The following is a 143,799-nucleotide window of genomic DNA, read 5'->3' as shown; positions in this document are numbered from 1 at the left end:
CATTCTGCCCTGGAGCAGGGCTCTCCTGGGCTGCTTGGGAGTGTTTACACTTCCCTGTGAACACAGGCCCCCAGTGTTTATCTACACAGTCAGAAATAAAGGCAAGCAAATAAAAAAGAGCCTGGGACTGTTTCCATCTGCTCTGCCCCAGAGCATGAGCATCCTGCATGCAGCACAGCTGAGACCTGCTGCTCCTGCTCGTCTCTGCTGGGAACAGCTTGCCTTGCAAGGGCATCAAGCTGTTTAGGAGCTGGTACCCACACCACACAGAAATACAAAGTCCTTTGTGCCTAATTTACCACTGTGCCTGGCTTTGAAGAAAAGTTGGATGTGGAGATTTTTGCACAAGGCACTGTTTTCTTTTATCATTTTCTGTATTGTGTTCAGGTTGATTTGAGGCATTTCTGGAACTTAAAAATCCCAAGAAGGAATTTTTTGCTCATTTTCACTATCTCTAATTAATAACTTCCTTAGAGGGGAAAAAAAAAAAAAAAGAAAGGAAAAAAAAAAGGAAGCTTGGAAACTGTATTTCTCTGTGCATTGGAGACTTGTTTGACACAGGTAAGACATCAGTACCTGGCTACTATAAAGCTGCATTTATTAATTCTTATTTCCTCTCTAGTCCAGACCTCTTTAGGGCACATTGGGAATAGCTGGGGGTCTAGAAGATCACTCAGAGCTACTTGCAAAATGACTTGTTAGCCATGCTGCCCTGACGACCACACCCCAAAGTAATTTTCCTCCTTTTCCAGGTCCGTGTCCTTTGTTCTCCTGATGTCGTGGGAAGCAAGAAATAACAACACAAACTTGCCCTGACTTGAAACCCTTTGGGTTGAAGGCAAATTGAAACCATCTTTGTTCCACGATGCCTTGGCTCCTTTGGATGGACCATCTCTTACTGTGTTTCTTTCCATGTGCTTTGAAAGCCTTCCCCAGAGATGCCAGAATATATCAGAAATAATTACTAGTTTTAAAGTGATGTATATTTTGGGTTTGAGCAATGCAATTCAAACTGTATCCCACAGCTTTCCCCCAGAAAGAGATGACAAAATGTGTGCAAAGTGCAGCATGAAGGCACTGCCAGGATCCTTCTCCAGTGGGTCTGGTGGGCCTCCTAATTAGCAAGGAAAATTGCTGAGAATGAGATTTTGGTAGGTAAGCCTGTCTTAGCGCTGGTGAGTATCTGTAGACACAACTGTGCAGAGCGTCCTGTGTTGCAGAGGTGCTGTTACATTTGCATTCAGTCTGCAATGTTATTTACATCTAAAACTCAGCTCTAAATTATTTCTGGCTGCCCTCTCTGCTTCAGGAGAACACGTGGATGCCCTTCCTTACCCATAACATTGAACCACAGTCAGGGACTGGGCAGTGCAAATGTGTTTGGCTCTCATTTTGAGGTCCCCATGGTTCATGGCATCTGAAGTGATGTGATGAGTCCCCCAGCCATAGGGAATGCAGCAGATATTGTTTGACCAACCTAGAGGCTTGGAAAGGGAAAAAAGTAGCTGTGATGGGAAGAAGGGAGGAGGAGAGACATGAGGAATTGCAGGTTATTTCTGTGTAGAAGAGATGGGCACTGTTCTTGAAGAAAAAGCCGGTACATACAGAAAAGGAAATTATGGCACAGTTTTGAAGAATTGAAGACATTCAGGGAGGTACACTTAAGACCTTCCTCTTATTCTGCTACATGGTGGTAATACCAAGGAGGACAGATGTTAAAAATGTGGGTGCTAATATTTCTACTGCTGTGTGGAAATATGCAGCTTCTTGTTCTCTGAGGCAACTGGTGAGGACAGAACTCAGCAGGTTTTCCTGGAGCAGACCCACCACACTCATGGGCAGAGCCAGAAAATTTCTCTATTCCCAGTCCAAGCTTCAAATCAAGAGACACTAGAGAGAATACAGGCGCGTGACATCCTCTCATCCATAACACATCAGAAATTTTAGTGTGTAACCTAAGGTGCCTGCTATGTGATACAGAGAAAAATAATGTTGGTTATGCTTTACTGAAAAAAACCCACACTTTTAATATGTTTGTTCTGTTCATCTTTACTTAAAAGGAATAAAACCTCAGGGATAATGGGGACTGCCTGCCTGTACAGAGTATTTTGTGCCTAATTAATTTTATGTATGGACATGAGCTGCTTTATCTGCTAGATTAGGTATCAGTTCTAATGTAACATTTCTTGCTTGTAGTTTGGGGCACAGGGCACCATTTTATTAGCTATTTTAGATTGCTTGTTTCATTTTTTTATACTTCAATAAAACTTCTGGCATAGTTGCCATTTTCCCTTTTCTCATAGTTGAACAGACAACAATGTAAAGTTTTCAAACAAAAACCCTGGAGGTTTTACTGAGCTCCCAAAGACGAACAAAAGCAATGAGCACAGTCAGACCTGTCAGCAGTCTTGTTTTGTTTCAATGATCACTCCACCATGTAGAATTCTTTCCGCATAACAAACTCAAAAGAAGCATCTCCCAGAGACTCTCTCTGACTCCCCCAAGAAGTACCCTAGGAGAGGTGGAACAAGATTAATGGTTTGTACCTTACCCTTAAAGAGAGACTGGTGATTACCTGGATGGGACCACAGAAAGCACTGCCACTCAAAAATCTTCCTGCAGCCATCCCACAATCTCTGTGCCAATACCCTTCTGAGGATAAGCCAAACCCTGTCACTCACCAAAAGGACTGAATAGCTCAATAACAGCTTTTACTTAAACTCCAATACATGGAAAAATGTGCATAAGGAAAACCTGATGTCCAATATCACACAGAGCAGCAGCAGAAGAGTCCAAAAAGGCTGAGACCATGGCAGGCCAGAGGAGGCACTCCTTGCATCCAAGCTCAGCAACAATTTCTCAGAGACACACTCACACCACTCTACAAACTGATCAAAGAAAGAGCTTTGACATCAGCAGAGCTTAAGGGCTTGGGCTGAAACTGAGCTTCAAATGCTCATCTCTGAATTGAGGACAATGAGGTAGTTTAGGAAGCAATATGAGCTTGAATATGATACACAATGTGATATAGACTTAACCTAAGAAAACCAGAAGAGCAGCAGAACTCCCACTGTATACAAATTACTGACTCTATATATGCCAAGTATGACCTCCAGCTAGGATATAATAACCAGCTTTCATGAGCAGCACTCATTATATTGTGTCCATTATAAAAGTGCAGCTACATGACAGTGCCATAGGCTATGATGTTCTCACTTAGAAGAATTTCAATTTTCTTCCAAGAGACGTCTCCCTTTTGCAGGCTTATTTTGTGCATCCTGTGCTCATTTTTATTTTATGGGATGGGATGTGGGGTACATTTTTGAGGGTTTTTTTCTCCTAAAGAAACAAAGGAACTACACACAAAAAAATCTGTCTTGATTTGGGAGGAACAGCAAGGCAAGGATTCAACCAGTGTAAATCAGCATGATGAACACCAGCTGAGGACTTTTGCCAGACAACTATAAATCTGCTGGATCAAAGTGTTTGTCAATGACCAAAAAATATCTCACAAAAATGGCCTGGCTGGCCCTCTGTTGACACAACAGAAAGATATTGCTAAATCAGCAAGAAACCTTGGATTTGTTGTGTGATGACTTAAAAGTTTTCTCAGTTATTCTCTCAGCTCTTCTTCCTAAGTGTGAGATAACTCAAGGAGCACAAGTATCTGGCTAAGGAGTGGGAGAAACACCTGTGGGATTTTGGATAAAATACTGAATGGGATAGGCAGATCCAGGCAGTCTGGCACAATTTATCAGCTGTGAGTTACTGCACTTCATCTGCTCCAACAGGGCCAGGAAGCCACAAAGACACCTCCACATGCTGCTAGGTCTGTCTGAAGAGAACCTGCAGATCTCTACCATATAGAAAGCTACATCTGACAATCTTCCTCAGCACCCTTCATTCAATGGTGGAGATGGAGATAAGGGAGAGCAGGATGCCACTCATCTAACCCTGCAATACCTAAAAACAGCTGGACAGAACAGCATCTCCCCACTGCCTAGTTCCTTCTTATTTGCCATAAAGGAAGTGGAAAGGAACAAACTCCAATAGTTTTGATGTTTTGATAAAGGTCTGAGACCTGGCAGTCACATTCCCTAAAGAGATGCCAGTCTGGGTGAGTTCATGGCCTATACTTTCACAAAGTGTGGGGAAAAACATGAGGAAGTCTTCCCCCAGAGAGACAAGACAAGCAGGTTTCCACTCCAGGTGCAGTAGCTGTTATCTCTCGGTCCAGGCAGATACAAATATTCTGTGATGCATCTTGCACTGAAGGCAAAGAGCCCTCCTGAGGACTCTCTCCAGGATTCTAAAGTTTTCCACACAGCCAAGAAATATTGTCCAAGGCTGCCTTGAGGGCACATTCCTGCGAAACCCAAGGCAGAGTTCACACCAGTCCCTGTCTTCAATATCACAGCAGGGAACAAGTGCTGCTCAAAGCCTTGACAAGGATGGTAGCTGGGTTAAATCTGAGGAACAGATTTCCCCGACCAGCTCACTGCTGCAGCCCCCTGCTCAGCCTGGCTTCTCTGTGGGGCTGTGGTGGGTCTGTCTGGGCTGGAATTAACCTTCCCCACAGCAGCCCTGCTAGTGCTGTGCTCTGTGTTTGTGGCTGGCACAGAGCTGACAACACACCAGTGTTTTGGCTGTTGCTGAGCAGTGTTCCCACAGGATCAAAGCTTTCTTTTAATTCCTCCCTCCAGGACCCATAGGCTGGGTGTGGACATGATCCAGGGCAGTGACACAGCCAGAACAGCTGACCAAGATGACCAAAAGGCTGTCCCATACCATAGGATGCCATGTTCAACAAAAAGATCTTATAGAAAGGGTAAAATCAGGGCATGTGTTATGAAGGTATTTGTGTTCCAAAGCAACCACTACACATATTAAGATCTTCTTCCCAGAAAGCAGCTGAACATCATATGCTGATGGGGAGTAGTGATTTTTTTTTTTATGTCCTCTGCTTCTATACTTTGTTTTCTTTTATAAAACTGTCGTGACCAACAAGTTTTTCAGCTTATTTTCTCACCCTGTTCTGCTGAAGAGAGGACTGAGAAGGGAATTGGGTGGGCACCTGACAGACACACAAGAGTAACCCACCACACAGAAGATGTTGTCAATGAATGGTGCCAAATCTTCACATACAAAAAGGTTGTAAAAAGTGAAATGGCCAGTGGTGAATGAACCTGTCAAAGAATCAAAAAATCGCTACAAAGGAAGAAGGAAAGACTAGAGAAGGTGGTCTCACCTCTAAATCATCAGTAGTAATGCCATTAATGGAGAGTTTGTGGTTTTCTGGGTCATTGCTGATTGGAGAGTTGCAAACAGGCATGTTATAGAGATATCGCATTGTTGTCTTCTCCTCTCCAGGATGAGAACCTTTCCCTGTCTGCTTGGTGGTCCCACTGACCTCTCTGCCTGGCTTGTAGGACACATCCCAGATCAGATTTCTCTGTTCTGTCCCATGCTAGCAGCCCTTGCCAAAGTATCCCAGCAACAACCATACAAACTGGGGAGTGACGGGAAGACCAGAGAAATTGTCTCACACTCCCTGAGTAATACCAGTCCTTTCTTGCAGTCCAAATTTCCAGCTAAACATTTTTTTGCCAGTCTCTACTTTTCTTTAAAGCCCACTGTTACCAATGCAATTCAGTTTTTCTGATTAGGCTCTGTGTGTCTGTGTGACTTGTACTAACAACCTCTGAACCTGCTGGCCAAAAATATTGACAGATGTCAGAGCTGTGAAGTTCTGACACTTTATGAAAACCCTGTCAGTCCTTCCAGTGAGAAAATCTTGGCATGAGGCTAACCTTAATGAATAAATGCTTCAAAAACCTTTGCTGGGCCACTGTTGGATTTTTATTTCACTCAAGTCATCTCCTTCTTTGCAGCATGTTTGGGTAAGATTTTTTTTTTTTCCTCACTGAGCTAAGAACTTGCTTGTGCAAGTAACCCTGTGAAAATATTAGGAAATTTTCATTATGGCAACCTTGTGGAAGGACACCCCAAAGATTCCCCATACTCTCTACAGGTGATGTCAGAGACATAGAGGTTTATTTTATCATTTTTGGCTGGTCTACCCATCTCCTTCATGCAGGAGCATTTTATTTACAGACTAGGTGAGATGGCAGACCTTTAGCCCATGGCTGACCATTAGAATTCATGGTTGATTCAGGACACAAGATGAAATTAAAAACCATTTCCAGAGTTCCTGAGCTCTACCTCTCCTACATTTCCCATGATGGTTGTTACAGCAGTACCTGCCCTAGTAAAAAAGCATCAGTTGGGGGTTCACTAATAAGTTCAAGTGCCCAGGAGAGGTGTGGGAGGATGTGCTTGTTGCAGGTATCTCCTGTCTCCAGGAGGAAACACACCAAATGCATTTTAGAAAAGGTCTTTCCATGCATTAATTAGGGCAACACTGAGTCATACATCTCATTAAACTGCTGACAGAGATCAGCAAATACTTCCTTCACAAGCTTTTGTCATCTTCCAGGGCTGCAGGTAACAGTACAAAGAGTACATATATATACCCCCTTTTTTACTGAGAACTTCTGAGAACTGTGTTCTGATGGATCTAAATGTTTGATGTCAGCTTCTGCAGGATTAAACATGGAGGCTGGATCCTCTTCCCTGTATCCAGGACAGATTCTTGGGAGTTGTAAGTTTGATGCCCTCCCCATCTGTCCTGGTGGCACAAGGATGTGAGTGCAGTGGGATGTTTAGTTGGTAATGTCCAATTCCTGTAGATTGTTTCAGTCCAATGGCAGGAGGGAAAAAAAAGGAGGAGAAAAAAGGGCCGTCAGCAACATACCCTCAGCACTCTTTAAGTGATAGTGTTTCTCTATATTTAAATGCTAGGAGAGGTGAAATGCAGTTTTGTGAGTCTCAGGCCTTACTGATGAAATTAACCCCACTAAATCTTCCAGGCTGGCCAAAAGGTGAGGAATGCTCCTTCCTCATACCTCCTCTTGCTACTGGAAGGGGAGCAAAGGAAGGAGACTCACTGTCCCTTCTTTAATCCTGGGCTGTCTGCAGTTTCCTTAGCTGAAATTCTCATGTCTGACTTGATGTCCTCTTTGACTGCTGGGATATTGTGAAACAGCTTTTCCTGGTGAAATATCAAACTGTCTTGAAAAAACTTAAATTTTTCAATGGAAAAAAAATTCATTTGACCATGTCTATTAGAAGTTTTTGAAACAAGTCTAACAAAAATAGAAGCTGGATTTGGTGATTTCATTTCTTATACATTTTAAACTTCTGCTTAATTTACAGAATGAGTGATATGCTATTATGCAGAAACTGAGGACCATGTCATAGCTCATTTAAGATTTGGTTTAGTATTTTAGGAATCATGAAGTTGTCAGTGTTAAAAAAGAGTATTTTCATAATGGGCAATAATGTGCTCTTGAGTCTCATAGGGCAGCACTCATCTGTGTGTCCCCCACCCTTTTTTTCTTCTTATAAGTCAAAGCACAAGCTAGACAGCCTAAGTTACATTTCAGAACATCACAAAACTCCCTTTGGCAGACAACTTATTCACACCGGAGAAAAAGCACTTTGCCAGGTTCAAAAATTAATTAAAAATGCCTAATGTGACTCAAGAAATCACACACTGAACCCCTGTGATACATTTTTAATGAAAAAATACTCCTGAAATTCATTAAATGTTATAGATTTATACCCTCCAAATAATTCAAAGCAACATCTCCAGAACTACCAATGATCTAATCTCCCAAACTGAATATTATATGAAATAAGGCATTTGACATTCAGTAAATACTCCAAGATATTGTTAAAAAAAAACAAAAAAACCAAAAAACCAGGGAATAAAAATACTGGTAATTAGGAAGACTGAAGGAGAATATGCCATTTTATATAAATCAGAAATATTACAGTTCACAAATAATTCAGTGCTTCCATTATTTCCATTATTACACTTTAAGGGTTTTGTAGAGTGTGCAGTGCTGCTTGCTACCAAATAACTCCACCCCAAATGCAGTTATTTGGGATAGCAGGTGTGGAGTTTCTGTATTGATTTGGTACAGGATGACAGCAGCTATTTAGAAGCAATAAAAGATCTGTGAAGTGACTTGTGCTCCAAATTGACTGTATTTTTTGATGGGTGTCTTGAGACACCTTGGAGGGACATGGGTTTTAAGGATTCACCATGCTCAGTGCTCTCTCAAGTGTGTCTGATAAAAGAAATTGTGTACCCAGAATTGCTAATGAAGCTTTGAAGACTTGGAATAGAAATGTGCATATTAATCCTTAAAAGGGCTCCATTTTTAAGTCTACCATGGCTGCCTCCTTCTAGAAAAACATCAGTTTCTCACCCTGAAAAATCATGTAATGTGTTTTTCATCATTCATGTTCTTTAAAAAATTAAATTTAGTACTTAGATTCCAGTGTCATTGAGGGGTTAGATGTGTCTTTTAAGGAATCCATTAAAAATTTGGATCCTGGTTTTGTTTTGGCACCAAGAGAAGCAATGAGCATCTACAGGAATGAACAGAACTCCCCTCACTGAACTTCAGGGGGATTCCTTCCATGACACCCTGCTCCCCAGCACAGGGAAAGGATGCATAAATGAGACTTTATCACAGGGGAAGACAAATATTTGCAAAATGTGGCCAAGATAACAATATTTGGGAGTTACATGCTGGCTGCGGGTGAGTTACTGGCATCACACTCAGTATAAATGGTCTCTGGTTAAACAGGGCTTTGCACCATCTGTCAGGGTTGCCCCTACACATTCCTGGGCAAAGCAGGGCAACAAAAAGGGGCTTGAACATATTGTTTCCTTAGACAGATGTAGTGCTACCCTCTGCCCTGTTTTTGCTGCCCATGCACTTTTATACATCAGTCTTGCACTCCAGTTAAAAACTGACAATCCAGTAGAAAAGCCAGAATTCCTGGGAATAACTGTCTACGTGTGTGGTGTTCCTTTTACTTTCATGCATATTCTTCTCTTTAAAATGTTGATAATACCCAATTGAAGCCATATCTTAAAGATAACTTCATGTTTGTCATTGCTACTGCTAAGAAAGCCCAGGGTTTGAAGTGATTTTAAGTTCTCCTGTGTAAAAGATGACCCATCTGGCATTTAATCAAAAATCAAAATTTTTATGAGCTATTATGAGTCAGGAAAGTGAGAAAGAAGAAAACAGATACATATACACAGTGGCTTGTAGCATGTGACATGGGTTGCAGTCAGGCTGGTGGAACATCCTGACCTCAATGATGTAAGTGAGGCCACAGAATTTAACCCATGAAATGGCTACAATCAAAATGATAAAGAGTATAGGGGAAAAAAGAAGACAAAAAAAAAAAAAAAAAAAGAAGAAAAAAGAAGAGAAACCCCCAAACACTTCCCTTCTCAGAAGTGGCGGGACAGGAAACTACTGGGTAAAATTTCACCTTTCAGTGCAGCAGATGCAGCCTTGCTGAAGATAGTGACAATAATGAAACTGTGCACAGTGTGCATGAAGAGCAGTATGTGCCATTAGCTTCGTAAATACAGGCATAAGAGAGAGGTAAGCAAAGGGGGGAGAAGAAAATAGAAATACAATTCCCATATGTCTGGAAGTAACAATTTTTAACATTTATTTTGAATAGCAACAAAAAAAATCACCCTAAATCTTCCGCATTGAGTCAAAAGAGCAAGACTCAACTTTTTCTGCAAGGAGATTAAAGAACCATCACCAAGAAGGCAGAGCTGTTGTTTTTGGCCTCCCACAGAGTGTGAAGCAACTTCTCAGCAGGCAGGGCACAAGCAAAGCCCAACCCACCTGGTCTGAGAATCTGTCCCTGCTCCCACCAGGGACCTGGACAAACTTCCCTCCAACCTCACACTAAATCCCAGGCAGAGCTGACCCTGCCTCCATGGCAAGCAGTGGGCATTAAAATTCCAAAGATCTCAGCTGGCTCTGCTGTGTGTTTATGCCAGCTGGAGATCATTTCTCCATAGCTTTCTGATCCAGAAATATTCAAGTTTGTAACTTCTTGAAATCCCCCTCCTCCTATTGAAAAATGGCATTTTAAAACCCATTTCCTTTATCTGGAGGCCTCTGTGGGTTTTGAAAACATGCCATGGGTCTAAAATATTTCTTTTAATGGTTATTGTTTTTTTACTGAAACAAAAGTCAATTTTCACAAAACCACAAATGTCTGTGGTCACTCAGGCTTACTAATACTTTCCACAAATATCTCAGACAGTAGTTAAAATACAGGAATTTGTTTTAAATCCTGGCACCTGAAAACAGCTGCTGAGATTTTTTGATATTTTTCATTAATTGCTTGTGAAAAAGAAATTGGATACACTCATTTGCAGTATTTCTTGAAGGTTCTATCAGCCTACCAAGTGATAGCAGATTAATAATTGTGGAAAATTCAGTGCAAATTGACAGACAATATTTAATTAGCTCAGAAGGTCACTTCCTAGAGTCAGGTACTAGACGAATACATTGTTTATGCTGCCTGAGCAGGACAATGAAGGAGTGCTTGTTGCTTTGCTGGTAAACAAATGTCATTTCTGGGATGAAAAAGCAAAAATCTCTATATGGAATGGGGTGGGCTGTGCAACAAAGGATGCTGGCACAGCCTGGCCCTGCTGAGCAGGTGGGAGGGCAGTGAGCATCAGTCCAGGTGCTGAGGGAAGTGTGGTGGTGGCAGAGGACACTCCAAAAAAGGTGTCACCTGAGAGCCCCTGGTGAAACCCTCATGGCTTCTCCTTCACCCCAGCTGCTGTAGGGAGCAGGGAAATGCACTTCCCAAGAAAGCAGGACTTGACACAGGTGATTGACTCTGGGCTGTAAATCCTGAGAATCCTGCAATGCTCTGTTGCTTCAGCTTGAGCACTAACCTAGAAATTGAAGGGATTTATGGCAGTTTCTTGCACAAGACAGGGACCAGGGGCTGAGGAGCCCCTCTCGAAGGAATCTGGGCTGAATGCAAAGCTGCTGGGGGTGCTGACTTGTTCAGAGCAGATGTCCATAATGCTCTCTCACAGCACTACTGATCCTCAAGCTTTTGTTCACACATCATGTGGTCTTCATGACATTTTTACTTTGTGTTATCCCTTCCTGTAAAACTGAGCTCTAAAAGCCTCTCTTGTTGTAACCAGCTGCCCTGGGTTACTGCAGGGAGAACCCCTTGGGAAAGAGCAGCACATGATCTCTGCTCTGGGCAGATGTGAAGGTCTCAAATTTGTGCCTGCGTCCACCACAGCTGTGCTGCAGCTGCCACCACCAGCATCCAGCACTGCTGTCTGCAGCACACCAAAAGGGACCCGTCGGGAAGGATAGACTGAGGCTCAATTTGAGCTGACAGCAACATCTTGGACTGATCTTGGGCTGAGAGGGTGCTTTACTTCAAAACTTCCTGTTGAAGAAACTTGTTATTCCCTTCACTACATGTGCAAACAGTTCTCATGCTTCTATTTCCAGCAGGCAGCTCCCACTGTCAGCCCAGTGCTGCTGAGCAGAGGCTGCCACTCCACAGAGCCAGTGCTGCAAAGTCTGTTAGTCAGAGAGGAGCCAAGGCCTGGCTGGCTGTGAAAATTGAATTGTTTCATCATGCCTGAAGCATGGACAGCTCTCTCAAAGGCATGGTATGGGGAAGAATGTCTCTGCCTCTGGGAATCTCTGGCTGCTGCCTATTCATAAGGAATCTTTTTCCATTTATTTTTTTCTTTTAAAAAGGAAAAAGTGCAGAGCAGCACATGCATTTCTACAGCCTGAATCACAGAACCACAAAAAGGCTGAGGTTGCAGGGGACTTTGGGAGGTCATCCAGCCCAAACCCCTGGCTCAGGCAGGATCACCTACAGCCAGTTCCTGAGGACTATGCCCAGATGACTCTTGAATATCTCCAATAAGGTAAACTGCCAGCTCAGCCTGGGTAATCTGTGCCAGAATTCAGTCTGCCTTGCAGTAAGGAGGTGTTTCCTGGTGTTCACAAGGAATCTCCTCTGTTTCGGTCTTTGCCCATTGCCTCTGGTCCTAGCACTGGGCAGCATGGAAAACAATCTGGCTCCATCTAATTTGCACCCTACCTTCAGGTATTTATCTGCATTTATAAGATCTTTTTGAGCCTTCTCTTCTCCAGGCTGAATAGTCCCAGTTGTCTCAGCCTTTCTGCATATCAAAAATGCTGCCTTGCTTTAATCATCTTCATGGCCCTTTGTTGGACTTTCTCGAATATGTCCATGTTTGGCAGCTCAGCTCTGGATACAGCATTGCAGATGTGTCTCAACCATTGCTCAGTTGAAAAGAAGGGTCACATCCCTCATCCTGCTGGCAGTGCTCTGTCTGATTAAGCCAGGACACCATTGTCCTCTCTGTTGCAAGCACACATGTTCATGGTGTGTCCACCATGTTCAACTTGGTGCCCACCAGGACGCCGCTGTAGTGCACAGGTGATTTCCATCTGTGGTTTCCATGCTGTTTTCCACCATGCATTGGTGCATGAGGTTGTTCCATCCTTTTGTAGAATAACTGATCCCATCTTTCAGAAATTAGTTCTTTAAGTAACCTTAAAACAGAGAAGAAACTCAACAAGAGGCAGAATAAAATGCTGGGGAAATAATGGAGCATCACTGAGGGCATCCCTGCTGGGGAACAGAGAGAGTGAGGAGCACGGAGGAAGAGGGGCTGTGTCCCTTTCCCTGCCCTGCCTGGGTCCTTTCCAGTGAGCTGTGGTAAGGCTGCAGCCAGACCACTCCCTCACAAGAAATGACATGAGGTTTGCTCCAGGACAAAAAACTTGAAGGTCGTGAAAGTTTTCAGCACCCTTCCACTACTTGCTGGGATTTGCAGGGGTAGAGCTGCCACCAGGCATGCAGCCAGATGGAAAAAACCAGGGAGAGCCATGAATATTGTCATGGCTATCTCTGCCTCGGAAAGTCCTCCTTGGAGCTGACTCTGGAGGAGTTGTGTACAACTTCCCTGGCAGAAAAGGTGTTGCTTTTCCTTTAAATAAAATATTTCACAAATGGTCATCAGTTTACCATATTACCAATTTTGAAGGCTTTTTTAATGTGAGAAAAATAGAAACAACTTTCACCTTTCCAGTACTTAGTCATCCTGCGTTGACAGATTAGATGAGTTTATATCATATTTTATTGTGCTGTGTATGTGTCAGAGCAATATTGCAGTAATCTGGGCTATAAACCCTTTGCTTTATCTTGTTTAATGTCCTACATGTTTGGGAGTAGAAATGTCAGTTTAGACCAGTCCAGAACATTCCCCATTAGTCTCAGTACCTCCTCTGGGAATGCTAAATGGAGTCAAGGAAGAGAGAGAGAAAAGAGCACAGACCCAGTTATAAATATAGGACATTCTTTTTTCTTTAACTGTGAACTTTTACACAATAAATGATGCTTTTTGAGTCTGGTGTGGTTTATATTGGGCACATATATTGTCAGTAAGAGGAACTCGAGTTTTCTGCAGGGAATTCCTCTGCTTTTATTAAGATTAAAAGAAATTCACTTATAACTATGCTTAATTGCCTGCTGTCTTGACATAACCTTTGAGAAGAGTGAGGGTTCCTCTTGCTTTCCAATAGCAGAGAATCCCCAGAGACTCTACTACCACGTATTCCTTCATCTGCAGAGGTGTACTGAAAATTGAGGATAAGAGCTTTCAGAGTTAAGCTATGCTATAAAGAAGTTGAAAGCTGAAGACTAATGAGGCTTAGGGAGAACACCCTCTGCCTTGGTCCATAGATCTGAAGGGCTAAAAAGATCTAAATTTCTTCACTAAGTGGGGAAATTATGCCTGGCCTATCTAGTGACATTATATGATGGAGTGACTGCAGCAGACAACAAGGGAAAACTGATTGATGCCACCTGCCTAGAGTTCTGTAAGGCCTTTGATACAACGTGACATGGTTATCTCCAAATGAAGAGACGTGGATTTGGTGTGGATAAAGAATTATCTGGATGGAGACAGCCAGAGAGTTGTGGTCAATGGCTCCTATGTCCAGGTAAAGTCTGGTGACGAGTGGTGTCCCTCCTGCTGTGTCTTGGGACTCTTCCATACCTTCCACACCTTCATCAGTGACACAGAAAGGGAAATAGAGTCTACCTTCAGCAGATTTGCAGATGACACCAAGCTGAGCAGGGCAGTTGATACTACAGAAGGATGAGGTGAACATGGTAAACCTGGGATGTGGGCCCACAAGAACCTCATGAAGTTCAACAAGTCCAAGTGCAAAGTGCTGCAACTTTGTTGGGACAATCCCAGACACAAGTTCAGACTTGAAGTTGTTCTCCCAGGAGGAGAACTCAGTGAGAGCAGTCCTGCAGAGAGGTTTTGGGGTTCCTTTTGGATGAAAAGGTGGACATGACCTGGCAATAAATGCTGGCAGTCCAAAAAGCCAACCACATCCTGGGCTGTAGCCAAAGTACCAAGGGAGGGGATTCTGTCCCTCTCCTCTGCTCTTGTGAGACTTTCCTCTGGACCTGCTCTTACAGGTCCTCAGCACACGACATCGGCCTGTTAGAGCAGGTCCAGAGGAGGGCTGCAGCACCTCCCCTGTGAAGGCAGGCTGAGAGAGTTGGGGTTATTCAGTCTGGAGAGGAGAAGGATCAAGGGAGACCTAATGGTAGCTTTCCAGTACCTAAAGAAAACTACTAAACAAGATGAAGAGAAACTCTTTACATGAGCAGATAGAGACATGAGAAGGGGAAATAATTTTACACTTTAAAAGGGGAGATTTAGATTAGATGTTAGATAAAAACTTTTGCTGTGCGGCTGATGAGACTCGGGATCAGGCTGCCCAGAGAATTGGGCATCCCTGCAAGTGTTTAAGACCAGGTTGGTTAAAGCTCTGAGCAACCTGGTGTGTTGGACTTTGTCCTTGCTCTTGGCAAAGTGGTTGGAAGTAGCTGATCTTCAAGTTTCCTTCCAACCCAAACCACTCTATGATTGTAGCTGAGCAGGCAGATGAGGCTCACCTGGAGAGGCTGAGGGCCAAGAGATGCCTGAGAGACACAAAGCAATTGTAATTTCATCAGTCTTCCTCCAATATCTAATAAATACACTGCCTCAATGGCTTTCTGTAAATGTTGTACCACTTGGTCCCCTGCAGAGACTTTTCCCCAGAGCTCTCTGCCTGTGCATGCCCTTCATGTGAGGCCACACTGTGAAAATGTCGATTTTCCAGGACACCTGCTGCTCAGGAAAGCTCTTTGCCATGGCCAGGCATTCTTCTGCAGCCTGCCCCTCTCAGGTGAGTGTCTTCACAGAGAGCCAGGCAGACTAAAACTCCCTTCAGATGTCTCCTTTTCCTCCCGATGATCCAGTTGTTGAAGGAAGTAGGTTGCTCCCACCCACAACTCACAGGGAAAGGGAGAACAGGCTAAAAAATCTGAAGCTATAGATCAGACAAGGAGAACTGCAGTAGTTAACTGGATACCTCTGGTGACAGCTTAAGTGACCTAGAGAGACAGGTCTCCAGAGGCAATTGAAGTGTCTGCTGTCACAAGTGAAACATCTAAGTCTTAAGATATCTCTTGCATCAAACTTGGATCTCTGATTCCTCTGTAGAGAGGTCAGCTGTGTTTCAAGCCACCAGAGAAGCTGCAGCAGAGACAGCGATCTGCACCAGGGGAGGCTGGAAAGAAGTGGTGAAGAGGACTGTGCAGAAGACAAAGTTGATAAAGAGAGATGGGAGATCAAAGTGAGAGGACAGAGGGAGGAGCACAGCAAACCAGGGCAAGAAACAAAAAGGCAGATTTGTTGAAAATGGGAGGGGACTGAAAGAAGATAGAAACTGGGGCAAGAGAGAGGGGTAGGGAAATTAATTGGAAAAGAGTATGAAAACGTGCTGCCTGAAAAAGGAGATGGAGAAAGGAGCAGAACACAGTGGACCAGAGAAGAAAACAAAAAATATTTCCAGAACAGAAATGTTTCCACAGAAATAACATGTAATTGGAGAGGGGTATGGACCTTTACTTGTCCAACAGTTGAATTAATAGAAAGATATGCCCCCCCAGCAACAGTCCATCAGCAGCAAAAAGATATCTTGGGCCAAATGCTTCTCTTGTTCTCTTGTGCTACAGGAGAGGCACTGCCTCTCCTGGGAACAAAACAGTCAAAGCAGCCTCTTTTAGACTTGAGAACACATTTCAGCCTCATATTTCTATGGATTCAAGAAGGCAGGACAGAATGAAATTAAAGCCCCTTCTGCCCTCAGCAGGAACTAGCAGACAATTTTTCCTGTAGCGGCTTGGTTTCCTCCTAGCTCTTACATGCAGCTGGCATCATAGTGGCAGCAGGACGATTACAGTTGATTGAACCCATTGCTATTCTGTGTCAGAGATGGTTTAAGGTCTTGCAATCATTTTACTCAGCACAGTTAGGAGGTGAATTACTCCAGGGTGGGATTCTTTGATAGCTTCAGTAGTTTTAGTTTTAGTAAGAACCTCTCTTCCCTATGACAGATGCTATTTCTGTTCTTTCTTCTTGTGAGCAAACCCTTGCCATCTTCTTATCCCTCCCCTTTCTTTGTAGTCCTGGTCAGAAGGTTGAAGTGAAAACCTCCCTCTCTGGCTCTGGTTGCATTTCTCCAATCCTTCCTGGCTCCTGTCAGAGAATCCCAAAGCTTGTTTCTCTCCATCTAACAAATCTCATACATCAGTCAGGTGTGCCAACCTCCCATCTCCATTTGCTGTTGGCTTTATGCCCTTTTGCTCCTCTTCTCTTTGAACTTTGCTGCCAGGTACAGGAACCAAGTCATGACTGGTAGAGCTTGGAGCCCAAAGCTTGGCAGATCTGTCTTCTTCCCTGTGCTGCCCAGCTCTGTGGCTGGAGACAGAGCACATCACTGCAGCACAAGTCAAGAAACATCCTCCACTGTTATCTGGTTAGAACTACCCAGTACCAAGAAGTAGAGCAGTGATGTCTACTCATTTCTTAGTTTATAGTCTCCCATACCAATTCTTTTTTAGGATAACTAATTACGTGGTGTTTTCCTTTTTCTGAGTTCATTCCCTTCACCCCAAGACTGCAGTAGCAGCTTGAGACACACATGAGCTAAGCACCACATCATCTCCCTCAGCTCCATTATCCTCTTTCATACTGCATCATTGTAGTCCAGAAATCCACCTTGCTGTCTCTCCACAGATATCACCCAACAGAGCAGATCCTATAGAAAAAATGTCAGTCTGTCATTTCAGTCTAGTTGAGGAATCAATTAAAATTTCAATGACAGCTGCAAGTAGCAAAGAGCACTGCTCAAAACTCCACCTGCAAACAAGGCTGAGCTAGAGCATGCCCTACAAGTTGTATGGTTTATCTCAGGCCTGGTACAGCAAATGTAGGTTGCATAAACATATTGCACAGCAATAAAGCCTTTAGTCCCAAATGCTACGATCAAGAAAGATGGCAACATAGTGAGGCCACAAAGAAGGAGGGAATTTCAGAATTAAGAATGGGACTACAACAAGCCACTGCTTTCTTGCTCACTCCCCCAAGTCAGTTAAAACTAAGCAGAAATGCCTACCTGCACAAACACCCTGGCCATTAGGTTTAGCTTTTCAACCCACCTCTCTTATTTGCTGGATCTAGTTTCAGACACTGACAATTTCTCAGCCATGTTTTCCCTCTCCATCTGTATAATTATTCAGGCTACTAGGTGCACCTGGTATAGATATACCTAGTCTTATACTTATTAAATACTTAAATATATTCTCTTCATTATTCTTATTTTTTTTTCTGCAAAGGGATTGACATATAGAACTTATTGAAATTCAAATCTACAATCAGTTTAGATTCAGGTGCTTTAAGATGAAAAATCTTAAGTACATTGAAAATTCTGTCCTTCAATCTCTCTACAACTATAGTTATGGGACTGTTTACTGATGGAAAGGAATCCACATGTATCCTGGAATGGGCAACAATAGAAATTAAATTAAATATGTCTCAAAATAGGTCATTCAGGAAGTGGCCATTATTTTGTTTTAAACAATCAAACAGACAAACACCACCACCCCACCAAAGGCAAGTCAACAGCAACCACACCAAATATCAAAATACAACAACAACAACAAAACCAAAACCAAAAAACCTACTAAAAAGTTTGCAGATCCTAAATAGAATTCTTTGTTTTGCTTCCAGTTCAGAGTAGCTGGGTGGCAATGACCAGTGCCTCCAGCTTGCTGCAGCCTACAACGTTACACCTATTTTCTATGTGAGGACACTGAAGAACACATCAGATTTATAGTGCTTTGAAAGCACACACAGGAGATTTTTAATTACCAAGGCCCCAAAGGAGATATAATTGGTTTCAGAATTTATGTGCAATAAATCCTTCTGCTTGGTTATTTGTTAATAAGTTCTGTTGATAATACTTTGCAGTGCCTTTTGTGCCTCCTCTGTGTGTTGTGGCAATGGAAGTCCAAGTTTTGTGTGTTGGACAGTTGGGGCACCATAACCCTGCGAACCTAGGTATGAAAAGGATGATGTCTCATGCTGAGGCCAGAAGATAATGGTTAGGAGGGGTCAGGGAAATGTCCTGCATCTCTGCACCTTTCTGCTGTGCCATGGTCTGTACAAATGGTGAGGCAAAGGATCAGGTGTTTCTTATTTTGGGAAGGCACATGAGTAGGCAGTGTTGGTAACATCCAGCTGTAGGAGGAATGGCTTGTTTTTCTGGTTTGCTAGTATTTCTTCTGACTAGTAAAGTAGATCTGTAAAACAAGTCACATTTTTGCACCCCTGTATCTGTTCTACCATTTGGTCTGCATGAACTTCTCCAAGCAAGTCCATCTCACGAGCAACAGCTCTCCATGAACTGCTGCAAGGTGAGTCCATCTCACAGGCAACAGTGGGTACCTAAAGTGTCTTAACATCTTGGTGTCTCCCAGACACTGTCAGTGTGTACAAGCACACCTGTTCCCTCCCGAAGACATTCTGAACCCCAGGAGAGAATAAACAGTGATGTTCACATGTCACTGAGCCCCCCAGGTGGGGTGAAGAGCACACAGGTCATTCTCTGGCTGCTCTCTCTGTAAGGGTTAGACAGAGCCACTATCACAGAACAAAACCATAGCAATCACAGGTAATTTCCAGGTGAAGAATGCTGTGGCTCATCATCATCATTACATCAGCAGGGAATCCCCTGGGGGATCAGACGTGACCAGAACACAATTAGATGACAAGGAAATCCTTTACCTGAAAAAGGGTTTATTAGGGTTGGTTTAAAAAAGAAGGTGCAATGAATTGTAAGGTTACATTCAAGAATGTTTTCCTGAAATCTGATTCCACAGAGGTTTTGATTATCATCTGTCACCAAATCACTTCTTATTTGTAACCTTTTATATCTATAGCATGCCCTTGCCAAATTTAGACTAGAAGATCACTTATATTTTAGAAGAAGATATGACAGGGCAGGCAAAAACTGGATTTTTATGGTGAGTTACAGCCTTAAAATATTGGAAAATAAATGGATGATAAAACCCTACCACTGCATATCTATCACTGCCACCCAGCCTAAGAAAAGGATCTCACTGCCTTGACATTGTTCCCTGCAGCTCTTTCTCCAAACAGCCCTTTGTGCAACAGGAACCATACTCACTGATAAAACAGCAAGAATTTGACTTTTCAGAATCTAATTTATGGCTGCCAGTAGTGCTGTTTCACTAGTGAATCTTTTGTTTCACTTATATTGGAAAGGGGAAAATAATCATCAGCTTCCTGTGCTGCGGGTACATCTGTGAAAGAGGGCAAGGGGAAGGGAAGGGAAGGGAAGGGAAGGGAAGGGAAGGGAAGGGAAGGGAAGGGAAGGGAAGGGAAGGGAAGGGAAGGGAAGGGAAGGGAAGGGAAGGGAAGGGAAGGGAAGGGAAGGGAAGGGAAGGGAAGGGAAGGGAAGGGAAGGGAAGGGAAGGGAAGGGAAGGGAAGGGAAGGGAAGGGAAGGGAATCAGCAGAAATTTCATCTTTGTAGAAAGTATATTAGGGAAATAGTGTCTCCAAATAAAACCTGTGAGACCTTACTGGGGTATTATGAAGGACATGCCCTCTCTTATTGCCCAGCTGTGTGTGGTCCCTTAGTCTCCTTTGCCCATTCATTTTTAGAAGTGACATATGGCAGTAGTCACAGACTCTCCTTCAGTATCAAATGCTTCTTTTCCTTTGGTCTTAGAGATACATATTTTGAATTTGTTTCCCATATATAACTTAAATGACTGAAATGTCATTTGTCACTTCAGTGTGAATTGGGCTGGAAAGACAGCCTTCAATCTCACCAGTGCCAATGAAAAGGGAAGGAGGACATGCACAAGGCTCCCATCAAAAGACTCTCATACCATTCCTTGTAGTGCAGCTTTGCAATACATTTGGAGGTGAGCTGGAGATGAGACAGAAAGGTCCTGATGGGATTTATATTCAGCCTAGAAAGGACATAGTCTCAGAGATTTGTTTCTGTGCTGGTAACAAGAGAGCCTTGTTGTCATAGGTATGAACATTAGCAATGGCAAAGGCTCAAAAGGGCTGAAGCCAGATCCAGTGGTAATGTTGTTCAGCCTTATCAGCTGGCTTCTTCAAACAAAACCTAAGCCACCTGCAAAACTCAGTCAAAAGAGGGCACAGGAAGAAGAAAAAATGAATCTTGCTTAAGTAAAGTGTAATGTAAAGAAAACAAACCCTGAAAGTTCAGTCAAACACAAAGGCTAGGGGCTTTTACTGGACAGTTGTCAAATCCTGATCCTCTTTCACATCTACAGCTGCAAAGGAATTGCCAGGTGCTCTGACCTGTGCCCTGAACCACATCAGTGGGCATTGCTCACAGCGTGTGCCTCCAGCACCTGGACCAAGCTGATCTGCAGGAAGGTGAAGCTTAATCCTCTGTCTAATGAGCTGAAACAGCAGAGTGCTCCATTTCCTTCAGCCATAATCCAATTTCCACATATGGGATAATCCACTTTACCTTCAGACAATAATTTTATCCATCAAGGGTGAAAGAATGAAGCAGATCATCACTTTCCTGAATTAAACAACTTATTGGTCCCTAAAAAAGCCCATGTCCACATGTGGTTCTAGCTGTTGGCTGCTACCAGAGAATGACTCTTTCTGACTCTTCCTGTCTTTTAATGCATGTCTGTATTCCTGCTCCACTGTGATGTCACTGTCACGTATTTCCCAGACTCCCTTTTAATCTTATTTTCAAGAAAGAAGCTTGATCACAACCCCCTAAAGTAGATTCTGGCTCCTCACTCAACAGAGATCAGGGATGTTGCTTTATCTATTTTGCTCAAGACAACTGGCAGAACTTTGTTTACATATTGGCTAAGAAGCTCAGAACCCCCCCGGATGTCTGAGGTTAAGGATGGGGAGAGTCAGTGCTCATAACTAACAAGATTATTTTATCCACCTGCCGTTCTCAAGGTGCAGACAATGAGAAGACCAGATTGCTGTGTGTCCTAGAGTTTATCTACTGCTGTTGTATAGAATTTGTACTGTGCGTCAGAGACTACTTAGAATAAAACAGAGGCACTCCTGTCCTCCTTTTGCAGAACAGGATATATCACTAGGGTGTGGGGAGTGATCCAGGACTTTCCCCTTCACAGAGTGACAATGGTTTTGAAACTTCAAAGAACTGTCTCCAAGAGGCTTTGCTGCAATTGCTACAACAATTAAGACAAGGGGCTGCATCACAATTTTCTTCTTGGAAACAAACATGGATACGTTTGTAGGGTGTGCTTTAAGGTGTCCAGGGAGAACTACATCTAGGTTAGTTCAGGCACTGTTTCTAGTTACCTGGTTGTATACCATGGTTCTAAAATCCATACAATACTTCTCCTTTGTGTATAACAACATGAGTGCAAGAAACAGGTCGCTGAACTTTGATTAAAAGGGAGCATCAAGCACATTAAACTTGGTTTGGGGAACTTTGGCATGAAAGTCTGTCACACAGTTGTTCAGATTCTTGCACCAAGTCTCAGCTGTTGATCAGAAAGTCACTGTGTTATTTTTAAACAGTTAATCTATGTCCTTTGAAGGAAAGGAATGACTCATAAGCTTGGTCTGGGCTCTGTTTCTATCTAGTATGAATTTTTTTAATATTGAAACAACCCATAAGTTCTAGACAGGATGGCTGGAGATAGACTGAATCATGAACAGATATACAGAGATATGAGCTGCATAAATGTACACAGACCTGTATTTTTTTCTTCCATAATGCTCATTACTTCAGTATCAAAGCACTCATTTGCTTAGCAAAGACCTGGAAGATCTTTGAAGGAAGCAGGGAACAGGAGATTTAAGAAACTCCATTGCTGGAGGACATGGAGAGAATTGGTTCCAGTCACCTACTTCTCAGAGGAAGGACCATGAGGAGCATCATCTTAATAAGGAACATATATAGTTTGCATTTTATATTAGTGAAATTACACTGCAGTTGGAGTAACTTAACCCTGTCCTGACCCAGTGTTGGTATGTACGAGCAGTGTGGCACAGCAACTTAAAGAACAAGTGAGAAACTTCCTCCTCACTCCATGTGCCTTTTCCTTTTCACACAGGAACCTGGTCCACACAGAGTCAGCTGGTCCCAAAGCAGCAGTGGAGGAAACCCTGGCAAGAGTTGCAAGTGGAAGATTAGATTTAATTGAACGACATTTTGATTTGTAAAGATCACACAGATGGAGAAGCCTGATTTAAAGGAAAGCTAAAGGTCATGCACTGCTTAGGCAGCAGTGGAATTTGTCCATCCTGCTAACTCTAAAAATAAACTTTTAAGAATGTAATAAAATTGGATTTAGGACTAGAGGCATTTTGTATATTTTGAAATGCTTATGTATGAGCCATGTGGGACAGATGTGCCTAATGAAGGGAACAAGGAATTTGCATAATGATTTAAAAACATGGGCATAAACACTGTAAGTCTGCAAGATGGAAACCACATAGCTGTCCCAAGTTCACCTATAAACTAAGACAATGATTTCACTGCCCCTGATTTGAGACCTCTCAGCACCAGATCAGAAACAATGTTTGTAACCTTTGAGCAGTGGGTGCATATGATCCAATCACTGAGACTGAGAAGGGTTATAGGACCTCATCCATTGACTTCAAAGGACTTAGAAAAAACCCTTTTGAGCTTGTGTATGATTTTTTTTCCTAATTAAATTCCATGATAGATAAGATTTGGAATAATGAAAAAACTTAATCTTCCACCCCCAAAGGACAATATATGACCCCACATCAGTTTCAATTAGTGTTACCAGGAAAGGCAAGCCCTTCTGAAAACCTGGCTCAGGAATACTGCTTTCTCTATAACGGCTAATGACCATGAAAGGGTGGGAATGCAGCTGGAGAGCAGACTCAGAGCACTGCTCAACTCATGACTGAGGTGGATGTGCTAAGTCTAGTGAGCCACAAGCCCTGGCAAGTAAAGGCAGAACCCTGAGTGAGGAAGCAAAAGGTGTGCTTGATATGCTTTGAAGAAATATGATTGTTGCTAGTTTTAGCTGTAGCTGAAAAGGTATATATTGAGCTTTTGGAATCAATAAAGTTGGCTTCATGCATCCAAACCATGGAGTCCATCTCTCTATCAATTGCCATCATAAAAGAGCTCAGAGCTCACAAAATTAAAACAGGTCTTTTTCTAAGAGAAATATTTACAAAATTTCTGCAGCTTTTAAGCCATGCATGCATTGAGTGATAGTATGGATATCTCTATTTCTCATGCCTACTAATCTTGCTTACCTCCTTCTGAGCCCCAAGATTATTACCAAAGGCACCAATGACACAAGATTTGGTGGGAGAGTTGCCTGAGCCACCAGTGCAGGTGACACGTAAGTGCCACCTACCTCCTTGTAGGTCCTGTAGGTGATGAAAAAGTAGGAGAGCTTAAAGCAATTCTCACTGTCATGATAAAATACGAAGCAGTCATCACACACAGTACAACCCCTTCCTTGAAGGTTATCAATCCAATGTGATATTTTGAGAAGACCAGCTGCTACAGAGAAAATTAGATATATTATATCATCAGAACAGACTTCCATCCTAAGGGAAGCATATTGTTACCAGTTGTTTGAGGAAAGAATAGCTTAATGCAAAAAAAACTACTCCAAGGCCTTTTAATATACAAGCATGAAGTGAGGCTTCATCCTCCAAGTAAACACCAAGCCATTTTTATTCCCTATGCCCTCCAGTGAAAGCTGAGGGCCTCAATTTACTTGAGGAGCTTAGTGTGCATACAGAGGAGGGTTGTCAGTGTGGGGATGGACATGTGTTCAGAACTGAATTTTGTTTCTCAGAAGCAGAAGGACTATTCTTACACAAGTAGGACTTACCCTGATCATGGTTTGAAACCCAGAAAGCAAATGCCAGTGAGAATAACTGGCAAGTGCTGTCTTTCAGCACACATTACTGTGGGAAGAAGGGTGATATTTTGAGTGGCATAAAACTGCCTACAGACCTCAAATATGCTTCTTTTTCATTGCATTCTAATTTGTCTATAACTGTTCAATTCAAGGAGTCACTTCACCATGCATGAGAGAAGTATAAATCACACTGCTTCAGGAGCAGGTTTGATGTGAAACTATGCTTGAGCTCTGTGCAACAGAAAAGATGGGTTCTTAAAGCAATTACAAGTACATAGAAACTATTAAAAAAATTCACATTGTTGAGTGTGGGTTTGCTGCACAACAATCTTATTGCAGGTCATTCTGTACAGAGCCCAGGCAACCAGTGAAATGTAGATGTACATGGAAACATCTGGCATCTGAGAAGAAACCTGCAGTAATCCAAGGCAGGGGATCAGCCCAGTGGGACTTCTCTATGCCCCTGTGACTCTGAACACACAAAGCTCCCTTTCACTGCATCTGATCTTTGCCATGAAACTCACAAGGCCATCAGTCTGGTGGCAAGCAAGAGATTGGAAGGCTTCCAGATTCAGAAATCATGGTTTTCATCCTGGCAGAAGCCAAACACAGTAAAAGCAGGCCCAAAGAAATTATAGCCAACAGGAAATTCCAATCATCCTTTGGCTATATCTATCAGTTCCTCAGGGTCATAACCCAAACCCTTGTGTGTATGTAACAATTCTAGCTGTCATCTTCCAAATAATTAGCACAGACTGGATTTATGTGTTTTGCTGATTATGGGGACTTACATTTCATAATAAGCATTTTGCAAGCTCTTAGACTTCTAAGTAGCAAATTCAGAACTGAATTTAAGTTAATTCAAGACTGAAGGTTCCTTATATGGTCAAATTGTTTTAGGGTCTGTATCTGTCTGATTTTAATACAAATTACTCCCTTTGGATTTTGCTCTCAATGACACTTTTAGTGCTAGAATCACAAGAGAGTCTAAGGAATTCAGAGGGTGAACTCCTCAGTCTGTTTGGTTAACAGTGTCCCTACAAACACACAAAAGGAATGTAGAATGGAAAACTAAGATGCATTCCTGTTTCACTACTCATTAGTGCTGCTTTGGGGTGAGAATAGCTTCTCACTTGTGCTATGCCAGAGCAAGGTGTGAAGCAATTACCAAAAGAAATATCTTCTTTTAAAATAGAGCCATCCCATCTCCTTGCTAACAGATCCCCAAAAATCTCTTCCCCTGGTCTCGCTGCTCAGGATCATGTCCTGCATATACAAGCACACCAACTGGCACCCTATTCACTTGGGACTGGCCACCTAATCCCCTTTGCCCTCTATTTTCCCACATTTGTTCCTCTCTAAACCAGTTATATCCTTCCCTTTCCCTGTCTTTGGTTTCTCCCCCAGCCTATCCCATACTAGGTCTTATGGAATCCCCAGCTGCTCTTCCTCCACATCTTATCATCCAGGCAGGATGCCTCTCCCAGCTGTGAGGTGAGCTGGGCAGCTGTTTCCCCTGGGAAGGGTGTTACCTCCTGCCCATGAAGCTGAGGCTCTCCTGGAACAGCCACTGCCCAGTTTAGAGTCTTGTGTCTCTGGGATATTGTGGTTCCTTGGCTTATCCTTCTGCCTGTGTGTGTAGATGAGCCTTCAATCACACAACATAATAGAATTCTTCCAAAATAAATCACATCAGATGAAAGAAGATCCTGAGGACAACCCTCTGGCTCTGCATCTGTAGATGCAACTTTTCTGCATGACTTTGAATAAAACACTTTCTTGGTCTGTACCATGGGACATAACACACTGGGTGAAGTGGAGGAGGGTGATGATGTTGGGCACTTTTTTAATGGTTGTAAGATACTGTCAAGGACTTGGTTGAGAAAAGGTTTGAAGAAGGGAACACAGAGGGCTGTGCTTCATCTGGACTATGTTAGAAACAAAAAGGGAAGAGAGAAACACGACTGTTCTGAGAGAAGGATACTTTGTGGGTACATAGGACATCTGTATTAATTTAAAGAGCACTGGAAAATCTTGGCTGTATGGAAGTGATCTGCACTCTCTGCATCATGGAATAAGCCTCCATGGGGGCATGGAACAAGAGAAAACAGAACTCTGGACCTGTGCTACCTTGTGCTATCACACATCCTTTACCCCATACAGCACAACTGCCAATACCAGCCTTACTGCCTTGGAGGGCTGTAGTCTGTCCATCTTCCTCATTTGGGGCATTAAATGCAGGTATTGATGCTTGTTTCTTCTTCTCCCTTGAGGCCAAGGTAAAGCACTACTACACTTGCTGAATTCATCACTTTGTGCAAACTACATTTATATGACAGCAAATCTATATCACTTTCCCGTGTCCATTTACTCTGTTGTTCAGCTGTCAAGAAAAGGCAGCCCATGAGGTCCTTGCCAAAGGGCACAGCAGCTGCATCTTTCTCCTGGCTCAGTAGGATCCTCTGCCCTACAGAAAGCCAGACACCAGAGCAGAAGCCTCCTTGGGATTTTTCCTCAAAGATTTAAAAAAAAAAAATATATATATATATATATATATATATATATATATATATATATATATATACAACCCCCCCCCCCAAAAAAAAAGAAAATAAAAGAAAACAACAACAACAAAAAACCACCAACCCCAATGCCCCGGATCTCTATTCTAATAAATTTTTGGGGTTATTTCCTTTCTGTAGTTCATCTTTAACTTTTTTTAACTTTTGACAATCAGTCTGGTTCCACTTTATATTTCCTGCTTTCCATAAGCCATAAACATGTATAAACCAGGAAAATAAAAGGAATGGAGGAGGAAGATATGTCCCAAGAACAGGTACCAATGTGAGGGAGGGAAAATCTTGGTCTATCTGTGCCTTGTTATCAGTCAGGAGATGATAAAAAACATCACTGTGAAAATGGGCTTTGAGTCTAATGTAGTCTTTATAGGGGGATGGAAATAAAAGTTGCCCAGAATAGAAATCTGAGATTGCCTGATAGGTTCGGATTGAAAAGAGGTCTGGTAGACCTCATATTAACCTGAAGACACTTCTCTTCCTAGGGAATTCACAATACCGTAGAATTCTGTAGTTGTTGGTTACTTTGGTGTTTCCACACCATAACAGAAGAAGAATATGGTTTAGTGTTTTAAACAGTGCAACCAAAAGAAAATAAAGATGATGCTGTTTGTAGTGAGTTTTGTTAGAAAATGCTGATTTGAAATATCCATGGGAATGTATTCATTGCAGCAATCTTCCGTTAAACTCTAAACTTGCATGGTACCTTTGAATTTGGAAGCCACAGGGGGTCCCAAGGCTCTCCCCTCTACTATTAGGTATTAGGGTCTGTAACCAAGTATCAGTTCCCAAGTAGTTCCAAATCCTTAAAAACTTCATCCTGGATTTTGGTACCATCCCCAATTCTATCATAAAAGTTTGGAAATCACGGGCACCCCAGGCTGACAAGGGATTTTCAAACCTTCTGTGTTATCTGAGGTGGATGGAGGAATCTGGAAACTGAGACAATATTCCAATGGGAAGGATCAGCAGCAAAATCCAATCAGGCTGAAGTTGATTAACTTGAGCATTACCCTAATATTTACATTTTTTATGAGGAATAACATCGCTGGACCCTGCATTGTTAAATCCATCCTATGCACAGCCTAGAGTTATTTGAAACAGTTAGTTTTAATTAGAATTCAGTAAGCATCTCTTCACAATTTTTCTAGTACCACTTTAAGGGAGGAGATGCTGGCAGGACAGTAGATGTTTGGTTGTGGATTGAAAACCAACAGATGTGACCCAGCAGGCTGCTGATCCCTTTTCCCACTCCTTGTTATCTTGCCCATGTCTCACAGCTCAGCAAAGAAATCCCGCATGGATGGAATGAGGCAGAATTTTACTGGTGGCCAAATCTCTTCTTATGCAGTGAAGAAGACTCAGAGACAGCTTTTTAAAGTCATTTTTTTAGTGAAAGTTTAATATCTAAACATCCTGAAAATTTGTCCTAAGCTAGTGTGAAAATGAGCCTTAGTCAACCCAAGTTTAACTTTGGCTTGCTGCAGCATACAAGGGAATAGTTGTAGGCTCCAGTTTTAAACAAAACAATACAGAAGTCCACAAACCTCAGCTCTGCTCACAGTGTCCTCTTTACTCCTGGGATTCCTGTTCTTCCCATTTTCATAATTAATTTTCTCCACCCACCTCACAGCAGCAACACTGTCAGGTGTTGGGAGGAAGCTCATTTGCACAAAAGCTACACAGCGCTGAAGGATGACAGCCCTTGTCATCTGAGACCAAGTGGAGGCTGGGACAGTCAGACCCTTCCCCAAAGCCCTTATGATTAATGAAAAATTTTATAAATGTGCAAGCATGTTTTTTTTTTTTATAGTTGTCGTTGGTGCTGTTTTTGTTTGGTTGTTTTTTAGAGGTTTTTGTTCTTTGTACTCCATCTTGGATTTGCCATTATGGTGACCCATGAGCAGTGCAGAACCCCCATGCTAGGACATTCAATTCTTGCCTTCTTCCATCTTCTCCTTGCAACTGTTCATCACGAAAAGCTCATCTCCACGCCCACAGGAGGCACAAAGGATGTGGGGGAGTCCCAGTACCCCAGCCAGAGGTACAAACACCTGCCAGGGCTGTCCAAAAGGAGCTTTGGACATAGATTGGCATCCCTGCTGTGGGCAGCACCTCTCTGGGTCTCATTGATTGAGGAGGGTCTCTGCATGGGAATGCATGGGAACAACACCTTTGGATTGTGCAAGGCTTGTTAGGGGGTGCTGAGAGGGATAACCAAAGGCAGGGAAAAGAAAGAATTAGCAAGGATTAGAGAGGAATAAGCATTGGAAGATAGATGGATACGGGGATAAAGTGGCTGGTAAACAGGGCGCTGGACACTATGCTTGCCTGGCCATGCTCTGTGTCTCATGAATGCTATCTCTCCTGTCTTCTCAATAAACACCATTTCAAACCTCAATGAACCCCCCTTTTTCTGTGTGAGAGACTCTCTGCTTGTATATGGGGACAGCTCCAAGTGCAGCAACTTGGAACAGGACCAGGACCCATGGGATTCCCATGTCAGTGGTGAAGGGTTTGGAGTCTGTGGTCACCAGGGAACCTGGAGCTGGACCAGCCAGGGAGTAGATGACATGGCCTGGGAGCAAGTGGATCAGCAAGCCTCTGAGGTCAAGACCAAAGGAGTCTGGAGAGACCAGGGGAGTCCCAGAGAGCTTTCTGTGTGAGCAAGTTGGTCTGTGATAACAACTGAACTGGGGCTGTGATCCCAACGACTGGCATCTCCAAGTGCCAGCACTGGTGCTTACTGTGTTCATGAGTGCTCTCTGTGTGTCTGTAACCTGCATGTCCAGGATTTATGTACCTGTGTAAATATGTGGTGTGTAGGTGTGCCCTCTGTGTGTGTGTGCCTGCCGGGAGTGCGTGCCCAGGGATGCTGCTGGGAGCTGGGGCACGGAGCTGTGCCAGACTCTCCTCCTCCTGACTGCTGGATCCAGCCTGCCCCAGCAGCAGCCACTGCCACTGCCATGACACCTCTAAGCACAGATGGGAAATGATTTCCAGCTCTCTCAGCCCAACATCACTGCCTCGGCAGAAAGGCCACGGAAAGAAGGAAAGGGAGGGAAATGGAGAGCCCAGCTAATAAACCCCAGGATGCTGTATCAGTTGTATCCATCAGTCCTCAGTCTGTCTGATCTGTGGATTCCATAGCCCCTCTTCCCTTTCTCTCTCCTCCATTTGCATCCCACCAATCTCCTCTCCTGAAGGGAGAATGTGTAATTACTCCTCAAATCTAGCCAACGTTTTGCTGCCTCCCTCCTTCCTGCCTTCTCAAACCTAACCTGTGATCAAATCCACCCACCAAAGTCAAATGTCTTTCCAGGGATGAACTTTCACACAATCTTGGGAGCAGTTTTCTAGTTTTGTGGTTGGTGAGAATAAAAAACTAATGTGTTTTGTTTTTTTTTAATCCTGTGTAGAAGCATCAGTCACGCATTGTGTGTAGACTAAATTCACAGGGTCATAGAAATTAGAGACTGGAGAGCCCAGGGGAGGGAACTGTTCCAGCTAAGGAGCTGTGCAAAATTGTACTCTGCATTGCATTAAGGTGAGGAAGGTCTTTGAGCATTCCTGAACTGTCATGTCATCCTTGTTTTCTTATCACCTTCATCCTGAAACACAGGTGTGGGCATTTTCTTTCCCACAGAAAGTAGCTTATTAATTTTAATGAGCAAGGAAGATGTGTGCTGTTGAGGAACAAGCTCAAATTAAAATATTATTATTATGCAATCAAATATGGGCCTTTCACAGTGACATTTAAAGAGCCATGTCCTTATTTTTAATTGAAACCTGCACTAAACTGGCTTATGATCCATCAACATCCCTGTCTGAGGATCTGACCCAGATTAGATTTATTTGATTCTATTCTCAGGCTATTATATACTCTCCCATTATGGATCTAGTCTTAATGCCAATCAAATGGCATTGGAAAACCTCCAAATGGTTTCAGCTGAGTGGCAATGGCCCTGTTCAGACCATGTGCTTAAGGTCAGTGTCTGCTCTCAGGTATAAATCCAGCAGAATGTCACTGAAATCAATTGAGATATAGCTGATTTATAGAGATGACATTGGCAGTAGCAATTGACTGCTTCCAAGAACCTGTCTGTGGCCTCAACTCAGCCCTGAGCTCTCAGGATGCTCACACAGGTGCTGAAGTCAATGCACTAGAGGACCTGCTGTCTAGTATATTCTCACTCTCCTTTGAGCTCTTTTGGTTTAATTTTCTGAAAAAACAGACATTGGGTGCACTGATTCTGGGGTGGAACATCATGATGTGATTGAAAAATGCCAGGTTTGCTGTAAATCCATTGTCGTATGTTCACCTATCTCTGTGCAAGTGGGAGCAACAGGAAGAATGTGTCCTCCTTTCCTCTGCCACATTAGCTGAGGGGCAGCCAAAACATCCCTGAATTTCTGTGTGGAAACCAGGACTTGCCCTGTGCTATGCTGCTCCCACCATCCCACATCCTCATTCAGCCCCTGCAGAGACCCTGGAGATGCCCTCAGAAATTCCCTCTCTTGCATGATGCCTCCTGCAGACTTCCCAGCATGGGGTGTGACTTTGCTGCTCACCTTGTTCATGTCCTGAATTCACCCCCACTTTGTGGATTTAAAAGTTCAGCAAGAGGGCAGCCCCATGCAAAGATTTAGAGGGTTCCTAAGATACAGCTGCAACAAATCTTTTACTCCCACTCCAAGCAGCAGAGGTCTGGACATAAGAAGAAATGGACAAGGAGGAAGAAAAAACCATTTTCATTAGCAGTGACTTGCTGACGATGTGGTTTCTCTGTCAAAACCTGTGACCTGAATTATCACTGCCTGTGCTGCTGGAGGGTTTGTTGGAAAATGGATAGCTTTGCAGGCAAAAGAAATCAGGCTTCTGAACATGACATTTTTTTAAATAAAAGAAAACAAACCACTTCCTTATATTGCATATAAGCAAAGAGGACATGATCAGAATACTCTTGATGATGAATCAGGCTGCAGAGTTCATCTGGTCCATGTGAATTACAGGTCAGGGATGTTTCAAACTACCTTCATGCCCTCTGCAGATAAAGCCCTCCAAAATACATTCTCCAACCTCTAGTTATTTACATGCTGATTGAGTTTGCAGTAAGCTGAAAAAAACTCCCAACCAACATTCAAAGGAATGTCATGGCTGGGGGCTGTCCTCACACCATCTCCCATTTTGTATGAACATCATCCCAGTGGAGTTCTGCAGCTAGCAGAGGCTTAAGGCTTCTGGCAGTCTGAAGCCCTCCCTCAGATGACATTCCCAAGTCACTGCCAAAATATCAGGGGTGGAAGAACTTCTTGGGCAGCTGTGAGCATGACAGGTGTATCCTGCCCTGCTTCTGGATGAATGCACTGCCAGGAGGACAGTGCCTCAGAAATACAATCCTTTTGGTGGTCTGAAGGGCAGAATTGTGTAAGCTCCTGGACAAACTCAAACACAAAAACAAGACAACACTGAGTGGCCAGCAAGGCCAAGTGCAAGGTCCTGCACATCAGTCAAGGCAATCCCAAGCACAAACACAGGCTGGGAGAAGCATGGATTGAGAGCAGCCCAGAAGAGAAGGGCTTGGCTGTGTTGATTGCTGGAAGGTTTGGTGACCTGGCAATGTGCTTTGGCAGCCCAGGAAACCAACTGTGCCCTGGTCTGCATCCCAAGTAGTGTGGGCAACAGGTCGAGGGAGATGATTTTCCCCTTCTACTCTGCTCTGGTGAGACCCCACCTGCAGTGCTGCATGCAGCTCTGGGGCCCCCAGCAGATGGGTGTGTACTTATTGGAGTGTGCCCTGAGGGTGAAGATCAGGGGCTGAAGCACCTCTGCTATGGATAAAGAGGCTGATATAGTTGGGGCTGTTTAGCCTGGATATGAGAAGTCTCTCAAAGGACATTAAAACATCTACCAGTAACTGAAGGAGGCCGATGAGAGAGCTGGAGGGGGACTTTTTCCATGGGCAGATGGAGATAGGACAGGTAGTAATGTCTTTAAACTAAAGGAGAATAGGTTAAGTTAGATATTATTAAGAAATTCTTCCCTGTGAGGGTGGTAAGGCACTGGAACAAGTTGCCCAGAGAAGTTGTGGATGCCCCATTTCTGGAACCTCTGCTATCTTCAGAATATTTATTATTTATGCCAATATTCCTGTTCATTTTCATTCTTTTCAATGTTGTGGTGGGTTGACTTTGGCTGAACACCAGGTGCCCACTCTATCACTCCCTCTTCTCAGCAGAGGGAAAATAAGATGGAAAATAACTTATAAGTTGGGATAAGTCAATTTACTAAAGCAAAAGCAAAAGTTTACATGCACTGAAGCAAAGAGACAAAAAATAATTGCATTCTCTACTTCCCACCAGCAAGTGATGTTCAGCCACTTCCCAGGAAGCCAGACTTCTGCATGGGTGGCAGTTTTTCCAGACAGCAAATATTGTAAATAACAAAAGCACCCTGTTTGTCCTCCTTTTCTTATCTTTTATATTATAGCTGATTTTGTACGGTATGGAATATTCCTGTGGTTAATTTGGGTCAACTGCTCTCCTGGGATCTTGCCCACTCCTAGCCCCTTGATGGGGGGATTCTGGGCAGACAGTGCTGATGCTGTGCCAGCTTTGCTCTGCAGGAGTCAAACACTGCTGTGTAACCAACACCTTTCCAGCTATCAATGCCCAGCATCGCACTGTTAGGGCTGCCATGGGAAAATGAACTCAATCCCAGACAGACCAATAAAAATGCTTTTCTTCCTTCTTACTCCAGAGTTCCTGGATTAGTCAGATTCTCCTTTTTTATAACACTTCTGCAAACATGTGACTAAAGGGGAAGTCAACACCCTGCAGACACAGATGAGTTTAGGCAGTCAGAGTGGCCAACAAGCAGAGTGCTTGACTGCTCCCCTCCCAGCCAGGCTGGCTTTAAGTTGGCTTGGATGAACCAGAACTTTGTACCTGTGTTTGCCCTGGTGAGTATTTTTTGTTTAATTTTTTTAAGAATAGTGGGTGGGTTTTTGGCAACAAAATGAGGATCCTAGCTGGCCTCAGGTAAGTTCTTGCTTTCCTCATAAAGAACAATTCATTCCACCTTTATCAATAGGTAAAAGCTCCTAAACAAACATCACCAGTCGGAAGGGGAATACTCAAACCTGCTAAATTTTTCTATAGCAACTTCAGTTTTTGAAAATGTGCACATTACTGTAGAAGCTTTTTCATACTTCTGGTTGGTCCTACATGGCTCAGTCTTGTGCTGCGTAGATATATCCAAGTCATGTCTGGAAACACCACATCAAGTACAGAAAACAGGCTGATCATATTAATGGATTCTTCCAACCAGACAATCAGTCCTCCTGAAAAGCAGGATAAAGAAGCCAGGGAAGCCTGGCTACCTCGTTCAGGACTGTTGCAGTTTCTCTGTGTGGTCCTGTACTGCTCTGCATAAATACCCCTTGAACTTACAAGCTTCATTTATTTGCTGAAATTAATGCAACAGCATGCAGTTACTATGGTGATGTGGGCTCCCTGACTATCTTAGGCTAAATCCATACCCACGTGTGAGCTGGTTCTTGCAGTGCCTGAAGAGTGCTGGCTCTAGAGCACAACCAGACTGGAAGCCAACGTGTAGGAAAGGCTGGGTGATCAGGGAATGTGGATATCACTGACACAGAGACATTGGCTCTGCAGTAGCTATGGACTTTGTTTGGGTGTCTCCACGTCCCTGCGTGCTCCATGTATGGAGGGGACAAGCACAGATGACCTTTAATCTTTATGAAGAAAACAATGACATAATTCGTATCTCCCAGCCTTGTTGCTCATGTACTGTGCATGATGCTTTCATTTTGCCAGGCTCCTGCCTTTAGAGATAGGAGATAAGGACAATTCTGCCTTATTCTCTTGACTGCAAAAGGCAAGACTTTCAAAGTAGGTGGAATTCATGCAGTGACAAGGTCCTCAGGGTCTCTGAAATACCTTGAATGCTGTGACATCTTTTGTTTCCAGGGCTTCAGGGCATTTCACAGATGCACAGTTCTGTCACTGGTCTTCTGCATAAAGAGCTCCATTGGTAAGTACTAGAAGCAAGTAGGGAACTTCCAAGAGCTTTAACAATTTTTCTGTGGCTGGGAAAAGGGTGCATTTAATCAAAGCTGTGGTTTGCTGTGAATTACCCACTCAGCTGTTGATGGTGACTGGCTTTACTCTGCAGCTTGTTTGTGTTCCCTGGAGCCTTGGATACTTCTATGCTGCCATGAGGATTTTATCTTGTTCAACCTTTTCTTCAGGAATAAATCTGTGTCCAGTAGTGTCTCAGTCAGCAGGCTTGTCTGCCGGGTGCAGCTCCCCATGACACACAAAGTTGTGCTGTAACATATTCTGGAAAAGAACAAAGTTGCTCAGATGTGCTATAACAAAGATGGTTTCCCTGCTAGGGTGGCACAGAAATGTTTGCTCTGTTGAGAGATTAAAGAACATCTGCAGAGTTTTCCGCTGACAGGAATGTGTCACTTCACAGTTGGCTGTTTGCAGAAGTACCCTGTCATTACCCAAGCACCCTGCCTGCAGCTGTGTGGTGCCCAGGGGAGGAAAGAGAAGTGGGCTCCTTGCACAGTCTTCCTGGCAGATGACTTACCTGCTGCTTGGAGCACTGATCGGTGTCAGAACAATAGGGACTGCCAGGCTGGAAACATATTTATGGGTAGATTTTGCATTGTCTCTAGATGCAGAAATTTTGGTAAAATTAGGGGGGGGAAAAGAAAAGGGGAAAAAAAAAGAAGACTCAGGGATAAAGGGAATTTATTTGCCTAAGAAGTTGGGAATCAAAGCTCCCATTTTCTTAAGTAACTTTAAAAACCACAACTGAGATCCATGGATGTATTTGAGCTCTTTGTCTATGGAAAGTTGTATCTTTGGATGTTCTTTCTGTTCCCGCTGAGTCTGAAGCTCTTCAGGTGGTCTCCAACACCTGATGCAGAGAAAGGAGGGGGCTGTGAGCTGCAGAGAGTTCTTCTTGGAGACCTGTGATGACAAAATGCTCATCCATGGGTATTGTGAAAAAGGAGTGTCTCAAGCTGTTTTGATGCCTTGAGAGGTTACCTAGAACAGAGGCTAGACACTGTTAAAGGAATAAAGTAGGTATTTATTAAAAAGGCTTTCAAAAGATACACCTTGGGCAGCAAGAGCTCAGCCAAGGCTACACCCAAGATGGACAATTGGTCATGAGTTTTCACACTTTTATGTTTTGGTCATTTACATACTGGGTTAATTATCCAATTACAGCTTCAGGTTATGAGGTACACCCTCCCAAATTTCTCTCCTCAATTCTCTGTTGTTTGTACTTTTTGGGCCTGAAGCTGCAGTGGTGTTCTTGGTTCTTGGGCTGGAAAAGGATTGTTTTGTCTAGCAAAACTGTGAAAAGAACTTGCTAAGACTTTATATGAAGTTCAGAGTTCTATACTAATGCACTACAGAATCTGGAAAATATGAAAGCTAAAACTTAAGGCATCAGTTTCAAAGGTCTTTCCTGGAGATGGGAGAACCATGAGAAAGTGGAAACACTGCAAAAAGAGAGGTTTCAACATATCAAGTTCTCTAGCAACATCAAGGCAACAACTTTAGAATAAATTTGCAGATTGTTTTAACCAGTCTACAGCAGCACAGCTATTTTGCAACAACAAGCCCAATGGGACAGGCACTGATGCATCTGAGCTTTCAGCTCTGTCCCACCTCTGCATTTTGAAGAGAACTGTCTCCCATGAAACTTCCCTCTGCAGAAGAGGGACAGCTGCTTAACGTGCCATGCTCCCTCACACAGGCTTTCCTCTTAGCCTTCCTTGTTTTGTTTTTCTTGCAAGGAAAGAATTATTTTAATGCCATTTAAGCTGAAGGAATCTGGCTGCTGTTAGTGTGCACTGTAATTCTGCTGCCCTTCTGGCACAGCACAGCCCTTCCCAGGCCATGGCAGCCAAAGGAAAAGGAGAGGGGAATGAGATCTGGGCTACACTGAGGTGATTATTTTAAAAAGCTCATTGAACAGACCATTTGGCAGTACAGATGTCACCTGCCATTAAAATGGGAAAGGAATTTGCTCTTTTCTCTAGAACACAGCAGTGGGGTTTGCCTCATTGAAATGTAATCCAGATAACTGCCTCATTCAGGATGTACTTCCAGTCTGCAGATTTTGCAGTCAAACAGCTCTGTTTGACTCCTTAGGTAAACAAAGACAATAAAATGTTCCCCAAAATAAATAGGAAGCAGACTTGACCTCAAAGATAAAAGACATCCTGTGTAATCATGCAACGCCTCTCCCCTTATCTCTGTATGTCCACATTGTCTCCTTGTGATGTGCACAATCACTGGCCCACACCACCAACACAGTGAGTTGGGTAGGTGTGTTTTTTGTCTCACTGGCCAGTTCAACTCACCCCACTTCATAGCCATGACAGTCAGAAATTCAATGGAAATGCTCTTTTTTGAAGGTGTAGGAACTAGACTACAGCTAGCAAGAAAAGTAATTAAAACCCAGATGCAGCAGTTGTAAGGCTTTTCAAGAGTGTGATGCTGGAGAAACTAAGGGCAGAGGATCCCTGAGTCAGTGAAGGCTTAGATGCTAGCAGGCATTATGTAGGCCAAAAGAGGGTAAATAGTGGCTGTAAGGCCAGCAGGAGCCTTTGTGGTCATCTCTGCTGAGCTCCTGCATGAGGTACAGCAGCGTTTCCTCAGCGCTTCCCACGTCAAGCACACGGCTCCTGCCTGAGCATGAGTCCCTTTAGGAGGGCACAGAGCCAGCCTAAACTCTGTCTTGGGTAAAGATATCAAGGGATGGATAACCCCACTGCCTTCAAGAAGGAGATGGTAGAGGAGGAGCTTGGATTTGGCCTGGAAATCCTCTCGTCCCACTGCTCTCATGTCCTAGCTAGGACTAACACCCTGTAGGCCCAAAAATTGGCCTGGCTGCTGCCTCAGAGGGCACATATTAGGCCTGGAGCTTGTTCAGAAGTTAAGCTGTTAGTTGATGTCTCTCAATCGAGAGAAAAGGCTTCACACACAGCCCTAAGGAGTCAATCCTCTTGGAGGAGCAGGTTCCAGAGGTGTTCCATCCCTCAGCACTGCTGAGGGGCAGCAGCTCATGGCCCCCTCTCATGGCTGCAAGGAGCTGAGTGTTTGTGTGGGTCACTGCCAGCATCAAAGGTGGGACAAAACCTCCTTGGTGTTCACTTTGACCTTCTGGTGAAGCTCTATTTTCCTTTTTCTGAGAAGTTTCCAAGTCTCACCGGGGTGAGACAGTGTTAAAACCAGCCTTCAAAGACACTTAAGCACTGAGTGAAATATGAATCAGGACCCACCTCTATCCCAAAGGCAGGTTTAGCTGGCAGCACACCTCCCCTGTTTGTGCTGCTTATTCACTGGCCTTGTTGTGATGAACTTTCACCTTACAAATATATTTAGATTCACTTTTCAGACACTGTCTCTCATTGGATACAGTGAACCTGGAGCTGTACATAGGAAGTGTAAGGCAAGTTGTAACTCAAAAATACCTCACATCTGCATAAGGAATCATGCAAAAAGGTTGGTTAAAGGTGAATTCAAGAGCTCCAAGGCAAAATCTGTTTGGGCTGCAGATGTGTGATGTACTTAGAACCCTGTGCTTTGTCTGGTTTCTGCTTCTTGACTTCTAACTGAGCATCTGAAGCCTCTCCTTAGATCTTCAATATGCTGAGATCTGCAGGCATAGAACCCTGCCTGTTCCATGGGAACTCCCTGCAGGGCTACCAGTCAGCCCACATGGCTCCCAAATGCACTCAAGAAATCCTCATTGATTTTGACATTAATGCAAAATTCAAACCAGGAGAATCATTCCCAAATCTCCAAATCAATGTTAAAATAGCATTCAATATTGTAATACATTTTGGAATGTTTTGGGTTGCATTCTGGTTTCTGAACCTTCAGGGTGCATTCAGTACATGTTCCTAGCAAAATTAGAAATAGTGTATATATAAATTAAAATACAATTACAATACATTTACATTATATTTAAATATTACTATATAAACATTTAAGTAGATAAATGTTAATATAATTCATCAAAGATAGAAATATTATTTAGAAATATTATTTTTCTAAATCCTAAGATATTGCCTTGCATATTTTTTCCCTGTGATAGTGTTAACTTTCTTTATAGCAGCTCATATGGTGCTGCTGTGTTTTGGATTTGTTCTGAAAGCCAATGTTTTCATTACTGCTGAGGAGAGCTTTCATAGAGTCCAGGGCTTTTCTGCTCCCCACCCCACCAGTGAGGAGGCTGTAGGGGAACAAGGAGCTGGGAGGGGACACAGCAGGGACAGCTGACACAAACTGACCCAAGGGATATTGGAGACCATTTGGGGTCACACTCAGTGTATAACCTGGAGCAGAAGAAGGAAGAAGTACATTCAGAGTGATGGTGTTTGTCTACCCAGGTAGGCAGATGGATCCCAGCTTTCCTGGGGATGGCTGAACACCTGCCTGCCTGAAGTGGGGAATGAATTCCTTTGCTTGGGCATGAAGTTTTCGCTTTACCTGTTAAACTGTTTTTAACTCAACCCACGAATCTTCTCACTTTTACCCTTCCCCTTCTCTCCCCTATCCCACATGAGGGGATGAGCTGACTATCAGGGTTAAACCAAAACACCCTCAAAAAAGCTATTTCCAGAAATGGGGGATTTCAGTGAAACAGCAACACTTCTGTTCACTGTTTGCTCAAATAGTGGCAGTGATTTCTCTCCCCTTCAAATTTTCTTAGGGATGAAGCCTTAGCACAGATCAGTTCTAGAACTGCCACACAAATATTGCTTGTTACATCCATAATTTGAATGCTGGGTATTCATAAATGACAATTCAGCTTTCTAAAACTGAGCACTAAAAAGTAAAAGCTATTTCCAAAAGTCCATGAATAACTTGCTTATGCAATAACATCCACAAATCCAGTGTCAGAGTTAAACTTTGAATTCCACAGACTTTAACTTGCAGAAACACACTCAGCCTCTGAGTATGCTACCTTGGGAGATGAAGATCCATCTGAAAAAGTCTATAAATTTGAAAAATAACTCTCATAAAAACTAATGTGATTTATGTAAGCACATTAAGAGTAAAATACCCTGAACAGTTGGTTTAAGTGCTTAGACTTCTTTAACTTAATATTTCCATATGGTTGCATTGTAATTTTAGAATTTTTTTTGTTGCTTCATACCCTTCTTTGTTAAATTTGAAAAACAAATCAAGGTACTGGCACAAAGAAATTAAGCAACAAAGATGCCTCCAAAAAGTGCTTGATTGTTCCCACATGAAGCAATGATTCTTTCTACAAATTCCCCTATCCTCAAGGAAACATCATTCCAATTGTCACAGGGTTTGTATGATTTTCTGTGAACAGACAATCATCAACATTTTCTGATATAAAAAGCAGGAAAAAGTGAAGAAATTAACAAATTACATCTATTTTTTTAAAGCAGGATTCCATGAGCTAAGTAAAGATTAGTTTCAAAATGCCAGACATGGTTTGAATTCTTAGTGAATTGTTTCATGTTTTTAACACTTTCACATTTATCCCACAAGATTTTCACTTTTGCCTAGACTTTACTACCCCTGCAATGATCCACCACTAAAAATACTCAGTTTATCTGGAGCTCTCAAACTGGCTTCTGTGCTGTTTTTTAACTACAGCTTCCAAAGATCTTGAAAATTATTATTTAAACCAGCACAACACATTGTGTCAACCTTCTCAAACCAATACAAGCCCACATTATATTGATTTAACTGATGTTGATTCCTACCAACTAAAAGTAAATTGATACAAATCACTTTTAGAGCGATGTGGAGCTGCAGGGGAGTGGTGTGATCTCACCTGCACATCTAGGCTCACTGACTGCAATAGTGTACAGCAAAATTCAAAAAGAAATGTCTTTTTTGAGGGGAATTTCTCTGCTGCAATTCATTCGTCCTGTCCCAGTAGAACATGATAAGAACAAGTGATAAGACAAAGTAATAAATGTCACCATGAATTTGCTTTCATTATCTGTATCAGACCAGTTCATGCGTAAAGAGGAGGTAGATGTTCAGATGACAGAACAAGTGTTGGCTGAAACTCGGCTCTAGGATGGCCTGAACATCTGTGGGGACACAGAGCTAAGTAAAAATGGCAACACTTGTCCAAAAGTGCTGTTCATTTTCCTGGAAGTATCTTCAATCAGAGCTAGTAAGTGAATGGGGGGAAGAACACAGGGATGGAGAGAGAACGGGCAAAACAGAGGGAGGAGGGAGACAGATGGGGATAGGACTCACCTGAACTGCTCTTGCAGCTTTTGGTGGAAGACCTCCATAAGGAACAGCAGGATTCTCTTGGGAAAACTCCTTATTTCTCCCAGCCAGAAAGGCTGGAAGTTCCCCCTCAGCCCTACATGCCACCCATGCAAGTAGGAAACATATAAATATATCAATCGTATTTATCAGGTGAGAACATTCCAACCAGCCTTTCTTAACACAGAGATAAGATGCTGGGCAAGGATAAAGAATTTTCATTACACTTTTTTCCTTCAGACCTAATAAGCCACAATGGATTAATGGTCACCATCCCAACACTTTGTATGAATTAAAGGGAACCTGCTGAGATACACAAATGTTTTGGCATTTGTTGCAGAGAGTGTGTAATTCTTAGCATGTCTTATTCAAGTGACAGAGGAAAGAAAAGCTATCAAGAATGAATTTGTTGTTTTCTGCTTTATAACTTGACAGATGTAAGAATTTATTTAACAATAAAACACCTGGCAGTTGTCTGGCAGGGCTAGTGGCTGAGCCTGGTACAAGTAGATATAGCTGAATGGCTAATGGCTAAACCAAGCTGGATGGAAGGAGCTGAAACATGTGATGCAGCAATGCTTTTTAGTATCAGAAAAAGGGGAAATAGTTACAGAACAAAAATATTAAGATCAATAGTTACATAATCTGCTCTTTTTCCAGGGGACCACAATTACTAAGGCATTTTCTCATCTGAGCCACATGCAACTCATTTAAAGAGTACAATCAATCACAAGCACAGATTGTGGACTGCATAAGTATTGAAATACAGCTCTATGTCCCTAACCAGATTTTCAGTGAGCTGCCCCTGTGTACACCCCCAGCACTTGAGAGTGAGTCCTCTCATACATAGGCAATGACACCATGCATCTGCTGGAGATCTGCAAAGCCTTATCAGTGTGATGTGCAGAGGAGGATGCCAAGGAAATGATTCAAACCTGGGAAAATGCCTTAGTCCAAAAGTCAGACTCATCTTGCCTAAATACAGAAGTCTGTAACGCAGGCTGTGATATGAGAGGTAGCCAGCACAGGGTTCCTTGACTATTGCTAGAGAAATAGGAATGCTGTGAGGGACATTTATCCAGTCTGGTTTAAAGATTCACTCTGGGATGAGATGAACTCCACTGTGAAAGGGCTCACTGAGCTGACTCCAAGGGGATGGTGACTAGTGCTGTACAGCCATCTGTTGGGTAGAAGTGCACATCTGGCCACAGAGATCCATGTGAGAGACCAAAAAAGTTCCATCTACTTAATTCGTCAGAAGCAGGTTGCAATGCTAACATATCAAGGAGACCTTCATGTAAAGACAGTTTTGTTTCCAATGGGCATTGTTAACATCAGACAGAAACAGGAATTAACAGGTGTAGGCTGAAGCCAGATACATGCAAGGAAAATACAAAGTGAAGGGCTTAGTACAATGAATGAAAGAAGAAACTGCTCAACAGTAGAAGAGGTGGCTTCTTGATCTCTGGGAGCCTCCAATGTCTTTATAAAACATCAGTGCTCCAGTTCCACTTAATATGGATTAAACAAATAAACCTATTAAACTGAATAAAACTGTGTTGCTCCATAAATCAGAACAGATCAGATTACTTCAGAACGTCTGGCTGGTCCCTGTCTCAAATTTGTTTTAAAACCTGCATACTTTTCTATATCTAACAGTCTTCTCCTCTGTTTTGCAGGGGAAATAAATAAACACATAGAAATACAGTAGGCTCTTTCATCTTTAGAAGAGAGATAATATTTTTCAAAAATAACTGCATTCTACACAGTCACGGCAGTGAGCACAAGGATTTCATCTGCAAAGGCAGGAGCAATTTTGCAAGCCAAACAGAGTAAGTCACCTGAGCTGCTGCCCCCAGAATCAATGGTTCTTCAGTCTTGTACTTACCCCAAGTGACAAATGTAGGTTAGAGGGGTTGGGTCTGTTCAGCCCCCTCCAGGTGGTACTGGCGTCCATAACCACCTGGTTTCTGAGATAACAAGAAATATTTGCCCTGAGCTCTGCATTGCTGGCTCAGTTTATATCTTAGAGAATTCAGTAGAACATGTTCAATTGCCTCATGTGAGCTCCTCTGACTCCTTTGTGAAGCAAAGTTAGAGCATCACAGGGGCAGCTGGGAGGTGATGCATGCACTGGGCTATGTCCTCATGTCTTTACGCGTTGTTTCTTGCTTTGCACATTCTCCGTGCTGTAAAACAAGAAACAGTTTTGCAGAAACAGGAAGCTACTGTTCTTTATGTAAGGAAGTGTGGGTCTAATGTATTAAGGCAGGTTATTTTCTCAAACAGGAAACCATATAATATATTTTTCAGGAATGCATCAAGCCCCATATGCAAACTTCAGAGAATTTGTTCATCCTTGCATCTTTTTGACTTTTGATATCATGGTTACCAACATTATTTTAATTTACAGCCTGAATACCTTCACCTGCACATGATACTCTGTTCTTCTTCATCTGCTATACATCCTCCCTTCCCTGACATTTACTTCCCTATCAATCAACAGCAACAGGATCCCACCACAGCTTTCCTTTTACAAGGTTGAGCAAATCTCATTCGCCCATTTCAGGGCTTCATCATGCCAGCAGCTTAAAATCATCATGTACATCACAATCTTTCCCCTCCTACACTGGAAACAAGTAAAGAGCTCTTATCCCAAGGCAGATTGTGTTGTAATTTCTAAGAGTGAGGTTCACTCAGTTACCTTGCCCAAAAGGACATCTTGACATCTCCCTCAAATTAACTGCTTTCCAGCAGTTAATCTCTCAGTCCAGGTTACTCCTTCTACACAAATCTAGGAGAGTTTCCAATATGAATGATTCCATGGTTCTGTTCTGGGCTTTATTTGGATGCCTTCTCTTCCTGAGCAGTGGATGCACCTATCTTGGGTGACATTGCAGCCCGCCTTGTGTAGGTGTGCTGTGCAGCACTTGCTCATGGAGGTGTGCTGTGCAGAACTTTGAACTATACTGGACGTGAACCTTGCTCCAGGGGTCTCTTTCTGCACCCTGGCTGCAGGCACAGCCTTGTACATCAATTGGGCTGCTGCAGCAGTGAAGGTGAGCAGTTCAGCATTAGGAGAAAGCCAGTGGGGGGTAGGGGTCCAATCCGATGGGGTCGTAGGAGATTGGGAAATGTTCCCATGTATCCTTAGGAAGCTATTTTGAATCCACTTTCGCTAAAAGCACCAAAGGTTCTGTCTGCTCCTTCATAGAACCATAGTTTGGATTGGGCTGGAAGATCATATTATTCCAACCCACCTGACATGATCAGGGAAACCTCTCTCTAGTTTAGGTTGCTCAGATTCCCACTCAGCTTGGACTTGAACACTTCCAGGGACAGGGCATCCACAACTTCTCTGGACAACCTATTCCAGTGCCTCACCACCCTCACAGGAAAAAAAAAATATTTACAGTACACAGTCTAGATCTACTTTGTCTCATTTCAAAGCCATTTCCCCTTGTTCTATCACTACATGACTTTAGAAAAAGTCCCTCTCCAGCTCTTTTGTAGCTCCTTGAAGTCCCCAAAGGGGCTGTTTCATTGACTTTTCTTATTTGGGCTGAACAACCCCAACTCTCTCAGCCTGTTTTCATAGGAATGGTACTCCAATTCTCTGATCATCCTCAAGGCCTTATCTGGAATTCCAGTAGGTCCACATCCTTTTCACATTGGGGACCCCAGAACTGGATGCAGTACCCCAGGTGGGATCTCACCAGAGCAGAGCAGAGCAGAGCAGAGCAGAGCAGAGGGACAGAATCCACTCCCTCACCTGCTGCCCACGGGGCTTTGGATGCAGCCCAGGACACGTCTGGTTCCTGGGCTGCATCCCGGCACATTGCTGGGTCATGTTCAACTTCCCATCCATGAGTACCCCAAGTCCTTCTCCTCAAGGCTGCTTTAGTTCTGTTCATCCTGCAGTCTGTGTTTGTGCTTGGGATACACCATGCTTAGCACACACGGACTCTGCACGACCAGTCTGGTTCTACCCTTTGCCCCCAAGAAAACAGCCAGTTATCTGGCTATCTTTTTTCCTGCTTTACTTAAGTCCAGGTAAACACAATATATTATATTAATCTTTTCCTGAGAATAATTTCTTGTCTCAATAAATGCACAAGGTAATCTTTTTTATTGTCTCTCTGATAAATACAGATTTGCCTTTTATCCTACTTTGTATTTATTTCCAGATGATAATTTTTTTTCCTTCTAGATTTACTTTAAGAAATCACACTGTATTAAGCTTAGATTAATTGCTCCCTGGTTTTCTAAATCTTTTTTTATTTCCTATTTCTTAGATGTAGGCTATACTCTGAATCCAGCACCCATCTGGTTTCCACTAAGACCATTTTCAAGTCTTTGAAATCTTTTGTCCAGATCTCATATGTAATCATTAAATTCCTTAGTTTACGCAACTTCAGTCTTCTGCCATCAGGAAAGTGTACTCCAAAGTGACCTGTGATGACAAGATTTTCTCTAAACATTGATTTGTTAATATCACATCTAAAACAGCATTGCAGGTGACTTAGTGCTGCTTTAGTGAGGCATTCTGCTAGCTTTTGCACACACAAATAATGTGACACAGATATTTTCTAGGCAACCTCTGGGGTATTGATTTCTAAACATCTTTACGTTTTTTTTTCTTTAGAAGCGTTTCAGCTGGTCTGTCCTGCACTGAGCTCCAAGCTGTGGGTTAACAGCAGAATTTCAGAATTATCCCTGCAAAACACTCACCATCCCTCCTTGGAGGGATTCTGCTCATACCATTTATCCCTTCCCAGCCTATCTCAGTAGCTGGAATGGACTGAAAAGTTATTTTAACCTATATATCTAGCAAAAACATACAAACTTTTTTATCCTACCTGTGTTATCATATTGCTTTTCTACCATTCAAAATAAATGCCTACCCATACCAAATTAAGCTGTGTGAGTAACATCTGCCAGGTGTGCTTCAGTGTTTTATTCACAATTTTCTCTGGGAATGAAGTCCACCTGCAATTACTATTTTGTGTTATTTGTGTTTAAGTGAATACAGAATGTACAGCCCCTGGTATGTGTGTGATGTCCTTTGAGGAAAAGAATTTGAAAACTGCATGGTGGCACAGCTCGTGTGCTTCTGTGACATTCAGGAGACATGAAACTGTTAGCTGGTGATGATCGGACAAGCACATAAGCCTGACTTTTAAAAGGTTCTTCTGTGTTACTATATTTATTTTGTTGGATCCACAGAAAAATGCGTTCTTGTCAAAATGTGTCTTTAACAGGCTTTGCTTGCCTTTCTTCTTGTGGGCTGGAAATTCAAACAGAAGCCTAATAAACACTTCAACCTAATCAACAACATGTTATTTTCTGGGTCTAATTTCACCTTCTGGTTTATTCCTGACTGTCCTGGGGACAAGTGAAATGAAATAAAATTACATTATGCTAATAACTTCCCAATCACTTAATGCACATATTTTCAAGTCTGTGCTTGGGAATAGATGGTACTCAAGGCATTGTGAGATCCAGATGGCCAAAGGTAAATTAGGTTTATTTTACTTCTGTGATGTTCTGTAGGTGACATCTGAACTGCAAAGAAGGGTCATTTATATTGGAGATATTGAATGTGCTACGTGTTCAATCTGTGAAACACAAAGTACACATGGCTGCCTCTCTTTGCCATGTAGCTGCTTACCTTTATCCTCGTTTTAGGTGCTTATGACATGTCTTCCTTCTGCAGTAAAATATTTATGGCCAACTGGTTTTGTATTACTTTAATCTTCCTGTATCCTGACAGAGGTAGAATCATAGAATCATTAAGGTTGGAAAAGACCTCTGGGATCATCAAGTCCAGCCTTTGACTCTGCCCACTAGGCCATAAGTGCCATATTATCTTGTTTCTTGAAGACTTTCAAAGATGGTGATTCCACCCCTACCTGTGTTATGTTTTTTTCTATTTTCATATCCTATCAGTGCCTTTTAAAAATTTTTTATAAGTGTTTATTATTCCTCTCAGGCTTTGTACTGTCCTTATAGCAAAACTTGCATTTATCCAAGAGTACAAAAGTGAAGAAGTATTTCATAGCACAGAGAGGTTTTTATGTGTTTGTGGGAGCTCCAGATTTGCTGAATATTTCTGCAAATCTGGCTTTTGGTGTTTACTGTGTGTTTTTACATGCTGCAATACTGAAAGGTTTCTCTGACTTTCACAGACATTTATTGAGAGCAGATTGTACCAAATCACAACCTTTACCCATAGCCAATGTTCCTGTATACAGCACTAATGAGTCCTAGCAGGTAAAAACACATCTCTGTGTGATAGTTTGGCTTCACAAGAAATCTTTCTCTGATGTCACAGCTGTCTCTGATGTGGGCCTGCACCCTGGTCCTGCAAAGCAGAGGCTGACACCACTGACTGTGTGTCAGTACCACTGAGCTCTTGCAACTCCTCACCATTTAAATTCCAAGAGCAAGCAGGGATGTTGTTTATTGTTTCTCTTCTCTTTGCTCCTAATGCACCTCAGTGCCAGAGCCTGGCTGTGTGAAGCGTGGAGGCTGAGGATGGCATCTAAAAGCCTGCTTTAAACCAGCACTCTTACCACTTGCTTTTAGAAGACTCTGGAACAAGGAAGACTCTGTGATATCTGTCAGAAGTGTGGGGTGTGGTTTCCAAAAAAAAAAAAAAAAATGAGAAGACCAAGCCAGACATGATAAAGCTGTGTGTCACTATGGCAAAGTCTACAGCCACCAAACAGCCTTATCAAGTCTGTTAGCACGGTGTATCAAGTGTTACTATTGCAAGTTATACAAAATAAGAGCAGTGACTCTTACACATTTGAACACAGAACATGATGAACCTCTTCAGTGGAGGTTAGGTAGGTATACATATATCACCTGTCATATGCACATAGACCATCTGTCTCTTCTGCCAGTCAGAACAAATAAATTGTGCACAGTCTGTCTGTGGTCAATCTTCTTACATTCGTATCTATAAAGTTCAGAAGTATTTAATCTCTTTCATGTCAAGTCATACTGATCAATAGGTGTGTTCTGTATGGTGTAAAATAAACACAAATCAGTAGCTAATCTAAATATATAGATTACCAGTAAATCCCTTTTAAAGGGAACCACCTGTGTGGAGCTTGGCCCTGACCTGCGGGCATAACCAGCAAGGTCAGTAATCATCCCTGCTCTGTTCACTGGGACAGGAACTATACAGTGGCATTTTGGCCAGTGCAAAGAACAGTCCCATTCTATGGAATGAGTGGGAGAAGCTGGGGATGGGGGCACACTCCTGGATCCTCTCCTCTTTCCTCCCACTGGGAGCACAGAGCAGTGGTAGCACTTAGAACATCTTTTAGAGCAAGCCAACCATTTTTGAACGACAATTTATTTACACAGGCAAGGAGAAATAGCTTCTTGGCAACTGTGTACATGCCAAATGCTGATTTTCTATTTTAACTTCTAGACACAATGGCAATTGGCTTGTTTGAAAGATGATGGATTATGAACTGAAGGGAGAGCTAATGAGGGGGGAGCACACATGAGCCCAAATCTTCCCTTCCCCAGTTCACTGCCTCATTTACAGCTTCGTGAAACACTTGAAATTTGGTTTGGGCCCAAGAAGATTTTGAAATAACCAAACCAATTTATTTTTAGCTACAAATATGGAGTAACTTTAAAATAAAAATTAAAATCTGGACAATCCAGGAAAACAAGGAAGAGTGTGAGAACCAGTCAACAAGGTTGAAACCCAGGCTGCCTTTGAGCATCTGCAGGGTAGATGTCTCCTCCCTTTCTTGTTGCAAGCAGTCAGAAAGGGGCAAGAAATGAAATCCATAAAAGGTTGTTATTCACCAGCAATTAGCTTTGCCTATTAAAACTGTCAGAATTATTCAGATGGCATTCCTAGCACAATATTTAGGGACTTAACAGGAGATTGGCAAAAAAATACTCCAGCCACCCTTCAAAAAACAACCCAAAGACAACATGTTTCATGGTTCCTTCTCCAGCACCACATAGGTCCATCCCTTTTGGAGCCTTAGAGCAAACAAATCACAGCTCCTCTACCTCTGCCTTGGGATGAGGCTTCTTAAAATGTCAGATCCATAGTTCTCCCCACATGGGGTTTAGCAGTGTGTGTAAGAGGAAAAAAGTTCTGCAATTGCTTCATTCCTCCTCTTTTCTGATCAGTGCTGGTGATAATGGTTTCCTTGTTATGGCTTGCAGACTCCAGCATGCTGCTGTGTTGAAGCATAGGAGGGCTCAAATCTAACTCTTAAATAAAAAAGGTTTTGGTTCCAGCACAGCATGTTTGTAAAATATCTACTGACAAGTCAAAAAGTGTTCCACATGGCCTGTAAAACATATGTTAAAAATTATGCATCATAGACCAGCTTTAAATTATTCATTTTTAATTCCTTCAGCCTTGAAGGGCCTTTAAACATTGACTACTGAGAAACAATCCTGCCACTGAGGGAACAGCTATAAAATAAAAAAAACTGGCTACTTAAAAATATAGAGAAAAATGCTTTACCTAGGCACAGTTTCTGAATTTTAAAATATGAATAAAGGTCTAGCTCCCTACTTGGTAAAAGCTGATACAGCTCCTTTGAAGTCTGCATAACTATCCCCCATCAGCAGTGAAAGCCCTGGCCCAGACTTTAGAATAGATATAGTTTCTCTACTTAAGATGACAAGCAAGATTTGCATGGTTAGTTGAAAATATTCCATATTCACTGAGCTGTTGAGGAAATACTGTCTGTGAAACAAATCCTGGATTCTTTCCCAAAACCATCTAAATGACACTTGCTAGTGAAATGCTACAGCATGAGAGGATCAGATCCAGCACGCTGGGTTGGACCCTGCTGTAATTTTGATGGCATTATCAGAGAGCACTTGTTATTTCCATGCTCCTTGAGGTGCATCAGGGAAGTTGAGAGCATCTGAGGGAATTAAGTGAGTGTAACAGTGATATAAAAAGGAGAAATAGGCTCCACAGTTGCTGTTTCAGGTGGATTTGGTCTTGTTCTCTGCTCTTGGCTCAGCCAGGTGCTGGCAGAGACCTGCGGATCTTCTCCATGCTCTGCACCACATTACACCCCTGTCACTGTGTCATGCCTCCCTGAGGCATCTCTGGGGCAAACACACTCCTCTTCTGCCTTGCTTTACAGAAAGGAGCCTTTCTGAGCAAACCCAGCCACTGCAGAGCTCTCTTCCATATCTTCTCCTTGCAATTGTGACCAAGGTTGGTGTGGCTGGAGGGGTGCACCATATCCTATCTCTTGTGTGCTCCAGAGAAATGGTGCAGAGATGGGACTGAAAACACAGAAAAAAATATCTCTCACTCTCTTTCTTCAGTCACAGAATCATTGAATAGTTTGGGTTGGAAGGGAACTCAAAGATCATCTCATCTCAATCCCCCTGCCATGGTCAGGGACACCTTCCACTATCCCAGGTTGCTCAAAGCCCCATCCAGCCCAGCCTTGAACAATGCCAGGGATGGGGCATGCACAGCTTCTCTGGGCAACCCGTGCCAGTGTCAGCTTGATTAACTATTAATAATTAGGACATTGTTGGCTGCTGGGTTATGCTTTCCTTGATCCAACCTAGTAAAACTTTGTATGTCGTATGATGATAAATCAGCTGTTTTACTAGATTCATTGCTGGTTGTTTTTTTTAACTCATGGACAGACCAGCTGTGGTACAACAGGTAGTGAAATGCAGACTGCTCAGACTCTTCTTTCTCATCAGTTTCTCACTCCCTCCCTCCCTTCAGAAATGCTCGGCAGAAATCCCCAAACCTGATGCACAACCCTATTACTGGTGAGCTGTTCCCCAGAGATTCTTTTTCGTAAACAGTCCCAGTCACTCACTATTGTGAAGCAAATGAAGCACCAAATTCAACCAATTTGCCTGAAAGTAGGAGAGTGTCAAGGCAAAAAGGTAACAGTGACACTAGCAGACGATCAAATTGGAGCTCCTCATCCCACCTCCAGCAGTGTCAAGCAGCTCCTGGGAAAAAGCACTGAACAGCTATTTAATAGACTGTTTCCACCACACAGTAATTCCTTGTATTGATACATTCCTCATAAAAGAAGACTAATGTACGGCTTTTTTTTTTTTTTTAATGCTCATTACTGTAGATTAAATCCCTTCCAAATTCTGTTTATGAAGGATATAACACTATGCTGCTCTTCAGGATCCAGAGGCAGGATTTAGTGATGGGGTGAGTCCCTTGAAGGTCTTGTTTGGGCTTATGCTCCCTAAGTAGAGAGCTCAGGCTGTCACAGGTGCTCTGACCTGCATGCAAATGTCTGCACAGCGCTGTACATGATGTGACACCAGTGTAAATCCACACTCAAGCTTTTACTAACATAACTCTATGGAAACAAGCTCAGTGGTGATTGATGAATTACAGCTCCTACATAACATGTTACAGTTTCCACTGGAAGTACCTGGCTCTGGATTTAAGAACCCAACAATGTGGGCAGTTTCATTAACTAAATTAATCACCTGTAAACTCATCTGCTTCACAAAGGGAGTTGTGCACCAGCTGTCCAGCATTATAGAACATGTTTTTCAGAGCTCAGGAATGCATTCTCCCCTCTGATATGTGCTGTACATGTTCACTGTGCATATTCGCCTGCCTACAGAAGGGTGGAGGAGAGAAGATCAGAGATCATTTGCTTCTTTGGAGGTGCTACAATCCCCCCACTTCTAGTCATGACCCCAGTCTTTACACATCTCATGGCTCCAGTCTTTACACATCGACACTAAAAAAGCCAGCATTATGTTGTTAAATAGTTTTAGCAGGCACTTTATCATTTCAGTGTATCTGCCTGGGGAATTATTTAATGATGCTGCTTTCTTTTTTAATTCTATGTTTTTTTATGGTCACCTTAAAAATGTCCGATGCTGGACAGAAATTAGAGGGCTGAAGTACCTCTCCTGTAAAAACAGGCTAAGGGTGGGGATTGTTCAGCCCAGAGAAGTCACAGGGGAGACCTTATAGCACCTTTCGGTATCTACAGGGGCTGCAAGAAAGCTGGAAATGTTTGTTTGTTTGTTTTCCCAAGGGAATGTAGTGATAGGACAAGGGGGAATGGCTTTAAAATGAAAGACAGTAGGTTAAATTAGATATTTGGAAGACATTCTTTCCTGTGAGGGTGATGAGACACGGGACCAGGTTGCCCAGACCAGTTGCAGATGACCCATCCGTCAAAGCGTTCAAGCCCAGGCTGGATGGAGCTCTGAGCAACCTTTTCTAATACAAGGTGTCCTGTCCATAGCAGGGGGGTCGAAACCAGATTATCTTTAAGGTCCCTTCCAACCTAAACCATTCTATTACTCTGTGAATATCGACTATTTTTATTAGCGATGCCACATAGATTTTCTGCCCTGAGAAGCGCCGAATTTCTTTCCACTTTCCCTGCCGCGATCACCTTTGCGATCCACGCAGCCCAATTTCAGACACAGCAGTCTGGCGAACACAGACATTCCTGGGAGGTGACTCTCTAGGGAGGACCCGACGAGAGCCGGATTTCATCCCGAGGGCGCTCGGGGCGAGTCCGGGTTCGCATCGCACCTTTACTCTGCACAGCGGCCGGGGAGGGGCGACAGGAGCGGGATGGGGGTGAGATGGGGGCAGTGATGGGGGTGAGATGGGGGCAGTGATGGGGGTGAGATGGGGGCAGTGATGGGGGTGAGATGGGGGCGGTGATGGGGGGTGGTGTTTGGGGAGTGCGATGGGGTTGATGGGGGGGTGAGACGGGGGTGATGATGAGGGGAGGGGATGAGGGGGTGGTGGTGGGGGGTCCGCTCCTCCCGGCCCGGCCCCGAGGAGGAGCCGGCGGGGCCCCGCGCCGTCCACGTGGCCGAGGGCGCGCTATATGAGCGGGCAGGAAGCGCCGGGGAGGGAGCGAGGGGAGGGACGGGGCGCCCGGAGCGGCTCGGCGGGTAGGGCCGGCACACAGACGGACAGACACACAGACAGCCAGACACGCAGACAGCGCGGCGGCAGCCACAGCAGCGTCCGTCCGTCCGTCCCCCCGGCCATGGGGCTCGGCCGCCCGCCGGCCCGCGGCACCTCACCGTGAGTACCGCGGGACGCCGTCCCTGCCTCCCTGCCTTCCTCCCCGCTTACCTGCGAATCCCCCGCTCCCCGCTGCTGCAGAAGGCGCGGTGGGAGCCTCCCAGCCTCCTCACTCGGCTGTTGAGTTGTTGGGGTTTTTGAAAAATTATTTCTGTGATTTAGAAGCAGGGGCGGCCGCGGCGCTGCTCGCAGCATCCCCCGGCGCTCCGGAGCGGGGAGGCTTCTCCCCATCCAGCCGGGATTTCCCCACTGGAGGGAGGCAGAGGGGAGGCGGCGGGTGCCGGGGTGGGCTCCGGAGGAAGGGGCCACCTTCGGGCGATGCTCGGGGGGCGACAGCGCTGGGGAACCCTCCAGCTGCCCCAGGGACCGGTCCTGCCCGGCGCAGACCTGCACCCTGGCTGGTTCGTGTTATTGCTGTCTCCCCCGGGAAGGCTGTGTGCCGAAGGAGTAAAGCCGGGGTTACTCCGTTAGAGGGCAAAAAGCAGAATAGCTGTCTTAGGTATCCGCTCGCACATTCCTCCTTGCAGAATTAATTTCTAGAGGAGCATAAATAACTACTCCTCGAGGTCAGCCGTTTGTTTTTATTGTACTTGGTATATTTATCCTAGTAGCAAACATCTGTCCCAGGTCCTTAGTGTGATTGTGTGTAGCCTTGGCACAAATGAAAACAAGCCAGTTAAAAAAAAAAAAAAAAGCCTGGATGCATATTTACTCATTTGAAGCACACAAGATTTTTCAACTCTTTGTGATGTTTGGGCTTGTATGTATCTAATATACTGAAATAACTGTTTCATGCAATTGTAAGTCAGAATTATATATTTGTCTGCTGGGCACATATGTTGAAGGAAAAACCTCCCTAATTATGGATCTTTCAGAGAGATTGGAAGGGTGACAAAGCCCTTGTAATCTTTTGGGTCAATTTTCATAAGCTCCAAAAGCTCTCTTTGAAAAGGAAATTAAATTTCAGTGTACAAAAGGGACAGGAGATTCAAGGATATAAAAAAAGAGTCTCTTATTCTACTTTGATCTTGTCCTCAGGAGTTCATTTACTTTAGTGCTCTTCAGTGACACAAGTTAAAATGAAGAGTTGCCTTTAACTGGAGTCTTCCTGCCTCTTGGCATTTCGGGAGGTACTCAATTAGCAGCACGCTTCTCCCGTACATTATTTACACAGCTTCGGCTGGAGGGGTGGCTCTGTGTGAAGCATCTGCTTGGAAACACTTGGCTTGTCACACCCACAGCATCCTGTGCCACCCATGGCAGCCAGCACCTTCCACAAGACAGTGTGTTCAGCCCTCCTCAATTTTTGTGTCCCAGTGCAGAGCTGGCAGTGCTCTGCCCACTGTGCCCAATGCCTCGACAGAGCTGCTCTGCTGTCAGAAGTTGGGGGTGGCCCTGGGCTCCCTTTCCTGCTTTCAGCAGAGGCAGGATGTTATCTGCAGGGCACGGCTGTGCTTAAGGTCCTTTCTGGACCTATCTGGGAGCCTGACAGTTTCTAATCTGCTCGAGCACATGTCCGGGGGGTGAAGGAGGGAATGGTTGGATGTGAGTAAAAAGAATGAATTTGTTTATTAGTTAATAGCATGTGTTTTCTTGATTATCCTGGAAACAACAAAGCCCCGACACAGGTCTGTGGTGAACTTGGTGTTCTGTTCCTCTGCTAATTTCTCACTTCTTTTACTCTGTTTTGGTGCTGCTATAGAGTAACATTACTGTGTCAGGAGGTTTAAGGGACCTGTGCCTCAACAAAGTCCCAGTCTATGGTTCTGCCAAATCAGCTTTGAAGTTACCACGAAATTTTTAAACTACAGTTTCGCTAATACACATTTATTTTACCTTTTTGCTTAGTAGTGTCTAGAAGCATTGTCTCTGAAAGTGCAAAAGAAGAGAGAAATTGTATTACTTACTCTTTTGGCTCACTCTCTTGGTGCACAATCTGATTCTGCAGGGGAGACAGCGAGTTGCCCTGTTTGTATGAATTTGTTACACATCTTGGCCAGAAACAAACTTGAGACCTTCTTTACAGTTTTTCTTCCAAACTTGATTATACTGCTAATGGTAATGGCCTCTCAATTGAGGAAGGTTGCTTTTCAAACTAAACATAATTTTATGTAAGTCTTGGTACGTGCTTATCAATTTTCTTTTTTTGTTTATGTAAAACTAGGAGCAGCTTGAGAGGAAATTAAGGTCGTGCAGATGGCAGTTCCCTCTTCTTGGTTATAAAAACATCTTTTATGTCAAGTGAGTTGCAAATGCTGCCATTAAATGATAGTAGAAATAAATTTTTACTTGGAACATCTTTTGCACCTATTTTCAAAAGCGTAGTGAAGCAGAAACCTGCTTTTAAAAAGCAAAGGAGAGAGAGCAAACTCAGCTCCACAGCATGTTTCAAGTACTGTTAATCCCACCACCTGGTGGAGCTTTTCATGGCTCTGGCTGAGGGAACTCTGAAAAGGATGCATTTTTTGTCTTGTTTCAACACTGTCACATGTAGTTTCTTCAACTTTTTTTTTCTTTTTCATACCAGACTTAATTAATTTTCTGTTGTTCTCTATCTTTTATACTTTGCAGAAGGCAGCATAGGACTATTAGTGTCTCATCTGAAGCAGCAGATAGATGAACTGGTGAAGTAGGGGGTAAAGTTTTCATGTACAAGTACTTCTTCAGTGAAAGAATTATTTTTAATAACCAGCCCCTCTGCCAAGATACTCTGGTGGAACCTTTCAGTGCAAGCCCAGTTAGCTTTGTACTAATAATTTTTATATTTTTATATAAATATTACTATCAACTAGTTTTATTTACTATAAAATATTTGCTGAACAGCCTGTGTTCAATCAAGCTTGCAAGGAGCAGAGAGGCAGATATATTTTCAACTGATTTGAGATTCCTGATATAGGCCATTAAAACATGGGAATGGGTTCCAGGAATTAAGGTGAAGTATGGCAGAGATACTTCACCCCCTCTGCTGCAGTTTTGCTTGACTGCATCAAAGCCTGTCTGTTATGTTTATGGTGTGCCTCCTAACTGATGAATGAAAATCTAATCACAGGTATGCAAGCTAAAAGTAAACTCTGGGGTTATCTGCCAGCTCACAATTCTGAGGAATTGCTTACAACGGGGAGAAAGCTCCTTGATCCATACAGACATTTCCTGTGCAAGACATGCAGCCTTGCAGGCAAAATGCTCTTGTTAATGTTTGTATTGCTCTTTTTGCCCCAGTGCCTGTGGCAGCAGCCAACAGACCATGGAGGCCGTGGCAAGCCTAGGGATGTGACAGCTCCCACCTGCCTCTCCAGTCCTGGCAGGAATGGTGTGTCTGGTGCCACTGGTGGGATGGACAGCTGCCTTTGCAGCCCATCCAGAGCCTGTCTGCATCCCTCTCTGGGCTAGCTTGGGATTCACTGTCCAGTAGGTGTCTGCTCTGTATCGCCCAGCATGTCTGCTCCAGAGAGCTGGGAATCTCCTACCAGGCTTCAGGGACCTTGGCTTCTCAGCTGCAGTCTCTGAGTGCTGTTTGATCTGCCCTGGAATATCTTTCCTTGTCTCCTGACACCTGGTGTTGTATTTGAGATTTCAGGAGGGTGGGTTTGATGTCCAAGGTATCTTCAGTGGCACCTGAAATGTGTTTGGCAACTGAATTGACCCTGTGGGAGCTGTGTGTGTTTTCTGGGCACAAACTTCTATCTTATGAAATAAATAACCTTATCAATATAAGTGGTCTCTGTTCAGGATGTACGTCTGTTAGTTGTTCAAAGTTCTCCCTTCTTGTGACCCCTCTTGTCCTGATAACTGCCCTGGGCTGACCTGGCACTAATGAACAGCAGCCACAGGGGAGCTGCTGTCACCCTTCTGGTCACCTTTCCCACTCTTACCCAGCCTTCTCTTCCCACTGGTGCCAAGTGTCCCATGCTCAGGTTTGTAAGTAGCAGTCGCTTTGTGTAAAATGTCCTATAAAACTTTGAAAAGCTCTTTTAAGTCACAGCCCTCTCAAGCTGTGAAATAGCTGTGGAATGTGGAAAATGGGGGGCCGTGACAGACAGGGAGGTTTTTTAAAATAAATTCCCCCGTAGTATTGGTAAAAGCTTGCTCTGAAGCATGAGTTAAGATTAGGAATGTCATCAATTGTAAAGACTGTAGTAATTGTTAACATGCAGTTCTGGGTGAAAGGAGGGTGGAAAGCAATTCTTTCCTGGCTTTGTTTCACTTTGAACTGCTTGTGATTAAGTTGCTTCATCTGGACTGACGTGCACGTCCTTCCTTGGGGAGAGGAAGATTTGTGCCCTGTGTATGAGATGACCAAACCTTTGAGCAGAGAGGAGTTGTGCTATTTCGGGAAACCTGTTAACCTCATCAAGCCACATCTGTTTCTCTGGGCCAGTCCCACAGCTATTTCTGCCAAGCAATTGCAAGGTGTCCTGGAATGAAAAAGAGACACAACATAATTGGTTGAAATCTTCACCTGGTGGCAAATGCTTGAAGTATAGCTGTCTTTCTCTGAGGACATAATCTCAATAGAAATTTTTAGGGTTTTTTGTAGTAACTTTTCCATCTCTTTGGAAGTCCTTTGTCCCAGCAGGACGAGGAAGAGCCTGTGGGGGACAGGTTAGAGCCCACAGGGTCCGAGCACAACATTTCCCACCTTGCTGTTGCCTGACAGAGGACTGCTGCTGGCATGGAGGTGACCACCCATACTCCTGGTATCCCCAAAAATCCTGCAGTTAGACTCCTTAGCCATCCTTTTGGAGGATTGTTCTGCAGAGTAAAAACTGGCACAGTGACACTGAGTTATTAAGTGTGGTGCAATTTTAAAATGTCTCTGGACTATATAATTGCTACTGACATTTTTCCAGGAGCCATGGAATTCTGGATTTTTTTTTTTTTTTGTTGTTGTTTTTAGAGCTTTTGTAAACCAATACAAAACAAGGGTTTTCCCTTTTAAAGGACACTGCATTATTTCTAGAGGCTGGATCTTCAATCAAGGACTTAATCTTACTTATCTGAAATACTTTGTGTGCTGACACATCACAGTGCTGTACCAGCTCGAAAAAGAAATCTAATTCTATCAAATCTGCCAGCTCAGTTAATATGACCCTGCCAGGGAAGCATAAGGCATCACCTCCAGTTCTTTTAGGAAGGCATCAGATTCCTACTGCCAGCTCAAATTCAAAGCACAGTGCATGTGGCCAGATTTGGATTTTTTAAAAATTTTTCTAAGGTACTTCTTGCATCCTGGCATGCAAAACCACAGAACAAATTGGAAGATGTCATCTGAATATTTAGGTGGAAACGTAGCAGTTTGAGTCCTACAGACAGTCCTTTGGGATTAGTCCTGAAGCAGAGATGTGTGTTATTCCATCCTGAGACTTTTACAAACTCCTGTGTAAAGGGCATGGTGTAGGGCTACCTGCAACCTGAATCAGAGCTGATCTGACAGTTTTTGTCTCTTTTTGACACTCTAGAGTGCATCCAAAGCTGTCAGGACACCCATGCCTGTATCTTTAATTCCTTTAGCCTAATGGGATATAGTGATGCCTTCTACGGAACCTGCAGCCTGCATTACTGCAAGACTTTGTCTGTATATGCTGTTGCTCTGTGCACCTAATCTTTCTTTTACTAGAGCTTCACTTAGATTGTGCAAATTATCTGACTTAGTTTTTTTTTGCTGACAACACTGAGAAAAATACTCATTTACATTGAATTGAAGCAATTTTTAGTAATACAAAGGCAGATCAAAATAATTATGGTTTTGGAAAGTGATGCATTGTTGCTTTTAGATTTACTTTGTCTGAATTCCATGTCCATTTCAAACCGCTCAGGTAGTCAGAATCACTCATTTTGAAAGAAACAAGTTTGCCTTCAGAGATGTCAGAATGATTCCTCTGAATTTGATGTGACCTGCATTGTCACAGTTTGTCAGCCAATGGCAATACTGATGTTATAGCTGAATCTGGGGTTTTGTTTCTTTTCTCTTTGAAACTATTTTTGTAGTGAAGTTATTATTCTTTGGAAGGTTTACCCTGTTTTTCTCTTCAGGGACAATTCTATATATTTCAAGTAAGAAAAGGATCTCTCCTGTTCCTCAGTCTGGTGCTTATTAGAAGAATTGGAACTCTTCCTTCTTGATCTCTCTTCTCTTTTCAGCTCCTGTATCCTCTGCTTTCCCCCTTTAGTTAAAATCTGCCTTTATTGAGAAGCATTGACTTTATGATCAGGTCTCCTGTGGCTTCACTCTGCCTGCTAAAACAGATCTGCTGCTCTTCTCAAGCAGCTGGCTTGATTCTAGCCTAAAAATTTAACCTGGGAAGAGAAAATGAACTTCTGCTTGCCCACTATCAAATGTTCAGCTTCATCCTTCAGACTCTGATACTGAGGACTGCCTAATACCTCCAGGGGATCAAGCAGTAGCACTGGTGAGAACACAAAGCAGGTAGAAACTAAATTTGCAGGCAGGACATTGATGCATGCACAACAGCTGAGAATGCCACAGCCACTGGAACTGTGTGAGTTGTCATGGAATCATAGAACATCCTTGGTTGGAAGGGACCCACAGGGATCATAAAAGTGCAGGATATCCCAAGAATCCTACCCTGTGCCTGAGAGTGTTGTCCAAATGCTTCTTGGGCTCTGTCAAGCTCGGTGTTCCGATTGCTGCCCTGGGGATCCTGTTCCAGTGCCCAGCCACCCTCTGGGGAGAGAACCTTTCCTGGTATCCAACCTAACCCTCCCCTGATGCAGCTTCAGGCCATTCCCAGGAGTGCTGTTGTCACTGATCACCCAGAAAAGAGATCAGTGCCAGCCCCTCCTCTTCCCCTCCTGAGGAAGGTGTAATTGCAGTGAGGTCTCCTCAAGGCTGAGCAAACCAAGTGACCTCAGCTGCTCCTCATGGCCACCCCTCAAGACCCTTCACTGTCTTCATAGCTCTCCTTTGGACTCTTCCTAATATTTTTCTGTCTTTCTTGTGTGATGTTGCTGTTGTGATGTTCTGATGAACTTCTCTCTTGTGTTCTGGAGACTGCTGTAATGGCAACACAGAAATACAAGGGAAAACTGCATTACCCTTTGTAAAATACCAGGCGTTAAACAGACCCTTGCAAAAACTTCTCTTGCTTAGGAAGGCAATATTGAAATGTAAACTGGCTCTTACAAAATATCATATGGAAACCAAAATTGTCTTTTCTGGTGCTAAGAGGAAGAAAGCAATTTGGGATGGCAGTGTGAGGATGCTTTATAAGTTTGGTAAAAGGCAGCTCTCTTCTCTTGGGCTGCTGGAAATGCCTGTGGTGTGGCTTGCTGGTGTAAGTGGGGACTCAGCAGTGGATTCATGGGGAAAATCTGGGCAGGGCACACATCTGTGGGGTCAGGATATGGCTTTGCTTCAAGATTGTAGCTACAGGCAAAAAGATGTCAGTTCCCCTAAGGTTATTCTGATGTCTGCCATGTGGCAATGTGAAGTGCCCATGGAAGTACCAAGTGTGTGTGAGATACTGAGAGCTTCTTCAGAGCTTCAGGAGAGTTTTTCTAGTTTTCATCTTCATTTCTCTCCTTCCTGAGTAGATACTGAAATGTTCTTTACTCCTGCTCTTCAGGATTTTTTCCCTGTCATGCTTTAACCCCCCAGGCAGCAGCTAAACCCCACACAGCCACTCTCCCACATTCCCTGCAGTGGGAGAGAACTGGAAGGGTAAAAGTGAAAAACTCACAGGTTGAGACTAATTTAGTATGTAAAGCATAAGCTGCACATGGCCAGCAGAGCAAACTGAGGAGTTCATTCATCACTTCCATGGGCAGGCAGTTGTTCAGCCATCCCCAGGAAAGGAGGGCTCCATCCCACATAATGATGAATGGGAAGATAAATTCCATCACTCTGAACGTGCCTCCCTTTCTTCTTCTGCTCCCATCTTTGTCTGCTGATCATGATGCTGTATGCTGTGGCCTTGGGTCACCTGGGGTCAGCTGTCCTGGCTGTGTCCTCTTTCAGCTCCTTGTGCACCCCCAGGCTTCTCGCTGGTGGGGTGAGGAGCAGGAAAAGCCTTGGCTTTGTGTAAGCTCTGCTCAGCAATAATGAAAACATGACTGTTATCAACAGTGCACCCAGCACAAATCTAAAACACAGCCCCCCCCATACCAGCTACTGTGAAGAAAATTAACTATCCCAGCCAAAACCAGCAGAGTCCTTCTTTGACACGTTCTTCCTCTCATCCATTCTTTTTCCACAAATTCTCCTTGCTTGAAGAAAACAGACTGTTCCTGCAGCTTCTACCAACCCCCTTCCTCCCCCAGGCTTTGTTCTCTGTGTGCCAGGATCAGAGTGAACCAAGACAGCAGGAGACCAGGAACACTTTAACTTTGCATCTGAGGACAAGTGTGTGGTTTGGTAGGACACACTTATGGCTGAGAACTTGGACTGAAGGCCTGCCCCCTCTCAGCTCCCTGCTCCAGACTTTCTGGCTGCAAAGGACAGTATTTCAGTTTCCTGGAGGTTCAGTTCAGCCTCTAAAGTGGTTGGAGATTCCAGTAAAGATGTAAACACTGCCCTTTTGACCAACAGCTTGATTTTTGAACTACAAAAGTAATGAGAAATCTACCACATGGAGAAAAGAGCTTTAGAGAAGTGACTTGCTCTTTGCACCACTCATTGAGTGGTGCAGTCATCAAAGATGTGCAAAAACACAGCTGATGCAATATAAATTATCCATATTTCTGTTTTGTTTACTACAATGAGGTTATCACCATAGTGCTACAAGGATTGTGCAGTTTGGTGCTCTATACATGTGGCTGTTCATGAACTGCTTTTGCTTGCCTGAATAGTAAGACTTAACAGAGGAACATAGTGTCATGGACTCACTGTTGCTGTCACAGCAGATTTTCTGTTAAAAAGTATGCAAAAATAGATATGCAAAAGTAAAAACTGCTTCAGACCTGGAGTTACAGAGAAAAAGCTTGTATTGTGGTGGCAGGATGTGTGAAATAGCAGCAGCTTCACAACTTTGTGATAGAACTATGAGGATGCTGGAGCACAGCTGTCCTGAATCCTGCTGTTAAATCCATGTCTCTAGAGTTCAAAGACAAGGCTGTTGTGTGGGACAGTGTTTCAAATGCTGTGTATGAGTTCATGCAGATGATGCCAGTGGCTCTTCCCTCACGCCATAGTATTCTAAGACCCTTGTATGCCCATTGCAGAAGGCCACCAGATTTGTCAGGAACAATTTGACATAATGCTCACAATTCAGACAGTTAATTACACTGACAAAAGTTGTGTGTTAATGCCCAGGTAAGACATTGACTTGTGTTTCTCCAAAAGTTCTGTAACTGTTGTGTAAAATGCCCAATCCTTCAACCAGAAATTACTTCAAGCAACTACATAACTGGTTGTGAGGCCAAAGAGCAGAGGAGCAGGAGATGAAACTGGCTGTTAAAAATACAAGGTTACTGAAAAACAAACAGTAATTGCAGAAGTGGCTGAAACACTTGAAAGTAGCAGTGAAATAAAGGCATTTAAGGTAAGCTGCTTCTCCCCAAGGCCAAGGTCTCCTGTTGATTCTGAGTTGAGTATTGGCAGAGGATGTTGCTATGGAATTGCAATTAATTTTGGAGTGTTTATAATAAAGGAAAACAATGGAGGTCTGTATAGAAAAGAATCAATAGGTTGGAATTACCAATCAAACTCCTTTGGAGAGGGATCTCTCTGTTTCACAGAGCACCAGAAGAGGCTGCTTGTTTCCTCCTCTGTTGCCACTTGACCTGCTGCTGCTGTAGGAGAGTGGCTCATTTGCTGAGCTTTGTTTCTGCTGTCTTAGAAGGATACACACTTTGCCTGTAAAGGGTCTGGGTAAAGATTTTTATCATAGAATCAATTAAGTTGGAAAATATGTTTAAGATCATCAAGTCCAGCCATCAAACTAGCACCAACATCATGTTCACCATTAAACCATCTCCTCAAGTGCCACATCCACAAGTTTTTTGAACAGCTGCAGGGATGGTGACTCCACCAATCCCCTGGGCAGCCAGTTCCAATGCTTTACAACCCATTTAATGAAAAAAAAAGAAAACCCCAATGTTAAATTTAACCTGATGCAATTTAAGGCCATTTCTTCTCATCTTGTCACTTTTTACTGGGGAGAAGAGACCGACCTCCACCTGGCTATGACCTCCTTTTGGCTGGTTGTAGAGAGAGGGAAGGTCTCCCCCCAGCCTCCTTTTCTCCAGGTTAAACACCCCCATCTCCCTCAACTGGTTCCTCATAGGACTTGTATTCCAGCCCCTTCACCAGCTATATAAAGCTAAAATTCCACCAGATTAAGACAAGAGTGCTCAGTGTGGCTACTGTCTGTACTGTTCCTTGGAAAAAAGCTTCCCACACTCCAGTGACAGTAGCCCTGTATCCCCTTGGCTTAAAATACCCAAGTCCTGTCTGTGGTGACTGTCATCACACTAATTGAGAAACAATCCTAAGAACTTTGCCCCATTTTCGAGTTACTATTTGAAAAAAGGACAGTTGTCTTATGGGAACAAGCTGGACCAAGAGTTATGTCTCAGTGCAGCAGAAAGCAGTCCTGAGATCCTCCTCAGGCAAGCTGTCAGAGACACCTGAGTTTTCTTTTTTTGTGTGTGCTTGTGAATTTTTAAAGAAGCATTGCTCAAAATGTCTTTTTTTCTGACTTATCTTACCCCATGCAAACTTAGAAGTCCTCTGTATTTTATGTAATAAACCCACCAGGCACAGCTCCATTTTGGAAAACAGCTTTTCATTAAGGTGTAACTCTCCCCTGCCTTGCTCTCAGAGGCACTAATCTCACATTTGGCATGTCTCTGAATTTGGAAAATAGTATTATGAGTCTGGCTGCTGTCTGCCAGTACAATTTTTACACCTTTACTGTCTTGCTTGGAAATTTAGTGGCTCTGATATGCAGAAGGTATCAGTGAGGAGCTTCTCACGGAACAGACTGGAGCTGGAACAAGACCACAAGGCAACTTGCTGCACTTGCTGTGGGAGTTTCAGGCTTGCTTGGCAGAGGGGCACACCCTGAGGGTGGGATCACCAGGGTGGCATTTAACCCTTCCCACTCCTGGAAGAAAACAGCTGGCTTTGCAAGGATGAAACTTGGTGCCATTGGCTCTGGTGCCACCTGCTGTGGCACCTGCTGACACCCTGCTCACTTAAACACTGGCATGTGGCCCACTGCCCCCTGTGCCCGAGGGTTAAGGGGAAAACTAGGAAAGATTTGCTTGTTTTGAAAAGTATCTCTTTCAAAGTCCTTCATCTCTACAAAGGGAACCCATCCAAATTTGCCTTTGTTACTTTTGTATCTGATCAGACTTCAGTTGACAACTCGAGTTCTTGGAGGTGGAAATTCTGTTATTAGCACACTTTTTTCTGAGTATTAAAAATCTCTTGCTTTTATAGCTGTCAGAACCAGTCTTTCAGCTCTCCCCCTCCAGCTGCTGTGCTCTCTTGTGAGCTGATTGCTACTCCTGGGCAGGTAAGTGTCGGCATTGTTTTGCCTGGCACCAACAATATTGACTTCCAAGGAAAGGAGGGTGTTTCTCATTCTTGGATCAAGTCCTGTGGTTTGTTTATGATACTCTCTTCTGTCAGAAAAAAATGCTGCATAACACTTTCCCCTGTGTCCAAGAGAGAATAGGGTCGTGCTCAGTAACCTTGAGTGTAGACTTGTCGTGTGTAGTGAGCTCATTAGAGTTTGATCTGCTCATTACCTGGAGAGCGTTGAAGGCAAGACCAAAATATTTCAGAAATCAGCAAGGGCAGCATGCTTCCCTCTGAGTGAGCATGGGAATGTTGTTCAGCACATGTATTTGAATTGATTGTTGAGGCTGACATCTGCTTACTGAGGTTTACAAAGCTTGTGGCTTCTCATAGTCTGTAAAACACATGGCACTTGTATGAACAAGCTTGTCAATGGTAGTTCCCTTACCCAAAGCCAACAGGACTCTCCCATCTGTGTAGCAGAGCCCTTTCCTTAGAGCCATCAGTCATCACTGTCTAAGAGTCTAGCTGAAAGTGAGTAAAAACAACATTTTCTTTCTTGCTCTTCCCTTCCCCAAGGAAATTCTTTCACTAGTGTGACAGCCCTTCCCAGTCTACTTATAGCTCCTATTGAATTTCAACTTCCTGTCCAAGATTGTTGGGACATGAGATGGTTAACAAGATGTAGTTCCTGACAGGCCACAGGACAAGGGATCCTTGTCAGCAGCACATGGTGAAAGATTTCAAACCTGGTGAGTGATCTTTAGGGCATGCAGCAGGCACCCAGAGAGTGTCTTAGGTGTTGAGAGTTAAAATTGGTTTAGATTTTTTTTCAGGAGGTGAAGAACAAAGCCATAGCACTGGCATTATCATGGAAGACATCCTTCAGCCTGCCCAGTGGGCTATTTTAGGAGGCATTAAATGATGTAAACATCATGGCAGAGAGACTGAAACACTTGTTGTGCTTTAAACCCAGCCAGCAACAAAACACCACTCTCTCACTCCCCCACCAGCGGACCGGGGGGAGAATCAGAAGGGTAAAAGCTGGAAAACTCATGGGCTGTGATAAAGACAGTTTAATAGGGAAAGCAAAAGCCATGCGCACAAACAAAACAAGGAAATGATTTCCTAATTCCCACAGCCAGGAAAGTGTTCAGCCATCTCCAGGAGAGCAGGGCTCCATCATAGGTAATGGTGACTTAAGAAGACAATGGACATCACCCCAAATGTCCCCCCTTCCTCCTTGTTTCCCCCACTTTATACACTGAGCAGGATATCACATGGTCTGGAATATCCCTCTGGTCAGTTGGGGCCACCTGTCCTGGCTGTGTCTCCTCCCAGCTTCCCATGGACTCCCTGGCTTCTCACCACCATGAAAACCACCCAAAACACAGCCCCATACTGGCCCAAATCAGCCACCACTCCACACCAAATGGAGCAGTGTTTGTGCAGGCTCATGCTGTCCTTCTCAGTGGGTAACTTCAGTTCCCCATCACTTGTGGGATTTGTATCTTTATCTAAAGAGGATGGAGATTTGTCACTTGGCTTCTTTGACCAGGATTCTCTAAGAGCACACTGAAAACCACTGTGCTAGCAGGGATGCACCACACCATTGTGAATGGCAAAAGTTACATCCTTTTGGTTTAGCTGAACAGAGATGAACTTTTCATTGAGGTGGTGAAAAGGTGGTTCCTGAGCTGACCTAAAAATAAAGAAGTTGCTGACTGGCATGGTCAGTCATTTTCAGTATATTTTCATTGCTTGACCTACCAAAGGAGACAGTGGCAGGGAAAGGACACAAGTAACTTTCAGATGTCATTGCATTAATTTGTAGCAATGCTGGAATTTCCGTTGAGATGCTTCCAAAGGATGCTGCAGGCATCCGGCAAAGGCTCTGCTTGTTCTTTCCTTTGATATATGCCCAGAAACAGAGACAGATGCTGTAAAATAGAGTAATTAAATGTGTTGATTTCTTGTTAAAATGGTTACTGTAGTTAATTTCATAGTTTGGGGGTAAGGGGGATCTTTAAACATATCTTCACTCTGCTTGTGTAATTTGAAGGTGGCCTTTTTTCTCCTTTTTTTGGTGTCAATTTGTGGAGGTTTTTTGGGTTGGGTTTTGGTTTTTTTCTTTTTAAAGCACAAGGCTTATTTAAGAACTTTGTAGACAAAAATATTTTGCAATGCCAAAAATCTTCTGCAGTGTGTTCAGAGCAGGGCATCATTTGCTCTTCAGCTCAGAGTGCTTTAGACAGAATGGGAGAAGGACATGAAAGAGAATTGTGTTGTGCTTAGCAGAATTAGAATAAGCCCACAAGCACATGGTTGGTACTTTTTAATTCCAAGAGCCTGAATCTGATCTCACTCCTACTAATCTCTGAAGGGATTATTCCTGATTTACACCATCCTGAATGAAACCAGAATCTGGCCCTGAAAGCCTGTTTGTGCTTCAGACATTGTCTCAAGGCAGCTGACCTGCAAATATGAGAAGGAGACCTGAGTTCCCGTGGGTTAACTGTTTAAATTTGTCAAGCTAAGTTGACTACAGCTTGTTTAGCAGGGAAATGGCACTGCAAAACCATTTACCTCTATTGGACTAATAGGAGGTAATCAGAGGGTGCTCTTTGGTGCAACACAGTGCTCTGCATTTGCATAGCATCTTTCATCTGAGGATATTAAATAACTACTTCATTGCACTTCTGGAAGCTGTTCAGCCAGACAAATCTCTTTAATGACCTGCCACGACTCTGGTTGCTAGCAGTGAAGCAAAAATAAGTTAGTACGTTGAGTATCTGGTCATGAGTGGCATCTGTAAGAAGAGGTCTGCAACCTAGAACAGTGTGAAGCTGTTAGCTGAAAATACTGGGGTTTCTGGAAAAAAGGCTATGTCATACTTAGCTGCTGAGAAGAAAATAGATTTTTAACAGCACGGGTTCAGTTAGTGTTCACTGAGACAGGTACCAAAAGCAAATGCACAGTTTCAGGGTGGGAAAGCACAGGTTGCCTTTAAGTCATCAAGCCAACTTCTTTATAGCCTCAAATTAATATTTTTTTGTTCATGTTTTGGTTGTCTACGTGCTCATTTTTAAGGCTGTGTTTATAATGAGATTAAGGGAAAGTTGAAACACCTTTTCATGGGGCTGCTCTAAAGGAAACTGGTAAATTATTATAAACCTGTGCATATTCTCAAATGAACAGGTCATGTTTGTCATTCTGCAAAGCACAGTTTTGGTGTGGTGACACATTTGCAGTGTTTGAACATACTAAATGCAGCCATTCAGTGGGAACCAGATGGGCAGCCTCATGCAATGGCCCACCTATTTCCTTTTAGATTTTGTTCTTGAATTCTGTTATCAGCTCACATTCCTTATTAACTGTCTCTTTGCCATGTCAGTTTGAGACACTCCAACAGTAGTTAGGTGACTGTGGAGGGTCCTGTCTTTATGGACTGTAGGATGCCTACATCCCATGATTCACCCAGCACAATGGGAAAAACACTGAACCTCTGGGACACTTATCAAAAAGGCTCACTACAGGAAGATTTTGCTCACACTGGTTCAGTTACCCCATGCAAACATCTGCTCCTGCTCTGGAGATGAGCTGCTTTTTCCTTTCCAACTGAAAGCATGGTTATGACATTAAATATATTGAAACAAATTTGACATGCACAGTCATTTGTCTGGAAAATACCCTTCATTTTGCTTGCAATAAGTAAGAAAGTCTGCTACTTTCTCAAAGGTGTATTTAGTTTTATTTCTAGTCACTCCAAGTTGTTAACCATGGCTGTTGTAAGCCCTGCCTGTCTATCAGGAGAGACTGGAGGAACTAATGACTGTATTCTTGAGGTGAGACTTCATTGAGTCAAGCTGAAACAGCTGATGAGCAAAGCTCTCAGGAGTTGGCATTGGAATAAAATACCCAATTGGCTTTGTGTCTACATTTTGTTCATATGAGTAACCCAGAAAACTCTGTAGTGAGATCTCTGCATTTTTCTGTTTTCCATAAAATAGTCATCATCATCTCAAGTCCACATCTCTCTACTTTTCTATATTTACCTGTTATAAACCAGAGTAAGTGCCATGTAAGCAAATGTGGGATTTACTGGGAGAATGAGAACTGGTTAATCCCTCACTCTTCAGCAAAGATCTCCCTTCCTTCAGTCTTGCCTCTGCAGCAATGTGTGTGTCAACCTGGGTCCTCTTCAGTGGAAAAGAGTGATACTGGCCCTTCCTTTGAAGCTTTTGCTGTTTGATTGAATCAAATTCTCTAAAAATTCTCTCCATCTATATGCTTACTGCTATAGGGTAAGAGACATTTTTCCCTGTTTGTCTCTACTCTCAGCTGGTCCCTGTTGCCACAGCAGATGTAAAGGTGGAGCAATTTTAAAATACACCACATACCAGATATAAAATCTACTGCTTTGCTGAACTGGTTAATGTTGCTTAGCTGACATTTCTGCAGTGTAGGAAAGGCTGCATATTACTGGCCAAGCACTTTGTAATTTTCTGTTATTTCTAAAATGGATGCCAGCAATTGGAAATATTGAGTAATTTTTAATTGAAGTGATATGATCAGTGGGTGATTAGTTTTTGGAGTGCCTTGGATGTATGCTATGTTGTAGAGACAAGCCATCTGGAGCAGGGCTGTGGTTTAGCTGCTGTAATGAGTACCCATGGACTGCAGTGCCAGAATGACCAGGTTTATTACATCGATGAAGATCTTGAGTAATTCAATTCATTTTCACAGATCTAAATGAACTAAAATGAGAACATAATTTGGCCTGAAGTTTTAGTTTGATGCTCTCAATTATTAAACCAAGGATCATCGATGCATTTTTTACTATGCTTAAAATAACCAGCCACATCAAATCAGGCTGTTGAGTTCCTTCCTCTGCTTGCAGCTTTTACCAAATTTACCATGGCCAGGATTTCACCACACTTTGCCTGGATGGCCAGTGTGACTTCATTAGCTGCTTCTTGTATTTGCTGCTCCTCTGACCTACAAATATCATACTCTGCCTTGGACCCTGGGGATAGGCTGGCAGGGAGAAGAATCCTAGAAACACAGAATGAGTTGTGTTGGAAAGGACCTTTAGAAATCACCTAGTCCCATGCCCCTGCAAGGTGCAGGGACACCTGCCACTAGATCAGGTTGCTCAGAGCCCTGTCTGTGCTGACCTTGAAGGTTTCCAGGTGTGGAGCACCCACCACTGCTCTGGGCAGCCTGCTGCAGAAATGCTCTCACCACTGGGGATTGCTGGGCAGAGTCCCACCATAAATCTCTGTTAGTCACAAAGCTTGCAGCTTACACTGCTGCAGGGTACCTGTAGCAGCCCTGGGTTTGTTGCCAGGCTTGTAGCTGCTGGACTTAATTAATCCAAAATGAAGACTGATTTGTGCTATCGCACCGAAATTAATCCTCCCTCTTCTTGAAATTTTCGTTACAGAGTCTTTTCGCTGAAGTCTGATCAGTCATGGTGATGTACAGCCCTGAAACTTGAATGTGAAGTGCTGCTCTGTATTCAGTGCATCGAGGGGTGTTTGGAGCAGTGAGGGTTACTTGAGGAAGTGACTGGAAGTGGCTGGAAGAAAAAAAAAAGCAAACAACCTTTGAGAGTGCTTTGATCTGAAATCAAGTATCTGCACCAAGTCGGCAGAGTATTTTTAGGAAGAGGGCACAGGCTGCATGTAAGTAGATGCATTCTATTTGATGTGCCAAGATCAAGGTGTTGGAGTCTTTAACTGCTCATCTGGCCATCTTATCTTGTGTTTTCCCTCTTAATTTTTCCCTTCTGTTTTAAAATTGTTTTTCCCACTTGTTCTGTGAAACATTCTTATGCAAAGCCAAGTCTCCTGCAACTCAAGCAAGCTTGTTTGTAGCACAAGAGCAAAGAGGTGTCAGAGTTTTGGTTTTGCATAAAAACACATCACTTATTTCCTTTTTTTTCTTCCCAAGCTTGTTATTAAATGAGCAGCACTTTAATGAAGCATTTAATGGAGAAAACAAAACAAAACAACTTCTATATCCTCTAGATTGTTCCCAAATCCCTGAATGAAAAATTATTTAGAGATTTAAACCCTTGCTGTTTCCTGTGTCATTGCAAAGCAATAATGAGCAGAACTTGAAAAGCTCTTCTCTCTCCTGGTTTGGAGCACCAGCCTCTATCACAGCATCAAACAGCCATGCCAGCACTTTTTCATGGTACCAGCTGATTAAGTTTCATAGCAGATTCTCCCCCAATTTAATGCTGCTAATGACTATGTGAATGAAACTTACAATATAAGCACAAGTTTGAAATCTCAGCTTCAGCATTGCAGCTTAAACAATCTGTACAGGAAGAGGCTGTTGAGAATGTAAGCATCAGTTTAAAATTGTCAAGTTTTTCAGTTTTTACTGCAATTTCCCCAAAGCCATGCAATCCACAGCAGACCCAGGAATAAATTGCAGGAATTGGGTTCTTGCTGTAAGCAGGGACAAGTGGCATGCCCTGAGCACTGGCACATGATGAAAAAGCCAGTAGTCTCTCTCTCAGCAAGATGTGAGTCACTTGGGTAATTCCTGTTTTAAACAGCAGAACTGGATTCATGCTTCAAGCAGCCTCAGACAGCCAAAGAGGAATAAACTTCAGGTTAAAACCTTGTGTTTTGTGTCATTACCTTCTTCTCCATCCTTTTTGCCCGTGCAGGGGCGGGGTGTGAGAGGGTAACAATGGGAAGGAGAGCTTTGCTGCGTGTGGGAATAATAAAAACCAGCTAGGTCTACACTGTGAGGTCCCAATCTTCAACAAGAGAAATAGAGCACTTGTCTTGCCATCTGATGTACAGGAAAGAAAAACAGAGGCAGGTTTAGATGGAATTTTAACTAAATGGTTTAGGTTTTGCAAGTTGCAGCCCTGTAGCCTTTAATGTACTGGATGAGAAGAATGAGTGGCTCATTTACTGTGAGGGTGGGGAGACACTGGAACAGGCTGCCCAGAGAAGCTGTTGATGTCACATTCCTGGGAGAGTTCAAGGCCAGGTTGGATGGGGCTGTGACTAACTCACTCTAATGGAAGGTGTCCCTGACCATGGCAGGGCTTTGGAACAACAAGATCTCAAAGGTCCCTTCCACCCTGAGCCATTCTGTGATTAATCTTGGTACGTAGCAGATAAGGTTACAGATGTCAGGAATTGATTGACAGTGTGCTGAGAGTAGATGTCCCTCAGCAAGATTTGCTGTCAGCATGGGAAAGATGTGGGACACTGTTGGAGGCGTTATCCAGGTGGGATGCTGCTGCCTGCCTGCCATGAAAGCAGAGGTGGGACCCAGCCACGATGACCCTTGAGCAGAGAAGGGTGCAGGAGTGAATCAGGTGCAGGAATCAACCCAGGTGCACAGCAGGGCCCCAGGGGATGGGAGTTTGGAGAGCTGCCAGGCCCAAAGCAACTGCAAAGGTGTCACCCTTTTAAGCAGAAAATTCCTTGGTGGCCCGAGGAATTTCTGCTGCCCAGGCAGGTCCGTAAGCTGAGGTGCTGTACAGTCTGCAGTGACTCTGGTGACCACTCAGAGATGTTCTCCTACTGTGCTTGACATGCAGTGATGGAGAGAGCTGCCACCATGAAACTCTTCTCTGGCAGGATGAAGCCTGCCACTGTTTTGTCTCTCTCTCCTCCTGGTCCCAGTGCTGGGAAGGGGAGGTTGAAATGTGGCAATTGTACCCGTGCCAGGGAAGGTGGTTTTAGGTTTTCAGGGCTTCCTGAACATTCCAACTCCAGTACATTTTGTTCCCAGACGTGTCTTTATTCTTCATTTTTGTGGCTTTTCAGGCAAGGCTGCTCAGAGCACTTTCCTCCTGGGTGTCCTGGGTTGATGGTGAGGACAGAAAGAGACAAGAGAAAGCTGTCAATTGGAGCCAGTGATCAGAGGAGCCAAGAAAACAAACAGCTAGGAAAAACACCTGGCTTCTGGGACTTATTTCCTTAAAAAGCAAAGTGGAGAGCAAAAACATGTGGGATGACTTAAGATATGAAGGAAAACCATGCTCATGTTTGGTGACAAGCCCAGCCTTTCAGCTCTGAGGGTGGGGCTTGGTTTCTCCATCTCGCTCCAGGGCTATGTGGGCACATGTGGCTCTCATGGCCAAGACTCCCACTCCATCTGCCCCTTCTCCTCACTACTATCTGATACAGCCACTGGCAGAATCAGTACTGGGAATAATACCCTGCTGCAACCCCATAATGTAAAAACAATCTTGCAGAAATGAGACTCTGAGGGAATTGAATCTTAATTTTCTTTTAAGAATACTCCAGTTTCTCTCAATCAGGAGAAGACTGCTCTCCTTATGAAATGAAAAGCATTGAGTGCATGGAGAACAAGCATAGTACAAGGTGAAAACATTTCCTGTTCCTGATGGAGGAATGAGAGTTTTCCTGTGCTAGAGCTTCCTTAGAGTGCAGATACTCCAGAGTGCAGATGTTGGGCACATCTGACAGAGTGCAAGCATCTGCAAAGCATATGCTGCTGTCAGACCTGGTAATCTGTCCTCCTTTTATGGTCACAGTGAGAAATAGATACTTTAATATGTCATTTGTCTCATTTAGAGGAGGCATTGGAAAACTAGGCCCTGGAGGTGGGACTTCCTCTGTGCTGACAGTTAAAGAAGCCTTGATGACTTGCTCGGGCACTGAGGTGTGACGTGAGATCAGCTGGGTCCTGCCCCAGCACAGCTGGGAGTGAGATCCTCTTAACCTCTTAGCTGGGGATGCAAGGGCCAGAGGGCAGAGCCTGGGGTATCTAAATGAGGGAGCTGATGCTGGCTCTGTGGTTACCTTCTGTGGAGAACTGAAGCACCAAGTAACCCAGCCAGTAACCTGATGGGAGACTTTCAGAGCCAAAACAGCACTGAGTTGTCTGCACCTTAATGAAAGTCAGTGAGGGCCATGCTGCCTTGCTTCTTTTGTGTCATTAAAAGAACCCAAATCAACAAAAAAACATATATATGTGTATATATATATATATATGTGTGTGTGTGTATGTTATCTTTTGAAAAATATGTAACATGTAGGTGTTCCTTTTAGACAAATGTGAAAGAGATGGAGAAGCTTCCTTATGGTCCAAAATGAATAGGATCTGCTCCTCTTTGTGTAGGAAGGAAAAAAAAATCACCAGCCTGTCTGAATGAGATGTGTCCTGCAGAACCAAGGACCCAGACTCTTTTGCATAAAACCTGAATACATGAAACAGAGTCAAAACCCAAATACTCAGTTGTGCTCAGATCCATGGCTCAGCTGAAAGCTGGTGGGTGCCTTCCTGCTGCCTACATCCCCTGTACACTACCATGGGTAGGTGGTCCAGACTGACCCCATCCCAAGTGCCCACACGTGCAGTGAGTGAACCCTTTTCAAAGTGGTTTTTTTCCCCATGAGGAAACAGCTTCCTCAAGTATTTATTACTTTACCATATCCCCTGATTGAAAGGATGCTATGAGCCCTCTGCACAGGGCAAATGTTAGGGTGTTCTTTTTTTCTCAAATGAAAGAATAGCAACATTCAACTTCCAGTGGAGTGGTGATGCTTCATCAGAGTCTCGTTGACCCTGAAACTTGCTGCTGTGCTGTAGTTTTGAGTAAGCCAGGAGAGCAGGGTTTCTGATACACCAGGTGCTGTGTCTCATGTTTGGGCTGCATTGCTGCCTCCGTAGGGGTAAGGAGGAAATGGCTCTTCCTGCCTGAAAGAGCCTTTCATAACGTTCTGGTGGTCTTTTGGAACACCAGCTGCTGGCGATAACCTGAGGATGGAAATTTCTCCTGAACAGTTGTCATTTAAACTGTTTTCCTTTGTTCACACTGCTCAAATGCACTTTTCTGATGATTTGTAGCAGAGGATTCATTAGCTCCTTTTTCAGCAGGACAGCTCTGCCATGCATGCAAGTCAGTGTTGATATTATAACGCATTTGTCTTTAATTTGATAGCCCGCTGCTCTTACACACGTCCACTGTCATTGCAAAAGTGTGCTTTTTGTTGGCTTTTGTCAGGAAAGGATGAGGGTATGCAGAAGTAAAATTTATTTAGGAGAGAATCGTTATTTCTGTTCTCTGTTAACAGCTAAGTATGTAAAAGAATAAAGCCAAAAATACTGGTCAGTCACAGAGAAGTAAAAGGAGCAAGGCTTAGCAAATGCAGCTGAGGGATGTGGAAACACGATTCATTTTCAGAAGATTTTGTATTGTAATTCTGCATCACACCTCTGGCTCTCAACACTCTGCTGTCTGTCTCTCTGTGTGTTCAACTCATAATATTCTAATTATTTGCCACTAGCTGGGCAGCTATAGCCTTAGTTACGATGTGATCTAAAATCCCCTGAGACACCAAAATACTAGAAGACAAGGAAAGATGTTGCTAAATAGCACATGATTTAGCTGGAAAATCTGACCACAGAAAGCCCAGATGTCTGCTAGAGGCACTATTTTCTTAATTACCTAATTTCAGATACTTAAGGAACTGTGTAAAAAGAAACAAAACGAAGTTGTGGGCAGTTGTTTGAGGTCTAACATGACTGTTATGGATGATCCTTAGATTTTCAGATGCTTCCAGAAAAAAAACAGGCAAAGAAACCTCTACTGTATTCCATTTTAGCATGTTGATTTTTATTTTATTTTATTTTATTTTATTTTATTTTATTTTATTTTATTTTATTTTATTTTATTTTATTTTATTTTTTTCTAACTCTGGAAGCTTTTGAATCAAAAGTTGCATTTCAAGTTGGGGAATACTAAGTCTCTTTCGGAATGATGCTTTCCCTATTTGCAAGGTTTTTTCTGAACCTCTAATGAATATTTGACTTTGCAGAAAACCCCAAATTACCATCCACCCACGTACAGCTTTGCTCCGAGGTGGCTCTCTGGTGCTCTGAGTGCCCTTTCTCAGTGCCAGGCCTCAGGGAGTCACAGCTTCCCAGCACAAAGCACTTGCCCTGTAGTTCTGCTTTTGCTTTGTTGTATTCCAATTCTTTTAACCTTTTTTTGCCCCTCTGACCTGCTGCTGCTGACCTTGCTGAACCTCTTCCTGATCTGTATCTTATGCTACGCTGAAATATCATGCACAGGAAGCATCTGGCCGTTCCTCTGCTGTATGGGACATTCTTTCAGCGGATTATCTCTGTTTCATTCTGCTTCGTTCTGGCACAAAGCCTGCAGAAGTCATTTGACAGACCTAAGCTCTCTGCAGATCCAGATCATCCATCTCTCAGCACTCCTGAGACGCCCGTGATTCCCGCCGCGTCCACTTGCTCGGAGCTGGCTGCCGTGGGGACGTGGGCATTTGTCAGGTTTGCTTTTTCCCCCTTCTCGTTGCTTTGTCAGTCATACCTCCTAGAAAAGGAGCTGCAAGTTGCCAGGAGAAGGTGAAGCAAAATGTGCTCAACTTTGGGAAGTGAAGTGTGTGATGGAGATGGGATTTTTTAAACATCCACTGGCAATATTCGTGGTGGCAAGGAGGGGGTGTATTTCTCACAAGTTTCTGGCTTCTGCACTTGCAGTTTTCCCATTGAGAGAGAAGTTAGCTTTGGTTTTGCAGGTGCAAGAGGAAACAAGTATCTGTGGCTTCCTTCTGATTTTACACTGGCTTTTCGTTTTTTTAAATAAATTTGGCTCGACTGCTTTGCACAGCCCTGGCAGGTACCCAGCCCCCTTCGTGTTTCTTTGTTGAGTCAACAATAAATCCAGCCAGAGGAGAGCAGCTTAATGGTCTGTAGTAATCATCCATCCAAAATCCTGGCTAAAATCTTCATCTCTCCAACCTGTGTAGCTCCTTTCCTCCCAAAGGGGAACCATTAGTGTGTGTGGTGGGTTGCTTGAGGGTCCTTGTGCCTTGGTGTGCGTTCAAGGCTAGGTTGGGTGAGGCTTAGAATAACCTTGTCTAGTGGAAAGTGTCCCTGCTCACAGCAGAAGGCTGGAACTGGGTGATCTTTAAGTATCCTTCCATTACTTTAAGTATCTTACACCAAACCACTCTGATTGTTTGTCATGAGCAGTGCAAGTGATGTTGGTGCAGCATAAAATGGCTGGGACCCCTGGGATCCCCACATCCCTGGTGAAGTATGTGCCTAACATGTCCCCTTTTGGAAAATCGGGAGAACCTTCATTTGGGATGTAATACCTTTTTCCAGGCTATAATATAATCTGCTCAGTTCCAGATAAATGGGTTTCACTTTGATGCTGCAGGTTTTAGTCTTGTGCGTTATTGCTGTGTTGATAAGATTAATGATGTTGTCATGGTCATCTTAATGGTGTTTCACTAAAATGCCTCCTTTTTTGGGTTGGGTAGCAATGTGGGAATCTTCCCTTCATGTTTTAATATTTTTTTCTAATTTTCCTATTAGCAGGATAAGCACTGAAGTGTGATTCCCAGTGCTGAGGCCAGAAGGTCTATTCAAAGAATTCAAAACCTCATAGCTCCTGAGGGCTTACTGAGGGATGTTTAATATTTGGGACTGCACCAAGCCCCTCAGAATACAGCTGCAAGGAACAAAAGCCTCTGAGAGATGTACTTATTCATTACTGTGTACAGTCATACATTATAAAGTTTAATGCTTGCCTGCAGACTGGGTGACAGGGACTCCATTTGCGCTGTGTTTGCCTCTTAATCATCACGATAATTGCTTCTACATCATCTCTAAAAGGCAGATTAAGTCCAAGCACGACAAAACCTCCCATGGTATTGCTGCTGAGATCTGCCCAATAAAAGCAGCACTGGGTTTATTTTAATTTTTTTTTTGAGCCAAGGTTCTTCTTAACCTATTATCAAACCATGCACTTACTTAAAGACATTATTCTTCTGCTCAGTGATGAAATAAACCCCAAAATCTGACCAGGAAGGTCACCCAGGTACCTGCAGATGAGGTGCCAGAGTTTAGCAGCAGTTTGCCAGGTGCTGCTGGTGCAGAGCCCTGGAAGCAGCATTCATTAGCAAGATGCTGTTTGGCTGTGGCAGCTTCCAGCCAGGCTGCGTGGCATGCTGGTGGCTGTGCTGCTCTCAGCATCCTGGAAATCCTGAAGTGAGTGATAACTCTGTGGTCAGCACACGAGCAGAAGCAGGGCAGACATCCTGATGGACACCAGACGGTGCTGCTTGGTTCACAGCACGGTCCTCGTGAACTGCAAGAATTCATTTTCCCTTTCAGGGCCCCTGAGCTTCAGTTTCAAAATGAGAACCATATTTTGAGCTCTTTGTTCCGGCAGAAAATCAGCTCCTCTTTCCTGCTGAAACTCTGTCAGTGCTGCAAAGGTGTAAAAATAAGCCAGGCTCTGGCTCATGCCTTACCTTTAGTGTTTTGTTATTTTTTTGCCAGACTGGCTCTTTGGTGGGCCCCTGTGCCCCGTGCAGGCTGTGGCTGAGCAGGGGAGGTCCCACAGTCCTGTCACTCTGTGCTGAGTGTGGCTGCTCTCGCTGCCTACAGCTCCTTCAGCTCTTTTCGTGTGAGATGTCTCTCTTCCAAGTGAGTAAACCACAGATGCAACTTTCTGCAAAATTACCGACTTTTACGCAACACTTATGGCTCCCTGCGAGGTTTCCTCCTCCGCTCCCACTGTGCTGCTGCAGATCTATTCCAATCTGACTGAAGCCATTCAGTTACTTAAACAGATTGACCTGACTTGGGCTTATCAATTTCTTTAATGAGGTGTCCTCTGCAACTTCTGCTTGGCTTTTCTCCATCCTTCTCATTAAAAAATTTATTTTAAAATCTCTTTGTTCCAGGTGGAGTCATTGCCAAATATTTGCCTGCATATATACCTGACCCTTAACTCCTAATAATGCTTTAATTTTTATTTTTAAAGCTAGCAAAGGCATGAGAAATCACCTTGCTTGTAGATGGAGGATTTGGAAAGTGTTTTAACTCCAAGTGAGGAGCAGCAGTGAAGAGGGTACTTCTTCTCTCTGGCTCCATGGAAATAACCCTGCATAATATAAAGGGTTTCAAGATTAAAATGCTGTTTTTTTAACCTAGGTGAGGTGTGTTTTTATGATCACGTTTTAAAACAACAGCGGTGACAGATTCCACCCAGGCTGGAGGGATAACAACTTCCCATTGAAACTTCTTTATGAAATTGAATCTTTAGGATCAAATGGTTGACATCTGAAAGCCTGACCTAAATTGTAGGGGGAAAAAAAATCATTGTTGATGTACAGAAAAACTGGTGTGCTTATTTGGGATGAGTGTGCATCAAAACCAGTTGGATTAATCCAGATTTACTCTGATAAAACTGAACTCTGTCCTTGAGCATCTCTGCCTGGGCACATCTTCCTTGATGCTGATGGTCCTTACCCTAAAGCTGTCGAATTGGCTGATGTTAGGAGATTGATTTGGTCTTTTTTCTTGAGCCATTAAGGTCATTTATTTAAGTCAAGGCCAGATGCTCCATGTGCATGAAGTCACACCTGTTTGAAGGTCTTCCTCAGGCTACAAAGAGAGTGCCTGTTTTGTACTCCAGATCCTTCAGCTCAAATCTTCACCCCAAAGTACCTCCCAAGTTCCTCCTCCTCTCCAAAAACATAACAACCAGTGCTGGCTGTGTTCTTTAGTCACAGATTATTAATCCTTCAGGTGTAAGCCTGAGCAGAGCCCTCAGTGGTGGGAAGGGAGGATGTCCTTCAGTCTTTCTCTCAACAAAACTGACTTTCTGCAGAAGCCTGTCTCATCCATGTGTGTTGGGCACAACAGGTACAGTGTGGGAGCTCTAAGGAAGCACAGGCAGAGGGAGGAAAATGAGTGATTTTTGGGATCCTGTTGTATGCAGCCATGAGGTATAGAGCAAATGCTCTCTGTAAAGATGCAGGAGGGACATCACACCAGGTACTCTGGGAACATTACCACTGCTATTACTTTGGTTTGTTTTTTTTTTTTCTTTTATGACAAAGTCTCTGTAGAGTTAGGTGCTGGTGTGGGAAGAGGGCTGCTGATCAGGAGGAGTTAGATGCACAAGTTTGCAGTCAGGCATCCTCTTGTTGTCTCTGAGTCTTTCCCTGAGCAGAGTCCAGAGTTCCATCTGAGCTGACCAGGTTTAGCAGGAACTGGTTTTACCTTCATCTTCTGCATGTTTTGTCTATACCTAGTGGGGGCTGGTTCCCAGCACCACTGAAGTGTTTTGTTCTTTCATCCTGGTAGAAATAAATCCAGTTTCATGCAGAGTTGCTGCAGAAGAAAAACCTTCTGCTCTGGGAAGTAAACCACCTCTGCTCCAGTCCCTCCTGCTCCAGACACACAGCCTTGCTGCTGACAGTATTTCCATCTCAAAAGCACAGTTAGAAGAGCAGGGCAGGGAAACCCAAGATATATCTTGCAAAATACTTAAGTTCTATGTAAAAATACATCTCATTCCCAGACAGAGAGAGGAGGAGTGTGTGGCTGTGAGCCCTGGAACTGAGTGGGATGCAGAGAAGTGGGGACAGCCCTGTGGCATTAGTGGGGATGCTGTGTTTGAGATCCCAGCAACATGCTCCAGCCTCCTGGCTGCAGAGCTCAGTCACAGTGTTTGTTACTCACTGCTGTTGGATTTTTATAAAACTGATTCAGCAGAGCATTTGCATCTGCACTATTTAAGGGAGCGGGGAACAACCCTGTGGTTACAAAGTTAGATGTGTGCTTAAGTGTCTTGCTGAGCTGGTGTTAATTTGGAGAAAATAAACAGGTGTTTCCTGGCTTGAGTCTGGGGCCAGCATGTGCCGCCTGATTAGATTTAGGATGTTTCAGTTCTGAGTGCCTAACTTAAGATACCTCAACACACAAATTAATTAAAAAAAAAAAAGAGCATCCATCAGAAGAGCAGAGCCTTTAATGGCACTAAACCATATACAACACTCATTTACAGAGGGTTTTCCAAGGTGTGCTGTCCAAGCAGTTGGATAATGAATGTAAAGTTGTCCAGAGGACCATGTATATTGGATTTGCAGACAGTATTGTTGAGCTGTGGTCAGGCTGACCACAGATAGACCCCTTCTGACTCAAATTATCAGGTAGCACTCTGCATGGAAGCCACAAGAGTTTGCAGAAGGTGTTTTGTTGTGTCCTGTGTGTGCCCAGTGGGCCTGATCCTGCATTCCTGTGCTGGTTCTGAGAAACTGATCATTAAAATCAAAGAGGTTTTTGACTGACTAAGAAGTTCAGACTGTATTGCTGTGGATTTTAGTTTCTGCCATTCATTTTCCTTTGATTTTAAGCACAATGCTTTATTTTTGCACAGTGTAATATTTTATTAAAGGCACATTTGTAGCTAATAACATTTATGAAGAGGCAGCTTTGACTGAAACTGTATCTGAATGTCACTTGAATAATGAATGGGAATACCATATATCCATTAAAATTTGAACAATGATAACTGTATGTGTGTTAGAGTCCCCTTTTTGATGGATATGGCCAGCAGCCATTAAAATACAGTGAGAATTCTTGTTCACAGTCCCACAGTGGCTGATAATAACACTCTTGATAAGAATTTGCAGCTCAAGACACCAATTTTACAAAAGGGATTTATTGCAGCTAACAGCAGCTCTGAAGATTAAAATGTAACCATCATTCAGTTCTACTTTTATTTTATTTTTTTTTTTAAGTCTCACATATGTAAAGAAAGGATTGTACTTCCCCTTCACTCTCTGGAGTTGGTTTCCTGGTGGCCCTTATTAAAAGTTACTCACTTTTTGAATATAAAATGTTAGCCAATATCCCCACTGGTTTAAAAGAAGAAAAAAACCCAAACTTTTCATCCTATTTTTAACATAGAGGGTTTGTAGAATTTAGAAATAGATGTGGCCTACTGGGTTATCTAGTCAATTTTCTACAGCCCTCCATTATTTCTTGCAAGCCTTCATGTTTCTGGGCTTTTTAATGTTTATAGATGCATTGCTGCTAGAGCTGTTCTCCAGCTCAGTGATGTGTGGATGTCACTGGGCTCTAACAAGGAGACTCTCATGGCACTTTGAAGTTGGAGCAAAATAGGGAAAAATCTTCTTAATAGAATCTATCCCAGAAAGTGACTTTGCTTAGCTTACAGTTAATATGGGGTGCTTCAAAAAATGTATTAACTGTAGAGTCTTGTAACTGTTTTCTTGGACCTACAAAGCTGATGCAAGAGGCAGTGTAGTGCAGTGGCTGAGATGACTGACAGATTTATATTCTGCTTTTTGACCTTCAAAAAGTCACTTAATCGAGCTTTTCCTTTCCCCCCTCATCCCTTCTGCAGAGCAGGGTTTATCTGAGCAGAAAGTGCTTACTAAGCACCCACTGAACACCTACTGTGCCAGGACTCTGAGCTTTATCGCTCAAGCCTGGTCAAATGCAAAATAATAAGTTGGTCTTCTGAAGAAATAAGTTGTTGAAAGAATCATAGGGGCTTGGATTTTCAACTGGCACAAAAAACTGGATTTCTTAAGGATTTGGCAAGCTGAGTTTGGCTTTTCTTCTATAATTATGGATATAGTTTGTTGACTTTGCTGATTCTTTACCTCCATTCCTGTGTTCAGGTCCGATCTGGCAGCAGGAGCTGGAAGGCTCACATCCTTGTGCATTAAACAGGATGCAGTGCCTAATTGTTACCTTGATTAAATTTGGTGATTAAGTGATCTGTAATTGTGTGTAAGCTCAGACATCTCAAGACATTGCTCAAAGCTGTGGTGACTGATCATCTGGTCAGGGTTGGGGTGGCACTGTGTTGATTAAATCTTACTTTAAGGAGAAGTTGGTTCACATCTCTGCAAGCACTTAAAGCTCGGTGGAATTTTGCTACATTTCTCTTTTGCTGAGCAATGTGTAAAAGTACATCAAGTGCAAGTCTAGAAAACTCATAAATGTCAAGAAAGTATCTACAGAAGGATGTATTTCTAAAATATATTAATGGCTCCTTGTTTAATTTAAGAAGACAGAAAAATAACACATTCCTGATAAATTTCTGAAGTAAGTACAAAAAAACATGAGAAAATAAATATATGCCAGCATCATAACTTCCTCTTGATGACTAAAGCTATGGCATTTTTAAAGCCAGGGATGAAGCAATTTTAGGCGTGATTCAGTTGAAATCTCTGCCTTTCTCTGTCCTCTTGGAATAAACCACCCATGCATTTTAAATTTTGCTCCTTTCATATGCCATGGGATATTGATAAAGAATGATAATAATAAAAAAGCAATGCCTCTTATAGCAAAGAAAAGGCATCTGGTAGTCAAATGTTTTGCAAGCTTGGTGCAGCTTGGGCTGAAAGACTGGAATATCACCCAGTAATAAGTTTGTGGAGATGAAATGCACTTGGATAAAAAGTACAGAGCTATGCAACTTGACATGCTGAGTCCTAAAGGGCAGCAGTCTTGGATCCAGTAGTCTCTCTCATTTTGAATAATTGCTGTGCAACACAGAATCAAACATTTATTGCTGAGTACAGGTGCATTTGCTCTCCCTGGTGACCCTCTATAAGCAAATGTGCAAGACGATTTTATTACCAGGACTGCAATTCACACAAACTGTTTGCTGTAGAGAATTAAATAAACCCAGACGAAGGACAGTCAATACTGTTGTTTTACCTTCTTGCATTTAAATGCTGCCTTCTGGATGGTTCAATAGCAAGCTGGAAGACAGAGGGATTCTGTGTAGTGATTCATGTGAAGAAATTTACCTTTGAGGAAAAGCCACAAGAGCACCAAAATCAAGGGGTTGCTTTGCTGTAGACAAATTCACAGTATCACCTTCATTTGAGCAGGCTGCTGTGATTGATGACTAGTGGGAATTTGGTTGACTGGAGAAATCTTGACTAAAAAAATTGTTTCTAAACTGGAATGGCCAAGCAGTGGCAAAGCTTTGATTTTGCTGCCAATGCAGCATCTGAAGAGTGAAACCATATTTGTGGCTGTGGTTGAAAGAGCTTCTAGGAGACATTTGAACCCATGCCATGAATTTTTGAGCTAGGAGCATTTTTCAGTGCAAGGGAAAATGATATCTCAGAGCAGCCCTTGCCTGGGAAGGGGCTGTGATCAGTCTTGCCTTTGGGCAAAGCCTTGCCTGAGACCAGTGTCTCTTCAGTGCAATTAAAGGAAATAAAGGCATCTGGTGCCTGGCTTGTAGTGATGACGGCACATTGCAGGGCTGTGGAGGGACATTAGGAGCTATTTAAAGTGCCAACTAATGCCTTATTTGTTATTTTACTGTATTCATGCAGTGTTGACTATCCCTTGCTAGGACAAAATTAGACTAAGCAGAGTTGGAAAGGTAAATGCCTTTGGTCTTCTCCTTTTTATCAGCTTTATGACCACAGCAGGGCTAAGGCATCCCAAGTCTTTGTTGTCTTCATAAACCCCTGAGAACTCCATTCAGAGATACAGATCCACCACAACACCCTGGACTCTCAAGCCCTGTAACTGCTTGCGTTCAGATACAGGCTGGTGTTCTGTCCCCAGCCCCGAGTTTTGTACAGTGATAAGGCAGAGGAAGAGAGAAGCACTATAAAATACATATTGGATGTGATTGATAGCACCTCTTGGAAGCAAGAGTAAATACTGAAATGCTGATTTATCTTTCCAAGACCAACACCTGGGCTTTTTATGGGACTTGGACTAAGGAACATAAACACTGGGTGGCAGCCACAGTAGGACTGACTATTCAGGATATACCTCCAGTCTATCCACTTATTAAGAGCCAGCACAGAGCAGTGCAGAGAAGCCATCAGAACCCTGCAGGAAGTCCCCAGCTGTTGCAGATCTGCTTATGGGGCAGGGATGAGATCTCCTAGGGCTCAATCCCAGCAAGGGTATTTATTCTGGGGTGTTCATCCTCTGCAGGGTTCAGGATCAGTCCTTCAGCCCCATGGAGCACAAACATCACAGGCATGGGATGAAAGCCACCATGGACCATTTTCTGTGTCTAACCCTGGGTTTGGAGCAACAGGTTTTGTCCTGAGCAGATTTAGGCAGAAGGAGAAGTGTCTTCTCAGCACTCTTGAGAGTGATCTGGCAGAAGATTCTTTGCCAAAATTTTCTTTGTAATAATTTGTGAGATAAATAAACTGCAGGCGTCACACACAGCCAAATTGAAATGGAAGCTGTGGCAAAGCTGGTCAAGGGGACTTTCTCCTTCAAAAACTCTTGAAATGGGTGACCCAGACTTTCAAGACAAAATCTTTGGCAAGTGAGTTCAAACTGAAGAAATTCTCTTATTCAGTCAAAAGCTTGTGCTTCTTGCCAACACAGTAATGTGCTGTTGGGACAGGTAGAAAGGGCTGCTTTCCAAAAATAAGCAGACCTTATGCAACAAGCTTAGTTATATTAATAAGTGAAAAACGGATGTACTATTCATTATCTGCTTTCAAATCCAAGTAGACAGTCATACTGATGATTACTGATTATTTTTTTATTCTTACACAGAGAAATGTTTGAGGAAAAGCAGAACTCAGTCTTTAACATTCTTTTGATTCCACATTGGAGCTTGGTAATTGATGAAAGATGTTCCATGTGTTACTTGAATTTTTTCTGTTGACTTTGTGATCTGAACTAGGTCTGACAAGTTACATCAAGAGTCCTTCACAGGACACTCCCTCTAGCAAGAGTAATACCCTTCTTGCAGGACCTGCTTCTGGAGTTTCCATTGAAGTGAATGGACTTGATGTGGATAGACAGCATGTGTCTCTATTCTGTTATTTTGGGGGGTTTTGTCTTGATTCTGTTGAATATAGGAGCTGTCCTTCATGTAATGTCCACTGTTATAAATAGGAGCAATACTAAAATTCATCCTTAATTGTTTTTAAAAAGGGATTTTGGATAAAACAGCTGGTGGAAATAATTTGAAAGACTCAGCTGGCTTTCTGTGAAGTTGGAGCAGGCTCAAAATACACTGACAAGTCCAGCAGTGAAAAGAAATCTCTGTTGTCAGCTAATGTATCTCTTTCCTCTGCACTGTGTTCTCACTGTCTCTCCTTAGGCACTGAATTTCAGTGTCTAAATTGGGAGCCCAGTACATGAGAATGCAAGTCTGTTGGGTTTGCATGGCAGGGTTTTGGCAGTGTGGGGACTACAGGGGTGGCTTCTGTGAGAAGCTTCTGGAAGCTTCTCCCCCATGTCCAGCTGAGCCAATGCCAACTGGCTCCAAAATGGACCAAGTCCATCTGCAGTGCTGGTAGTGCCTCTGGGACAATGTGCATAAGAAGGGGGAAGAGTTGCTTCTCAGCAGCAGCCAGAGGAGAGAGGAGGGAGTATATGAGAGAACAGCTCCGCACACCCTGGGGTCACTGGGTCCTGGAGGATTGCACCTGTGGAGGGGTCCTGCAGACCTGCAGCCCATGGGAAGGACTCATGTTGGGGGAGTCTGTGGAGGTTTGGCTCCCTGAGGAGGAGGGAGCAGCAGAGACAATGTGAACTGACCACAGCCCACATTCCCTGTCTCCCTGCACTGCAGGTTGGGTAGTAGGAAGAGAAATCAGGAGTGAAGTTGAGCCTCAGAATAAGGGAGGAATGGGGGAAGATGGTTTAAGATTTGGTGTTATTTCTCATTGTCCTGTTCTGATTCTCAAGTTCAGTCTGTTTTGCCTGTGATGGTAACTGGTGAGTGATCTCTCCCTGTCCTTATCTCAGCCCAGTTTTCCACTATAATTTTCTCCCCTGTCCAGCTTAGGAGGGGAGTGACAGAGGGGCTTTGGTGGGCACCTGGCATCCAGCCAGGGTCAACCCAGCACAGTGAGGCTCTCCACATTTCCAGTGGCAGGAGTGAGACTCTGCACTGTGATCACTCAGGAAGAATTTAACTCCAAAATTACAAGTGTGCATTGAAAGCATGAGACTGAGGCTTCTGTCTCAGAGATGGGCTGGAGCTGCACCTCCTGGCTCTTGTCCTGGGTGCTCGTGGGGAGTGACTCAAGAGCTTGAGCACCTCCATTCACCTGCCCCATCACCACAAGGATACTTACATCACCCTCTGCAGGAGTACTGCTCCTGCATAAGCAACCTGCTGTTCATATCACACTAAGCACCCAGCTCCATGTCTTTGCAACCTCAGTGGCCTGAAAGGGGTTGTGCAGGTGTGAACAGCTGCATGTGGCTTCTCTGACCCAGAGAAAGGCAGTACGTGAAATTTGGGCTTGTATGCCTACATGGACTTCCACAGCTAGAAGAAAACAAATAAGAAACAAGTTGTTAATATATATATATGCCTGTGTCACACTCAGGAATGCCCTTGAATAGGGTGGCTGACAATAGCAAGGAGTCTTCTAGATGCAGGTGGAGGCAGCAGATAACTGTGGTGGCTGGTGCCAGGCAAGGCAGCTCCTGCTGCCAGGGCCCAGCATGGAGCCCTGTGGCTCCTTTGTAGGCATTGCCATGGGTCATGGAATCACAGCCAGGGAACCAGCTGGTAGCTCTCTGCCTGCAGCTTTCTTTATCCCATAAAGAGTTTCAGATGCTGCCCCCCGCTCCTTGCTTTTTAACAGATGACATTGAAGGACTTTCACCTTTTTACACCCATTTTTTTAAGGTTTTCCCTGCTTCATCGTGTCATGGGTGACACCCCTGACACCTGACCACTGACTTCGGCACCAGCAAGACTTTCATGGAATCATAGAGGCATTAAAATACCTCCAAGATTATCAGGGCCAGATGTCTTTTTTCTTGTCCAGAAACCAATCTGTGGCAGGGCTCCCTACAACCCCCTCCTCCCACTGCAGGCACCAATTCCTCACCCCACCCCAAGGCTGCTCCATTCTTCTGCCTGAGGCACCAGGCACATCCTGACCCTGGGAACTGCCACCCTGCCTCCCTGCTCAGCTGCCCTTGCCAAGCAGGGCTGCAATCTGGGCTCCATTCCTGAAGCAAAAAGCAGCTGGAGCAGCTCAGTGTTACCCTCTCCAGAGAGCTGCTGCTCTCACCTGGCGCCTCGCAGCTAATCACAGTGACAGCAGCCATTGTTTATTTTCCTCCATCCTTGTCTTCCTTGTTTTATGGAAAATTAGAGCAGGCAGGCAAGCCATCCATCAGCCTATAAATGCTGCAGAGTCTTTTGGCTTTGTGCTAAATAATTGTGCATTTTATTGCTATTTACACATTTATTTTCCGAGGCAATAAAATACAAACTGCAGTCCTCAAGACTTTATATTTTGCATCTGTATCGCAGGAGCCACACAGGCTTCAGCAGCAGCATGCAACCTGCTGCCATAAATTCACTTTCTTATTTTAGTAGGTCTAACATTTATTTATAATTAATGTCAGAGACGTTACACAGGAATGCCAATTATTGATTTTTCTTTTTTTAAGAAAAAGAAATTACTTTTTCTTATTACCGCCATAGCAGCACAATCAAATTGCAGAGGTTAATCTTGTCCACAACAGTGCAAGAAAAGGCTCTTAAAAACTGAGCTGGTGGTAAAGTTATAAAAAGCATCATGCAACCCCTTAACTCTGGAGTTTGTATATATGGAAATTATTGTGTGGGAGCAGGGGACAGTAATTCAAATTAGCAGCTCTGCTGGTATCAGTGTGGGAATAGGAAGGATCTCGAGCAGGGGCCATTGTAACCACTGCAAAATGAGAGCCTTTGCAAGGGACAGGGGTGCTCAGTGTCCCAGTGCAGCTGGAGATGGGGGCACCCAGGGTCTCTGGTGGAGCCCCAGACTCCACTGCTGTGCCTGCAGGTTTGCACTGCCAGCAGTGCCCTGGGCTGCAGCACTTCCCATACAACGTTTGTCCATAGAACTCAGCTCCACTTGCCACAGTCACATGCACACGGATGTGAATTAGACCAAAGAAGCCTTGAAACATGTTTTTATGGCTTGAATCTCCCATTACCTGCCTAGTGCTAAGATATCTACCCATGCATTTGTAAACTAAATGGCCATTATCAGGAGCCTTTGCACAGCTGGTGCTTCTCCTTCAGTCCAGCTATGCCAGGAAATCTGCTGAGGGAGGCATCGGACTTGGCAAAGAGTGATGGGAACAGCAGCCAGCTCCATTTTAAACTAATTTTTACCCCTGGCAGGGATGGCTGCCTAACAAGTGTTCAGAGGCTGAAACACAGCCCTGAAAAAGCTGCAGGTTGGAGGTGTGCAGGGGCTGCAGAGGGCAAACTAACGAGTCTGCTACTGCACCAGCTCCCCATTCTGCTGATTTACTGTCAAAATGCTGAACAGCTCTGGGAGAGGGGAGAAATGGGGTTAGGAGCAGAGTTGGGGGCCAGGGATGGATTTTACATTTCTACCTCAAGCTCTGTAATGGTGAGAAGAAGCTGGATGCCTGCAGGCTCACTCACCTTCCACATCTGCAAAGCAGAGCTGGCACCAGTCTTGTGTGTGGTGGTATATGGAGGGATTACCAAAAAAAAGGGCTTGTCATGAGCAAGTTGTCATGGAGGTTGAATAACCTGGTTATTTTGTGCCACCTTCCCCTCCAAGGGGTTCTCCTCCCACAGCAAGTGAACGTCATTGGATCAGGAAATAAAACCAGAGGTGATCAGTCCATCTCTGTGACACCTTCCCAAAGAGCTCCATAAACAGTGAGGGAGCCAGGCCTGTGTCAGCTGGGAGGGGCATGATGTCTGTGGATGGATGTGGCCAGAGATGCTGTCAGAGCAAAGCTGGATGTTGCTGAACTGTGTGATTCAGTCTGGGGAACAGCAAACCAATCCTGAAGGATTCTGCTCTGCCTGCCTGGGGGCACTGAGTGTCAGAAGTTGTGGAAAACAGTGAGGTGTGGATTCTCAGTGTCTCTGCAAACTCATACCCCAAACATCTCATGTGGAGTACCACAAATGGAAACAGTCGGTGCTTTGGCTGTTCCTTGTTTGTCCTTGCACAGCTACAAATGCTACCTGAATTCTGTCACTTCCATTCTGAATTATTTTTTTAATTTTTTTTTTGTCTAGTACTATTAGGATTTTTCTTTCTTTGCTTGCTCATCAGGAAGATAGCTCTATTTTCATTTCTTAATTAGCTTGATATTTCTTCACTCATCCAAAGATGTCTGGACAACTTGAAGTAACATGCAACACTTGTCAAGCCGAAGGCTTTGCACACCAGGCCTAGATAGTCTGGGGACAGGAGAACATGTGCTCTCTCAGAGCTGTATTGTGTGGGCTTGGGGAAGGTATCACCCACAGGAACCTCACCTGCACAGGGGGAATGTTGCTGACAGGCCTCTGGACATGAAGGAGCTTTATTCTTGCCCAGTAGCACTGGTGGGGCTGCAAAAACTTCTTGATTTGCTCTGTCTGCTATGACAGTGCTGGGGAGCCTGGCCACCAGATGTGCAGCTCACCTCCACGGGTTTTGTAAGGTTGTTTCTGAAAGCAAATCCTGTTTTTATTCTGCTTGTGTTGAACAAGTTGAGCTGTAAATCATGTTTCACCCCATGGATGCTACTGCAGACCCAGCTCTACTTTTTTGAGTTGGAGAAGGCACCAAACACATCCAAGGGTCTGTAAGAATGGGACAAGATGTAATGGTTTTAAACTAAAAGTGTTTTGATTCAGACTAGATATAAGGAAGAAATTTTTATGAGGAGGGTGGTGAGACACTGGCACAGGTTGTTGAGAGAGGCTGTAGATGCCCCATCCCTGGAAACATTCCAGGCTGGGTTGGATGGGGCTCTGGGGAAGTTGATCTTGTTGAAGATCTCCCTGCTCATTGCAGTGGAGTCGGACTAGATGACCTTTAAAGATCTTTTCTAACCCAAACCATTCCATGATCCTAATAAAAGCTGTTGGGAGGAAGAGGGGCAATGTCTCTCCTTTTTTATCCTTTGCCATAGAAGAGAGGTTTTATCTCAGTGGGAGATTGTTTCAGACCAGCAGAAGTTTGGGCATCCCTGTGTGCCTCCTGTCCCCCCTGCACGCAGCAGCATGACCCACATAGGGGTTAATTCCAGCAGTAAGCCCTGTCAGCAGGTCAGTAAACCTGCTCCCACACCCTTCCTGCTCCCTGCTAATCCAGGCCAATCCTCTTTCCTGTACCTTCTCCTGTTTCTTCCATTACCTTGAAGTAGAAAGGTGAGGATGAAGGAAAGGAAGGAAGTTGTGGAAACATGCTTTAGCTATTTTGGTAGCTGCATGAGAGCAAAACCAGCCTCCCTGGAGTGCAGCCTGGCCCCTGCAGTCTGTGGGCTCTGTGCAGATGTCTGTGTGCAGTCTGCCCACTCTACCTGCTCCTCCACCCATGACTGCCTGGACCATGGCATCCCAGGACTTTCCCGAGCTTTCCCAGCACAGTCATGTCCTGAAATAGGCTGAGCTTATTTCCCAGGCTGCCTGTATCTAAAATCAGTGGGACTTTTCTTTCTGGGCTCATTTAGTCTGGAGAAAAGGAGGCTGAGGGGAGACTTTCTCTACAGCTCCCTGAAAGGAGGTGGTAACCTGGTGGGGGGTCAGTCTCTTCACCCAAGTAACAAGAGATGGAATGAGAAGGAGCAACCTCACACTGTGCCAGGTATGTTTAGATTGGATAAGAAGAAAAAATTCTTTACCACAAAGGTTGTCAAGCATTGGAACAGGCTTCACCATTCCTGAAAATCTTCAAACAACATATGGATGTGACACCTGGGGACATGGTTTAGTGATGACTTGACAATGCTGGCTTCACTGTTGGACTCTGATCTCAGAGGTCTTTTCCAACCTGAGTGATCCTGTGATTCTTGCCCCCTGCACTGCTGTGCAAGCCAGGGTGCAGCTTCAGCTCGTAGACTCTGCAGGGGGACGATGCTCTGAGGTGATCCTAAAGAGTTTGGTTTTTATTCAGCACTGAGAGGATGGCAGCACAGTGTTTCATCTGCAGGCTGGGCTTCTTTCAGTTTCCTGTTTCAGTCCTTTAAGACCGTTAAATAAGAGTTTGGGGAAACACATTTTTTGCTGCTGTCTTATGATCTGGTAGTGATAACAAATCACTTAAGAGAGGCAAGACAACTTCCTGTACTGGTTGTTTGTGGAGAAGGAGTTAAAAAGTCCTCTGTTAGTTATGTGTGACTGGTTGGCACTGCCTTTGCATGGGAGGAAACCTCTCAGCACCTCACCCAGCTGAGCCTCCCACGAGTCTATGAACAAATGTCCAGGATTAGAGCCAAACCGTCTCAGTTTTGGGTGTCAGCCAGGAGCTGCACCTCTCTGAGGGGTGAGCAGTCTTTTCCTTGGCTGCAGTTCTGGCTGGTAGCTCCATGAACAGAAATGGCTGCAGGTATTTGTAAAACTCAGGAAAGATGACTTTGCTTCCATGTGCTGTCAGTGAGCCTCACTGCCGTGTGTCTCTGCACTTTCCTCACTGAGGAGATGAGAGATGCACCAAATCTGCCATGCACATAAACCAGGGCAGGAACAATGAAATTCAGAAGCAAGAAATACAGGAGGCTGCAAAATGAAAACAATTTCCATCAGCTGCCAGTTTAGAAACATCCTGGCAGCAGTGATGCTGGGAACTGGAAACTTGGAAACTTCATCTTTCAAACAAAGAAACTTCATCTTTCAAACTTCATCTTTCAAACAAAGCAATCCACTGCGGGACAGCAACCCCTGGTATCCATCCTCTTCTCCTGAGGATGGAAACTCCCCAGCAACAGCACTTACCAAGTACTGGACATCCCCCTGTAGCTGAGTGTGACAACACTTCTGGGGCTGGGAAGTCACATCTCATTTTAGAGGAAATTAAAAACAATGGTGCTCTTCAGCTGATGCATCTCCTCCATAAGAAGTCATAGGTCAGTTCTCCTCTGGGAATGTCTAAGTTCTGTTTGGAATGACTTCCCTTTGGATGCTGTCATTATTTTTCAGCATTCACTTTTTATTTTTGAGCAAGAGAGGCGTAGTAGAAAAAGACTAAAAACATATTACCCTGTTTAAAACCAAGCCAAGCAGAACAGCACATTTCCCAGAGTTTCTTGGTATACATTTCCTTTCAAATCTTAGAGAGACTTTAATTAAAAGTTTCTTTTTCCTTTCCTTAGTAAAGGCAAAACACAAATAAAAATCTTGTAGCTGCCACTTTTAAAGCAAGCTTTTGGACACAAATTGGTGGCTTATTTAAGAGAAAACCCAAAACCCAAAGGCTCTGCTGCCTATGGTCACTGGGGACTGTTAGTTTTTAACTGTGTGCCCATTAAAACTTGCCAGGAGCTTTATTTCTAGAGCAAGTGTGACATTTTAATAAACTCCAATTTTAAAGTTACCATGAATTTTTTCATTGGAGTGAGAACAGGATCCCACATTCATTGCAATAGTCATATGCACAAAACCTTGCACTCCCAAAGAAAAGGTTCCCTGTCCCACTGAAAATGGAGGGATGATTTAGGTGGGGAAAGACGATTGCAGTGAGTGTGGGATCCTGTTCTCAGTGTTTGAATGGGAGGTGTGATCTTGAACCCAAGGACAGATTTTAGCTTTTGATGTTGCCCTGCTGTGGGTTTTGTGCTGACAGAGGGCTTTTACATTTATGGTCACTTCAGGACAGTGACACTGAGGCTAAAGCTGAGGTTTCTGACAAGCACCAAACCAGCACATGTTGGACTGGTGTTTTGTTTTATTGATGCACAAGAAGAAGTTCTTGGCTTTCTAATGTGTCACTAACTAGAAAGTATTATTGGGGAAAAGTCAGCAGCCAGGGTTTCCCTATCCTGATTCAATAATCAGGAGCCCAAAGGACAGAGATCTCCACTCTGCCACTCTTTGTCATGGGTAAAAGGGTAAAATCAGGGTGATGTTTCCACAGCATCTGGCCTGATACAGATTGATTTCTAGGTAGAATGCTGGCAGCACTGCAGAGAGCAAGACCAAAACAATATTGAGTTGGTCACCACTTTCTTGTGTTAAAATTTCTCCTTTTACAAAATCAATTATACCATTTTAGAATTGAAAAATGAAGTTCTAAATTAATTGAAGCTTCCTCTGCTAATTAATTTTGTATGGCTAAGTGATAACTTTTAATTTCTCTTTGAATGAGGAAGCCCTTAAATATTCAGTGTTGCTGGTTACCTTACCAGACTCCCTGTTTATGTTTTAGCCATCCAAGTAAGACAAGTGGAAAAGATGCCATAGTTGTGTTCATGTCTATGTGTGTTTCTCCAGCATTCAATTATCAGCATCCAAAACCTCAGTATTACCATTTTTAATGCAGTTCAGGATGCCCAGCTGAGTGCTGTATGTGCTGCTCTGATGTATGCAAATCCATTTTGCATGCAGCTCTTGACATATTTTCATATTCAGGATTATGGGAAGCTTCTTGTGTGCCACTTTGATGTATGCTAATCTTTGTTTCTCTAAAAACACTTTAAAAAAGTCCAGACAAGTAGACAACATTTCTTCTTCACTGTTTTTTTTTTTTTTTTCTGTAGCCAGGCTCCCACATAGTTCAGAGCAAAGCTTCTACCAGTGGTGTGCTGAAGGGCCATATTCATGTGCCCTGCTCTGGGCAGCTGCTTGTATCCATCAGGTATCAGAGACAACCTGAGATCCAGCAGTCCTCTGGATGAAAGGCAGCCTCAGTCATTCATTTCTTTCTTGACTGTCACCTCTGTTGTAGATGCAGGGCAAAAGCTGGAGTGGGAACCTCACCCAGAGCCTGGGTGATGTCTGGGCTGGTGGCAAGAGCACACAGTGCAGCTGGATCCAAATAGGTCAAGTACACCTATTAGGGACATAAATGATCAATCAATTAAAGTGGCCACCAATGGATTTGCAATTCTGCCTTGTAACACAGGATATGAATTATCAGACCTGTTAGTTATATCTCTAATATATTTTATTATTTATGGACTTCTTGTAAACTTTTTGTGGCTGCCAGACATATCATAGTATGCACAGCAGATGAAAACTTGGAAGTATTATTTTGTTCTTGCAAGGTTTGCAGTGGGTGCCAGGTCCAGACTATGCACAGATGCTAAAACACCTCTGAATTTAATTGTGGGTAGTTTGACACCTTTGTTTGACACCATAAAGACTAAATGTAAATCTGAGGTTAATGAATTAGAAAATCCCCGTGGTGTCATTAAATCTTCCCCAGAGCAAGCTCAGTCTGTGCGATGAATAAATGTTTAATGCAGTGCTGTGTCAGATGGAGCCATCGATTGTGAGAGAAATGCTCTTGGTTTAACAGGATCCCATCAGCTGAGCTCTATTTAACAGCCCCACAGTGCCAGCAACTGCTTGGTATTGCTTCAGGGCCGGAGTTCCAGCAAGGAGAGTCAGAGGTGCTCACATGGGCACAGAAACATTTCTCCTAGATTTTCCTAGAGTCTTGGGATTATTGACAATATCATCAATATCATCATTACCATCTAATCTTTCTTGGCATTCAGAATTGTAATGCCATGACATCCCCTGCAGTGCATTAATCACTTAATATCAGAAATTAATGTTTCTCACAACACATTCTTTGAAGTCACGAACAACTGTATTTATAGCCACATACATTTCCCTACAGCTTTAACCAAGGAACAGGTTGGTGAATATTTTTGAGCTGGATACTCATAATGGTGTAGCAAAACACCTGTGGTTGGGCTCCATTTTTTATTGGGATTGCATGGCCAGGTTTTGGTAGTGGGATTGGGATTGGGGCTACAGGGTGGGCTTCTGTGAGAAGCTTCCAGAAGCTGCCCCCGTGTCCAGCATGGGCACCTGGCACCCAGAAGGATCAACCCACTACACACCTTTAGTTCAGAGTATTCTACAGTTTGAAATGAACCTATATCCTCACCTGTAATCCTATAAAAATAAATGCAGCTACAGGATTCATTTTTCAGTAGTTTTAGTTTGCATCTGTTTCTACTACTGCTGCTATCTTTAATTAGTCACTGTGTACTTGAATTACATGAAAGTAGTTTTCTTACTGTCTTTATTAGCAAGACTTTAAAAACAATCCATAGTCATCCCAACATTAAGCTAACAGTAAAAAGAAGAGTTGATTTTATTTTCCTTTCTCAGACAAGGAGTAAAAGGAATGCTTTGTATTTGGACAGTGATGGTGGTGGTGGTGGTTTTGTTTTATTTTGAATTTCCAAATGTTTTGCTTTTGTTTAAGTACCAAAAGTTACACATTTTCCAGAAAAAAAAAAACTTTTGCAAAATGAAAAGTAATTTTCTTCATTTAAAATGTCAAAGAGCCTTCTTTTTGAAAATTTCTTAATACAGCAAATCAAGATGAAAAATAGATTTAAATTTGACAAACTGATTTGAAACAAGACAGAAATAAAAATAAATTGTGCTTGAGAAACTCCTTACCAGCTACCGGTTCTAGATTTGTCATATCATGAACCACTTAAAAATTCTTCTAGGTGCAAACACACATAGGTGTCCTGGAAATCCCTTTGATAACTCTTCTTTTCCAAGCAAAGAGCAGCAGAGCTTTGATCACAGCCTACAAATCACGTAATGGTATGGGAAGGATGTGGAAGCACCAGGGCAGTCTGTCCACCATGGACTTTGCTATCAAAGTTTGTCAACAGGAATCAAACAGCAATTTTTATGTGTCCAGTTGTCTGCTTGGATGTTTTTAAAGAACTCTTTGAAGTAGAGCAATTCACAGACACAGAGTGAATAAATTTTAGTGAGTGAGTGAATTTTAGTTTAGGATTTTTACCATGGAGTTATTCTTTTCATTGTCCCACCTTTGGACTCTTGGCATGCAGCCCAAAAAAATCCCACCCCAACCCATGGTGAATATTGGCCCACCACAGAAAAGTTCTCATCCAGTAGGTTAAACCTATCTGTCTGTCCAGCATTGCAAACTACAGGATAAGAAAGGAAAAGAGTATTTTTTAAAAACTTGTAATAATATATTTGCCATTTAAAACATCAATGTGTCTGTGGGAAAGGTGATTTGGAATATATGAAAGAAAATGAAGTAGCCCCAGGGAAGCAGAGGTGCTATTTTCTGATTAATGGAGTGTGTGCAAAGAGGTGGGGCTCCTCCAAAATCACTTTCTAGCAAGACAGGGGCTGTGGAAGACATTCTGACCAGCAGCTTCTTTTTCCACTGTTGTTTTTCAACACATCACTGGTTGACCTGGCAGACTCCAACCTCTTGGCCATAAATGCCACTGTTCACAACTTGGCTGGACAGTTCTGTCATTCCAATGCTCCTATTTTGTCCTGAAAATACTTGAACAGAGGATGGAGCCAGAGGAATGGACCATAAACAGGTCAGCACTGGAGCTGCATGTTAGGTTTGAATTCATCAACAAATTCAGGCCTTTTCCCTGGCCTCTCCCAGTTTATCTCATGGTTGTTTCCTGGTATGAGGATGAGGCTGAGTGCTCCCTTGGCATGGTAATGACCTGGAGAACTTCAGACCAAGCTCCCACTGGCAAGCTGTGGTGCATTACTAGTGTGCTTTCCTTCACTGAACCTGGCATGATACCAAGCCTGGCTGCAGTAACAAAAGGCCATTATATAAAAAGTGACTTACTCACGCTATGGTTCCCAGTGGAAATAAATTGATCATGAGTTTATCTCCATGGTCCCAGACATTCATGTGTTTCTAGGTGATAAGTGATACCCTGGTGAATGCCATCCTTGCAGAGCTGGTGCCACCAGTGGAGGGAGCTGGGCTCTCCCCACCCTTTCCCCCCACCACAAACCCTCCTTTCACCTCCTCTCTCAGGGCTGGAAGTCAGGTGCTGTGTGAGGAGATGGTGGTAGGGGACATGAGGTTTATCAAATAGGAGGAATTTATTGGGATAATAGAATGGATCATCAGCATTTTTTATTCTTAGAGTCACAGATTCGCAGAATCTTCATAGAATTGAAGTTTGGGTTGGAAAGGACCCTTAAAGATCATCAAGTCCAACAGGGCCCCTCTGCCATGGGCAGGGACATCTTCATCTAGATCATTTTGTTCAGACTCCCATCCAGCCTGGTCTCCAACACTTTCAGGGATGGGCATCTAGCATCCTTGTGGGAAACCTGTTCCAGTGTTCCACCACTCTCACTGCAAAAAATTCTGCCTTGTATCTAGTATAAATTTTCCATCTATTAGTTTTAAATCATTTTGCCTTAGCTTGTCACTACAGGCTGTACTAAAGAGTCCCTGCTTTTCTTAAGCCCCCTTTAAGCACTGGGAAACTGCTCTGAGGTTTCCCCAGAGGCTTCTCTTTTCCAGGCTGAACAAACCCAGATGTCTCATCCTGTTCTTCATAGGAGAGGTCCTTCTCCTCAGATCTGCTCTCAACCTTTTCATCCTATATTGATACCTGGGGTTGCCCTTGTTGAACCTCATGAAGGACATTTTGGAGCCAGATAATCTTTCATGGCATTTGCAGTCCCATTCAAAGCAAAATTTCCTACTTGGCCTGAAGTCATGAGTACACAGTGTAGCCCATGGAGGACAGCACAATTAATCCTGGGTATTAACAGTGTGATTTCTCCAGCCTTTGCAGGAGTGAACTCTTGGAATGCAAGGGAGGAGGATGTGGTGGAGGAGGAAATGTTTCCACCATGGTGGGACGTGGCAGGGATGGCAGTTCTCCACACCCAAGGATAAGAGCAGACTCGTGACCTTTTCCAAGCCAGATCCTCCAGCTCTTTGTTCAAACATTGCAAGGGAGTTTTCATTCCCAGACCACTCAGCAACAAGTTTTATAAAGTCTGCCAAGATAAATACTTATTTTGAGGCAGCAGAATGAAAATTCCCCACCCAAGTTTCTTTTGATCCCATTCACATCTAGCACAAAAACGTGCTTGCTTACCCTGACCTCACAGACCTGTTATGCATGCAGGCAGGGCAGGCTGTGTCAGAGTACCAGGGAGATTCCCTTTTGACCTGGCCAGCCCCAGCCTGCTGCCAAACTGCTCGCTGATGAGGCACAAGTGGGTAATGATTTTTTTTCAGATCACTGGCACCTAAAATGCTGTACAGGTTACGCTCCATAAACCATCTCCAGTTTTTCTTCTATTCACTGTGATGGATGAAACACTGCCCAATAGCTGGCTTCACATTCAAGAAGCACGGAGGAGCTGCTGCATTCAAATTTTTCTGAAGCTACTTTTTCTCATGGCTTAAATGCTCCTGAATGCTTTTGTTTTCCAGGCAGTGTTGATATGATTAGTTTGAGTTGCTTGGAGTGGACATTTTAATAAATCTGAGAGCAACTCAGATTTACCAACTACCTTGCCTGATTTCAATGCTGCGATGCCATTTGATACTGGCAAATGTCAAAAATATTGTCAGAAATCAAAAACACTCATAAATCAAACAGATTTATGCCTCTCAGCATGGTCAGTGATGGGGCAGAAGAGTTACAGATCATTTTCTCCCTGATTAAATGGCAGGTGAGACTTGGGTTTGCCTTTCTGACTGTGAGCACACAGGACAGCAGCACACATGCCATCTCTGTGAGGATTTAATGATGGGCAGGAGAAAAGAGACAGTGAGCTCTGGGAGACAAAACACAATCTGATTTTAATTAATCATGGAATGGTTTGTGTTGGGGGGGACTTTAGAGATCATCTGTTTTCAACCCCCCTCTGCTGTGGGCAGGGACACCTTCCACTAGACCAGGCTGCTCAGGACCCCAGTCAGACTGGCCTTGAACACTTCCAGGGATGAGGACTTATGGAATCCATAACGTAATTAAGGGATGGATGGATGGATGGATGGATGGATGGATGGATGGATGGATGGATGGATGGATGGATGGATGGAAGAAAGGAAAGGGATGTGGCAGCTTGTGTTTTTCCAGAATTGTGTCGTGTGGTGGCTTTTGGTGCCCTATAAGGGCAGGGCTCACCTTTGCCTGCCAGAGCATGGAACAGGCTGAAGTGGCAGAGGCTGTGCTGGGGCACAGGCAGCACCTTCTCCATGAGGCCTTCAGTGGTTGGTGGGACTGACCTGCTGGAGCTGAAGGGCATGGAGCAGAGGTCTGACTGGGGATCCCAACAGCATCTGGCTAAGATTCACCCTGTGCTCAACTCTGACTGCCTGCCAGGCTGTCCTGTAATTCACATTCTGTTTCACAGAGCAAGAGCTCAGAGGTCTCAGACCAATGAAATGTTCATTTCTAAATGTCAGCCAGCTCTGGTCAGGGGGAGGCAGGCAGTGATGAGCCTGGGTAGGGCAGACAAGCCTGTGGTTTGGAGTTAAACAGTTCTCTCCATTGTTTCCCTCCAGGCCCAGCACAGACCTGGGGTGTGAATTTATGTGTGTTTTTCCAGGGATGTGTTTTGTGTTGTCCTAGAACAAGATCTTTCATGGCTGCTCTGGGCCCTTGTGGGTTCAGTAAGGCAAGATTTAACCTCCCAGGCCAGGGCTTTGAGACCAAGGGTTGCTCAGGTAGTTGCTCACAAGAAGTGTGAACAGGAAAAAGTCCTCAAATGGCAGAAAGGATGCTTAGGGACATACTGTCAGTGTTGCCAAATTTATAACATTATAGCTGTCAGTGGCTTAGCTGAGAAACTACTTAATCTCTGTGGGTTTTACAGGGCAGGAGTCTGAGCTGTGTTTCTGAAAATGGGCACTTGCAGTTCTGCCACTGAGGCCTTTCTAGCACAGCACATCCTCTTGAAGCCAAAATTGCAGCAAATCTTGAACTTACTCCTTCAAGTGTAGAGTTTCCAGCTGTAAAATACTGTGGGATGTGCAAAGGTTGTGTGATGGCCACCATCAGTCATGAGAGAGCTGCAGCAGGTCACGCTGTCCTTTGCCTGGCAGGGCAGGTGGATATGTGAGTTTTGAGTCTAAAGGATTTTGGGACCTTTGAGCTGTTCAAGCCCTGCATGGAACACTGGCAATGTCTCTGTGCTGGGGTGCTGCTGTTCCCTGCTGCCTTTGTGCTCTTCTGCCTGACCTGCTGTGTTTGGAAAATGCTGGCAACTTCAAACTAGAGAGTGCATTTCACACTAGGGTTTTAATGTGAGTTACAGACCAGGAAAACTGGCTCCTGAGCCACCAGCATCTAACACAGGCTAACAAAGATCTCCTCAACATGGTGCTGGTACAAAGCAGTTCTTTGCTAGGAGAGTAGGCATCAAAAAAGGGCCAAACACATACTGGGACATTTACAGTGGTGGGGGATGAGTGGTAGTAGTATGGTGATTTTTTTCTCAATTTTTCCCATTATTATTTTCTTCATGCATTTTGTCTAAGGCCCACCCATTAAAAGAAATAAAAAATAACCATTACACAATGGTTACTATTAACCATTCGTATTGTGTGGCTGACCACACAGATGTTGTGTAATGCCCAAATGCCCTTCCCCTGCACCCCATAAGCTGTTCCATGCCCAGGGCAGCAACATACCTGAGTCCCAAAGGCAGAGTTGACTCACCTGGGCGAGTTTCATGCCTGAGGCTGAGGCTGTGCAGGGCCAGCCCTGGCAGGGATGCAGGCAGGGTGTCCCTTCTTGTTTCAGGTTCCCACCTGCCCTTGTGTCCCCAGGCTCCTTTGGGCTGGTGCAGTTGATGGCTCCTGGGATGGGCCTGGGAGCAGCTCTGCAGGGCATAATTTGGGTTCCCCTTTTCCTTCTGTGCTCCTTTGTGGGTGTGCAGATGAGCTTTTGTCAAAGAACCTGACAAGTGCAGTGAGAATACATTGCATTTGTAAAAAAATTAAAAAAAACTTCCTTAAGGTGCTAAGAATTGCTTTATATTAGTCCATTGAACCGATGTGTTTTTATCTTTGTTAATTACCAGAGTGGCAGGGAACCAGGGACAGTATTCAAATTGTGAGTTTACAATGCAAATAAAATCTGTCTTGGAGGAGGAAAAAAACCAAAACAAACAAAAAAAAAACAACCAAACAAAAAAGGTCTTGTTTCCTTCTTCCTAAAACGTGAGAAGATAATGAGGATAATCACAATTGATTGAACCTGGTATCTTTTACAACGTTAAACATAGACAGAAGATTAAGCTCGACTCGCAGGACCATTTAATCACCCTGGACCCACTTCTACACTCAGGACAGAATTTGGAGGAACCTGTCTCTTCTTCTGGATGTGCCTCTCTGCTCTTCCCGGGACATGACCCTTTGCATTTTCCCCACCCTGCACATCACATTTATTTATCAGTTTATAAATAAACTGCCCCGGGCTGCACAAAGGAGCCTTACACGGGGACAATGACATGGTTAAAAGAGGAGCCAGTGGGAAGGTAGCAGGCAAAATCCAGACCAGAAATAAGACCTTAAGCACCCAATCACTTAAGGTAGCTTAAGCTGCTGCCTGCCCGGGCTGAGCTGGGATCTCTGCACACAGGCACAGCTGCAGGCATGCAGTGCTCAGCTCTGTTTATCTCTCAGGGGAGCGTAGCTGGGAGAGGGCTGGGCACTAAATCTCCCCACCTTAAGTCCCCAGAAATTGTTTCTGGGTCTGAGGCCAAAATAGCCTGTTCACAGATGTGCTAATGCCGAGGTCATGCCAGGGATGGTGATAAGGACTGTGGCTGGTGTCCTGCTACTTGTAATGCCTTAATTTAACTATCACAAGGAGAATCCAGAAGTGAAACATACCCAACAGCTGGGGTTGGCATCCCTGCATGGTTTCCCACACCAGTCCCTGACCTTCCTCTTCCCACTACCTTGGTGAATCCTGTGGAAATATTTTGCAAATATTTATGCATCTTGTGTGAGCAGAGGAAAGGAGACAGACACAGGTATAATCTGAGATGTGGTACAAGATGTTGTGAAGAATAAAAGTAATGATGTCTGTGTTGGATGTTCCAGGTGTTTTAAGCAAGCAAAAAAAACAAAAACAAAACCAAAAAACAAACCAAACAACAACAACAAAAAAAACCACTCCAAGTCACACTGAACTAAAAAAAAAAGGTTTTACATTCATTTCAGTCATCCTTTTCCTCAGGCCCTAAATCAAATATATAGTCCCTGTAGCCTTTCTGTCAGCATATATATATATGTATAGTGTGTATGTGTGTGTGTGAGCATGTGTGCATGTGTGTATACATTTTTATATATATTTCTATCATAAGTATCTATAGGAAGCATGAACATTCAGAGAAAATTGTAAGTAGTAAGAATTAAAAGACGGTATCCAGTGTTCACATCAACAAGGAAAAAGTGCCTTAGGAAGTCTGGTTTCTTACCTTCCCATCAAATGCTAAAAAAGACAGGCTGATTAGGAATTTGAAGACATTGTAGCCCACTGTGTAAACATTGGTTTGGGTTTCTTCCTCCTGGATTTATAAATATAAATTTAACCTTAGCTGAGCTACAATAAATAAATAAATAAATGTGGCAAGGTGGGTGCTTGTTTTGGAGGCCAGAACTGTTTTATCGACTATACTCCATTTTCTAGGCTTTGCCAAGAAAGGCTGGATAATCCCTCTCCCTTCTCCTCTTAAAAGCACAAGAGAAGAGCAGGAGCTGTGTTTACAAATACTGACTTGGCCCAGCGCTGACAGCAGTGGGGGGTTGACCCGCCAGCACTGCAGCTCTTGAATTATCCACTCCATAAATGGAAAATCAATTTGCTTCTGGGATTCGGCATGTTTTCGGGCTTGTTGGAGGCTGTGTTTTTGTTTAGGCTCACAACCACATCCAGGCTGGAAAGCAAATGTTTCAGGGCTGTTGTGCAGCGCAGAGAGCAGCTGGCATGGATGGGCTGTGCGCTGGGGCTGCTCTCTGGGATCCCTTTCTGGCACAGTGGCAGCATCCCCAAAGCGTCTCTAAGGTTGGGATTCCTGAATTTCACCCGGGAATACTTCAGAAGATTTCTGATCAGTGTAAAAACTTCCCTCTGCAACATTAAAGTGAATGCAGGATGGGTCCCTGATTTGCTGGTGCAAGGAGCCCAAGCAGTTGGGGTTAATACAGCCCTTTGTTATCCTGCCTGACCCACTTGTCAGCCCTTGAGCTCCTATAAATGCATGTGGAGGGGCCAGACTTAAAATAAATCTCGAGGCATTTGGCAAACAGCAGCTAATTGAAGGGCACATGCTGCCCATCATGTGCTGAGGAGGAGAAACCTGGGGCAAAAGGCTTAAAAAAATGAGTTCTGAGGTTCCTGTTTTCGGAACTGGCTGTGTGGGACTCTGTCAATATTTACACATCACCTCTAAAATCCAAGCTGTTTCCACGGTGCTGTGTCAAACCCTGTGGAAAAGCAGTTTGGCCTGGGGCAGCTCCTGCAGATCCCCAGGAGAGGAGCCAGCAGGAAAGCTGGGGATGCTGCAGCTGCGCTTCCCTCCTGTCAGGATAAACAGCACATTTGGGTGAGGCAGTGAGGGAGGTCCTGCCTCTATGCCATGCACAGAAATGGGTTAAAATGGTGAGGTTTCATGATAACAGTTGCACTTTTGCTGGGCTGAAGCCTGAAGCTGAGAAGTGAATGAGCTTCTCTCACTGGGCTTTCATTTGTTCATAAATTGCACATATTCTGACATGGTTGCTTCTCTGATTTTTTTCTTCCTACCTTTTTTTTTTTAACAAACAAAACAAAGAGTGTTATTTAAGCAATGGCACTTTTGGGACTTTTTGTAAACATCTGAAGTTTTATAAACAACGAGTTTTTCTTCCCACAAAACAATGCCTGTCCCACAATGGCATTCCCACACAGCACTGGGGGATGAAGGGATTCATTTTATGACTTTTATAAACTTGTTTAAATCACTGCTGCCAGGCAGGGAACGCCAGGAGGGGAAGGGAGAGCAGCTCTGGGTCCCCCTGTACCTCCAAAGCAGCTCCCTGCCTCTCTGCCTAGGTTGGGGTCAAGCTGCTATCACCTACCTTTCCTTGACAGAAAAAAAGAGCAATTTTCAATGTGAAACAAAGGCCATTTATACTTTGATTTCCCCAGTTTGTCCCAGGACATACAATCTGGTTTTGCTTGGCTTTCTCTAATCTCAAATCCAATCCCAATCCTTAAATTAAGCTGGCTGGGGAAAGAAAGAGAAAAGAACTGATCCATCTTCCTCCCCATCCTGTTCCTCCCTCGTGTATGGGGTGCTTGCTGTTCGGCTGCTCTGAGCTTTGAATGCTTTGCTACATATCTTGTGGCTATCAAGGTCAGCCTGAAGGAGGGAGGTGACTCATTGTCATTCAAATAGCTACAAACTGTAATACTATTCAGGCCAGAGCAGAGCCAGGAGGCTGATTCAATACAAAGAGACTCTGTCCACAGGTCGATGCTCTGCCCTTTCCAAAATTTTACCCTCACACTGCTCAGTGTGCAAATACCAGAGCAGAGCTTGAAGCCTGGGCTGCTGTTTCGAGGGCTCTGACCGGATCAGAAGTTCTGGGATGGGGAGGGAAAAGCAGAAAAATTAGATGGGGAGGAATGAAAAAAAAAAAAAAATCTGACCATTTTTCTTTCTTTTTTTGTCTGTGTGTCCCTAGGTTGCAAACTTCTCTCCATGACTTATATGGACATTGGAGCATGGCTCTCTGATGGAATGTACAAACCCAGATCATCCAATCCTTCAAGAACAAAATTCCAAGAAAAAGAATACAATTCTTTCTACAATTTGCTTGTTTTAGTGTATGGCTTGCTCTCACACACAAAACCTGAGTTTTAATTTCTGTATGCAGAAAGACAAGGGTCTGCCTTCAGTAAACCCTCACCAGGAGAGGTGAGCAACAGGACACACAGAGTTGGAAGGAACTTTGAAGCACTGTGAGAAGGTGAAAGGAAATACCCAGCTTGTCCTTTTTTAAGCCCATTTGGGAAGATGAAGCTTCTCCCTCATGGCTGGAAGTAGTGGAGTCAATCAATTCAGCCTAAGCCTGGGGTGGTGACTGGCAGGCACCTGCTGCAGCCTTTCCTTTCTGCCTTACTTTGGACCCTGCATTGCTCCCAGCCAGTGCTGGGGGCAGAGCCCGAGGGGCAAAGATGGTTGTGGTAAGGAGGAGGAATGTGAAGATGTTCACTTTTGCCTTTTTGCTCATCACCGTGACGTCCTTCCTGCTGAACTACACACACCAGGTGACCACCACCACCTGGGACCCGCGACACCTCGTCGTGCAGTTTTCAGAGCATGTCCAGAAACTCTTCAAGTACCCCAGGAGACCCTGCAGCTGTCACACGTGCATTTCGGAGCTGGGCCGCTCCCTCTGGTTCGATCAGAGATTTAACTCAACTATGCAACCTTTCCTGACCTCACAGAATGCCTTGATCCCAGAAGACAGCTACAGGTGGTGGCTGGTAAGTGGGGGGTGTGGATACAGCCCAGGCTTTGGGTGACAGTGTTGGTGTCAGGCTTCTAAGGTGCCAAGCACATAGAAAGAGATGTTTTCTGCCCAAAGCATTTGCTGTCTCAGCTGACAAGGAGGAGGTGGAAGGAGTGGGTGTGCTGCTGTTTAGCTCAGAGGGGCTTGGACTGCACATTCACTTGCTCCCAGCTAGAAAAGTTCCTGACAGAGTTAGGTGGTAGATCCAGAATTTGCAAATGTCAACACTGTCATTTTCTCCCTTCTCTTCCAAAGACCAGGCTTCGTAACCCCTCTGTTTCTGCTTCAAATGGGCTTTTTGCCATTCATCAAGGTGGATAATCAAACTAATTGTGAAGTGTGTGATTCCCCCAAGGGGCTCTCCCTCCATAAGATATGTAAATAATTAGCAAGATTAAATGAGAAATTATTAATTCCATGCTTATGAGAACATTCTCTGTTGTGGCTGATGGTGTAAAACAGATCCAGAAAGCTCCTGGGTGGCTGTGGGTCACTGGGAAGGAACAGCCCCAAGTGTATCCTTGAGCAAGGTGTTCCAGCTACCCCTTGAAGCCTGATCCAAGCATCATGAAAGCGAGAAGATGCCTTTTTCATAAAGCACAGAAAGGAATAAGATGCCTCCTGTTGTTTTGCTTAACAAAAGCCTCTTTTATGTTCTCTTGAAATAAGACATCAGTTGTTTGATTTACTCCTGGCTGTGCTGCCTAGGTGCTAAAGTGCAGGTTCTTCTGCAACAACCCCAGTGAAATCACAGTTTCAGTTTGCACTTGTTTTCCCCTCTTCCAGAAAAATAGTCCTCTGTGTCTTGCTTTGAACCCACAACTGCCTGCAATTTGGTGTCTTGCAGCAAGCACAACCCTTGTTGTGGAATTCTGGGCTTTCAGACCTCCTCTGGCATCCTGAGGGGGCCTCTCCAATAGGCACCAACTATTGCAGTGGGGACATTTGGGTTTTGGAGGGGATGTCAGGTACTGTGGGAATGAGGCTGTAGCAGATTTATCACTTCTCACTCCACTGGCTGTTGCATTTAGTGTCGAAAAATCAATGCCACTGAACTCTGCCATCTTTAATTGTGTAAATCATATCATTGTTTTATGGTGAAGCCCTCCTTTTTGCAACGAGTCTCAAGTACTCCAGGTGCTGTATCTTTTCACTTGCCCTTGGCCATGACTTTGATTTCCCATTGATTGTGGTTTTTCTTGCAGCTTCCAGACACTTTTCCCTCTGGTTCCCGTGTTTGTTGTCTGGGCTTTGCTGGAGCATTGAGCAGGGAAGATGGCAAGCTCAGGTCCTTGTCCTTGCCCTGGCTTCAGGTTTCACCAGGCAGCTGAGCTGATCTAACTGGGTGTTTTCAAAGGAGTAGACATAGCCCAAACTGAGCTCAGTAATGAGAGGATGAGGTTACTCATGGACACCATGGGCAAAGCCACTCTGTATTCTGCACTCAGAACTCACTAATTTAAGCATGAGGTTTGAATGCATTCTCTCTTAGGGAAAAAAAAAAAACCTAAAAAGAAGAAAAAGCTTGGGACTCAGTACAGAAGTCTGAATATGTAATGCTCCTTCTTGTAGTGAAACAGAAAAAAAAAAAGAAGCAGTGCTTCCTCAATTTACAGAATCAAGGTTGGAAAAGACCTCTGAGATCATGGAGTCCAACCTGTGACTGAACACCACCTTGTCAACGAGACCAGGGTACCAAGTGCCACATCCACTCTTCCCTTTAACACCTCCAGGGATGGTAACTCCACCACCACCCTGGGCAGCCTATCCAATGTCTAATCACCCTTTCTGTGAAGAAATTCCTTCTAATGTCCAACTTAAACCTTCCAGCCATAGTTTTAGACTGTGTCCTCTCATCCTGTTGCCAGTTCCCTGGGAGAAGAGACTGACCCTCACCTGCCCACAACCTCCTTTCAGGTGGTTGTAGAGAGTGACAAGGTCACTCCTGAGACTCTTTTTCTCCAGGCTAAACAACCCCAGCTCCCTCAGCCTCAGTCACCTCACAGGACTTGTGCTCCAGACCCTTCACCAGCTTTGTTGCCTTTTCTGGACTTGCTCCAGCACATCAATGTCCTTCTTGAAGTGAGGGGCCCAGAACTGGACACAGCACTCAAGGTATGGCCTCACCAAGTGTGTTAAAAGTTCAACTCAACCTGAAACAGATCCTTTCAGAGGAGGTTTGTTTCTTTTTCAGCAAAATGAAAAAAGTAGACTTTCAGAACAGCCAAAAGTCTCCCCTCCCTATCCTGAACAAAAGCTGTTCATTAATTTTCAGGGCTGTCTAACCATGTTTTAGTGTTTTCATTCTTTTATTATTCAGATCATGTTCAAAGGGAATACACCACTTCAGAATACAAAATCAAAGCAATTTTTTTTTCAGATGGTAAAAATAAATCTTCTAAGATTCCTAGACTTTTTCAATATTCAGCCAGGATGTGTGAAATATTTTGATGTCCCCCATAACTGCATTGTGTATTGGAAGTTTTTACTCACTGAGAGTCTTTGCCCTAATATAGATGAAGAAAGTGCCCTGACTCCTGTGAAAGATGATTTTGGGTAAACCCCAGGCATGATGTGGCCTCACCTCCTCATTGCAATTGATTCCTTATGCACATGTTGCTTTGGGTAAGCTTTTCCAAGAGGGTGTCATTTCTTCAGTAAATACTTCCCAGGTGCATCCTGAGGGCAACTCCCTTTTCGCTGTTCATTTTTAGGCTCATCTTCAAAGCAGTTCTGAGATTTCGGCCAGTCTTCAAGAAAACATTGCTCATGGCCATGTTTCACTCGTGTGTGCTTTGCCAACTCAGTAATTTGTGACTTTTTCTATATTTGTACATTAAAAGGAGGTATGAGGAAACCTGAGATTTCTCAAACTTCTTTTGCAGGGGAGGAATGACTGTGTGTTCACTCTCAGGAGCTGATTTCAGACAGTGTGGTGAGAGACAGACTCTTTATTACATGGCTGTGACTTCCTTCCCATGGGGAGACCCATGTGATGTGCTGCCCTAAAAGCAGGCACAGCCCTTGCCTGTCCACCAAACTCAGTCTGCCCTCCCTCCCCCTTAACCCTGTTGCTGTAGGTGTGGATAAGTACTGTTCATCCAAATAGTCCTGCACATTAGTATCCCTCAGTACTAGATCAGTGAGGACTGATTTCAGAGGTTAATGATCAGTATTGGAGACAAAGGGACATTTGGGACCAAAGAATGGGCTGGTTTCCCTTGCTTACAGCCTTTCCCATGGCTGCCAGGCTGCTTAATGTTTTATTTGAAGAATATATAGTTTGAACACTTTCAGCCTGGTAGGATGTGAGCTTTAGAAGAAAATATTCCTGCTTTCTGTGAATAAAACTGTTTGTGTATACTGGATTTTGTGCTACCATCTGTGCAGGTGGGGAGGAGCATGGGGGAGAAGGTCAGTGCCACCATGCCTGCAGTGGCTCATCTTGCTGCATGGGGCAGGGCTGCTCCAGAAAAGTCCCTGAAAATGTACCTGGCTGTTTCTTTGTTCATGGAAACAAGGGGGATGTTGTCAGGATTGCTCCCTGCTTCTCATTTGCTTAAATATACACAGCTGATAAACTGTCCCTTCATTATCAGGTAGCAAATAGTGGCCCAAATTCTCCCACGTACACCCCTGCAGCTGCTCTGTACTTCTTGTGACTTAAAGTTGAATTGGAATCCCCTACTCTCAAGGAGGATCTGGGCATTAATAACAATTCATGCTGTGAACATTTTGTTAGAAATTCCTTCCACCCTCCCTCCCTCCCTCCCTTTTCTCCCTCTCACTCTTCCTGTCTCCTGCCTCCTCTCTCTCTCTCTTTCTCCTCTGCTTTCCCTCATCTTAAGCTCAGGGACTGTGAGAGTGTTTTTTGCAAGGTAACACCTGGTGTTATGTGATACATTCCTTTCTGTTTATATTTTCTTTCCCACCTCCCTGAGCTGGTTCACCTGCAAGCTTTCCATTCTTTTACCATGACACAAATGCTGTGGATGTTCTCACTAAATTTTGTAACCCATATATAAGGAAACATGGCAAGAATTACAAAGCACAGCATTTATTTATAGTTTTCTTGTTTTGTTCTAAGGACTGGATACATTGTTCTTGGTGGTCAGAAAGTATAAAAAATAGAAGATCAGAACCTGTTGTTCTAAGCCCAAATGTTGAGGTTGATGGATTGAAATTGTGATAAGTAAATTTAGGCTCAGAGTTTCCTGGCAATCTTCTCTGTAGCACATTGTTCATAAACTATCATGTAATAAGAACTTTTATTTCGAGTCTTACAGTCTTTGAGGGTTTTGCATTTTCTTTGGAAGAAAGCTCAGATCTCGAGGCCATGTCATTAGCGTATAGAAAAGAAAATATTAAACTCATTATGTTTGTTGGAAAAATGTAATAGACAGCTTAAAAATTTGCTTTCAGCCAGTGAACAAAGGGAAATCCCCACCCAACACACGTGCTGGGGAAGTTGAGGCAGCTGCACTGATTTTTAAGGCAGCAGCAGAGCTGCTTGGCACCTGAGTCACGCATTTTGAATGCTCTCTGAGGAAAATGTGTCCAAATACTTTGATCACCAGAAGTTTCCTTTGAATCTGGGATGCCATCTGTGACACTTGGAAAGCAATACTCAGGGCTCAGCACTTTGGAGGTAGCATGTAGGTACCAGCTCACTGCAGAAGGGGGTACCAAATCCCAGTGCCTGGCCCACCTGCAGTTGAGCTGCTTGGTTGTAAGTGTGACATTGAGACCAAATTTGGATATATGGGAAGAACCTGACACTGAGCCACCTGTCACCCTCCATGGCAGCCCCACATAAGTCCAGCTGGGCTGGAGCTGCTCCTCCTATGGTGAGGACAGATGGATGTGGAGGTGGTCCAAGCTCACAGGTCTCTCTCAGCACAAGGGTCAGAGTAGTGTAGAGGTGACCCATACCAGCCATGGAAGTCAGAAATTGTACAACTCAGCATATTATTGTGTGATATTTACAGAATGCATGCATGTATAGATTTATATTTGCGGATGTAAATTTTTTGACTACACAGATCATTAAACAAAGCCCAAACTCTTGACAGTTCCTCTATTCTTCCCCTTCAACTCTTAGATGCATAGTAATTGAAGGACATTAAATATAACAAGAATAAAGCCATATTTTCCAGACCAAAGAGGCATCTTTAAAATTGATGATTTCCTTTTAGGCTCTCCTTGAGTCTGTAGAACAGAGATTACCTGGATTTGCCCCACCAGACTCTTGCTAGGATTAATCTTGTAGCTGGAAAGTGTTACATGAGTGCTAATGCCTCCAAACTGCATCAGTGAGGCAATTAGTAGCTGGGCAAAAGAGATTCTCATGGGGCTTTATTTGCTCTTTATTTCTGAAAAACAGTTAAAAAAGATTAGAAAAGCCACAAACCCCAGTATTGCTACGCCAGCTTGCCCCAGGGCTGCCTCACCAGTGCCAGCTGCTGCCACATCCACAGCTGTACCTGTCTGCCCACCACAAGGGTTCTGCCTTGGTCCATGTTCTGTTTGCATCTACATCACACCCATGACTGCAGGCTCATCTCTTCTACCTGCTAATCATTTGGGGTTTTGAAGCTGTGCTTAATACGCTGCCAAACTTGGATGCACACCAGGAGAGCTTTCCTTTGAGGTTCTCCTGACTCCTTTGAGGCCCCAAGATAAGAAGGACATGGATGGAGCAAGTGCAGAGGAGGCCAGGAAGATAGCTGGAACACCTTTCTTGTAAAGACAGACTGAGAGAATTTGGGTTGTTGAACCTGAAGAAGAGAAGGCTCTGGGGAGATTTTATTGCCAGCTTTCAATATCTAAAGGGGCTACAAGAGAGCTGGACAGGGACTTTTCACAAGGGCATGTAGTGATAGAGCAGGGGGAATGCTTTAACCTGAAAGAGGACAGGTTTAAGATTAGTTATTAGGAAGAAATTCTTTCCTTTGAGGGTGGTTGCCCAAAGAGGTGGATGCCCCATCCTTGGTAGTTCTCAAGGCCAGGTTGGATGGGGCTTGGAGCAACCTGGTCTAGTGGGACCTGTCCCTGCCCATGGTATGGGTATTGGAATGAGTTGATCTTTAAGGTCTCTTCCAATCCAAACCATTCTATGATTCCATCACTGCAGCTGTGTCCTCACCACTCCAAGCCATTAGCTCTGAGCAGCCTTGGCTATATTCACACTCCCCCTTTGCAACCCCTTAGCCAGGTTTTGGGTATTGCTGCTTGGCAGTGCTGTCAGTGTGCTGGCATTGGAGAGCCCAGTGAAGCCTTCTGAGAAGTTCAAAAAAGCAGCAAATCCCTTGTCATCTTTAGTGGGAGCAGTGATGAGGCGGTAACAACAGGCTCTTCATGTAGAGCTATTCATGGGTGAAGAAAGGGAGTGCATGAACTTTGAGGGTTCTTTTTTCTTGCCTTTTTTTTTCCTTGCTTGCTTTTTTAAAATAAGAAGATGCAAAACCCACTTCTGTATGTGAAATGGGGAGTTTCTAAGGCTGGGAGATGATTTAGGAAACTTCTCAATCTGAACTCCCAAATACAGATTTTAACAACCTAGGGTGAGAGTTGACTCTCAAGTGACATACAGATATTTTATGGAGGAAAGCTGGACTGTTGAGTAATATTTTATATGTGGTCACAAGATGGGTGAAGATGCTTTATGATCTTGGGCAAAAAGTTGAACTGCTTCTTTAGACACACATATTACTTGCACAGACTTCTGAGAAAAGCAGCCACTTCACTCAGGACACAGGGGTCAAGTATTTCAGTGTAGTTAAGGCCACTTGTGGCAACTATATCCATACACATGTCCCTGTCACACATCTACAGCACCTGGAGGGAGGATGCTCTCCTAGCAGAGCCACGTGGCACTGCTGTGGCTCTGCCTTGCACAGCATGGCAGACTTTCACTCTGTGCTTTTATTGATTTCCTTCTGGGAAAGGCCAGACTGGTGGGAGCTTGATGAAGAGGAGAGAAAAAAGAGAAAAAAAAAAAAGACAACAATACTCAAAAAAGAAAAGGACAAAAATTTGGTGTGGGAAAGTGAATTGTAATTGTAATGCTATTAAAATAGTCTTTTTTCAATAATCCAAGCAAACATTGTGCAATAAGGAAGTGGCTGCATGTTAAGTTTGAACATTTATAAGCTGAATATGCCTTGGAGTTAATCAGCTTTGTTGCTTCCTCTTCTCTGTTTTGCTGAGACGTCAAAGAATGACCAGTGTTGATAGAAGATTAGGGCTGAAACGAATATTTCAATCACATAATCATTGGGAAATCAAAACAGAGCACTTAAAATGAGTTAAGGACAGATGTCTCATTGTATGGATGTTCAGCACACAGTGCAGTAAGGTCACCACCGTATTTGACGTCACTGAGAGAATTTCTAGCGTAAGTAATGGTCTTTCCCATGGAAGTTGTGTACCACAGAGGGGTTGTAGGACAATGGTGTCCTGCTTTCAGGTTGGTGTTGGTTCCCATGTTTCAGCTTGGTTGCAGTACAGTTACTCTAGACAGGAGCATAAAAGAATGGTAGAAGTCTGAGCTCTGTAAATGGAGGTGCCTATCCAGGATGTTTCTTACTATGTTAGTGCAGCAAAAATGCATCACTACTCCAGGCCTTTCCCCTTTCTGATGCTGTCAATCTGGACAAAAAGAAAATGTAATTTAAAAAGGGCACTCAGGTACTTGGAATTTTCTGAAAATTGCATTCCTGTTCTTGAATTTTCTCAGGAAAAATGAGTTCAAGAATAAGATTTTGGTGGGGTTTCCTTTTAATATCTTAGAGACACTTAAGAGTCAGCTCATCTTTACAGAGAAAGAGAGTATATATGGTATATGCAAATGTATGTTCAAATTACTCAAAATAAGTTCCTTTTTCAAAAAAGATTGTATTTCACTACATTATACGCCTGTACTAGACTCTGTGGCATCTATGAAGTCTCAAATTATTTTGAAGGCTGCAGGTTTTCTAACACTGTATTCTCATATTCAGAGTAAGACGAAGTTAGATTCGATCCATAAAGAACACACAAGAGTTTAGGTATGTGGCCATGTGTTTGTTGGATCACACACAAATTTAGAAGATTACCTTTTTTATTTATATAATTGAGCCTTGCACTGAATAGTGACATACACAGTTATAATTACAGTGCTTGTCTGGTCATCCTAATTACTTTGCATCCTAATCACCTTGTGCAGTCCATATACAAGTATATAGATTAGGAAGCATTAGCGGGAAGATTAAGTCTGTGTATGCATTTCTTTGTCTTCTTTGTTCCAAGTTCTCAATGTCATCTTCTAGTTCTGAGCTCCAGAGGCCTGTTGTTTGTTTCAGTGCAAATAAGGTCCTGCAAAAAGCACAGAATTTAAACAAAAATTACAGCGCTGCACCTGTTGGTGTTTGTGTGAGAGAGGGAGATAGCAGGACAAATTAACAGTTCCTGGTGCAGTCAAGGGAAACACATTGGAAACTAAAGCCAAGTTAGTCCAGGCCATTCCTGGGAGTCGTGGGAAAAGGTGTTTCTCTTCTCTCCCTCCCTGACTTTCCATGCCCTGGGCTGGCAGAGCAAGGCAGAGCCTTTTTGGCCTTGTGCTGGAGCCGTTCTCCTTTTGTGAGCTTGGAAGCAAGTGGCACCACGAGGGTGAGCAACGCTGTTTGTGAGCATGCCAGTACTGCCAAGCTCTTCAGTAAATCTCAGAGAGCTGAGCCCCAGAGGGGGAGTGTCTGACCATCACCTGCCCTGCACCTTCCCCATCCAGCCATTGTTTCCACCATGCACCACAGAGCTGCTACAGAACAGTTCCCCTCCATGGCAACAGACACAATGACCAAGGTCCGGGTGGTTTTCTTCATCCTGGAGGGGTTTTTTTAGATGATTATACATCTCCAGCCCTCATGGCTAGCTCTAGTAGTTTGTTATTGCATGAGCAGCTGGTTCCTCTACAGTTCACTTCCCATTTCCCACTCCTGGCATATGCCAAAATTTGTGGCAGGGATATCAGCCACTTCTGTCTACCATCAGCTACCCTGAGACTTTTCCATCATTTATAGGAGAGTTAAAAAATATCTTACACATAAATAAATAAATCTTACACATATCCTAACAGAAAATACCTGACCCAGAGTGGGTTTAGGCTTATAGAACACCAGAGGAACATTTATTCTGCTCAGGCCAGCCTCGGGGAAAATACTTCATCTGTTCTATCATGCTAGATAGAGGAAGTGTGGGAATCTGATGAGGAGGAGGAGGAGAAAAGGGAAGCCAAGTTGAAAAAGTTAAGGAGTTTTCCACTTGATTTTTTTCACACTTTGGCTCCCAACACGAAGCCTTGTACTGCAGAAGGCAGTGTCTGTGGGTAGATGCTCTTTGAGGAGACGTTTCAAGCCATCTCTAGCTCACAGAAAAGCTGCCTGTGTTGGTAACCTGGAGTGCTTTTTTCTCCCTGGCAGAAGCTGCAAGGAGAGAAAGCTCCCAAGAGTTTGAACGCCACCCTGGCAGAGCTGTTTGGGGTCATCCCTGGGGACGGGGACCCTCTGCAGGAGCGCGGCTCCTCCTCCTGCCGGCGCTGCGCCGTCGTGGGCAACTCGGGCAACCTGCGGCAGTCCCAGTATGGCCAGGACATCGACTCCCACGACTTCGTGCTCAGGTGGGCGGAAAGCACCCAGCTACAGCTGCCTTGGCTGTCTGAAATTCACTGGAGTTTGGGGGGGACAAGCGAGTAAAGAAGGTTTCAGGGTCTGTCTAGTGAAACCCGGTACTTAAGTCTGAGTTTCAGGGGTGTGAGCTATGGGTGTTGGAGATGTGAGCTCATGTTTTAGCTTGGGCGAAAAAACATTAATAGGTGTTGATGCTGGAGCTGGTTCTGCACAATCCGTAATTGCCTGTGTTTAAAATACAGGAGAAAAAAGATTTGCACTTATGAGTAAAAGTTATTTCTGCAGCCAATGCTCATGAGTGATCTTTAGACATTTAGCTGACTGTATTAGATTTGACTTTCTTGCACTGGTTAATTCTTAAGCAGTGGTAGTGTGGGGAAGCCAAAGACAGTTCAGTGGGCAGGAGTCACCTGTTTGGCTGCAGCTAATTTATAAAGGATGGCATTGTTTCTCCCTTTTGAGGCAACAAAGTTGGCTACTTTGTTCCACTGAAAGGCAAACAGGAGTTAGGTAAGCAGAGTTTATCATCCAGAAGGCAGCCAAAATATCTGGACTAAGTTCATCTCCACCACGTCATCTGCCTTTCACACCACAGCTGCCAGCATGGTACAATTTGGAGAGCAATAAAGGTCAGGGAGGGAGGGATTGCTCTTGAAATGCCACATGTGGGATTATTCTCTCAAAAGCAACAAAAGCCTTAGTAGAAAGTTGTGCACTGAAGTCAAGAACAAATCACAAAAGATCAACACTGTTTGAACTGTTAAGCCACCTTGGCTTCTGATGTGGCTTGAGCATGTCATAGAGTCTTCAGGTGACACGTCTTCACAAATCATTTCAGGAGCTGCTTCCTGCATGTCTTGCTCCCTGCCAACAGTACCTCCCCAAAGGCACAGGCACCAACCTGGCTTTCAGATCCATGAAGGGAAAGGGAGAGCCCTCAACATTATTCCTACAGGTTGTAAATGTGAGACAGCTGCAAATGTGGGAAGCTGTGGTACTTAATTCAGTGTCCTTCCATATGGAGACAGCCCTGTTCTGTGTGGACTTTCTTGTATTGCCTGTTTTACATTTCCAGACTCCTGCAGAAAAGACCTTGCTGCACTCAAAAGCTGGTAGTAATAACTAAAGAGCAACACACCCAGGTCACCCAGGTGCATGTTTCTGCTCCAAGGCCTTGCCCATCCCATAGCCAGCCATCCCTGGTAAGGGCGAAACTCTGGATGACTTAATGACTCTTTCAGTCTCACATTTATATTGCAGCAATCTTAAGCCAGATCTGCAAGGAGTGAACAAGGTTTTAGGACTCACCATGGGAATTTGTGCAGAGAAAGTGACCCCTCTATGCATCAAACACAAAATCTCTGGTGACCTGAAATTCACTTCCACATGCTCTGGCAATACAGCCAAGTGCAGAAGAGAGCCAAGGAGTCTGAGGGGGCTCCTTTCCTCCCAAACAGCCCACTTCTATTTGTATAACTATCTGCTTTCCATCAGAAGGAAGTTCCTGCTTGGCCCTTCCTGCTGAGACTGGGTGTGAGCGCTGCCTTCTTTTGTAGGGCACCAACAGCCTCACTGTGGGTGGTAGGAAAGGAACATGAACACAAGGGCAGATGTAAGATGACCAACACGTCACCCTTGGTTTTGTCTTGATGGAAAGAAAGGCCCATGTGTTATACCTTTGACTGATTAATCTCAAGGCAAAACACAGAAAGTCCTGTGCTTTTCCAGTGTTTCTACACAGCATGGTGTGGGTCTGTGGCAGGGAAAGCAGTAACAGGGAACTCAGTAACAAATCCACGAGCTGGCAGGATATTCTAACTACACTAATAACTCCCTTGAAGGGAGTTAGAAGAAACTTAAGTAATTCACCTGGGGGAGAACTGCAATAACACAGCCTGGCATAGACTTGATAAACAGATTTTGCCTCTCCTGTTATCATTAACCAGGGCAGCATGTTGTCTGGCAATGTATGATGCTCCTCATTACCTCGTCAGCTACATCCTTCCTTGTCCTCCCTGTGCTTCTGCCAGGAGCTGAGATAATGTTATTGCAGGGAAAAAAAAAAAAAAACATTTTGCTCAGAGGCAACTGAGGGCTTTCTCTATGGTTTACACAGCACCATGGATTCATACAAGTTGCTTCAGGGATCTCTAATGTGCACTGTGCTGCACCACAGAAATATGCAAATCTCCGCCACTGAGGAACTAAAGCATCAGGGAGAGAATTGCTGATGTGTTCCCAGATTGGCTTTCAGAAGTGAACACAGGCATAGAGGCATTTCTGCAGTCCTGCGTTCAGAAATCCCCTCTCTGTTCCTGTATGGGCCACTCATTTAAGAGTTGGATTCAATGATCCTTGTGGATCTCTTCCAACTGGAACATCCTCTGATTCTGTGAATCTGTGATACATCCAACATAAGGTAGGGTAGCCCTGTTTGGCCAGCATGTGTTCACTGAGCCCTGGAGGCCCTGGGCAGATCTCACTGCACTGACTCCAGGGTTAAAGCACCCCATGTGTGTGCAGAGTGACCCTGAGTATCTGTTGGATTTGGAGTACATACTGCAAAGTAAAAGTAAGGTTTGAGTAAATGAAGGGTCAGCAGCAGGTCCTGTATTTGTCACTGTCTTTGTGTCTATATGGCACTGACTTCTGTGCCTTTTTGTGGGAGAACAATATGGAATATTTGCTGCTTCTCGTCACACATAGCATAGTTTATTGCCCTGACCCTACACATACAAATACACCTGTATGGATAAGGGGGAAGTGGAACTGCAAGAAGTCAAGCTGATGTATTTCAGGGCAATGTTTTTCTCACCAGCTGGAGGATGCAGCTTTAGGATGAAGTGAAATGTCTTCTCATGGACTCACCACTCTTTTGATAACTGTAAAGTGAACACAGGGATGTGCTCAGAGATACACCTGCTTGGTACACTCCTGTTCAGTCCAAGGAACTCCACATTAAAGCTGAGCTTTCATTTACTGTTCAGTCTCATGGGTTATGATCATTCCAGCTTGCCTGAGGACCCCTACACCTCTCAGGGCTGTCTGAAGACCCTGCATATAGCACTCATCTTAGTGATGGGAGCATATTCCTGCACCTCAAGCAAATGACTTGGTGAAAACTCACATGTACTTGTGCTTACCTAATTCCTCTTCTGTCTCAATTCTTATTTTTGGGCTGCAGAATGAACCGTGCCCCCACTGCAGGCTACGAATCAGATGTTGGGAGCAAGACCACTCACCACTTTGTTTATCCTGAGAGCTACAGAGAGCTGGCAGCAAATGTGAGCATGATCCTGATCCCCTTCAAAACCCTGGATCTGCGCTGGGTCGTCACCGCCCTCACCACAGGCACCATCAACTTGTGAGTAAGGGCAGGCACAAGGGGTGGGAGCTCCATACTTCATGTTGCTGTAGGAGATGGTAGCCTGTGTGGGGCAAATCCCTGCTTCTGGTAAAGCCTAGGGGTGCTTTACAGACCCTCTCAATTCAGAGTTCAGCCCTAAACACTTGATTTCTAGGAAAAGCTTAATGTTATGGGTGCAGTTGTTGAGGCAGAGATGGAGATCCAGTCCCTTACATCCCCAGTGGTCTCAGAGAAATGAAAAGGGGAGGTTTTGCTGGTGGAGGTGACCAGTTTGGTCAGAAGGCTTGTGAGCTTTGGAGTTCAGTGCCTCATGTTTGGCTTTTCTGCTCATCCTTTCTCCTCTCTGGTTCCTTGGGAGTGAGTACACTTGCAGAAGAGGACAAGGAGACAGAGAGGGCTGTGCAGGCTGCTCACCTGAGGCAGGGAGAGCAGATGCAGACCACAGCACTTAGTGCCCCATCCAGAGGATGAGCTCCCCTGGACAGGCTGGTCAGGAATTTGGTCTGTCTTTCCTGGTGGAACATGACTGAGAACTGTGCAGAGGAAACAATGTTTTATGTGTGTTAGCCTTAAATTCAAGAGTTCTACTTGGCAATGATGTGGCACACTGGAATTTATTCTCCAGTTCTTTTTTGAGTGCTGTCAGAAGTAAAGGTTGTCTCCTGCTAGATTTATGGCAGCACCAGAATTAGAAATTTGATCAAAATGCATGTTTCCTCTGGAAGCCTGCTAGCAGATTCTTTTCCTTCCTCTAAGCTGGCTTTTCCTAATCCAGAGAATGAAATACGTGACATTTGTACTGTGTGTGAGGTTATTTGCTGGATGTGAAACCACAGCCCTGTGGGGTTGCTTGATGACACTCTGCTACACACAGACAGCAAGAGCTGATCAAATTGCTTTCCTCCAGAGAGAAGTATTTCAAGACACTTAAACTTTTTTCCCAATTTCAATGTCTCAGAAGATTTAAACTTGGAAAAGTGTGTCTTGGGCATGCTGACTGGGTGTAAGACCCACTTCGCAATTTTATGACTCTTGGATGAAAAAACAAAGGAAGTTTTATTTCTTCTCTTAATTTTCTTTTCTCTCTTTTTAGATACATTTTAGATTCTTTTCATTTCTTATTAAGATTCCCTTAACTTGTAAAAAATCTGTGTTACCTTTTTTTATCACCAGCATTTTATACATACAGTCATAAACTGGCTTGAAAAAATCCACCTTCAAGACACAGTCATAACTTGGAAAAATCAGTACACTTAGAAAAGGGTACCACTCACTACAAGTCATTAAGGTGCTGAAAAGCCTGTCCAGAGAAGGGTCTTGGAAGTGGGGAAGGGTCTGCAGCACAAGTCTGATGAGGAGCAGCTGAGGGAGCTGGGGGTGCCCAGCTTGGACAAAAGGAGAGTCAGGGGGTCCTTCCCAGTCTCTCCAACTCCCTGACAGGAGGCTGTAGCCAGATGGGGCTTGGTCTCTTCTCTCAAGTAGCAAGAGACAAGAAAAGAGGAAATGCCTCAAGTTTCACCAGGGGAGGTTTAAATTGAATATCAAAACCAATTTCTTCACCAAAAGAGTTGTCCAGCGCTGGAACAGACTGCCCATGGGAGTGGTAGTGTCACCATCCCTGAAGGAATTAAAAAACATACAGGTGTGGCACTTAGGGACGTGGTTTAGTGATGACTTGGCAGTGGTGAATCAACTGTTGGACTCAATGCTCTTAGAGGTCTTTCCACCCTAAATGATGCTATTGTTCTATAATTTACATGGGCACATGTTTTTCAGGCAGGTCCACTGCCTGTCCCTGTCCAGGAGAAACCTCTGGGTGCTTCTTGAACTCTGAGCCCAGCACTGATTTCAAGTGAGCCCTTAGCCTATTAGGAAGATATAACTGACCACAATGCAGTCACAGCACATGAAAGGGAAAACACCTCTGCTTAATAAATTGCAGGATATATTATATATTTATAATTAGGTTGTATACATGGGCTTGGTAAGCATCTGGTATAAATTAGTGTGTATTTAACCACATGAAAGAAATACCACTATTTTAAGATATTTGCCATACTCAAAACAGGGAAATTGCATAATTAATAAGCTGGAATAATAAAAGAAGAAAATAATAAGCATACAAATCAGCAATGTACATAGCATAATTTTACCCTTGTAGAATTAACCTATGAGCATGCATTAAAAACACAGTGTCAGATAATGGTATAAAGAAATTGTTGAGTGCACATTTTTAAAGGGGAGAAAGCATGAAATAAAAATAAAACACATTTGAAAGTCAGTATTTTAGAAAGGAAAAAGTACTTATCTCCTTACCCTGGTCTGCTCGGGCATTGTTCCATGTGCACTGCCTGCATAGTGTCAGCTGAGTTTAGGCTAACAAGAACCCAAGTGTTCTCATAGCTAAAAAAGATAAGCATCCTGTATTGGTTAGACTTTTACACAGTGTTTAATTTTCTGTATTTCAGCCAAATGAAAGAACTTCCTAAAACTCAAAACCTGTGAGTTAAACATACTCTTCTCTTAGTATTATCATAATTCTTGCAAATTTTTTATGATTCAAAACAAAAGCCAAACTTCAGATTGCCTTAATATTAGCTTCAATTGACAGCTGAGTGATTCTCTCAGACATTCTCAGTCCCATTTGACTGATGTATTTCCATCTAAAAACGTCTCTCTAAGTATTCTTCCAGAAGAGACTAAGAAATGCCTTTTCTGGGATAGGAAACTTTCAGGATCTATATATTTACCCTGGTTGCCTTCACTTGCAAATCTTTTAGGAATCTGTATGGTGAAAAAACTGCACTTTGTTTGGCAAAGACAGTTACTGTATTCCTTAAAATGTTACGCATCTTGGGCCAAGGGTTCAGCAAATGTTTTGTACAATGAAATGAATGTTTTGTACAGGGACAATGACAGATTCCACTGGAGCCTGCAAAGTGGCTCATGGAAGATGTTTCCCAGGTGATGTTACACTGCCTGTAGCCACCTCCATCACAGGTGTCACTGTCCCACCCCTGTTGGTTCCTCCTGAGTCACTCATTCCCTGGCTGCCCTGCAGCCCAGGTTTTACATGAGCATAAGAGCAGAGGTCTTAATAAGTGTGCCAATATTTTCTTTCATTTTATGAAACTCTGCAGCCACGTGACAGCAGAACTTGGGCATTCTGAAACGATGAAGTAGATCTTGGTTAAAATGACTAATATGTCACTTGGCAAGAGCTCCAGCAGTCTCCTGGTTAGATCAGAGATGTCCACAACTACTGTCATGACACTGCATACTCTTTGGTCTCCTACTGTATCTATCCATGAAACTCAGCCCTCTTGTTTCTTCCACATCACCTTTTCAGAAAAGATTAACTGTTTATTTATAAGATATTAAGGAGGTGCTACCAGCAAAGAAGCTCTTTTTATCTCCATGAGCACAAAAAGGGCATGGGATCACCAAGACAATGTTTACTGATTTGCTGATCAAGGTCAGGCGTGGGCTGCAGCTGCAAGGGCATATTTGCTGAGTGAGAAGTCTGCATGAGTGTCCCTTTCCCCAGCAGCATCACCTCCTAGGAGCACTGGAACACCCATCACCTCTGTCACTGCCTCCAGCCCCGAGCACGGATGGCAGGGCGGGAGAGCATTGCCAGGTCACCACTGGTTTGGGAAGATTTAGACTAAGTTTTAGATGTGATGATGTTCTGTGGTTCAAAGAAAATAAAACCTTAACGACAGGAACCTTGTCACCTAAACCCAAGTGAAAGAAAACATTTAGACTGAACTAATGGAAGGCTTTGTTGGTTTACCACAACCCATCTAAAAAGTGTGCAGGATATATTTTGGGATATACTCCAGTTACAAGGCCAGCTCACCCGAATTTTTTCACTTGAAACAAGCTCAGGATGATTTTTTTTCTTACAGCACTTGTGATGAGCTGTGCAATGCTGGCACACACTGTGCATGAGATATGGGGAATAAAAGTTTTTTTCATTTTCATTTTTTCATTTTCATGACTCATGATTTCAAGCCAGTCATAAGGTGTAAGTTTGATGCTGGAAACTGCAGGAAGCCTTCAGCATCATCACCCTGGGGAGGAGGGAAATAGCTCTCTGAGAGGGGCTGTGTACTGGGAATGTCCGAGTTCCATGTAACCACAGAGCTGGTAAACTTTGCTGCCGCCGACTCTGAAAATCATGTGGTAGCTCCGAGTATTAGGAGAGGAAAAGTCTCCCCCTGGTGGGAGAAGGTTTTTCTGCCATGAAATTAGATGGAAAGCCTTTCCCATCATCAAAGAGCAAAGACTGCAACAATAGTGATCCAAGAATTAGAAGTCTTCAGCTCCACATAGTATTGATTCTACAGTATATTCTCAACTAAATCTTTGGTGTCCTACTGTCAATAATTAACTTGAATATTTAAGAATGTAATTGTTTCCTATAAAATTGCTTCTGTGGCAGCTCAGATTTTTTCCTGCTGTGTTACTTAATTGCAGCCTCATTTTACAACAACTTCTTGAATTTACTACTTTAGAATAATTTGAATTTATCACTGTATGTGAAGAATATTCTTTCTTTGGAATTACTAATTGGAAAATACTAATAAGTTGGGCTTTTATTTATCATGGTGCTGTCTTTCTTTTTTCTTTAACAGCACATATGTTCCAGTTCCAAGGAAAATCAAAGTCAAAAAAGAAAAGGTGAGCAGTGCTGCTTTGTGGATTTGTTCTGCTAATTTATTTGTAGGTCTTTTGCCTGTTGAGAGACTGCAAGAATCCAGCAAGCCCTTGACATTCATAAAAAGTTGCAGCCAAAATACAGACACTTTAAAAGGCCCAGCTAAGCTAAAGATTTGGCTCCTGTGTGCCATTTAGGCCATAGATCAACCACTAAATAACTGTGGTTGGAAAGAAATTGCTTTTGTGGCTTTGCCACTGCACAAGCTCTGTTCTGAAGGTTGCAACACTTCCTCTGGTGCTGCTCAGGAGCATTAAAAGTGCAGCATTGTCCTCCACAGTAACTGCTCTGTTCCTACCCATTGCAGCCATTTGTATGTACTGATACTGAGGAGACACTTCAGAGGTTTTCTGAAATAATTGTAGTATTTGAACACCAAGGATGTTTCTGACTCCCAGGTCAGTTCCTTGTAATAAGGAGCTACGTGAATTCTGAACAAATAAAGCTGTGTGTTTCCAAGTCAGTGGAGAATTCCTGGTGGTAGGCTCTTAGCCCACAGCTGCAGTAATTACCTGTACCCAATTAAACAAGCTGGGAGGCTGAGCTCAGGCCAAGTCCAGGAAGGCTTTGCTCCAGGTGTATTACAGGTCTCACAGGCAATGCTCAAGCACAGTTCAAGCACAATGTTCAAGCATGAGAGTTCAGACAGGGACAGGCTGGAGGCAGGATTTGCCATGGGGCAGGATATTAATTCCCATGGAGGAACTTTAGCCACTGTGCAAAGACTTTTTTTGTTGTAGCTGCATGGTTTGAGGCTGTAACGAGGCAGGCTCTTCCTATAACCAGGAAGAACCTCTAGCTTCCAGAAAAACAAAGGTCTCATTCTCTCAGCCTTTGGAGAGACTAATTTTCTAAAGTACAGTGTCTAGTCCATCAAGGGCTCTTAAAGCATGACATTAGTTCCAGAACATTAAAATTGCAAATTAAAGCACACACCTTTCATTCAAGAGGCCAGGTTTTGCCAAAGCCTTCAGGTGAGACCCTGAACTAGTATCAGTTTCTTTTCCTTTGCTTCAAACCATGGACCTCTAGGGTGCAACAAATAATCCCTTAGCTCATCCTTACCTGTTGTGAGGTGCATGATAACCTCTGCAAAACCCCTGTGAGAAGCAGCAGGGCAGGTTGTTAAACTCACATGACAGCTGAGTGGCAGCAGCCCAGGGTACGGTGAGATGCAGCAGCTTCCTGAGCATGAGAAGAGAACCCTGTGTTTCTTCCCACACTGTGCAATGCAAAACACCTTGTGAGAAGAGATTACACACAGATGCAATATCAGCAATTAACCTTTGACTTTGTGAAAGGAAAAGCCTTGCAGCTAACCAGATACCACTGAAATGCTGTCACTCTAATTACAAATGCAGCGTGGAAGGAAAAGTCTCTGCCTCACTCAGGGGAGGGGGTTCTAAACCAAGGGCTCCTACCAGTCCTTGGATTTACTGTACTCTCAGGTCTTATCTTAAGTGCTCTGTCTCTGGGAGATGACCTTTGTGAGACAAACAAATGCATTTTATGTCTTGTAAGAAAAAACCATACAGCCTAGAAAAATGGTGTGTTTGAAAAACAGGATAAAAGAATCATCCACGACCTGATGGGCTTCCTGATAATTTGCATTTGGTCCTTGGTTTCCTTGGATCTGCACCTGTAGAGATACCAAGACATGGCTGGCACATGGTGCAGAAGAGGCAGTTGCTCTTATGTTCCCACTCAAATTGATGGGAAGTGATGATCTCAGGGGTCTATTCCAACCTAAGTTAATCCATGGTTCTGTGAAACATGTCGTGGCATCTCATGTTTGCCTTGTTCAGGACTCCAGCTCCCCAGAGCTCACCTGCAGGGTGCTGCAGGGAGAGTTGAATGGCTAATGCCTAATTTTCATCTCACTTGTGCTGTTTCATACCCATTGGTTTCAGTAGGAATCTCCAGGATTTACATTAGTTTAAGCAGGAGGGATATCAAGACCAAGGAAGGGCTATTGATGTGTAATTGCAAATGGGAAATATTTCTGAATGCACTTAATATGGGACTTATTCTTGCTTTTCATTTGCCTTTAAGGAATAACTATTATTCCTTTCTTACCCGGTCCCCTACCCCAGTGTCCTTTAGGAATTATGTGCTACCATTGTTTTTTCCCCAGGGTATTTTACTAATGAGTCTGTGTCTCCAATTTTGTCTAGATCCTGGTTTATAATCCAGCTTTTATGAAGTACATCTATGAAAACTGGCTGGAGCATCATGGGAGATACCCCTCCACAGGCCTTCTGTCTTTGATGTTTGCTCTCCACGTATGCGATGAGGTAAAGTCTGTCTGTGTGTGGATCTATGGATAAAAATCAGGACATTTCACTCTGAAGAGCCAGGAGCAACCCCTGGCCCCTCACTCAGCCGTTGTTTCCCCCTCTCCACCTTCTCTACTATTTACCTCTTCAGACATGTGCAAGCTCCTCAGAAGCATGCAGACATGCTCAAATGCCAGCGATGGATTTTTTTAATGTCAGCAAATTGCAGGGTTTATGATGCACTCCAGGAGAATATAATTAGACATAAACAGAGATTCCAGCTGGTATCAAAAGACATCTAAACATAAATGGTATCTGTGCCCATCTTGCTAGTGAAAGTTTGGATTATGTTTTGTCTCCTATTTTCAAACTCAGGCTTGTAGGTTTATACTGTAGGTTATAGCAAGTGCCTTTGCTCCAGCAGTCACTTGGGGAAATTCCCTGGTTTGGGTGATGTGAGGTGCTCCAAGGCGACTGGAGACTCACCTAGTTATGGTAAGGCCAGATCAGCCCTACAAAATCCTGCAAGTATGGGCTTGTCAGCATGGGGCATCAAAATCACTTTGCTGGCAAAACCCCTCTCCTGGACACACATCTGCTGGTGAGAGTTTTGGTCCCGCAGGCCTGTTTTGCTTGGAGAGGTGATGGAAATACTCCTAAAGATACTGGAAGAAACTCTATCATAGTCACAGCAGATTGGCTGGAGCCTGTTTTCTGGTAAGCAGGCAATAACATTACCAAAACCAACGTCAAAATAGCTCATATTGGAATGGACCTGGGTGTGGTTGGTTTAGGGAGCTGCTTTGGGGCTATGACCCATTCTAATCCAGCCAGAGATATCACCACTCTCAGTTTAAATAAATCAGTGGTGATATTTGGACTGTTACCATCAGAGGAGACAGGCATAGCCATCAGCAAACGAGCCTTTGGGAGGGGAGAGGCTGTAGCTGTGTACACAGGCAAAGAACATAAAATCCATCTTTCTCTGAAGTAGCTGCAAATATCATATAATAAGCATATAAGTGTGGTCACCATGGGTCATTATTTGGAAGATCAGGACCAAACAAAATTTTTTTCTACTTTTTGTGGAAGAGGCATTTCCATCCCAAGCCATGGATCTCCTGAGGTCAATCATGCTTAAGGGATAGGAATGCATTTTTGTGTTGCTAAACAAGAATTAATGGATAGAAATCTCTTGTTCCCTCTGAGTTCAGGTCTGGTGGTGTCTCAGCATAGCTTAGGATGTCACATGTCTTGGGCTGTTTCTCTGTGCTCGTGCCATGCAGCAGAAGAGCTCAGGACACCACTAAGCACCTCAGGTGCTGCTGCCTGTAAATACACTGAGAAGAAAGAGTTTCTTCAGCATTTCAGATGAAGAGCAATTGCTTTCCAGTCCATAACACTTGTTCTCCCTTCCCTCCTAGGTGAATGTGTACGGCTTTGGAGCAGACAGCAAAGGACACTGGCATCATTACTGGGAAAACAACACTTCAGGTGGGGCTTTCCGGAAGACCGGCGTCCATGACGGGGATTTTGAGTTCAATATAACTTTGACTCTTGCCTCCATTGAAAAAATAAAATTTTTCAAGGGCAGATGACCCTGGCCACGGGGACAAGTGGGGGCTGCAATTTCCAGCATGCAGCGGAACAAAGCTCAGTGAAGATGATCTGGGCACCAGCCAGGTTTGAATGCGTGGATCTGCGGTGGGTTTGGAGCATCTCATGCCGCAGGGATGAGGCCGAGGCTTCCAAGCTGCACATGATTTCCCTTCTTGGGATAGCTGGGAGCTGCCAATCAGCTGGAATAAATTAATCTCTGCTTAGGCTCTATGGCTCAATTCTTGAATTACTGATGAAATATCTGCCTGTTGCAATTAGAGGAAGCCTGGGCACAGGAACAGTGTCTGTGTGTCTGTTCTCTCCTCGAGCAAGGCAGCAGATCCTTGAAGGAGTGAAAATGACTTCTGGGACTTGGGATCCACTAAGGCAGCTGTGAACATAGTAAGGATTACCTCAAAGAAATGAATTCACTTCTGCTGTTGATCTTCTTTTTGAACCACCTCTCCTCTGTTCTCTTATTACTTCTGTTTTCATGCTGTATTAAGGAAAAACATGATGAAGTTGCCTGGAGGAGGAAATATTTCAACCATTGCCTCATTTTGCATTGATAGTGTCTAGAAAATATGAATCAAATCATCTCATGTATTATTTAATATTGCTTCCTGCACAGCCATAATGATGGAGAAAATAATACTGAAAACTCCAGGAAAAAAAAAATGGCCTTTTTAGCCACTTGTTTGTCTCATTTGGTTATGTGTAATTTTTTGTGGTTTTTTGGGGGTGTTTTGGTGGAAAATACTCTGGAATGTTTTTTATTTAATCAGTTTAAAATTGGAAAGTGGACTTTCTTCAAGTCATTTATATGTGCCTTTTATAATTGTGCAACAAATGTGATTTTTTTTTTTAAGATGACAAACCCTAAATTAAACATTTTTATAAAAGGTGGGGGGAAATTAACCAAAGTTGAGCTTCTGTCTGGTATGCTTTTGTAGTCAAAACCAATAAAAACAGCTCCTATATTGTATTTGAACAAACACAATCAAGACAATTTTTTAAGGTAGCTTTTACCTTTTTTTATGGGAATATATTCAAAAGTCCCAAGGAAAATTTTCTTCTCGATTTTTTTTACAAGTTTAAAAATGTGGTATCTCTTTACAAGGTCTCTATTTGAAATGGAAAAAAAAGAAAAAAACCATGGTTTGGGATATTAACTCGTTATACACCAAGAATTTTTTGCTCTGTAGCAGCACCTACAAATACACAATCTGTACCAGCTGATCTTAGAGTATGAGACAGACTTCAAAATCATGTATATCTCTGGAGAAATGAATATATTGATGTCAGTACCTCCAGGCAGTGGAGTCACAGATTTTTGCTGGAATCAATGCATTAAAGCTTCAAGGACAGATAAAGTGTGAATCCAAGTTCAGTCAGTGAAGAATAGAAAACTGTGGTCTTTTGTTCTCAATATGATGAAAACAGGACTCATGGATTATGGATCCACTTTCAGCCTTGGTGAAACCAGAGGAGTTCTTGCCACAGACTTCAAGGGACTTTTGATCAGGCTTGGGAAAAAATGGCATATTTAATTTTTAGTGTATCACATTGGTTGGAGTTTATGACAAAAGAAATCATAATCTAAATGTCCTCTCTTCTATGCACCAGTTGTGGCAGAATGTCCAAGCAGATGAGTATCTGAGCCAGTGAAAGCCCTTCAGCAGTGATGTGCTTCATCCAAGATTTATCCCCTTGTCTTTTTGCACCAATTGATACCAGTGAGGTGCCCTCCAAGGCAGCAACACGTGGCACAGTGTCCTGGGCAGCTGGAATTTTGGACCACAGCACCACTCACCTACATGAATTGCTTTACCCATGTGAGTATTGCTGGACTCGTGGCTTATAAAGAGCCAAGAATGCCAAATTTCTGTGTGGGAATCAAGCTCCCTCAGCTGTGTGACCCTTCATTGCAGCAATATGGGAAGGGCAGGATTTTCAAATCCTTAAATCCTCATGATGAGACCTGTTCACAATCCTTGTGTCAAGAAGCCATTTCCCAGCAAAAACTGACCTGCATGTCACAGGCACAGCAGATTTGATGGCTCACTGTCTTCTACAAGTCCTTTGTGAAGGAATGAAGCATTCCTGCCTGAACCATGTTTGTTTGCTTTAAGGATTCCAGCTTGTTTAAATTGCTGTTAATCAATATGGCTCTTGTGAGATGCTGCAGAAATACAAACAAAGCAAGTTTAAGAGGTAAAAGACTATGTGTAAGACACCAGTCCTAGCTTCACAGTGTGGCTGGATTTTGGAGCTTCAAGTACTTTTCTTTTTTTCCTCATGGACAAATTACAATATTAGTAATTCAGAAACATTGACTGCTCTTTCAGTAATTTTTAGAAAGACTTGGAAGAAAACTCATGGTGGTTAAATCCCCTTGATGTTTTGTTGTTTTTTGGGTTTTTTTTTAATCACAGGGGTCAATTTGGAATCAAAAACAGTGGAAAAAGAAGCCAGCTATATTCTATCCTGTGTTGTTCTGAAAGTTTCCTTTTGCTGTTCTAATGAAATTTCCATTTTCCCCTGAACATTCTGCCTCTGACAGCACATATAAAACCTCATGGCTCATACATGCAGATAGATTTAGTGTCTTCATCACAAGCTGCAATTCCCATTTAATTTTGTTGCCAACAGCAAGCAGTAACTGTCTACCACTGATGTCCACTTTTCAGAGTGTAAGGAGAGCAGAGAGTGGATCTCTCCAGGTGTAGGAGGAGGAAGAGTCTGTGCCATCATGTTTCTATTCCAGGGGAACTTTTTCTAGAGTCGTTTAGGCAGCTGACTGTTTGTTAGAGTCTTGTCTCAGTTTCTCCGCAATTTTGCTGCTCTTTCAATTGCCTTCAGAATCAGGAGATACCAACAGATGATGCTGAGGGAAGAATTAATTCCCACTGGCATTGTTGAAGACTGTTTTCCTGTTAGAAACTTTTTGGATTTATTTAGTTTAAAAGAACCAAGGAAAACATTTAACAACATGTCAAGGCTTCAAACTCTTGGACTGTATTTGCCACCACTGCAAAATCTCTGAAGCACTCCTTGAGTGTGTGTTATGTTTTTTACCAAAGCCAAATCTCTTGAGCACTTTTTTCCTCCCATGTCCAGGTTTTCTTTGTACTTTTCTCTGACTACACGATCAATTTTGATTTTTTTTCTCTAATGGTGGGAGTCTCACACAATCATTTGTTGACATTTTATTTATTTAATTTTTCAGTATGATATGAATCAAAATAAATTTTTTATTGTAATCAAATCAAAGTATTTCTGTGCATCCTTCTTTTTCCACAGTATTTTCATTAATTCCTAGGACCTCCTCTGTCACATTACAGTGTAATGAAGCTTATTCCACTTCCTCACACCCATCTAGTCATACTCAATGATCTTAGAGGTCTTTTCCAGCCTTTATAATTCTGTGATCCCTTGGGTGACATGGGTATGTTTCAGGCTGCTTGTGGTCATCACACTGCTCACTTGGCAGCTCTAGGCCTCTAGAAAAGAAGAGAGAAGAAACTGAACTTAATATGCATGTGGTCTCCTGATGGATCTATGCTCTATTTAAGAGATAAATAAGGGAAACAATGCAGACTCAGAAATCAGTGACTTGAGAAAAAATTCTACTTGCCTGACCTGGCTGAGATCTGAGCATCCAGCCAGGTCCCTGTTTCCAGGCCTGCTGAGGTCACACAGGCTCTGCAGTCATGGCTGGCTGAGCTGTCCATTAGAGGAACCCCTCCAGGAGGTGGATCCTGTGGTCAGGTATCACTGCAGCAGGTCACACCCACATCTGCATGGCCATGGCTCTGCATGTGGAAACACCACCTTGGCTGCTTCTCATGGACCTCATCAACTGCTCACTTTCCTTGTCTGTCCTTTCCTTTTCATTGTTTAAGGGACTGAGTAGGGTAGATGGTCTGGCAGTGATGCAGGGTGCCCTTTGAGGATGACCTTCAGAGGATCAGGTTCTCAGAAACTGCCTGACACTTTGCTTTGCAATCCAGGCTCTAGACGTGCTGCATCAGTGAGGTATTAATGGACACAGCCCAGCCAGAATCACACTTGTTGAAAATAAGTGGGAAGTAGAAACACACAGGCCTGAGGAGCTATTCCAGTCACTTCAGGTGCAGAGGAGGTGCAAAGCATTTGCTCCTCTGTTATCCTCAGCAAAGCAAAATAACACCAAGGAACAGCTTTCTTAGAGCTCATTTTGTATTTTGCTTCACGTCCACTCACAAGAGGTGCAATGCAATGCAGCTTCCAGGTCTGAAATTATTTTGTCAGGAAAGTAATTTGCATAAAATTACAATCTGGAAACCACTTGAGACCAGTAAGACATGCAGCAACAACAGTGGCAGCATGCAGACAGATGGACCAACCACAGGACTTGGACAGAGGACGTTGCTTGTACCATCAAATGAAGGACAAAAGGACCCACAGGGGAGCTGTATGGCTTCAGTCCATGGCATGGGTTCCTTTGATGGCTCACAGTCAGAATAGCAATTAAACCCAATGAATGAAAAGGCAAAGGAGTCCCTTGCCACCCTTAAAAATCTGATTTCCCTTGTCTTTTCTATAGAATTTGAGGGAGTTGATCTCATTACATTTATTGTCTGCAGGCAATATGAAATAAAATAGGGTTCACACAGTGAAAAGTTCCTCATGGTCAGGTACTTGTATGCAGAGGTAAATCTCTGTATTTTCAGTTAAATTTTCTCCTGTAGGAAATTTACTATGTTGCTCTACTCCTTAGTTCATAGTTTCTAAGGTAACCTTTGGCTGGCAGACTATAAATATATCCTTGTGGGAGTTTGTCTGTCCCCATGGCATTAACACGCCTACTAAGACAGGACATTTTCCACAATAATTGCTGTTTCCACATAATCAGAGACTCCAGAGTTACACAGCAACTACCAGCTGGCCTCCCTGTCCCCCCAGCCCCCAGATCAGTGAGGAAAGCCTCTGACCTGTGCCACAAACACTGCATCCTGCAGCACCAGGGGTTCCCCCAAGGATGCCCCAAACCAAGGGTCGCACCACGGAGCCCCTTAATGGCCGTTTCTTCCCATGTGCATTTTTGTGTTCCTCTCCTTGCTTTACTGGGGCTGGCCCCAAAGAGCTGCCACCACCCAGGGAAGCTGCACATTGCTCCCCCAGCCCCACCCCAAACCCACAGTCTGGGGCTGGGGGTGTGAATGGACTGGCCATACTTGAGCTGTGCTTTGAAGTGGTTTTTCCAGTGGCTTTTCTGGTTTGCAGCCACATCCCATGCTCAGCCTGTGCAAAGACCAGAGTGGGTTTCATATGGTACAAAAGAGCAGAGTGATTTCATAGCATCAATCACAGAACCAATCATAGAATCATTGTGTCCTGGGGGGGCTTTATGATCCTGAATTGTATCCCCATTCATCTGGTTAGCCCAGAAATAAGTTTTGTGCCTTTAAAACTAGATCAAAGAGAGAAGTAGGGGATAAAGAAAAGTGGTGAAATTTTTTTGCTGCTGTATTCAAAAACATGGAGATGGTTGGATAGAATGGTTGGATTGGAAGGGACTGTCAAGATCATCCAGTTCCAAGCCTGCTGCCATGGGCAGGCACACCTTCCTCTAGACCAGGGTGTTCTGAGATCCATCCAACCTGGCCTTGAACAATTCCAGGGATGGGGCATCCACAGCTTCTCTGGGCAGCATGTGCCAGTGCCTCACCACCCTCACTGTAAATAATTTCTTAACATCTAATCTGAATCTCTGGTCTGTTAATTTAAAACTGTTCCCCCGTTTCCCACCACTATTTCAACTCCTCTTCCTCCTTTAAATGTTGAAGGATTCAGGTATCAGAGGGGGGTGAGTGTGAGCAGTTTCCCCAAGATGCTGATGAGCCACAGAGCTGCTGCCTGCAGAGGTAGAGCCACAGGAAAGAGGTGTGGGAGAAACTGATGGCTGATGTTTCTTCACTGGGGACACCAAAGAGTTGACTGCAGGGAGAAATTCTGCAAGCTGACAGGCTCTATCATCTGAGGGTTTGATTTGAATAGGTAAGTAAGGAAATAGAAATAAACATATTCAAAGGTGAAGACGGGGTACATAAAAATAAAGCAAATGGACCTTTTGGAGAACCTTTTGAAGAAAAATAGTTTTACCCATTTGTTTGGTTCATCAAAGTGGGTGGGCCAGGAGTGAATTAGGCTGGTGATGTTTTTGGGCACACATGTGACTTGACCCTGGCCAGTAGCCAGGCTCCCACACAGCCACTCACTCACTTCCCACAGCCACCAATCCAAAGCACAGCACTGAATGGGTGCTAGGAATAAAACTAACTCCATTCCAGGCACATAAAAATAAACTAGATACTGGAGGAATCCCATGGATTCTAGGGGATCTCTGGAAGTCTGTGAACATGTATTGCCAGCATCTGAAATAAGTCTAGGTCAAATTTACACCTAACTACCTCAATTGCTGGATGGTTCTCATTACCCATCCATCCCAGAGACATCCCACTGGAATCAGGTGAGATTAATACTCACAGGAAACTAGCTGAAAAAACTACAAGCTGCTTCAGTAGGAATGCACCTGCGGCATTGGTAGCTCTTTACTTCTTGTTGCTTCTAAGGGCTGGAATAACACTTCAGACCAAAAGCCAGGGGCAGTGAGAAATCACTGTTATGTGGCTGTGGGCACGGTGTTTGCTTCCTTCCTTGAAGGTGGGTGCCATTCCACCTGTCTGTGGTGGCTTCCTGTGGGCCAAGGGAATGTCACTGCTTGTCACCAGTTGCAGGTTTTGCAAGATGGCTTTACAGCTGAGCAGAGAGATCCAGCAGATGCACACAAATGAAGACAGAGCAGTGTTTTTTATTTCCTATAATAAGCAAAGGAATGGGAAACATCAGCATGCACACAGATTAATGTGCCTTTGAGCAGTGAGATGTGATTAACTCATTTCAGTCAGCGCTGGGGATCTCAGCACCTCATTAGCTTTTTCATTAATGGTTACAACTAATATCTGATTAGCGTCTGTTTTGCCAGTAATGAGTTCTCCTTCCTGATGGAGACAGAGTTTTCCACTGTGTGACAGTGAAAGGAAGAGGGAAGGAGCTCGCTAATCACAGCGCTGATGGGGCACTTTGCCATCAAGGTCTGACCCCACTGTCCTTCCATGCCCCCCTTACTGGCCCTGCCACCCTGGCACAGGCAAACGTGCCTTGTGCCAAGTGCACTCGGCCAGGCAAAGGGAGAAAACCCAATTCTGGCTCCTTCAGTCAGCCCAGGCCGTGTCAGTAGCTGGGACAGCCTTGGAGAGACTGTGCCCCTGCCTAAGGGGTACCAGGGGCAACAAGTGACAGGAGATGCACAGTGATGGGAGAAGGAACACTGGACAGAGCCAGGAAGCAGCAGCTGCTCTCACATGCAGTATTCAGTGCAATGACTTGTTTCCTGATAGATTTTTCTAATAGGCTTTAATAATTTCCCCACTAGAGCGTGCTCTTTTCCCATTCCCATGAGTTATCCCGCAGCTTCTGGAGCACTCTCAGAGCAGTGTGTCACATCACAGGCTCAGTGTGTTCCCTCCTGACACTTCTATCTTCACAGCTGCAAGGCTTGGGATTTATTTGCTGAATCTATTTATTTTGGCCTCGGGAATAACTAAATGCAAGAGCCCACAGGCCATGAGGGAGAACAAGACTGGGGAAGTTCTGCAAGGCTTCACACCCTAAGGGTTTCTATCAGTGCTGCTTTCTGTGCACTTTTCCTTTCTGTTTGAAAGGGGACAGCACTCCCAGATATGTTGTGGATTTTTTTTTTTTTTTTTTTTTACTGACCCTATAGAAATGCTCATAATTGAAAAAAAAAAAAAAATTCTTCCCTTGTAACCTAATTTCCTGATAAAGAACACATATTTGGGAGTCCTGGCTATGTTGTAGTGGTACAAATCTTTTATTTGGGGATGTAAAAGGCTTTAGTTATAGCAGACAAAATGTCTTTTGTGCACCATAAAGGCAACTCAGTTATATCTAGAAAGACTTTCATGTTATGCTACCAGTATGATCAGCTTGTATAGTTTTGGGTTTATTTGTTCTCAGCTGCAATACCAAATGTTAAATGAGGCACAGATATATTGTAAAAAACAATCAATGCTGTAAATTAATTATCTGGGTTCAATGAAAACAGAAGGTCTTTCTGGCTGCTGGCTGCCAGCAGTGTGTGAGCTGTTTCCCGGTGCTTTCTTCATGATAATGGAAAGCAGAGTAAGGCTCATCTACCAGCTCTAGACATCCTTCCAGCAACAGCCAACTATTCATTCCTGTGGCTACATCAGCACTGCCCAGACTTAATTTTCTGGAGCTGGTCTCACCCAGCAGTGCTGAAGATGAGTTCTGTCCAGCTTCTGTTCTGATTAGCACCTAACCCTGCATCTCTTGTAGCCCCAAGTACTGTCCCTGTTACCTAAAATAATGTTATTCCTTAAACTCACGTATTTTAAGTAAAAGTATATGAGATAATGTAAGAGTACTGCAGCAGCACAACCAGAGTGGGATTCCTGTGACATGAAGCTGAATGTCTACACTGTGCCCCCAGAGGTGGCAGGAAGGGAATGCTGCACATTGCAAAGGGTGAAATGGGAGCAGGCACTTAAGAGGTGTATTCTGGGACATGTTTATATATGTAGATATAGAAACATAAAAGCAGGATATAATAAGATAGGTCATATCCCATTCTTGTGACCAAGGGCATGGAATATGACTGTACAGCTAAACCTCACTGTCTTAGAAATACTGGATGGCTTCAAATCTGCTGTCTTTGGGAAGAGTTTTTGGCTGATGCTGTGTCCCAGGCTAAGCCTATTCATCTGTGGGGGCTGAATGGCCATGAGTTAAAACAGTGCCAAGAAACACACTATGGACTAAATAACATTGATGATATCAGGTCCTAGTTAGTCCCTAGCCTGAATGTGTACCCTGAGCCTTCTCTTCCACCATATGAGCAAACAGTATATAAAAAGGCCAAGAAATGCAGTGTGGCTTTGATGCCTTGCCCTTCTGTAAAGGGGAGGTGAAGATGGCTGAGACATTCATTTCTGTAGTATCAAATGGAGTAGAAGAAACAATAGCCATGCATTGCAGCTTGGGAGGTTCCAGCTGGACATTAGGGCAAGAGCCCTTTCTGACCAGGAGGGTGATAAGGAAACAGGTCAGCCAGGAGAAGAAATGGGACCTCTGTCCCTGAGGACACCAGGGCATGGCTAGCTAAAGCCATGGCTGGTCTCATACAGTACTGTGGATTCCCTCTCAGATTAGACACCTCCCAAGAGTCCTTTCAGCTGAGGTTTCTAGGAAGAAAAAACACTGGTGAAGAGTGTTTTTCTCTTGTGCAAGGCTGGGGTTTCAGGGTTATGGCAGTGGGCTGCTCCAGGGGGGGAATGGCTCTGGTGAACCAGCTGACATTGCAGGGTTTGGAACAAAAGACAGAAAATTTCCTTTAAACTCATCAGGGAAGTGTCTCTGTCATCCAGGTTATTTTGGGAGAGGCTCTATTTTGCAGGAAGGATAGAGAGATTACTGTGCTTGCAGCAACAAATGTTGGCCTCTGGTACAGAGCAACTTTAATTCTTTGTGTTTCAAATATTCACTTCCTTTGATAACAGTGCCCTTCAGACCCTCCACTCCTGTGCAGTCCTACAGCACAGTAATACTTGGCCATGTTCTCATGGATGTAGATCATCTCCTCCCAGAGGTCAAAGCTACATCAATTTACACCAGGTAGCATGATTTTCCATTAGTTCCAGAAGAAATAAAAAAGAATTTTTAAAATTCCATTTTTGTAATCACCTGTACCCTCTCCTTGAATTTAACTTTCTGGATCTGGATTTATGGATGTGCCACATGGCATTTATAGATATGCCATACTTGGTATCCATTCCATTCAATTCTTTCAGCTTGTCTTTTGTCAAACCTCTGCCTGGAGCTTAGCACAGGAAGATCTGGGCCTTGACCAGACAGTTTTGATCTGCTCAGAAGCAGAAAGAAAAAAGAAAAAGAAAAAGAAAAAGAAAAAGAAAAAGAAAAAGAAAAAGAAAAAGAAAAAGAAAAAGAAAAAGAAAAAGAAAAATAATCTGGCAAAACTTGTCTGTCGGTCAAATATTTTCCTGTACCTCAACAGGTTTCTAAAAATCCTATCACTTAATGGCATGCAGCAGGGGCACAGGTTGTCACCAAAATGACAGTGACATGGTGAGTCCGTGTTGCTGCAGCAAAAGTGTTCAGTGTCTTCCTAATGGTGTCTGTCCTCACTACCAGATATAAAAATGCAGAACAAAAAAATTCCTATCCCCAAGATACACAGACTATGTAAATATTTAATGTAGCTACTGTCCTACAAAGAATAATCAAGAAATGGAATTAATGACTATATAATTTTCAAAATTATCTGAAACCTTATTTTTACAAAGTGGGTTGTATAGAAATATGCATATATTTACACCAAAAAAAAAAATAATCTAGCTATCCTTGGAGCTTAAGTTTTATTTTTTTAACATGTTGCCCAAATCTTTTTTTCCAGCCTCCAAATTTTTAGCAGTTGTGGAGTAATTTTGAAAGTCAGAGAAAAGAGTAAAAAGAATCTGTATTTACAACATTGTAATAGGTTCTGGAACAAAGTGAAAATTTTCCTTTATTAATTAATAACTTAAGTTATTAAATCCCATTCTGTTTTGAAAGAATCCTCATCTGTGGAGGGAGAGTACAGCATGGCTGCTTTAAGCATGAGGTTAACAGATTTAATCTACAATAATTTATTCCACAGGACAGTCATTAACCATTATCCATAGGCCACTATTCCAAAATTTACCCTGACTGGACTGGTCATGCTCACAGTTATAAACTCCTGGACCTGATGACCAACATCCATCCCTGAGGAAGCTCTCACTCCTCAACACCAGCCCTGCTGGTGTTGAGAGAATTCACTCCAACCACTCCACTGGCATCAGCCTAAGGCTGCTTGGGCAGTGAGGTTGGTTTCATCTCATGTTGGCCTGAATCCAGTTTAGGACATGACACAGAGGCTGCTGAAGCCACCAGGAGATCTTTGCATTGTTTTTAGTGGGCTTGGATGAGAACTGCAGGTGATGCCCATGTCCCAAACCTTTAGCACAGCTCACATCCACCCAGCTGGCTGCAATTAGATCCGTGTTCCAGGTGTTGCCTCATGGGAATGGCCCCCAAAACCAGGCCAGCAAGTGTGCAAACAGCCAAGCAGAAAGTACAGCTGTGGGACAGGGTTTTAATCTGTGTTTTATTTATCACTGTGGATAAATAAACCTGAGTCAGCTCAAAGCCAGCTCAAATAAACCTGAGTCAGCTCACCAGTGCACCCCGAAGCAGGAGGAAATGCCTCTCTGCCAGGGGCAGGTTGAGCCATCCCCATGTTCTTTGCCATCTCCTCACTGTTCCTCCCCACAGCCAAGCAGGCGTTGGCCACCCACTGTTAGCTTTGGCTCAGAGACTGGGTTTGGCACTTCTCCTTTGCCAGCAAGAGAGATGGCAATCAAAGCCCATGCATGTTTTCTTTTCCACTCGGTGGTTGGACTGGAACAATGGAAAGTGATTTATGCTGAAAAAGAGTTGCACAAAGAAAATGATGCCACGAGTGCAGTCCCTACCAAAATGGGAATGGGCAAGGGAAGGGAGTTCACAGCACACAGATTAGTAAAATAACTTGTTCTGGTTAAAAGCTCAATTGAGTTGTGGGTCCTGATACTGTGTGAAGGACAGAAATGTCACTTCATGGCTCATTCACTCTTTCCTATGGAAAGAACTACTTCTCTTGGAAAATTGTAAGTTCATTTCATAGCACAGTTGTCTGTGAAAAGACATCCCTGAACTGGTCCAGGGAATAGAGAGAGAGAGGTCAAGTATCCTTGTTCTACCCATTCCCAGTGAAGTCCATGGCTGATACCAGCCTGCTGTCAGGAGGTGACAGGTCCATCATCCCTTCCCATATATTTTCTTCCCCATCATCAGCAGTGGAATCAGTTCAGAGAAGAGCAGGCAGCAAGCCCATGAGGGGGTCCTGCTGACTCAGCCCTCTGTTCTGCCTGATTTTGGGTTATTACTGACTGGTGAGACAGGAGGCACTGAACTGAAAGCTGGAAGCCTCCTGCTCCATTCCTCACGCCCTGCTCCATGCAGTAGCCTCAGGAAAGGCTCTGGCTCATCAGCTTGTTATTGATCCACATCACAGCAGTTGCAATTGCAGGGATGGCAATAACAATTAAAGCAGTGGAAACAGTGTTACTGTGGGGGTTTCTAGAGGAGGAACATCTCCCCTGCAGGAGTGGGCAGAGGTGGTCCAGAGACTGCAGGAGCAGCACTTGGTCTCTGATTCCCACTTTGCAAGCCTGGATGGAAGCCAGCCCATTTTCCTCTACCCACCCTTGATCACTTGTGCATCCACCTCATTTCTCCCAGCCTGAGGATGAAGAGACCACTTGAACTCTTGAGGGTTATTCAAAATCCTGGAAGGCAGAACTGAACATCTCTGATGGGCACATAACATTTGGACTCGTGCAAGACGACATACAGCACATCCCACTGACCTTGATCTGCATAGCCCATGTGTCCTGCTGCTCTGTGCTGGATAAGAGAGCTCAGCATCCTAAGATTCCCCCCTTTTAAGGAATAATTAAGCAGATTTTAAGCCAGAACCATTTCACAGAACAAGAACAGACTAGGATCTCAACTGTTTAGAGCTAACAAAGCAGGATTTAACACAGTAGTCTTACTGAACCAACAAAAAAAATTGTTTTACAGAAGCTGGTAGAGCCCCAGCCCCACTGAAACTTATTTTTTCCCCTTCTCATCCAACCCACAGCTTGTGCAAGAGAGCAAATCTGCACTGGTGCAACTGTGGGGAGGAAAGGGAAATGGTAAAAAGAGGGAGCAAGACCTGTCCCTTCCAGCAGCCAGGAGATGCCAGGCTGGCTCTCCCATTTTGTGTCACAGGGAAGGGGCTGTGCAGATGCACAACCTGGGCACAAGGGCAAGCAGCAGCAGCCCCTGCTCACGGGGAGGAGCCCATATCTCCTTTTATTTTCTCCCCTGGTAAATCCATACTGATGCATGAGCTACTCTGGACTGACTGCCCCACACAGCTATAGGAACCAGCAATAACCAATAAACACAATTAACAGATTACACCATCCTGCTTCTGGCAGAGAAACCTCCCCAGTTCTTTATGATCTTTTACTAGAAGGGTAAACAAGGACACGTGACATGTACAGCTTCATTTACTGTGTCTCTGGTCTGCATTTCAGTCCTCATTCTAGTCTCTTCTCTGCTGGCAGCTAATGAAATCCCAAAGTGGACTTGTTCAGATTTTTCCCACCCCTCCCATTGCTCCCATTTCTGATTTCTGAGATGTTCTGAAAATAATTCTGTTAGCAGGAAAATAAACAGAACATTACTCTTGATGGCATTCAATTGTATTTTCTCTTTCCCTGATGTCAGGGCCTGGCAGAGGGGGGTAAAGAGGAACTCAGGGCCATCAGAAAAGCTTTTCTGGCACAGAGAAGAAACCTGCATGCTGCCAAGCCCTTTGCTATTGTTCGCTGTGCACCCTGCTGTTTGTTTGGGACCTGGAAAATAGAGCCTTACTGTGAAATTTAAAGTGAAAAATATTAAAGCTGAGCATTGCAAAGGCAGGTCAAGCAGCAGAATGAGCTGGTCCAGCAAATGGGCATTTTTGCCTTCTGTGACAGCTAATGGTGAGAAACAAGAGTTTGGATTTTTAATGGCTATTGTTTTTGGCTTAGAGAGGAGGAGTTTTAAAAGAGACAGAGCAGAAGTAAGAGGGAACACAAACCAGACTTGGATCTTTTCAGACTCCATTCACAGGGCATCCTTTATCCCAGAGACACAGCTAGGCCCTCCTTGGCTCTGCTCACCATGCTCTAGCATTCACCTTCAGCCTGGTGGGCCCCTGACATCCTGGCATTCAGCAAGGCTGTGTCCATCTCTACTGATGGTGCTGAGTGCTTCTGTTACAACCTCAGAGTGAAGCAGAGATTGGGGTGCCACAGTTCTTTGCCAGAGCAACTTAAAGACAAGCTGTGTTAGTTAAAAATGCAGCTATTAAATTTTGGAAGGACTTCCTCTGCACCAAATGGCAAAGCTGCCCCTTTCCAGGGACTCACATCTTCAGGAGTTTCCTCACATCCCTGCAGGACCTCAGGGTGCTCTAGGCAGGCAGCATAAGGAAGAGCCAGCAGCTGAGGAGGCTGAGCTGAGCTCTTGATGGCAGTGAGTGCTGCCTCCTCTCTTCTCAGAGCTACCTCCAGATGGCAAACAGGAGGTGCTCAGTGAAACCCGGGTGACAGGCTGCAGAAACAAGTGACAACATCGAGACTGAGAGTGAGGGAGAGATACTGCCTGAGGCAGCACTCCAGACTGAATGCAGCTGGTTGGGTGCAGGAGGGAAAACAAGATGCTTCAGGTGGGAAGGCATCTGAAATCCTCACAGGTGAGCATCAGCCTGTTCTCCCTCCTGCCAAGCGTGTTGCACTGCTTTCACTGTGATTGCTCCTGAAAGGGCTCAGACTCCACTTTCCCTTCCAGCCCAGAGAGCATAAACCTGGCCACAGAGTCACAGACCAAAGGATCAGCTGCCCCAGCATCCCATCTGCAGGGGACATCCTGAAGCAGATGCCTGAGGATGTGCACACACAGTAAGTCAATTGTTCCTTCTCTTCTCTCCCAACTTCTGGCAGCTGACACCCCAAAGAAGAGGCAATATTTCAATCCACCCTGTCCTACATGGATTTTTTTTTGGTTGTTTTGACACACTTTGAAAGGCACTGCAGGGGTTGAAAGGGATCTGAACCCTTCCCATCAAGAGAGGGCAGTGCTGTCCTCGCTGTCACAGCCCAGGCACACCTGTGCCAAGGAGAGATAAAGTGCATTATAAATTATTGCACTGGCACAACTCTGTGTTTTAGTCTCCCAGTAAGCCAACTGAAGAGCTCTGGGGTTACAAAAGCCAGGAGTTAATCAGTAACTCAGATGTTTATCACCTGCATGTTTAACTATTTTTTCCCTCCCTTGCAACACCTGCTGGTTTGGGTTATTTTGCCTTCTTTTAATGAGTAACTACCGGGAAGGGGATTAAATACACCTGTTCTCCCAACATAGTATGACTTTTGGTGGTGGCCATTTTGACTGTAAGCAGCTGTATCCTGCAGTCATTGACACATAGAAAGGAAAACTCGAGTGTTTCTAGAAAAAAAAAAAAAAAATCAGCCCCTTCAGTACACTCCAGTACACTCCTGGCAGGTTCCCAGTCCTGTGCTGCTCTGCAGGCATCTCCATGCACACCCCAGTATGACTTTACCCCTTATATGCTGTCTCAGCATCTCCTGTTGTCTTTTCCTTTCCACCTGTTCACTCAGAACCACGGAAACATTTGGAGAAATTCAATCTCTGAAAGTTTTGTGTCCCACATATCTTCCCTCTACTCCCTGCCAGAGCTTGCTGGGAGAGGAGCAAGGAGATGACCAATTTTTTTACTGTACGGTGAATTTTGGATTAGGTACTTTCTATGGCTTTGCCATTGCTACCTGTGTAGATGAAGGAAGCCAACAACTCTGCCTGCTCACAGGTAACCTAAGGCAATGTGGTCCATGAGCACTGCAATGCTAAACCAACTGAGCATGAAGGGTTTTGACATCTATGAAAGTACATAAAGGCAGCATTAAGCATTAATATGCACTTTTAAGGCATATTTTAACTCTTATTTTAGCTCTTCCTCTACAAAGGATGGGCTGATCTTTCTGTGCCACTTCCCATTCCATTGCTCTGATTCCTTCTTGTGTTGCATTTCTCCCCAGGTCTTCAGTGTTTGGTTGCTTTTCTCTCTCTCTTTCTTCAAAATACAGCTTTTAAAGCAGCTATTTAAAAAGTTCATGGTGTCAAAGCTTTGTTCATAATCCACTCTTCTCACTACTGATAACAACATGCAATAATCCAAGTTCAACTCCTCTTTGCCCACCAGAAGGGCTGTAGCTGCTCTCCTTAAATCACCTCCAGCTTCCTGGTGGGGCTATCCCAGAGCCTCTGCTCACCCTCAAAACCTCCAGCAGAGAAACAGGCTGTGAAATGGGCCTAAGCTAACTCAGAATCAAAGTTGGGGGCATATAATTAAATGAAGGCACAGTGCTTCTGCAGTACATGCTCCTGGTGATGTTGACAGAGCCTGAAAGCTCACAGCTGGATGCCAACAGCCCAGACAGCATTTAAAGGAGTGGTACTGAGAAAGGAAGGATTGATGGACA

The 143,799-nt window shown here is 43.7% G+C and overlaps 1 protein-coding gene and 3 long non-coding RNA genes across 13 annotated transcripts in view; 2 read left to right on the top strand and 2 right to left on the bottom strand.

Moving 5' to 3' along the window:
- LOC135285531 (uncharacterized) overlaps positions 1–975 on the top strand; it is a 2,789-nt gene extending 1,814 nt beyond the window's left edge. The window contains exon 3 of the long non-coding RNA XR_010350357.1: positions 753–975. This is a non-coding gene — a long non-coding RNA (uncharacterized LOC135285531). The remainder of the gene's footprint in view (positions 1–752) is intronic.
- A 33,593-nt stretch (positions 976–34,568) lies between these two features.
- On the bottom strand, positions 34,569–53,742 carry LOC135285513 (uncharacterized). Of its 2 annotated transcripts, XR_010350340.1 has the most exons (3): positions 53,342–53,742; positions 43,109–43,409; positions 34,569–35,904 (listed from the first exon to the last, which is right to left on the bottom strand). It is a non-coding gene; the product is annotated as an uncharacterized LOC135285513 (long non-coding RNA). The 2 variants fall into 2 exon arrangements; XR_010350341.1 differs by lacking the exon at positions 43,109–43,409 and having other exon boundaries at positions 34,569–35,262.
- Positions 34,936–127,701, top strand: ST3GAL1 (ST3 beta-galactoside alpha-2,3-sialyltransferase 1). 7 transcript variants are annotated; one of them, XM_064397782.1, is made up of 8 exons: positions 34,936–34,954; positions 70,222–70,462; positions 105,014–105,818; positions 115,303–115,499; positions 118,694–118,873; positions 123,517–123,562; positions 125,774–125,893; positions 127,300–127,701. In XM_064397782.1, exons 3-8 carry the CDS (start codon positions 105,507–105,509, stop codon positions 127,471–127,473), a joined length of 1,029 nt encoding a protein of 342 aa, XP_064253852.1. In that variant the 5' UTR covers positions 34,936–34,954; positions 70,222–70,462; positions 105,014–105,506; the 3' UTR covers positions 127,474–127,701. The 7 variants fall into 7 exon arrangements, with proteins under 7 accessions (XP_064253852.1, XP_064253835.1, XP_064253869.1 ...); XM_064397765.1 differs by lacking the exon at positions 34,936–34,954 and adding an exon at positions 53,113–53,290; XM_064397774.1 differs by lacking the exon at positions 34,936–34,954 and adding an exon at positions 54,382–54,835.
- Positions 54,647–60,010, bottom strand: LOC135285516 (uncharacterized). Of its 3 annotated transcripts, XR_010350347.1 has the most exons (4): positions 59,675–59,860; positions 57,930–58,056; positions 57,593–57,705; positions 54,647–55,232 (listed from the first exon to the last, which is right to left on the bottom strand). It is a non-coding gene; the product is annotated as an uncharacterized LOC135285516 (long non-coding RNA). The 3 variants fall into 3 exon arrangements; XR_010350345.1 differs by lacking the exons at positions 54,647–55,232; positions 59,675–59,860 and adding an exon at positions 59,877–60,010 and having other exon boundaries at positions 57,059–57,705; XR_010350343.1 differs by lacking the exon at positions 54,647–55,232 and having other exon boundaries at positions 57,059–57,705.
- Positions 127,702–143,799: the final 16,098 nt, after the last annotated feature.

Source organism: Passer domesticus, chromosome 1 (assembly GCF_036417665.1).
Source record: "Passer domesticus isolate bPasDom1 chromosome 1, bPasDom1.hap1, whole genome shotgun sequence".
Lineage (NCBI taxonomy): Eukaryota > Metazoa > Chordata > Aves > Passeriformes > Passeridae > Passer > Passer domesticus.
Note: the sequence above shows the minus strand (reverse complement) of the source record. Positions and strands in the feature narration are given on the sequence as shown.

Coding starts and splice junctions, on each gene's coding strand:
- ST3GAL1 (XM_064397782.1), top strand. CDS start 105,507: ATGGTTGTGGTAAGGAGGAGGAATGTGAAGATGTTCACTTTTGCCTTT. Junction 118,874..123,516: donor ACCACAGGCACCATCAACTT/GTGAGTAAGGGC, acceptor TTTCTTTAACAG/CACATATGTTCCAGTTCCAA. Junction 125,894..127,299: donor CTCTCCACGTATGCGATGAG/GTAAAGTCTGTC, acceptor CTTCCCTCCTAG/GTGAATGTGTACGGCTTTGG.